Source organism: Lolium perenne, chromosome 4 (genome assembly GCF_019359855.2).
Source record: "Lolium perenne isolate Kyuss_39 chromosome 4, Kyuss_2.0, whole genome shotgun sequence".
Classification (NCBI taxonomy): Eukaryota; Viridiplantae; Streptophyta; class Magnoliopsida; order Poales; family Poaceae; genus Lolium; species Lolium perenne.
This window is the reverse complement of record NC_067247.2, coordinates 29,146,457-29,290,635: the sequence shown is the minus strand read 5'-3', so window position 1 is coordinate 29,290,635 and position 144,179 is coordinate 29,146,457. Positions and strand designations below refer to the sequence as shown.

At 44.8% G+C, this 144,179-nt stretch overlaps 4 protein-coding genes across 4 annotated transcripts in view; 3 read left to right on the top strand and 1 right to left on the bottom strand.

The window, feature by feature from the left end:
* The window catches only part of LOC127292036 (zinc finger CCCH domain-containing protein 25), a 3,763-nt gene extending 1,986 nt beyond the window's left edge, over positions 1-1,777 (top strand). The window contains exons 5-6 of the mRNA XM_051321385.2: positions 140-388; positions 1,031-1,777. Of these exons, the coding sequence (XP_051177345.1) occupies positions 140-388; positions 1,031-1,420 (639 nt within the window). The 3' untranslated portion in view covers positions 1,421-1,777. The remainder of the gene's footprint in view (positions 1-139; positions 389-1,030) is intronic.
* Positions 1,778-2,533: 756 nt separating this feature from the next.
* LOC127292035 (anthranilate synthase alpha subunit 1, chloroplastic) lies at positions 2,534-7,280 on the bottom strand. Its single transcript, XM_051321384.2, has 11 exons — positions 6,965-7,280; positions 6,686-6,879; positions 6,405-6,594; positions 5,758-5,909; positions 5,065-5,180; positions 4,731-4,977; positions 4,576-4,632; positions 4,053-4,205; positions 3,665-3,745; positions 3,405-3,491; positions 2,534-3,011 (listed from the first exon to the last, which is right to left on the bottom strand). Exons 1-11 carry the CDS (start codon positions 7,146-7,148, stop codon positions 2,676-2,678), a joined length of 1,797 nt encoding a protein of 598 aa, XP_051177344.1. The 5' UTR covers positions 7,149-7,280; the 3' UTR covers positions 2,534-2,675.
* Positions 7,281-38,087: 30,807 nt separating this feature from the next.
* On the top strand, positions 38,088-105,416 carry LOC139838883 (uncharacterized). Its single transcript, XM_071828899.1, has 5 exons — positions 38,088-38,144; positions 39,975-40,239; positions 40,649-41,160; positions 104,476-104,619; positions 105,402-105,416. Exons 1-5 carry the CDS (start codon positions 38,088-38,090, stop codon positions 105,414-105,416), a joined length of 993 nt encoding a protein of 330 aa, XP_071685000.1.
* A 33,410-nt stretch (positions 105,417-138,826) lies between these two features.
* LOC127292034 (non-specific phospholipase C1) lies at positions 138,827-141,921 on the top strand. The gene is made up of 3 exons (XM_051321382.2): positions 138,827-140,058; positions 140,637-140,813; positions 141,272-141,921. The coding sequence occupies exons 1-3, from the start codon at positions 138,912-138,914 to the stop codon at positions 141,586-141,588; spliced, it is 1,641 nt and encodes a 546-aa protein (XP_051177342.1). The 5' UTR covers positions 138,827-138,911; the 3' UTR covers positions 141,589-141,921.
* The last annotated feature ends 2,258 nt before the right edge of the window (positions 141,922-144,179 follow it).

Below are 144,179 nucleotides of genomic sequence, written 5' to 3'. Positions count from 1 at the left end.
TTGCATACTGGATCATAATTGTGCTGGAAACATTTGCCCTTATATTAGGCCTTATAGTTTATCAGTGCCCTGCTTTAGTACATCCAGTGAACATTCATGATTGGCGACTAATTCTCATGCTCATGAATTATATTCTCAGAGAAATGCGAACACTGGTTGGGGTTCTAAGGAGGATATCGAGCCAAAATGGGAGCATGACAAACACCGTGGTCCGTCAAATAAGGGTGGTGTCTGCTATGCTTTCCAGAAAGGCGAGTGCAGTCGGGGAGATTCCTGCAGATTTTCGCATGATGAGCAGGTAGCTGTCCAGAACCGTGGCGTCTGCTATGCTTTCCAGAAAGGCGAGTGCAGTCGTGGAGCTTCCTGCAGATTTTCACATGATGAGCAGGTATCTGTCCTGCTTTTGCAATTACAAAGTAGTTATATGATCATTCACTAGGAAACACAAGCAAGTTTTGTTTTTCCATGAACAAATTATATTGCCAGATCAGTTATTAACTAGAAAATGGGTTGCTTATCACTTTATCACAATGTTCCTATAGAGTATTTATACTTATATATTTCTCAAGGTCATATGCTGGAAACTCATGCCTATACAGTACGGCCTTGTGCATTGCTGTGGTCACGACTATACATGTGCATCACTTAAATGAGCTAGTTACCTGTAAAACGTTTTCCACGAACACCATAGCAGAGATGCCATTCAGAGTAACATTGCCACAGTTTATAACATTTGTTGTTTGAACACAAGAATAATTTCTTCTATTAGTGCACTGCAGAAATGGCTGCATGCTAGAGATTATTGGTTTGGGCAAGAATTATGTCATGCTTGCAGCTTGATAAATGCTTTTCTGAATGTAATAATCAATCAATAATTTAGGGTTACAAGTGTGATTTTTTCCATTGTTATCTGGTGGAAATGTTTGCCCTTTATGCTTGGTCGTATTGTTCATCCGTAACTTAGTTCAGTCATTCCAGTAAAGAGCCACGCTTGGTGATTAATTCTCATGCTCATGGATTATATTTTCAGAGAAATGCAAACACTGGTCGAGGTTCTAGGGATGACAGCAATGGAAGACGGCAGCATGACCATGATCCTCCAAAGAGCCACAAAAATTTCCCTGACAGGACTAAAGAAGAGACGAGATCAGGGAATAGAGAAGGTCAATCCTCAAGATCAGACGTGTACAGGGACCGAGATTCTAGGACGAGACATGGCGATAGAGACACAGAAGATAGGGACAGGAATAGGCACGAGAGATCCCCTGAGAGATCAAGAGGTGAGAGGCAGAGAGACGACGACAGATATAGAGAAGAAAGATCAGAGAGCAAGCGGTCTCGGCATGACAGAGATTCTGGTGGCCGTCATGAAAGGAGGGGTGATGAAGAGGCAGAACGGCATGGGAAATCGCGGAGATAGAACTCGGTTTTGTCAGGGAAAGCGCTGATGTTGCTGTTCTAATCTTGTTGATGTTTGTAATTGTACTAGACGCACAATTTTGTTCGTTCCTTAGATCTTTGGTGCTATCCAGGTTGCATCTACTTTCTTTTTCCTTCACAAGGTTTTTGAACATATGAGCCGATGGATGGTTTTGCAGGGTATTAATTCATTCCATTGGATACAGTGGTGATTCTTGTTATGACACTGATGAATTTTGTACCACTTCGGATAATTTCACCAGCTGTAGCATTCCTAGCATTTCCATCCTGAAGTTTCAACAGAAATGTAACTGAATTCTCTTTCTATGATTGTCACTGAATTCTCTTTCTATCTTAATGAATGAAGACACGATGCTTGCACGTGTTCTTGAAAAAAAAATCAACAGAAAAGTGACACTATTAGGAGTGAGCATTTGGTGCACATGAGCACCAGTGCTCTCGGTTTTCTAAATATTTTAAAAAATTATGTATCTGTGTTTCAAAAAATTATCACATTTATTTCATGAATACATATATATGTTCCGAATACTCGTGAGAAGTTTCGGTAAAAGTTGTATTGTATTTTGAGCTACAGGAAAAAAACAAATTTATGGCTACGTATAGGGACATATATTTGCCAGAAATTTTTCTTTTTTGTATAGCTCAAAATATAACATATTTTTCTCCAAAATTTCTACCGTATCTTCGGAATGTTTATATGTATGTAGGTATTTAATTTCAATTTTTTTGAAATTGAAATAACACTGGTGCTCATGTGCTAAAGACACTTTTCGCACTATTAGATCAAAGAATCATTACTGAACATTTCAGTATAAACAAAATATCACGAAATAATAATTATAAAATGCCTGAAAAGAGAAGGTGCTGTACTAGGTGATTAGCTGGACGTGATACAAACAGAACTTTCTAGACTACAACACACGTTGGGAACACAAATACTCGACCAGCAGAATACGCTGATTTCATAAAAAAAAAAAAAAACTGTTTTGTTTTCGTTCATTCAGCATAACACAGCCAATTCTACCGTACTTCAACGCATCATTCTCAGTGTAAACAAGCTACACAAGTTATGGCCGTAATCTCATACAATTGATTGAATTCCAATCTGCTGCATATTTTATTGATTGAAAACTTATTACACTAGCTACAATTGTTTATTTGGTGCAGCACCGACAGCGGACAGACTTGGATGTTTTCTGCCAGACTTCAAATTAGGAAGAGCGAGAGCTAATCTGTTACACATCCGAGAAGTCAAGGAAAGTAGACTCCGCGAGATCGATGGCACGAGCGAGGCCGGCAGCCTTGTTCTGGCACTCCTGGTGCTCGTCATCTGGCTTGCTGTCGGCGACGATCCCGGCTCCGGCTTGGAGGTGCGCTACCCACTCCTGGCGCGCGCTGTTGTCGCTATCATACGAGTACATGGTGTCGAACCGGGAAGCCGTCGGGAAGACGATGGTACGCAGGGCAAGGGCGATATCCATGTCGCCGCGGTAGGAGATGTTGCCAAAGCCGCCACCGTATGGACCACGCATCTTCCCTTCCAACTCGTCGATCAACTCCATCGCTCTCACCTGGTGAGTTTCAGGGCAAGCATATGGGAGAGTGATGAGCGTTCACTATTCATGGAAGCCCATAGATGCATAGAAGACAGAGCATGTAACAAAACAAGAGATTCTCCCTACTGCTGTATGGTTGGTATTTGGATCGGAACTTGAGAAATTAAAATGGATCTGTCACCTATTTAGACTCAGTTTGGCATCATGGTTGCTTTTGAAAAACAGTTTCTCTCGATGGAGATAACAGTTAGTTGAAAACAATCCTTTAGGTGTAACATCAAATTCTCAATACAAGCAGCAATAAGTTTGCTTACTATGCACTTAGGTTATGGCATGATACTGTCATGTTTGCCTCTTTCTTAGATGCAAAGAGCAAGGACCAACACGATAGCAGCAAGTATGATATACCTTAGGAGCACCACTAACTGTTCCGACAGGCAATGCAGCTCGCAGTGCATCCCAACATGTAAGATCATCAAGCAGCTCCCCTGTAACCTACAGAAGTACAGAAATAGACCCCTACATTGTGAGAAATCGATAACACAATTCAGCAAACAATGAGACTACATCTGGCCATTTCTTATATGATTGCAGACACCGCTGATTGCTTATATGATTATAAGAAATGAATATTTGAAGTCGTCTGGCAGAAGGAAAGACTGACTTACTGTCGAGCTAATGTGCATGACATGTGAATATCGCTCCACGTTCATCAGTTTCTCAACCTTTACTGTACCTGGTTTGGACACCTGCAAACATAGCAAAGTTGAACACAAGTCAGACTAGATGAGGTCAAAAGTGCAGCAGCTCAGCTAACTTGTTTAAATGAAACAAGACTTTGATATACAGACAAAAGTTCTCTGCATCTAACAATGTCAGAACTTAATTATCACTAATGAAACAGAAATGGATGCCAAAATTGGGCCAGCCTTAGTAAAAGGCTGCTAGTTGGAATATTAACAGCACACCTGCCAGCTATCTTTATTTGGCAAATCATGAAATGCACATGAAATTGAATTGGATGGAAAACAGAAAATGGAAGGGTGAAAGAAAAACCTTTCCAACATCATTGCGCCCCAGATCTACTAACATAATATGCTCTGCACATTGCTTTTCGTCACTCAACAAGAGTTGTTCTAGAACCTTGTCTTCAGCTTTTGTCTTTCCTCTTCTAATTGTTCCAGCAAGTGGCCGATTGACAATTGTCCTCTGGCAAATGGAAAAGTAATCGGTCATGTTGTTCATTTGGCACTAACAAATTTTCTACTCCGTACAAGAAAGTGGATAAGCAAATATCAAAGAATTTCCATAATATATTCCCAGATGAAAAAACATGTAGATACAAAATGATAATTGTAAAGTTGCCTCCATTTTGTAAACCAAACAGATAACACAGACGATGCAAAAAAGTTAACTTCCAACATATATTGCTGTTACAAATGAGCCCCAACAGCCAAACCAACCAGGCACGCGGGGCTAATTTGAACTAAACCCCCGACACTTATTATGGATCGAAGGGGGTAAGAGTTTAAAGCAAGCCATAACTAAAGATGCAAAAGAAAACCCCTTACTGACATACCTTTTCCACTCGAGTAAGAATCTCAGGACTTGATGCTACAAGAATACACCCCCGTGCCTGCGACAATGTTACATAAATAGACGTTACTAATTAGTATGTGCCACATAAGTGAACATGAACTATTTCACTTATAATACTGCAAATATTCAATTCACCTGCAGATAGGCCATGTAAGGGCTAGGATTGACAATGCGCAATGCGCGATACACCTCAAAAGGGTCCGCAAATGTCCGCCTCTCAAAACGTTGGCTTAGAACCACTTGAAAAATGTCACCAGCTAGAATGTGCTCTTTCGCTTGCACAACTGACTTCTTATAGTTCTCAGCAGATATTGATGATTTTTGTAGTGTTGAGCCGAAGTCCTCAACATTAAGTTTAATAGAACCAGCAGAAAGAGTTGGTCTACATGAATAGTTGAGTTAGATCAGTGTGAATCAGAAAATTAGAATAAAACATCACATAAGGAGTTGGGCAAACTTTAGAACTCACACATTAAGGCTGTGCAATCTTGATAACAAAGTTTCCAGCCGATTCTTTCCATCTTCATACGCTTCATCAATTGAGTGATAACAGTCCACCCTCACCCAATGAATGACATGTGTTTTCTGCACGAAACAAATACAACATATAACTGGATAAATAGCTCACTTGAGGGAAAGCTTCAGAGAAAACTCCAAAAGCAATTATTTTACTGAATTATGTTCATTCTTTAATGGGCCTTTTAAATGGTGATGTTGAGAACAATATATGAGGCAACTACGAAAATAAAGGAGAGAACAAACGACGGCATCACAATTAATCATACCAAAAATGCCATTCAAAATTATACTCTTTATGCAAACACAAACGATTGACCTATTGTGATCGATTACAATTGGAAGTTGAGCATATTGGAGGATGCATAAATGGTGTGTTCTTATTACCAAGTACTCCCTCCGTTCCAAAATAAGTGTCGCAACTTTCTCTAGATATGGATGTATCTAAAGTTTAGAATGCGTCTAGATACGTCCACATTTAGAGAAGGTTCCGACAGTTATATTTGAACAGCGGTGGTATGTCTCAACCTAAGAAATACTTCAAGAAAACATAAAACAGGATAGAAAGCATATTTTACAAAAATCACAGCAATATAACTGTCTAGGTTAGACAAAATGCATAACAAGATTACATGATTATCCATACCTTTTCAACATGATCAAACACAACTATGTCATTGTAGAGGCCTAAATGGATGTCAGGGAGGTTCCTATCATCCTCTGGCGCCTTAGAAAATGGAAGCTTCTTTGTCTCAACATAACGCACCGTATCATATGAGAAATTTCCGACCCATCCTCCTACAGATTTTTTAGATGAAATTAATTTATCAGAAAACATAACCAATGGCCAACAAAAGATAGTTACAACCTTCTTTTATATGAAAAAGGCATCCACAGTGGACATAGCCTGCACACAATCAAAGGACAACACTAGGGCATGCCACACTATATATATTATCAAAGAACATCACCAGTGTGCACCATTCGTTCCCTAGGCTAATAGCAAGACCCCCACCTCTTCTTTTCTGTGTTTCTCTTCGCCCCCTCTCGTCCCGCTTCACTACTGATTATAAACCCCCCCCCCCCCCCCCCCCCCCCCCCCCTCCCTCATTCGCATACCGCCTCCCAGATGGACGTATGGTAAACGCTGTTCCTCAGAATTCTTGATTACAGTCAGCTACTACCAGGAGAATGGCAAATACTATATTCTAACCTCAAAAAGAATGTCATAAATACATTGACTGATGCCGGCATTGCCCATCCATGCTTCAGAGAGGGGTACAGAAACCTTACCACAAAATGCATCAGGGAGGTCGTCAGTAATCTGCGGACTCCACTGCTCCATAACTTCCCTGGCGATCGTCATCGGATCGGACACATCATGCTCCTTCTTGGACTTCTTCTCGTGGTCCATCACCGTGACTTGGTTGGCCTTGGCCACGATCTCCATGGCCGGCTGTGCTCCGACCACGCTGTACCTCCCCTGCGAACCAACCGACCGATTCTGAATTTGTGTGGGGGAGGGGAAGAGGAATAGAGGAGTGGGTAATGGGGATACGGCCGTGGGAACTCACCACATTGGTGCCCTGGGAGCCCTGCTCGACGGACTCGAATAGGAAGCTGGGGGCCTCGCGGTCGTCCTCCCTGACGAGGCAGCGGTAGGCGAGCACGGGGGTGAGGTGGTCGGAGAAGATGCAGCGCCGGAGGGGCAGCAGGTTGTGCCCCGCCGCCGTCGCCTCCCTGAAGGTGGCCTCCTCCTCCCGCACCGCTGCACCGCAAGAACGCACATTTCAGTCAACCGGCGGCCGTTCCGGCGCAGAGCAGCAGGCGCGCAGGTGGAATGGGGGACTCACCGACGGCGTCGAGCTTCTGGAAGGCGGTGGCGGCGCGACACGCGAGGCGGCCGCGGACGGCGAGGCGCCCGTGCGGCAGCGGAGACGGCGACGGCGCGAGGCACCTCCTCGTCGGGCCGCGCGTGGACGGCGGCGGCGAAGGCGACGGCGCGGGGCACAGGGAGAGCGCGATCCCGGCGGCCATCGGTCGGGGAAGGGAAATGGAGGCTAGTAGGGTGGATTGAGAGTGAGAGTGGAGTCGGGAGAGACTGGGAGGATCCGGCGCGGATTTAAACCGGCGGATCGGGGGTGGCGGCGCGACGGGAGAGAGATGGGCTCGCGGGCAGAGCGAGTTTACTGTAGAGACTCTCGTCACGCGAACCACGTGGATGGCACGTGCGCATTATCCAGCTTTCATTTCTTGCCAATTTTGGCCCCCGCGCTCGTCATCCTATTATCTGCCGTAATAATCATGTCATAAAGTTTGGAATCCGGATTCAAAAGTTAACAAATGCAAAGGAAAAAAAATACAGTAGGAGCTACCAGGTTACCTAGATTAAGGTAGTGCTTGATCGACATCGGCAGTTGTTCTCCCCAATAGTTTTCTTCCACTCCTCCGGCAAGCCCCCGCAACCACCGCCAGCCTACTGCCTGCGACCCACCGCCACTCTACCATCCATGTAAGATTCACCACCATCTCTTTCATCTCGGGCGCCGACAACCCGCACCCCACCCTAAGTTCCTTCCTCGACGTATGTTATCACCAGATTTTAACCAAATCAGAAGTGGGCCGTGATTGAGATGGGCTTAGTAAATATACGTAGAAATTATTCATGACTCGGCCTTGTATAAAGAGTTTGGGCTGAATTGCCCGTGTATATGTAAATATAGTAGGATACGTGTCGGTTAGGATTAAAAGCAGAGTTTAGCTCGTACACGGTTGGGATTATTCCCACGTTAGAAAGTCTGCGGACTATAAATATGTATCTAGGGTTATTGAGAAAGAAGACGAACACATCCACAACAAAACCAATCTAGGCGCATCGCCACCCCTTGTTTCGAGGGTTTCTTCCGGGTAAGCGCTATGCTGCCTAGATCGCGTCTTGCGATCTAGGCAGAATCTTGTTTATCTGTCGTTCATGTGTTGCTCGTACTGAAGCTTTTTTGATGGCGAGCAACACCATTATCATGGATATGTTAGGGTTAGCATCGGTACTTTCTCGATGTATTTGATTAGTCATGCTATTTCTGGATATCTAGCCACCCTTGTACCAACCTTAGGTGTAAGGGTGGCACCCTGCTTAGTCATTGTTTGGTAGATCCGATCCGTTACGATCGCTCCTTGTTCTTCAAGGATTAGTTTAATATCTACATAGTTAGGCCTTATAAACGGGTTGAAGGATCCAGTAGCACGTAGGGTATAGTTTGCTAGTCCTAAATAAGATGTTCCGGGAAACAACTCCACGTTGGTTTTTAGGCCTTGTCTAGGGCTGGTTTATTATCACCCTTCGTGTCTGCCAGGCTCAATCACGTGTAGGACGTTCCGGTTATGTGGTGAAAACCCTAGATCGTCGTAGATCGTTTTAACTTAATATTGATCAAGCAGGACCACCATGTTATCGTAGATCTCATACGAATCATGGGTGGATCGGCTCCTTGAGCCGATTCACGGGACAACCTGAGAGCCAATCGAGGCTCGTATTTAATGTTTACGTGTATGCCATGCAGGAAACTAGTCGAAGCAATCCATCACCTTCCTGACCAGGTATAGGTCAGGTGGCACGCCCTTGCACCAGCATCAGACGTGCGTGCTGGATCTTTGCGGGCCGTCGATCTCGAGGGACCAGGGCCCTCCAGCAGCCCTGGGAGCCTCCCGGCTCTTCGTGTTGCCCGTCGCTACTCGTCGGTGGGTTTTGGTGGTCAACACATTCTGGCACGCCCGGTGGGACCTTCTTCTACAACAACTGCATCAACATCTGCATCAGAGATGGCGGAAGATCCAGTCACGTACGAGGAGCTGTCTGAGGAGTACAAGAAGAAGTACGACGAGATCAAAGCTCTCTTCGAAACCGATCTCATCGGCTCTTTCCAGAGGACCCGCTCACACGGCATTAGGTGGAAATGGTTCTTAGCTGAAGGCGCTCTCGATGGAGTGGATCTGTCTACTCCTTCAGAAGAACGCACCAGGTCTCTACGTCAGGAGGTTAATCACATGGTAGCACACTCGCTACACCGCCATTCCGAGAGCCTGGTGAACGCTTTAGAGCGTGTTGCGCTGCGCGTGGTCCAGGAAATCATGAAGCATCAGTACTCTCCGTCGGGACCTGCCCTAGGGACTCACCAAGGAGAGAAACAATTCCAGACCCGACCACCGCTGCCGTTCGCGCTAGCAGCACCAGAAGTGCCGAGTTCACCGGCATACGTCGTCTACAAGATCGGTGGCGATCCTAGTGATTACCAGTTCTTGTATGAACCGCCTAAGGAGATCCCGCACGGATACATGTGCACATATGTGCCAGATTGCAGTAACTGGGCGCGCACGAACCAGGTTCCAACAGTAGGGATTTCTGGAACAGCAGGAGGGGTTTCTGGATCGGATCCCGAGAAGCAGGCGTGGCTAGCTAAGTATGTCACTCCAACGAATCATCAAAGCTCAACTCCTGCAGCTAGCACCGTGGATTAGATCAGTGCAATCTTGAGGGACCAATTCGGCATGGTGCCGAAGAGGAGGGCGATCAGCTACTCCAAGCCATACCCCAACGAGTACGATTTAATCCCACTACCACCCAAATATCGGCTCCCTGAATTCTCCAAGTTTAGTGGATTGGAAGGCTCTAGTTCAGTTGAGCATGTGAGCCGATATTTGGCGCAGTTGGGCATGATCTCAGCATCTGACGCATTACGTGTGAGGTTTTTCGCACAATCTCTCACAGGATCGGCTTTCGGGTGGTACACCTCGCTGCCACCAGATTCAATCCAGACTTGGAAGCAGATAGAAGAACAGTTCCACATGCAATACCACTCAGAAGCTTCCGAGGCTGGCATTGCCGATCTAGCACAAGTACGACAGAAGCGCGGAGAAACGGTATCGGAATACATTCAACGCTTCAGGGCCGTCGGGAACAGATGCTATTCAGCTCGTATGAATGAAAAAGAAGCAGTCGATCTGGCAGTGGTGGGTCTTGCATCGCCGATCAAGGATATGGCTTCCCAAGCAGAGTACACTTCGCTGGCGCATATGGTTCAGAAACTGTCATTATATGAACAGCGTCACCCAGAGTTGTACCAGGACAAGTTCAAGCGCGCGGTAGTCCTGGTTGAGACACAGGAAGATGAAGACTCTGCGGGAGAGCAGGAGTTAGCCGTGGCTGAATGGACTCGGGGGGCAAACCCCGTGTCCTGCAAATGGGTTAAACCACAAGGTCCTGCAAAAGGGTTTGACTTCGACATAAGCAAAGCTGAGCAGATTTTCGACCTCTTACTCAAGGAGAAGCAGCTGAAGTTACCCGAAGGCCATAAAATCCCTACGGCGCAAGAGATGAACGGAAGGCCATACTGCAAGTGGCATAACACGTTCACCCATACCACCAGCGACTGCAGGGTGTGGCGTCAGCAGATCCAAATGGCGATAGAACAAGGCCGTCTAATTTTCAGCCAGTACGCCATGAAAGTTGACATGCACCCCTTCCCTGCCATTAACATGGTAGAGTGCACTTACCCTGGGAGGTGCCAGCCAGGTTTCTCGTTCGATATCAACATGGTAGGACCTGTGTACCACCCTGGTAAGGACAAAGGCGAGAGCAGCCGCTCTCGTGGCAAAGAAAAAGAAGAGGCCGTTCCACGCGACCGGCCCCAACGTAATGACAAGCGCTACATCACAGAGGAGTGATACGTCTCCGACGTATCGATAATTTCTTATGTTCCATGCCACATTATTGATGTTATCTACATGTTTTATGCACACTTTATGTCATATTCGTGCATTTTCTGGAACTAACCTATTAACAAGATGCCGAAGTGCCGATTCTTTGTCAAGTCTTGTTTTTGGTTTCAGAAATCCTAGTAAGGAAATATTCTCGGAATTGGACGAAATCAAAGCCCAGGGGCCTATTTTTCCACGAAGCTTCCAGAAGTCCGAAGACGAGACGAAGAGGGGCCACGGGGTGGCCAAACCCTAGGGCGGCGCGGCCCCACCCCTGGCCGCGCCGGCCTATGGTGTGGGCCCCCCGTGCCGCCTCTTGACTTGCCCTTCCGCCTACTTAAAGCCTCCGTGACGAAACCCCCGCACCGAGAGCCACGATACGGAAAACCTTCCCGGAGACGCCGCCAACGCCGATCCCATCTCGGGGGATCCAGAGATCGCCTCCGGCACCCCCGCCGGAGAGGGGAATCATCTCCCGGAGGACTCTACGCCGCCATGGTCGCCTCCGGTGTGATGTGTGAGTAGTCTACCCCTGGACTATGGGTCCATAGCAGTAGCTAGATGGTTGTCTTCTCCCCATTGTGCTATCATTGTCGGATCTTGTGAGCTGCCTAACATGATCAAGATCATCTATCTGTAATTCTATATGTTGCATTTGTTGGGATCCGATGAATAGAGAATACTTGTTATGTTGATTATCAAAGTTATATCTACGTGTTGTTTATGATCTTGCATGCTTTCCGTTACTAGTAGATGCTCTGGCCAAGTAGATGCTTGTAACTCCAAGAGGGAGTACTTATGCTCGATAGTGGGTTCATGCCTCGCATTGACACCGGGACGTGTGAGAAAGTTCTAAGGTTGTGTTGTGCTGTTGCCACTAGGGATAAAACATTGATGCTATGTCTAAGGATGTAGTTGTTGATTACATTACGCACCATACTTAATGCAATTGTCTGTTGCTTTGCAACTTAATACTGGAGGGGGTTCGGATGATAACCTGAAGGTGGACTTTTTAGGCATAGATGCAGTTGGATGGCGGTCTATGTACTTTGTCGTAATGCCCAATTAAATCTCACTATACTCATCATGATATGTATGTGCATTGTCATGCTCTCTTTATTTGTCAATTGCCCAACTGTAATTTGTTCACCCAACATGCTGTTTGTCTTATGGGAGAGACACCTCTAGTGAACTGTGGACCCCGGTCCAATTCTCTTTACTGAAATACAATCTACTGCAATACTTGTTCTACTGTTTTCTGCAAACAATCATCTTCCACACAATACGGTTAATCCTTTGTTACAGCAAGCCAGTGAGATTGATAACCTCACTGTTTCGTTGGGGCAAAGTACTTTGGTTGTGTTGTGCAGGTTCCACGTTGGCGCCGGAATCCCTGGTTTTGCGCCGCACTACATCCCGCCACCATCAACCTTCAACGTGCTTCTTGACACCTACTGGTTCGATAAACCTTGGTTTCTTACTGAGGGAAACTTGCTGCTGTACGCATCACACCTTCCACTTGGGGTTCCCAACGAGCGTGTGCTTTACGCGTCATCAAGCTAAATTTCTGGCGCCGTTGCCGGGGAGATGAAGACACGCTGCAAGGGGAGTCTCCACTTCTCAATCTCTTTACTTTGTTTTTGTCTTGCTTAGTTTTATTTACTACTTTGTTTGCTGCACTAAATCAAAATACAAAAAAATTAGTTGCTAGTTTTACTTTATTTGCTATCTTGTTTGCTATATCAAAAACACACAAAAAATTAGTTTACTTGCATTTACTTTATCTAGTTTGTTTTATTTACTGTTGCTAAAATGGCCAACGCTGAAAATACTAAGTTGTGTGACTTCACAACCACAAATAATAATGATTTCTTATGCACACCTATTGCTCCACCTACTACTACAGCAGAATTATTTGAAATTAAACCTGCTTTACTGAATCTTGTTATGCGAGAGCAATTTTCTGGTGTTAGTTCTGATGATGCTGCTGCCCATCTTAATAATTTTGTTGAACTATGTGAAATGCAAAAATATAAAGATGTAGATGGTGATATTATTAAACTAAAATTGTTCCCTTTCTCATTAAGAGGAAGAGCTAAAGATTGGTTGCTATCTCTGCCTAAGAATAGTATTGATTCATGGACTAAATGCAAGGATGCTTTTATTGGTAGATATTATCCCCCTGCTAAAATTATATCTTTGAGGAGTAGCATAATGAATTTTAAACAATTAGATACTGAACATGTTGCTCAAGCTTGGGAAAGAATGAAATCTCTGGTTAAAAATTGCCCAACCCATGGACTGACTACTTGGATGATCATCCAAACCTTCTATGCAGGACTAAATTTTTCTTCACGGAATTTATTGGATTCAGCTGCTGGAGGTACCTTTATGTCCATCACTCTTGGTGAAGCAACAAAGCTTCTTGATAATATGATGATCAACTACTCTGAATGGCACACGGAAAGAGCTCCACAAGGTAAGAAGGTAAATTCTGTCGAAGAAACCTCTTCCTTGAGTGATAAGATTGATGCTATTATGTCTATGCTTGTGAATGATAGGACTAATATTGATCCTAATAATGTTCCATTAGCTTCATTGGTTGCACAAGAAGAACATGTTGATGTAAACTTCATTAAAAATAATAATTTCAACAACAATGCTTACCGGAACAATTCTAGTAACAACTATAGGCCATATCCTTATAATAATGGCAACGGCTATGGTAATTCTTATGGGAATTCTTACAACAATAATAGGAGTTCACCCCCTGGACTTGAAGCTATGCTTAAAGAATTTATTAGTACACAAACTGCTTTTAACAAATCTGTTGAAGAAAAGCTTGGGAAAATTGATATACTTGCTTCTAAAGTCGATAGTCTTGCTGCTGATGTTGATCTTTTGAAATCAAAAGTTTTGCCTAATGAGAATCATCATAATAAAATTGTTACTACAGCAAATGCCATTCAAGTTAGAATTAATGAGAATATAAGATTAATGGCTGAACTGCGTGCTAGGTGGGATAGAGAAGAAAATGAAAAACTAGCTAAAGAGAAGAATGTAGCTAAAGTTTGGACTATTACCACCACTAGTAATGCTAATGCTACACATGTTGCTGCACCTCCTACTAATACTAATAAAAGAATTGGTGTTAGCAATGTTTCCACTTCTAATGCAAAGCGAGAAGCGCTCAAACAGCTAAAACTGCTGAAACTGCCTGTGATAAAGCTGCTGAAATTTGTTCCAACATTGGGGATGATGATCCCATTGCTTTAGATTATAATGGTTTGAATTTTGATGATTGCCACATCTCTGAAGTTATAAAGTTCTTGCAAAAACTTGCTAAAAGTCCTAATGCTAGTGCTATAAATTTGGCTTTCACGCATCATATTACAAATGCTCTCATAAAAGCTAGAGAAGAGAAATTAGAGCGTGAAGCCTCTATTCCTAAAAAGCTAGAGGATGGTTGGGAGCCCATCATTAAGATGAAGGTTAAAGATTTTGATTGTAATGCTTTATGTGATCTTGGTGCAAGTATTTCTGTTATGCCTAAGAAGATTTATAATATGCTTGACTTGCCACCGCTGCAAAATTGTTATTTGGATGTTAATCTTGCTGATCATTCTACAAAGAAACCTTTGGGTAAAGTTGATAATGTTCGCATTACCGTTAACAATAACCTTGTCCCCGTTGATTTTGTTGTCTTGGATATTGAATGCAATGCATCTTGTCCCATTATATTGGGAAGACCTTTTCTTCGAACTGTGGGTGCTATCATTGATATGAAGGAAGGTAATATAAAATATCAATTTCCTCTCAAGAAAGGTATGGAACACTTCCCTAGAAAGAGAATGAAGTTACCTTTTGATTCTATCATGAGAACAAATTATGATGTTGACACTTCGTCTCTTGATAATACTTGATACACACTTTCTGCGCCTAGCTGAAAGGCGTTAAAGAAAAGCGCTTATGGGAGATAACCCATGTTTTTACCTACAGTACTTTGTTTTTATTTTGTGTCTTGGAAGTTGTTTACTACTGTAGCAACCTCTCCTTATCTTAGTTTTGTGTTTTGTTGTGCCAAGTTAAGCCGTTGATAGAAAAGTAAGTACTAGATTTGGATTACTGCACAGTTCCAGATTTCTTTGCTGTCACGAATCTGGGTCCACCTCCCTGTAGGTAGCTCAGAAAATTAAGCCAATTTACGTGCATGATCCTCAGGTATGTATGCAACTTTCATTAAATTTGAGCATTTTCATTTGAGCAAGTCTGTTGCCATTTTAAAATTCGTCAATACGAACTGTTCTGTTTTGACAGATTCTGCCTTTTATTTCGCATTGCCTCTTTTGCTATGTTGGATGAATTTCTTTGATCCACTAATGTCCAGTAGCATTATGCAATGTCCAGAAGTGTTAAGAATGATTGTGTCACCTCTGAATATGTCAATTTATATTGTGCACTAACCCTCTAATGAGTTGTTTCGAGTTTGGTGTGGAGGAAGTTTTCAAGGATCAAGAGAGGAGTATGATGCAACATGATCAAGGAGAGTGAAAGCTCTAAGCTTGGGGATGCCCCGGTGGTTCACCCCTGCATATATTAAGAAGACTCAAGCGTCTAAGCTTGGGGATGCCCAAGGCATCCCCTTCTTCATCGACAACATTATCAGGTTCCTCCCCTGAAACTATATTTTTATTCCATCACATCTTATGTGCTTTTTCTTGGAGCGTCGGTTTGTTTTTGTTTTTTGTTTTGTTTGAATAAAATGGATCCTAGCATTCACTTTATGGGAGAGAGACACGCTCCGCTGTAGCATATGGACAAGTATGTCCTTGGTTTCTACTCATAGTATTCATGGCGAAGTTTCTCCTTCGTTAAATTGTTATATGGTTGGAATTGGAAAATGATACATGTAGTAATTGCTATAAATGTTTTGGGTAATGTGATACTTGGCAATTGTTGTGCTCATGATTAAGCTCTTGCATCATATGCTTTGCACCCATTAATGAAGAAATACATAGAGCATGCTAAAATTTGGTTTGCATATTTGGTTTCTCTAAGGTCTAGATAATTTCTAGTATTGAGTTTGAACAACAAGGAAGATGGTGTAGAGTCTTATAATGTTTTCAATATGTCTTTTATGTGAGTTTTGCTGCACCGATTCATCCTTGTGTTTGTTTCAAATAAGCCTTGCTAGCCTAAACCTTGTATCGAGAGGGAATACTTCTCATGCATCCAAAATACTTGAGCCAACCACTATGCCATTTGTGTCCACCATACCTACCTACTACATGGTATTTTCCGCCATTCCAAAGTAAATTGCTTGAGTGCTACCTTTAAAATTCCATCATTCACCTTTGCAATATATAGCTCATGGGACAAATAGCTTAAAAACTATTGTGGTATTGAATATGTAATTATGCACTTTATCTCTTATTAAGTTGCTTGTTGTGCGATAACCATGTTTACTGGGGACGCCATCAACTTTTCATTGTTGAATTTCATGTGAGTTGCTATGCATGTTCGTCTTGTCTGAAGTAAGGGCGATCTACACTGAGTTGAATGGTTTGAGCATGCATATTGTTAGAGAAGAACATTGGGCCGCTAACTAAAGCCATGATCCATGGTGGAAGTTCCAGTTTTGGACAAACATCCTCAAATCTCTAATGAGAAAAGAATTAATTGTTGTTGAATGCTTAAAGCATTAAAAGAGGAGTCCATTATCTGTTGTCTATGTTGTCCCGGTATGGATGTCTAAGTTGAGAATAATCAAAAGCGAGAAATCCAAATGCGAGCTTTCTCCTTAGACCTTTGTACAAAGCGGCATAGAGGTACCCCTTTGTGAAACTTGGTTAAAGCATATGTATTGCGGTGATAATCCAGGTAGTCCAAGCTAATTAGGACAAGGTGCGGGCACTATTGGTACACTATGCATGAGGCTTGCAACTTATAAGATATAATTTACATGATGCATATGCTTTATTACTACCGTTGACAAAATTGTTTCATGTTTTCAAAATCAAAGCTCTAGCACAAATATAGCAATCGATGCTTTTCCTCTATGGAGGACCATTCTTTTACTTTGAATGTTGAGTCAGTTCACCTATTTCTCTCCACCTCAAGAAGCAAACACTTGTGTGAACTGTGCATTGATTCCTACATACTTGCTTATTGCACTTATTATATTACTCTATGTTGACAATATCCATGAGATATACATGTTACAAGTTGAAAGCAACCGCTGAAACTTAATCTTCTTTTGTGTTGCTTCAATGCTTTTACTATGAATTATTGCTTTATGAGTTAACTCTTATGCAAGACTTATTGATGCTTGTCTTGAAGTGCTATTCATGAAAAGTCTTTGCTTTATGATTCACTTGTTTACTCATGTCATATACATTGTTTTGATCGCTGCATTCACTACATATGCTTTACAAATAGTATGATCAAGGTTATGATGGCATGTCACTCCAGAAATTATCTTTGTTATCGTTTTACCTGCTCGGGACGAGCAGAACTAAGCTTGGGGATGCTGATACGTCTCCGACGTATCGATAATTTCTTATGTTCCATGCCACATTATTGATGTTATCTACATGTTTTATGCACACTTTATGTCATATTCGTGCATTTTCTGGAACTAACCTATTAACAAGATGCCGAAGTGCCGATTCTTTGTTTTCTGCTGTTTTTGGTTTCAGAAATCCTAGTAAGGAAATATTCTCGGAATTGGACGAAATCAAAGCCCAGGGGCCTATTTTTCCACGAAGCTTCCAGAAGTCCGAAGACGAGACGAAGAGGGGCCACGGGGTGGCCAAACCCTAGGGCGGCGCGGCCCCACCCCTGGCCGCGCCGGCCTATGGTGTGGGCCGCCTCTTGACTTGCCCTTCCGCCTACTTAAAGCCTCCGTGACGAAACCCCCAGTACCGAGAGCCACGATACAGAAAACCTTCCAGAGACGCCGCCAACGCCGATCCCATCTCGGGGGATCCAGGAGATCGCCTCCGGCACCCTGCCGGAGAGGGGAATCATCTCCCGGAGGACTCTACGCCGCCATGGTCGCCTCCGGTGTGATGTGTGAGTAGTCTACCCCTGGACTATGGGTCCATAGCAGTAGCTAGATGGTTGTCTTCTCCCCATTGTGCTATCATTGTCGGATCTTGTGAGCTGCCTAACATGATCAAGATCATCTATCTGTAATTCTATATGTTGCGTTTGTTGGGATCCGATGAATAGAGAATACTTGTTATGTTGATTATCAAAGTTATATCTACGTGTTGTTTATGATCTTGCATGCTTTCCGTTACTAGTAGATGCTCTGGCCAAGTAGATGCTTGTAACTCCAAGAGGGAGTACTTATGCTCGATAGTGGGTTCATGCCTGCATTGACACCTGGGACAGTGACAGAAAGTTCTAAGGTTGTGTTGTGCTGTTGCCACTAGGGATAAAACATTGATGCTATGTCTAAGGATGTAGTTGTTGATTACATTACGCACCATACTTAATGCAATTGTCTGCTGCTTTGCAACTTAATACTGGAGGGGGTTCGGATGATAACCTGAAGGTGGACTTTTTAGGCATAGATGCAGTTGGATGGCGGTCTATGTACTTTGTCGTAATGCCCAATTAAATCTCACTATACTCATCATGATATGTATGTGCATTGTCATGCTCTCTTTATTTGTCAATTGCCCAACTGTAATTTGTTCACCCAACATGTTGTTTGTCTTATGGGAGAGACACCTCTAGTGAACTGTGGACCCCGGTCCAATTCTCTTTACTGAAATACAATCTACTGCAATACTTGTTCTACTGTTTTCTGCAAACAATCATCTTCCACACAATACGGTTAATCCTTTGTTACAGCAAGCCAGTGAGATTGATAACCTCACTGTTTCGTTGGGGCAAAGTACTTTGGTTGTGTTGTGCAGGTTCCACATTGGCGCCGGAATCCCTGGTTTTGCGCCGCACTACATCCCGCCGCCATCAACCTTCAACGTGCTTCTTGACTCCTACTGGTTCGATAAACCTTGGTTTCTTACTGAGGGAAACTTGCTGCTGTACGCATCACACCTTCCACTTGGGGTTCCCAACGAGCGTGTGCTTTACGCGTCATCAAGCTAAATTTCTGGCGCCGTTGCCGGGGAGATCAAGACACGCTGCAAGGGGAGTCTCCACTTCTCAATCTCTTTACTTTGTTTTTGTCTTGCTTAGTTTTATTTACTACTTTGTTTGCTGCACTAAATCAAAATACAAAAAAATTAGTTGCTAGTTTTACTTTATTTGCTATCTTGTTTGCTATATCAAAAACACACAAAAAATTAGTTTACTTGCATTTACTTTATCTAGTTTGTTTTATTTACTGTTGCTAAAATGGCCAACGCTGAAAATACTAAGTTGTGTGACTTCACAACCACAAATAATAATGATTTCTTATGCACACCTATTGCTCCACCTGCTACTACAGCAGAATTCTTTGAAATTAAACCTACTTTACTGAATCTTGTTATGCGAGAGCAATTTTCTGGTGTTAGTTCTGATGATGCTGCTGCCCATCTTAATAATTTTGTTGAACTATGTGAAATGCAAAAATATAAAGATGTAGATGGTGATATTATTAAACTAAAATTGTTCCCTTTCTCATTAAGAGGAAGAGCTAAAGATTGGTTGCTATCTCTGCCTAAGAATAGTATTGATTCATGGACTAAATGCAAGGATGCTTTTATTGGTAGATATTATCCCCCTGCTAAAATTATATCTTTGAGGAGTAGCATAATGAATTTTAAACAATTATATACTGAACATGTTGCTCAAGCTTGGGAAAGAATGAAATCTCTGGTTAAAAATTGCCCAACCCATGGACTGACTACTTGGATGATCATCCAAACCTTCTATGCAGGACTAAATTTTTCTTCACGGAATTTATTGGATTTAGCTGCTGGAGGTACCTTTATGTCCATCACTCTTGGTGAAGCAACAAAGCTTCTTGATAATATGATGATCAACTACTCTGAATGGCACACGGAAAGAGCTCCACAAGGTAAGAAGGTAAATTCTGTCGAAGAAACCTCTTCCTTGAGTGATAATATTGATGCTATTATGTCTATGCTTGTGAATGATAGGACTAATATTGATCCTAATAATGTTCCATTAGCTTCATTGGTTGCACAAGAAGAACATGTTGATGTAAACTTCATTAAAAATAATAATTTCAACAACAATGCTTACCGGAACAATTCTAGTAACAACTATAGGCCATATCCTTATAATAATGGCAACGGCTATGGTAATTCTTATGGGAATTCTTACAACAATAATAGGAGTTCACCCCCTGGACTTGAAGCTATGCTTAAAGAATTTATTAGTACACAAACTGCTTTTAACAAATCTGTTGAAGAAAAGCTTGGGAAAATTGATATACTTGCTTCTAAAGTCGATAGTCTTGCTGCTGATGTTGATCTTTTGAAATCAAAAGTTTTGCCTAATGAGAATCATCATAATAAAATTGTTACTACAGCAAATGCCATTCAAGTTAGAATTAATGAGAATATAAGATTAATGGCTGAACTGCGTGCTAGGTGGGATAGAGAAGAAAATAAAACACTAGCTAAAGAGAAGAATGTAGCTAAAGTTTGGACTATTACCACCACTAGTAATGCTAATGCTACACATGTTGCTGCACCTCCTACTAATACTAATAAAAGAATTGGTGTTAGCAATGTTTCCACTTCTAATGCAAAGCGCGAGAAACTGCCTGAAACCGCTAAAACTGCTGAAACTGCCTGTGATAAAGCTGCTGAAATTTTTTCCAACATTGGGGATGATGATCCCATTGCTTTAGATTATAATGGTTTGAATTTTGATGATTGCCACATCTCTGAAGTTATAAAGTTCTTGCAAAAACTTGCTAAAAGTCCTAATGCTAGTGCTATAAATTTGGCTTTCACGCATCATATTACAAATGCTCTCATAAAAGCTAGAGAAGAGAAATTAGAGCGTGAAGCCTCTATTCCTAAAAAGCTAGAGGATGGTTGGGAGCCCATCATTAAGATGAAGGTTAAAGATTTTGATTGTAATGCTTTATGTGATCTTGGTGCAAGTATTTCTGTTATGCCTAAGAAGATTTATAATATGCTTGACTTGCCACCGCTGCAAAATTGTTATTTGGATGTTAATCTTGCTGATCATTCTACAAAGAAACCTTTGGGTAAAGTTGATAATGTTCGCATTACCGTTAACAATAACCTTGTCCCAGTTGATTTTGTTGTCTTGGATATTGAATGCAATGCATCTTGTCCCATTATATTGGGAAGACCTTTTCTTCGAACTGTGGGTGCTATCATTGATATGAAGGAAGGTAATATAAAATATCAATTTCCTCTCAAGAAAGGTATGGAACACTTCCCTAGAAAGAGAATGAAGTTACCTTTTGATTCTATTATGAGAACAAATTATGATGTTGACACTTCGTCTCTTGATAATACTTGATACACACTTTCTGCGCCTAGCTGAAAGGCGTTAAAGAAAAGCGCTTATGGGAGATAACCCATGTTTTTACCTACAGTACTTTGTTTTTATTTTGTGTCTTGGAAGTTGTTTACTACTGTAGCAACCTCTCCTTATCTTAGTTTTGTGTTTTGTTGTGCCAAGTTAAGCCGTTGATAGAAAAGTAAGTACTAGATTTGGATTACTGCACAGTTCCAGATTTCTTTGCTGTCACGAATCTGGGTCCACCTCCCTGTAGGTAGCTCAGAAAATTAAGCCAATTTACGTGCATGATCCTCAGGTATGTACGCAACTTTCATTAAATTTGAGCATTTTCATTTGAGCAAGTCTGTTGCCATTTTAAAATTCGTCAATACGAACTGTTCTGTTTTGACAGATTCTGCCTTTTATTTCGCATTGCCTCTTTTGCTATGTTGGATGAATTTCTTTGATCCACTAATGTCCAGTAGCATTATGCAATGTCCAGAAGTGTTAAGAATGATTGTGTCACCTCTGAATATGTCAATTTATATTGTGCACTAACCCTCTAATGAGTTGTTTCGAGTTTGGTGTGGAGGAAGTTTTCAAGGATCAAGAGAGGAGTATGATGCAACATGATCAAGGAGAGTGAAAGCTCTAAGCTTGGGGATGCCCCGGTGGTTCACCCCTGCATATATTAAGAAGACTCAAGCGTCTAAGCTTGGGGATGCCCAAGGCATCCCCTTCTTCATCGACAACATTATCAGGTTCCTCCCCTGAAACTATATTTTTATTCCATCACATCTTATGTGCTTTTTCTTGGAGCGTCGGTTTGTTTTTGTTTTTTGTTTTGTTTGAATAAAATGGATCCTAGCATTCACTTTATGGGAGAGAGACACGCTCCACTGTAGCATATGGACAAGTATGTCCTTGGTTTCTACTCATAGTATTCATGGCGAAGTTTCTCCTTCGTTAAATTGTTATATGGTTGGAATTGGAAAATGATACATGTAGTAATTGCTATAAATGTTTTGGGTAATGTGATACTTGGCAATTGTTGTGCTCATGATTAAGCTCTTGCATCATATGCTTTGCACCCATTAATGAAGAAATACATAGAGCATGCTAAAATTTGGTTTGCATATTTGGTTTCTGATACGTCCAAAACGTATCTACTTTCCCGAACACTTTTGCTATTGTTTTGCCTCTAATTTGTGTATTTTGGATACAACTAACACGGACTAACGCTGTTTTCAGCAGAACTGCTCTGGTGTCTCGTTTTTGTGCAGAAATCCAACTTTCGGGAAAAACCTCGGAATTTATGCAGAAGACCCTATTTTCCCAGGAAACTAACGGAGCCAGAAGGGCAATTGAAGTGGAGGCCCGAGGGCCCCACACCATAGGGCGGCGCGGCCCAGGGGGGGCCCGCGCGGCCCTGTGGTGTGGCCCCCTCGGCCGGCCTCCGACGCCCTCCTTCGGACTATTTATCGGCCTCGACCTAAAAACACCAGGAGAGAAGTCGAAGTCGCCAGAAACCCTCCAGAACGCCGCCACATCGCGAAACTCCGTCGCGGGAGCCAGAAGTCTCCGTTCTGGCACTCCGCCGGGACGGGGAATTGGAGGAGATCATCGCCATCATCACCGCCAACGCCTCTACATCAACCAGCCATGTTTCCCCCATCCATGTGTGAGTAATTCCCCCGCTGTAGGCCGAAGGGGATGGTAGGGATTGGATGAGATTGGTCATGTAATAGCATAAGATTGTTAGGGCATAGTGCCTAGTGTCCGTTATTGGTACTTTGATGATATTGTTGCAACTTGTTATGCTTAATGCTTGTCACTAGGGCCCGAGTGCCATGATCTCAGATCTGAACATGTTATTGTTTCATGAAGATAATCATTGTTTATGGTCTTACCTATAAGTTGTATACACATGTCGCTGTCCGGAACCAATGGCCCCGAAGTGACAAGAATTGGGACAATCGGAGGGGATGGTAGCGATGTGAGGATCACATGTGTTCACGGAGTGTTAATGCTTTGCTCCGGTACTTTATTAAAAGGAGTACCTTAATATCCAGTAGTTTCCCTTGAGGCCCGGCTGCCACCGGCTGGTAGGACAAAAGATGTTGTGCAAGTTTCTCATTGCGAGCACGCACGACTATATATGGAACACATGCCTATTGATTGCTTTGTACTTGGACACCGTTTTATTATTATCTGCAAATGCCCTGCTATGATTGTTACATGAGTTTCTCTCATCCATGCAACACCCGTCATCCGTCCCCGTGCCTACAGTATTTTAATCTTGCTGTTTACTATAATCACTACTGCTGTCTCTGTTACTCTGCTGTTATTTCACTATCGCTATCGCTATAAACCTGTTACTACTGATAAACTCTTGCGAGCAAGTCTGTTTCCAGGTGCAACTGAATTGACAACTCCGTTGTTAAGGCTTCCAAGTGTTCTTTGTCTCCCCTTGTGTCGAATCAATAAATTGGGTTTTACTTCCCTCGAAGACTGTTGCGATCCCCTATACTTGTGGGTAATCAAGACTATTTTCTGGCGCCGTTGCCGGGGAGCATAGCTTTATTTGGAAGCTCACTTGGATTAATATTGTTCGCTGCAAATTCTCCATCATGGGTAAACCTCGCGATACTAAGATCGCCATATTACCATCCACTACAAGAAAAGGTACAATTCTGAATACCTCCGCTGCACTTGATTCACCATCTGTGATAGATAAACTTGTTTCACCGCCACATGCTTCGCATGCGGGTACTTCTGCTGAATCTGAACACTCTCATAATATTGATAATGTTTCTGCTGTGCTTGATGATAGTGGTTCATTGGGATCCTTTCTAGATGCTACAATTGCTAGGTCTAGACAAATTGAAAATACTGAAACTCCTAATGCTGCTACACCTGTTAGTTCACCTGAACTTGGTTATTTTAGTGATGATCCTGAGGAAGATTATGTGGAGCTTAATGATGATTTTATTGAAAAATGCAATGCTACTACTGATGCAAGAAAAATTAAAAAGTTGCTTGCGTAACATGCCGTTAGATATAAACCGTCTCCTGATCCTAAGTTTGCCACATCTCCTATAAACATTAGGGATAAAGATTATGATTTTTCTCTTGATCTATCTCATATAGCTATTGTTGAGAAAACACCCTTTTGTGGTACTGAAAAAGAAAGTGCTGTTGAACACATGACTGAGTTATCTACTCTTAGTAGCTTGTTTTCTGATGATGTTAAGATGCGTACTTACTTTGTTGCTAAAATATTTCCATTCTCATTAAAGGATGACGCTAAAACTTGGTATAATAATTTGCCACCAAATTCTATTAAAAGTCCGAAAGAATTGCTTGATGTTTTCTTCCGCAAATACTTTCCTGCTAGTGCTCAACATATTGCTTTGCAGAATTTATAATTTTAATCAGAAGATGAAGAGAAATTGCCTGAGGCTTGGTCGAGATTCTGCTCTCTTATTAGAGCTCGGCCTGAGCATGATCTGGAAAAGCATGATTTACTTGATATATTTTATAGTGGACTAACCATTGAGTCTAGGGCATACCTGGATAGTTGTGCTGGTTGTGTTTTCAGGAAAAGAACTCCGGATGACGCTGAAGAATTATTGGCTAAAATAAGCCGGAATCATGATGAATGGACTACGCCTGAACCAACTCCAACTCCAATATTGAAGAAGAGGGGTTTAATTGAATTGAATGATGAAGATATGAGGGAAGCCAAGAAGTCTCTCAAGGAGAAAGGTATTAAATCTGAAGATGTGAAGAATCTACCTCCTATTGAAGATATATGTGAGATAATTCCCCCGCATCCATGATTGAGGTAAATTCCCTTCAACGCTTTACTAGGGAGGATATTCCGTATTCAAAGCCTCCTGCACAATGCTTAGATGAGTTTGATAATTATATTGTTAAGCAAGAAAATTTTAATATGAGAGTAGAGAATCATTTAATGGAAAATTCTCAAGCTATTAGTGAATTGCATGATATTGTGGGGAGAACCTCCAATGATGTTAAGATGCTTGTTAAACATTTTCAAATGATTCAAACTCAAATTGATCAACTCACTAAAGTGCAAAATGACTTGTTAGGGAATAATTCTAAAGAGAAACATGCTTATGAAGTAACAACTAGAGGCGGTGTCTCTACCCAGGATCCTCTATATCCTGAAGGGCATCCCAAAAGAATTGAACAAGATTCTCAACGCATTGAACCTAGTGCTCATTCTAGGAAGAAAAAGAAGAAGAAACATAAAAATGTTGTAGAATCCTCTCGAACTCGTTAATGATCCTAATAGTATTTCTATTTCGATGCTGAAACTGAAAGTGGTAATGAACATGATAATGATAATGATAATGATAAGAATGATACTCCCGATAAAGAAGAGGTTGAAGAAGAACCTGAAAAGCATGCTAAAAATAAAAAGTACACTAAAGAAGACTTTATTGCTGAGAAACATGGTAATGAAAGAGAACCTTGGGTGCAAAAGCAAATGCCTTTTCCCGCTAAGAAACTAAAATCAAAGGAAGAAGAACACTATAATAAATTTTGCGATTGGATGAAACCTTTATTCTTGCAAATCCCTTTGATCGATGCGATTAAATTGCCTCCTTATTCAAAGTATATGAAAGATATTGTTACTAACAAAAGGAAAATCCCCAATGAGGAAATTTCCACTATGCTTGCTAATTACTCTTTCAATGGCAAAATGCCAAAGAAGTTGGGCGACCCAGGTATACCTACTATTCCTTGTTCTATCAAGAATAATTATGTTAAAACTGCTCTATGTGACTTGGGAGCCGGTGTTAGTGTTATGCCTTTTTCTCTTTATAAGAGACTTTACTTAGATAAGTTGATACCTACTGATATATCTTTGCAAATGGCTGATAAATCTACTGCTATTCCTGTTGGTATATGTGAGAATGTTCCTGTTCAAGTTACTACTAACTCGCTTGATATTAACCGATTTTGTTGTGTTGGAAATGCCTGAAGATGATAATATGTCTATTATTCTTGGGAGACCTTTTCTTAACACCGCAGGGGCTGTTATTGATTGCAATAAAGGAAAGGTTACTTTCAATGTTGATGATAGGGAGCATACCGTTTATTTCCCCAAGAGGATTGAGAAAGCGTGTGGAGTTAATACTATTTCTAATGTGAGAACTATCAAAGTGGGAACTATTGATTGTCCTATATATGAGCCTAAGGAAGAATATCAAACTCTCGTGATTGGATCCATATCAATACAATTCAAGGTAACATGATTGATTTGAGGTTTATTTCTTCTTATGCTATGTAAAATTTATTTGGTGACAAGACTTGATCAACCTTGTTAACGAATACCTTTTATATGCATAGAGGAGGTAAACAACATATCTTTCTTCCTCCACTTGCCCTAGTTGCTGTAGCACTTTTAATTTGCAAAGTTCTTGAGTTATTCGAAGATTTCAAAAAATTTTCCTGGCCAGTAATAATAAACTAAATACCCAGAAATGTGCGTTTTTCAAAGTTTTCAAAAATTCACAAAAATTATACCGTTGGTCCTATTTTTCCACGAGGCACCTGGGAGCACCAGAGGATGACTGTGGGGCACCGTAGGGCGCGGACCACAGGCCGGCGCGGCCAAGGAGGTGGCCGCGCCACCATGTGGTGTGGGTCCCCCTCTGCCCCACTTTGCCATCTCTTCCTCCCAGACTCTTCTCTCTCCCGAAAAAATCGACACCAAGTTCCTCTCACTCGCGTTTTTGCTCCAGAGCTCCAGATTTTTCGATCTCTTTGCTCAGCCCAGATTTCTGTCTGAAATTTGGCACATTTGCTCTTCGGTATGTGACTCCTCCACCCATCCAAGTAGAATTTCGTTTGGTTGAGTATATCTTGAATATTTTGCTGCTGTAGGTAACATGTTTAGTGAGCTTGCATGCTTGTTCTAAGTGGTAGAAACTAGTTTTGATGCATGATTAGTACTCTAGCAAGTTCCTATGGTAGTTTCCCTCAATTATATGTCACCAAACCAAATTTTTATGTCATTTGTTGAAAATTTCAGAGAAGCTATGAAGAAGTTTAGCTTTGGGGAGTTGTTCAAGAAGGGGACAACCAGCACCGGGAGGCCTTCTAGGGCCGCCACCGGATTAGGCAATCATACAATGAAGACATCCTCGCGCCTAGTTTCGCGCCTGAAGAGGACAACGGTCCCCCTAATGCTTCTACTTTTCCATGTTATGATTTTCTAAGGAATGCAGGGATACTGGAGGATTTCTTAACCCTTGTCAACAGGGCAGGGTTAACCACTTATATGGGCGATGAAAGGGAGCAATACTACTTGCTCACCAAAATCTTCGTCGAGAGTTTCCAGTTCAACAACAAACACTATGAGCCAACAGTTGCGTTCAGGATTTATGGTAATACTGTGACTATGCCATTGAAGGATTTTTGTTGTGCCCTGGATATTGCCCCTGTAGGTACAGCAAGTAGGATTGATGACAACCCCCGGGACTTGCTGGAGCTCTACCGTGGAATCACCGATGATGATTGTCGCACCATTCAGCGGGGCAAGATAAGAAACATTCAACTCCCCGCCATTAAATATTTTGCATACTACATTGCTACTAGCATTCTTGGTAGGGAGAACACTAGTAATATCTCTAGCTACCATCTTGCTTTCCTGAATATTGCACTTACTGGTCATACATCTTATCACCTTGGTGCTCTTATTGCTCGCCGCCTGACTACCAGGGGGCCTATTTTTGGAGGAACTATTGCGCTGCGTGTTTTAACTTTTCTTAATCTTCCTATTGATCCTAATGATGTGCCATTGGCCCCTAGGAGACTCGATATTACTGCTATGAAGAGTCATCATTTTGTTACTACTGACTCTACTTTAGATAGTATGGTGTATAGAATGTTGTTTTCTGACGGGGAGGAGAAGGAAATCCCTCTTCCCCAACCTGGTTTGTTGAGTATTGACAGGCAGTCATGGTCGTGCACTAAGGAGGAGGTGGATGAACATTTGAAGATAAAAGACTTCCACCAGCAACATGACTCCGAGGACGTCGGGACCTCCTACGACCACACCGTCACATATCCGGGTGCTTCTTCTAGCACATACCCGGAATACGACCCATCTTCATATTACGGAGACACTACCTCATGGGATCGATGGGATTAAACTCCACTTAGGCCAAAAGCCTAAGCTTGGGGGGAGGTATACCGGCATCACTAATTCTTTGCATATTATGGTTGCTGGATACTTGTACATACTTGTTTTGTTCGTTTGAGTGGTTTTCTAATGAGAGGAGGATGATATTTGGGGAAATGCTGCCTGAAAACAGATTCTGGAACGTTACTGTAAAAATCGTCAAAAATAGTCAGAGCGTCATTTTAAGCTGCAAATTTTTGTGCAGGTTCCCCAGGTTGTTATCTAACTTTCATTAGTTGAACACTTTTCGATCTGAGCAACGTAAGATTTTTGTTAAAATCGATTTCTGTACTGCTGTCAGGTTTTGGCAGATTTCTGCCATCTCGCTTTTCTGTGTTTCTTTTAGTTTGCTATTTCTTGTTTTGCTTTGTTTTCCTTCCCAAAACACAAAAAGACCAAAAATATTTCTGTTGTTTCTCTTCACCATTTGTTTGCTTTGGTTTCTTGCATTTGTTTCACTTTATTTGCTATTGCTAGTTTGCTATAAGAAAACCCAAAAAGATTTTGCTTTGTTTGTTTGTTTCCTTTTGTTCTTGTTTCTAAATTCGAAAACGCCAAAAATATTTGCTGTTCTTCTCTGTTTTGTAAAGTTCTTTATGAGTTCAATGGTTTTCGGTGGCTGGAGCGTGGTTTTCATTTCATATTATCCAAGCTGCACAAGTGAAAAGGCAATAATGACGATCTACGACAACCTGATTGTGGTGAGAGGCTGGTATGAACTCTATTTGTTTTCATTTTTGTACATATACTCATCCATGTGAGCATGCTTAGTTGGTTCATGTGAGGTATATGTTATTTGAGAAAGTCTAGTAGTTCATGATCTCTCATGTTTAGCTCTAATTTATTAATATGAGTAGCATGTCATGTATGTTTGTTTGCATTGTTTTATTCATAAGTAAGTATGGCATTGTGGTATCCTCCTCTGAATAATTCATTTATATCGACTTGGCACATGCTCACGCATGCATATGACTGAATAAAAAGTCAATTAAGCCTCGATGATTTATATTGCTTCAGAGTTCTTGTATCACTTTTATGCCTCCGTTAATTTATTTTGCCGCAAGCATGATTATGACAGTTACTGCTCTCTTGATTTGTCGCTCCCAAGTCTATTGCTAGCCTTCACTTGTACTGAGCGGGAACGCTGCTCGTGCTTCCAAACACATGAAAACCAAGTTATTCCAGAGTGTCCACCATAAATACCTATGCATGGCATTTCAAACCATTCCAAGTAAATTCTCGTGCGCTACCTTTAAAAACCTTCAAAATGCTTCTCAATTTGTGTTTATGTTTCATAGCTCATGAGGAAGTATGTGGTGTTTAGCTTTCAACCTTGTCATTTACTTTTGACGGACTCTCATATGGACTAGTGGCACATCCGCTTATCCAATAATTTTGCAAAAAGAGCTGGCAATGGGATTCCCAGTCCCAAATTAATTAACTTAAATAGACACTCCTCCATGGTTTGTGATTGTTGGACGGCACCCGAAGGATTCGGTTAGCCATGGCTTGTGTAAGCAAAGGTTGGGGGGAGTGTCATCATCATAATAAAACTAAAATAAAAGGGCACTCCTTCATGGTATGAGATTGTTGGCAGGCACCCGAGGATTCGGTTAGCCATGGTTTGTGCAGGAAAGGTTGGAAGGAGTGCCAAATAAATATGCAATAATTCATGGGAGCCGCTCTTGAAAGTCCGGTTGGCAAGGTAGTTAGTGTACCCATTACCATTCGTTGACAACAACAAACACCTCTCAAAATAATTTTACTCCTGTCTTTATAAAAATGAAAAGCTCTAGCGCATGTTAATCCCTGCTTCCCTCTGCGAAGGGTCAATCTTTTACTTTTATGTTGTGTCTCCATTATTTCTTTGAGCACTATCTTGAGAGCACAACTGTCATTCTTAGTACAATATGCTTGTCTCAAAATATGATTGATTGTGGTATAACTTTGATGCATTTATCTTTTGACAATCACTACTTCTAGTCTTTCTATGAACTCCAGAGGTGCCCGGGCATTTATGTTTTGCCAATCAAATACAGGCAAGCGAGATACCACTTTATCATACTCTCTTATGAACATTGCAATCTTGCTTATATACATGATTCATGATGCTTCTTATTAATTGTTGGTACCTCTCCATGATTGACATAGCTGTTAGATGATCTTATTTGCATGTATCTCATTATGAACTGCTTAAGTATTAGCTATTGCATGAGAATATATACATCATATGAGCAAATGTGTTCGTGAAAGTTCTTTTATCGCTCAGTTGTTAACTGAATTGCTTGAGGACAAACAATAAGCTAAGCTTGGGGGGAGTTGATACGTCCAAAACGTATCTACTTTCCCGAACACTTTTGCTATTGTTTTGCCTCTAATTTGTGTATTTTGGATACAACTAACACGGACTAACGCTGTTTTCAGCAGAACTGCTCTGGTGTCTCGTTTTTGTGCAGAAATCCAACTTTCGGGAAAAACCTCGGAATTTATGCAGAAGGCCCTATTTTCCCAGGAAACTAACGGAGCCAGAAGGGCAATTGAAGTGGAGGCCCGAGGGCCCCACACCATAGGGCGGCGCGGCCCAGGGGGGGCCCGCGCGGCCCTGTGGTGTGGCCCCCTCGGCCGGCCTCCGACGCCCTCCTTCGGACTATTTATCGGCCTCGACCTAAAAACACCAGGAGAGAAGTCGAAGTCGCCAGAAACCCTCCAGAACGCCGCCACATCGCGAAACTCCGTCGCGGGAGCCAGAAGTCTCCGTTCTGGCACTCCGCCGGGACGGGGAATTGGAGGAGATCATCGCCATCATCACCGCCAACGCCTCTACATCAACCAGCCATGTTTCCCCCATCCATGTGTGAGTAATTCCCCCGCTGTAGGCCGAAGGGGATGGTAGGGATTGGATGAGATTGGTCATGTAATAGCATAAGATTGTTAGGGCATAGTGCCTAGTGTCCGTTATTGGTACTTTGATGATATTGTTGCAACTTGTTATGCTTAATGCTTGTCACTAGGGCCCGAGTGCCATGATCTCAGATCTGAACATGTTATTGTTTCATGAAGATAATCATTGTTTATGGTCTTACCTATAAGTTGTATACACATGTCGCTGTCCGGAACCAATGGCCCCGAAGTGACAAGAATTGGGACAACCGGAGGGGATGGTAGCGATGTGAGGATCACATGTGTTCACGGAGTGTTAATGCTTTGCTCCGATACTTTATTAAAAGGAGTACCTTAATATCCAGTAGTTTCCCTTGAGGCCCGGCTGCCACCGGCTGGTAGGACAAAAGATGTTGTGCAAGTTTCTCATTGCGAGCACGCACGACTATATATGGAACACATGCCTATTGATTGCTTTGTACTTGGACACCGTTTTATTATTATCTGCAAATGCCCTGCTATGATTGTTACATGAGTTTCTCTCATCCATGCAACGCCCGTCATCCATCCCCGTGCCTACAGTATTTTAATCTTGCTGTTTACTATAATCACTACTGCTGTCTCTGTTACTCTGCTGCTGTTATTTCACTACTGCTACTGCTATAAACCTGTTACTACTGATAAACTCTTGCGAGCAAGTCTGTTTCCAGGTGCAACTGAATTGACAACTCCGTTGTTAAGGCTTCCAAGTGTTCTTTGTCTCCCCTTGTGTCGAATCAATAAATTGGGTTTTACTTCCCTCGAAGACTGTTGCGATCCCCTATACTTGTGGGTAATCAGTTTCTCTAAGGTCTAGATAATTTCTAGTATTGAGTTTGAACAACAAGGAAGACGGTGTAGAGTCTTATAATGTTTTCAATATGTCTTTTATGTGAGTTTTGCTGCACCGGTTCATCCTTGTGTTTGTTTCAAATAAGCCTTGCTAGCCTAAACCTTGTATCGAGAGGGAATACTTCTCATGCATCCAAAATACTTGAGCCAACCACTATGCCATTTGTGTCCACCATACCTACCTACTACATGGTATTTTCCGCCATTCCAAAGTAAATTGCTTGAGTGCTACCTTTAAAATTCCATCATTCACCTTTGCAATATATAGCTCATGGGACAAATAGCTTAAAAACTATTGTGGTATTGAATATGTAATTATGCACTTTATCTCTTATTAAGTTGCTTGTTGTGCGATAACCATGTTTACTGGGGACGCCATCAACTTTTCATTGTTGAATTTCATGTGAGTTGCTATGCATGTTCGTCTTGTCTGAAGTAAGGGCGATCTACACTGAGTTGAATGGTTTGAGCATGCATATTGTTAGAGAAGAACATTGGGCCGCTAACTAAAGCCATGATCCATGGTGGAAGTTTCAGTTTTGGACAAACATCCTCAAATCTCTAATGAGAAAAGAATTAATTGTTGTTGAATGCTTAAAGCATTAAAAGAGGAGTCCATTATCTGTTGTCTATGTTGTCCCGGTATGGATGTCTAAGTTGAGAATAATCAAAAGCGAGAAATCCAAATGCGAGCTTTCTCCTTACACCTTTGTACAGGCGGCATAGAGGTACCCCTTTGTGAAACTTGGTTAAAGCATATGTATTGCGGTGATAATCCAGGTAGTCCAAGCTAATTAGGACAAGGTGCGGGCACTATTGGTACACTATGCATGAGGCTTGCAACTTATAAGATATAATTTACATGATGCATATGCTTTATTACTACCGTTGACAAAATTGTTTCATGTTTTCAAAATCAAAGCTCTAGCACAAATATAGCAATCGATGCTTTTCCTCTATGGAGGACCATTCTTTTACTTTCAATGTTGAGTCAGTTCACCTATTTCTCTCCACCTCAAGAAGCAAACACTTGTGTGAACTGTGCATTGATTCCTACATACTTGCTTATTGCACTTATTATATTACTCTATGTTGACAATATCCATGAGATATACATGTTACAAGTTGAAAGCAACCGCTGAAACTTAATCTTCTTTTGTGTTGCTTCAATGCTTTTACTATGAATTATTGCTTTATGAGTTAACTCTTATGCAAGACTTATTGATGCTTGTCTTGAAGTGCTATTCATGAAAAGTCTTTGCTTTATGATTCACTTGTTTACTCATGTCATATACATTGTTTTGATCGCTGCATTCACTACATATGCTTTACAAATAGTATGATCAAGGTTATGATGGCATGTCACTCCAGAAATTATACGTGTTATCGTTTTACCGCTCGGGACGAGCGTAACTAAGCTTGGGGATGCTGATACGTCTCCGACGTATCGATAATTTCTTATGTTCCATGCCACATTATTGATGTTATCTACATGTTTTATGCACACTTTATGTCATATTCGTGCATTTTCTGGAACTAACCTATTAACAAGATGCCGAAGTGCCGCTTCTTTGTTCTGCTGTAGTTGGGTTCAGAAATCCGAGTATGGACATATTGTCGGAATTGGAGGAATTCAAAGCCCGTGGGCGTCTTTTTCCACGAAGCTTCCGGAAGTCCGAAGACGAGACGAAGAGGGGCCACGGGGTGGCCAAACCCTAGGGCGGCGCGGCCCCACCCCCGGCCGCGCCGGCCTATGGTGTGGGCCCCCGTGCCGCCTCTTGACTTGCCCTTCCGCCTACTTAAAGCCTCCGTGACGAAACCCCCAGCATCGAGAGCCACGATACGGAAAACCTTCCGAGAGACGCCGCCAACGCCGATCCCATCTCGGGGATCCAGAGATCGCCTCCGGCACCTGCCGGAGAGTGGAATCATCTCCCGGAGGACTCTACGCCGCCATGGTCGCCTCCGGTGTTATGTGTGAGTAGTCTACCCCTGGACTATGGGTCCATAGCAGTAGATAGATGGTTGTCTTCTCCCCATTGTGCTATCATTGTCGGATCTTGTGAGCTGCCTAACATGATCAAGATCATCTATCCGTAATTCTATATGTTGCGTTTGTTGGGATCCGATGAATAGAGAATACTTGTTATGTTGATTATCAAAGTTATATCTACGTGTTGTTTATGATCTTGCATGCTTTCCGTTACTAGTAGATGCTGCGGCCAAGTAGATGCTTGTAACTCCAAGAGGGAGTACTTATGCTCGATAGTGGGTTCATGCCTGCATTGACACCGGGACAAAGGATGAAAAGTTCTAAGGTTGTGTTGTGCTGTTGCCACTAGGGATAAAACATTGATGCTATGTCTAAGGATGTAGTTGTTGATTACATTACGCACCATACTTAATGCAATTGTCTGTTGCTTTGCAACTTAATACTGGAGGGGGTTCGGATGATAACCTGAAGGTGGACTTTTTAGGCATAGATGCAGTTGGATGGCGGTCTATGTACTTTGTCGTAATGCCCAATTAAATCTCACTATACTCATCATGATATGTATGTGCATTGTCATGCTCTCTTTATTTGTCAATTGCCCAACTGTAATTTGTTCACCCAACATGCTGTTTGTCTTATGGGAGAGACACCTCTAGTGAACTGTGGACCCCGGTCCAATTCTCTTTACTGAAATACAATCATCGCAATACTTGTTCTACTGTTTTCTGCAAACAATCATCTTCCACACAATACGGTTAATTCTTTGTTACAGCAAGCCGGTGAGATTGACAACCTCACTGTTTCGTTGGGGCAAAGTACTTTGGTTGTGTTGTGCAGGTTCCACGTTGGCGCCGGAATCCCTGGTGTTGCGCCGCACTACATCCCACCGCCATCAACCTTCAACGTGCTTCTTGACTCCTACTAGTTTGATAAACCTTGGTTTCTTACTGAGGGAAACTTGCTGCTGTACGCATCACACCTTCCACTTGGGGTTCCCAACGAGCGTGTGCTTTACGCGTCATCAAGGAGCAAGTGAGGAACGTGCGATACCAGCGACCTCTCTCCGAGCACCTCCTCAACAAATATGAGCGTCAGTACGACCAGCGCCGGCGATACGACAGCGACGACGAAAACGATCATCGGTCTAGCTTATGGATTACAGGAAATATCGTCGGTACGATCGAGACGACGAAAGGTATGAACGCCGTGCCAAGGAAAAGTCAAGAGAGCAGGACGACGTGGACAGACACTGGGATTGTCCTTTCTTCAAGCATTGCTGGGATTCAGGGATGAGCCGATTGCCTACAATCGGCAACTGCCCAGTGTGTAGATAGAAAAAGAGTGTCGTGGTATCGTCACGGCATATGCCATAGGGTGGCTAATCGAAGTGGTTCCTGAGGGATCTCACGGCGGTATCCGGATGCGGGTATGGGCACGAGCGACACGGCGACGTACCCAGGTTCGAGGCCCTCCGATGGAGGTAAAACCTCTACTCCTGCTATGAGTGTATATGATGATCACACAGTACAGTGGTGCTCCTAGAGCTGTGTCCGGCTGCTCCTGAGAGGCTAAGGAAGACTATGGTCTCTCTCACAGGGCAGCTCTGTAGGTGGGTGAAAGCGATAAATGATCGATCCCCTGCACGAGAGGGGGTAGTGTGGCTTATATAGGCACCGGCACTTTACATATAAGACCCTATAGTTTGCTGGCCGGCTCGGCCGGCTTCGGCTTCCGCTCCTTCCCGAGGCGGTGACGTCAGGAGTGGTTGAGGCATCGTGGCCTGTCCCATCCGGCTGCCACAGTCAGCGGTATGGAGGAGGTGTCCCTGTCTCCGTCAGCCCACCGTAGCGCACGGATCGTCGTAAGCCCTGACGGCCTGTCCGGCGCGTGGCACTATTGCTCCACAGTGCCCCGCGCTTTACGGAAGATGGAGTCAGCGTGGACTTTGGGAACCCGGATCACCTACCCGGTTCCTTCCAGTGCAAGACTCGCCAGCCTCGAGTCGGTCTGAGGTACAAACCCCAGTCGGATATGGCTTGTAGAAGCCGGCCCAACTACAGCATTGGTGGCCGTAGCCAGGCCGACTAGGACCTAGAGCCAGCCGGCTTCCGGACCAGCCGGCCACGGCGCAAGCCGGCTGCTCCTCAGCCGGCCTTTGCCGCGAGCCGGCCAGTGGCCAGCCGGCTGCTCCGCGTCCATTGCCCTACCCGGGGTCTTCCCCCCGACATTAGCCCCCGAAGCTGGCAAGGTCCTGCGTTTAGAAGGACCTAGGCAGGTTTTCCTGGCTTCTCGAATATATTAGACGGCACTTGGAGGGGCCGACTGAGAATTTCCATTCAGCCGGCTGCGCCCTCATCCGGCTCGTTCCTGCCGGCTGCTTCTAGCCGGCCGCTTTTTATACTTGTACAGTTTTTGCTTTCTCGCAAGATCTGATGGCGCCTCCGCCTTGCTGATGAATTTTGGCTCGAGTGGAACTTCTTGTCCGGCTCCGGCTCGCTGCGCGCCGGAGTCTCCGCCGCCTCGGGTCCTGCGCCCGACTTGACCGGCTCGACGCTGTGGCTCTGCCGCCGGTTCGTCTGGTCACATCAATGTCCCTCCGGATCCGGTGCGGTAGTGGGCGACGTGGTGTGGCCGTTTCTGGTAACGGTAGCGGTCGTGGGAGGAGTTACGGCGCAGTAAATCCGGAGACGTGGCCCACGTCGGCCACTTGGAGGCCAACCGCCCGCCGCGGTCGGCTATAAATGCCGCGGGGGCGGTATCGAGGCGGCACTTGCCCCTTTCTTCCTCCTCGCGCTCCTGCCTCGCTCCTTCTCTTCACTCGAGCTCTTCGCTGCTCCGACGCCATTCCTCTTCCGCTCTTCTGGCGAACCTCAGCGAGCGGTCGCCCCGACGATCCTCCGCCGAGCTACCGCCGCAAACCCGCCAATCCGGCGCCACGGGGCCACGCGCAACGACGGCGCGCACTTCTCCACCGCGATCTCCTCCGGCGAGGAGCGGCTCTTCTTCGCCCTTCCGCCTCTCTTGGACCTCCTCTTCTTCTTCGTCCTCGATGGCTCAGCCGAGCGGCTCCTGGAAGGGTTCCTATATGCAGGACGACGACATTGCCCGGCTCGTGCGCCTCCGCCGCATCCCGGCGGGGGTGATTACCAGGGCGCCGGGCGCGGAGGAGGAGCCTCGGCCGGAGCCCGGCGAACGCGTGGTCTTCGGCGCGCATCTCGACCGCGGATTGGGTCTGCCGGCTTCCAACTTCTTCCGCCGGTTCCTCGATCACTTCGGCCTGCAGCCGCACCACCTGCCGGCCAACGCCATGATCCTCCTCAGCTGCTACGTGGCCTTCATGGAAGGCTACGCCGGCTTGTGGCCGGACGTGGAGTTTTGGAGCCGGCTCTTCTACATCAAGGCGCAGATGACCGAAGGCCGCCTGAGGACCTGCGGCGCCGCCTCCATCTATCCCCGTACGGGTACGTCCTTCCCGCGGATTCCGACTGTCGATTCTGTAAAGAATTGGCAGATGTCTTTCTTTTATGTGCGGAACGAGAGCCCGGCCTTCGACCGGCTCAACCTGCCGGAATACAACCCGGCTCCGCCGCCAGTGGCCGGACCAATCGGGGCTACAACCCCAAGTCCTCGGACCGGACGCGGAGGTGAACCTCTGTGGGACTTCCTGGGCGAGTGCGTCACGGGGGGCCGGCTGAGTGCCGAGGACCTCCTCTGCACCTACATCTCGCGCCGGGTCATACCGCTCCAGTGGCGCGTCCACAAGATCGGCCACATGTCCGGCCGGCTCGACCCGACATGGACGTCGAAGCTGGAGCTCTCCAAGCCCCAGGTGGCTCACCGGGTGAACAACATCACCAAGGCCAACATGCCGGACAACTGGGACTGGGGGCTGCCGCCTTACGATCGGGAGCAGCCGCCTGAACTGGTAAGTTTGCTGTTTTTCCGTCTTCCGACTTGCGGCAGCATGGCCGACTCGATATTTATCTTGTCTTGTTTTCAGCTTTTCACCCGCCAAGGCATCGAGGATGGCGACTTGGCGACGAAGGTCTGGACGCCGGATCTCGTTGACCCGGCTGACTTAGCCGGCGACCAAGCTGGCGACGACGATCTGCCGGTGGCGCAGGATCGTGGCGGCCGGGGGAGCATAACCCGCCGCCTTCGCCTGAGCATGGGCAGGAGCAGGAGCAAGAGCAGCCGCAGGCGGAGCCGGCCCAATCCGGCACGGGGCCCATCCCGGCGGTGCCTCTGCGCGCGGCGCCGCCTACGAGCACGGCGACTTCTGCGCCGAAGGGGAGGAAGCGGGCCGGCGTCGGGTCCACGGCCGCTTCGGAGGCAAGGGCCAAGAAACAGCGCCGGCTGGCGCCCAAGAAGGTCCCGGAGAAAGCCGGGTGAGTTCTTTTTCCTCTGTTGTTTGATTCCTTTTCTTTCCTTCCTCTGTACTTATCTTTTCTTGCTTGTTCGACTAGGGCCGCGATTAAGTTTACCCAGGGAGGCGGCTCTCGGCAGGCTCCTCCCGTCACGTCGCCGCTTCAGCGGCAAAGGAGGGAGCCAACCCCGCAACCTTCAGCACGCGCGCGCACGCCGCCGGCTGCTAACGTGCCGCCTGCGGCCACGCCACCTTCTCGCGGGCGTCTTCTTCTGCCGCGCTTTCTGCGGCGCCTGGCGGCGGAGACCAGGGTCAGTCGGCGCGCCGGCCGACCCTAGACGACATGTTTCCGCGCCGCGCCCCGTTTGTGGAGCGGGCAGCCGGAGCTGGCAGGGGCATGCCATCTGCGGCTGGAGCTAGAGCTGGTGGGGCTGCGCCGCCTTCGACCGGAGTCGGCGGGCCCGCGCCCAACGTCGTGGTGCTGGAGAGTTCTCCGAAAGGAGCGCCTCAAGCGCCGGATGCGACGGCTCCCACCGGGCCGACTGCTTCGACCGCGCCGCCTCCAGCTTCGGAGCCGACGAGGAGGGAGCCGACCGGGAAGGAGCCGGCAAGGGAGGAGCCAGCGCGCTCAAAGGACGCCGACTCCCGGGCTCTGGTGAGGACAGAGGGCCCAGCGGGCCCGTCTGAGGGCCTTCATGTGGCCAAGGGTGCCCGGTTGGTGGCTGTGCCGTCCGCCTCCGACTCCAGCTTCGGCTCGGCAGGAACTATGGAGAAGGCATGGCACAAGGCGAACTCCTGCGAGGTACTCAGCCGGGAGGGGCAGCCTGGCACGGCGCCCATGAAGATGCTTTTCTCCGGCTATCGCGCCAGCCTCAAGACCAAAGCCGCCGAGACCCTTGCCCAGCTGGCGACGCTGGAGGATGCCGAGAAGGTGTGTTTTCTTTTCTTTTGCGATTTTCTTGTCCTGGTAGCCCTCCGAGACGTGGGCCGGCTGCCTGAAGCCAGTCCAGGTTTCGTCTAAGCAACTGATTCTTTCAGACGGTTGAGGAGCGGCGCACCTTCTTGTACAACCAGGTGGTGACCAGCTACCACCGGGCCAAGATCGAGCGGGCCGCCTTGGCTCGTGAGCTGGAGGTCGTCAAGGGTGAGGCTTTCTCTTCTTTGCCTTTACTCTTTTACGCTTCTGTTTTACTGACGGCTTGTTTCTGCCGGCTTGCAGCTGAGGCCGCCCGGGTCCCGCAGCTTGAGTCGGACCTCCGAGTTGCCCGCGCTCAATGCGCCACGAGTGAGGAGGCGAACCGGGCTGCTACCGCCAAGCTGAAGGTGGCTGACGGGGAGCTGAAACGGCTGCGCCTTCTTGAGGCTAACCATCTCAAGGAACTTGCCGCCCTCAAGAAGGAACAGGAGGAAAAGCTGGAGGGTCTGAGCAAGCGGTTGGAGGAGGTGGAACGGCAACGGCTTTCGCTCCAGCAAGAGGTGACCACCAAGTCCAACGAGCTGTCGGCCACCGCCAAGCGGTGGTTGGGGGAACTTAGCGCGCTCGACCGCGGCTTGGCGGGTGAGTCTTTGTCTTATGCCTTCCCCTTTGCCGGCTTTCGGCCGTCGGCTGCCGGCTTAGGTTGGCAACCGGCGGCAGAAACTTGATTTTTTCGATATCTCCATCTTCGGGCTGGGGGCAGTCGGATCTTGCCGGCTGCCGCCAGGCTTACTTTAGGACTGGAATCTCCATCTTCAGGCTGGGGGCAGTCGGATCTTGCCGGCTGCCGCCAGGCTTACTTTAGAGCTTTGGAATCTCCATCTTCAGGCTGGGGGCAGTCGGATCTTGCCGGCTGCCGCCAGGCTTACTTTAGAGCCTTGGAATCTCCATCTTCAGGCTGGGGGCAGTCGGATCTTTAGGACTTCGAAAATTTGCATTTTTCAGCTTATTTCGGCTTTGATGGCTTCTGACATGCTTTTCTTCTTTGCAGCGGCCTTCCCTGAGGCGCAGGAGGAGGCGTTAGCGGCTGTTGGCAGGGCGCGGGAGGATCGCCGGCAGGCCACTGGGGAGCAGAGCTCCGACTGCTTCACCATGGACGACTATCTGGCGTCCATCGCCGCCCGCGTGGAGCCGGTCACCAAGCTTGGCTGGGAGCTGCGGAAGGCGGCGGAGGAGCTGATCCGACTGCTGTGGCCGACGGAGACGCTGCCAGAAGATCTCTCCAAGCTCATCGCTTGGCTGGACAGGGCTCCCGACCGCTTCTTGGACTGGAAGGAGTCGGCCACGCGCGCCGGAGCCGATATGGCGCTATCTTTTGTGCTCTCCTGGTATAACGAGGTTAGCCTCGACCAGTTGGAGTTCCGGCGCGCCGGCGTGGAGGACAAGCTCCCGGCGGAGAACAAGACTGCTCGGCTTGCCCGCGCCTGCGCCATTGCCGACTTCGTCGACAAGTCCATCTTCATCGCGGACCCGAATCCGCCGTCTGACGACGAGGAGGAGGAGGCTGAGGACGAGGAGGCGGACGATGTGCCCGAGGATGACCCGGCGGCCGGCTCTGCTGATGCTCCCCCGGCTGGTTCTGATCCAGCCGGCGCTTAGCTTTTACCTGTTTCCTTATGCTTTTGCCAAGACAATTCGTTAAATCCCCGGGATGCCGGGTGCATATGTAAGACAATGTTATTATCCTTTTATTAAGGCACGCTTTAATGTGTTTGTTAATCATCTGTGTGCCGAGTTGCTTTCTTTCGACTCGTTCGCTTTTTCCCATCCGCCCCACTCTTTGGCTGTGCCCTTGCCGGTCGTACGTCCGACTTGCGATCCGTCGCCGGATCAAGAGCGGGCCGCTGGGTGAGGCCGACAGTATTTCAGTCGAACGAGCTGAATTCGGCAATCCGGCACTTTTATGAAAAGTTGCAAGTCAACTCGCTTTTACTCTTTCCCTTAGTCGTTTTTCGCGTGCCGGCTCCCTAGGCCTTACTCCCGCCAGCCGGACAGCCGGGCTGCGGTCTGTAGCTAGATCGGAAGCCGGCTGTCGGAAACCGGATCACGTTACTGAGCCGACCACGTGAGAGGGTTCAAGCCAATTGGCGAAACAAGGTAAAGTACGCGAAAAACTTGTCGGAAACAGCGCTCTTGGCGCAAGCTTTTTCATAACTCACAAAAGGGATACAAGGGATACATACATTCCTGCTCTCATGTGTAAAATGGGCGGAGTAACCTGACATTCCAGGGACGTTTAGTCTCCTCGTCAGCCTTGTCCGGCTTGTTTTTCTTAGCCTCTTGGGCATCTATGAGATAGTAGGAATCATTGCCTACTGCCTTGCTCACGATGAAGGGACCCTCCCATGGGGATGATAGTTTATGCTGTCCGGCTGTCCTCTGGATCAGCCGGAGCACTAGGTCTCCCTCTCGGAATGCTAAGGGCTGGACCTTCCGGCTGTGATAGCGTCGGAGGCTTTGCTGGTAGATAGTAGATCTAGACTCAGCCAGCAGCCGGGCCTCTTCGACCAGGTCAACTCCATCTTCGCGAGCTTCTTTGGCTTCGGCTTCTGTGTAGAGCTTGATCCTTGGCGCGTCGTGCTCGATATCAGTCGGTAAGACGGCTTCGGCCCCGTATACGAGGAAAAATGGTGTGAAGCCGACTGAGCGGTTTGTCGTTGTGCGCAGGCTCCACAAAGACATTGGGCAGTTCTTCAATCCAGCAGCCGGCTGCTCGCTCGAGCGGCTCCACCAGCCGGGGCCGGATGCCGGCTAGGACTAAGCCGTTAGCCTTTTCCACTTGTCCATTGGACTCTGGGTGTGCCACAGAAGATAGGGCCATCCGGATCCCCATTTCCCCGCAATAGCGAGAGAAGATGCCTTGGGAGAAGTTGGTGCCGTTGTCGGTGATGATGGTGTGGGGGTAGCCGAATCTCACAATGATTTCCTTGAGGAATGTGACGGCTGTGGACCCGTCCAGTTTCTTGATTGGCTTGGCTTCGATCCACTTGGTGAATTTGTCAATCATCACCAAGAGGTGTGTCATGCCGCCTCGCGCTGTTCTGAATGGGCCTACCATATCCAAGCCCCATACGGCAAACGGCCATGTGATGGGGATGGTTTTCAAGGCGGAAGCCGGCTGGTGTCTTTGCTTTGCGAAGCGCTGACAGCCGTTGCACTTCTTCACCAAATCTTCTGCGTCTCTGAGCGCAGTCGGCCAGTAAAAACCGTGCCGGAAGGCTTTGGCCACTATGGCTCTGGATGAGGCGTGATGTCCGCACTCTCCTTGATGGATTTCCCGTAGGAGTTCAATCCCTTCAGCCGGCTCGACGCACCGCTGGAACACCCCACTTACGCTGCGTTTGTACAGCTGGTGGTTGATGATGGTGTAGGCCTTGGCCCTTCTCTCAATCTGCCTGGCCTGGACTCTATCATCAGGCAGCACACCGTCGGTGAGGTAGGAGAGGAATTCTTGTGCCCATGAAGGTACGCATCTTATCTCGAATACGCTGACCAACAGGGCCTCCAGCGTGGGAGCTTCCGGATTCGACTGCATGGTCGCCGGGTTCGGCTTGCTAGCCGGCGGGTTCGGCTTGCTAGCCCCCGAGTTTGGCGATGAAGCCCCCGGGTTCGGCATGCTAGCCGGCGGGTTTGGCTTGTTAGCCCCCGACTTGGGCGATGAAGCCCCCGGGTTCGGCTGAGCAGCCCCCGGGTCAGCCGGCACGAATATTGAATCCGAGTCCGGTGACGGTATGATGGACGGCTTCTTGAGAACCGCCAAGGCGACACCCGGCGGAATGGCTTGCCGGGTTGAGCCAATCTTGGACAAGGCGTCAGCCGCTTCGTTGTTCGCTCGTGGCACATGGTGGAATTCGCAGCCGTCGAAGAAGCCGGATAACTGCTGGACATGGAAGCGGTATGAGGCCATGTTGGCGTCCTTCGTGTCCCAGTCGCCCAATGCTTGCTGTATAACCAAGTCGGAGTCGCCGAAGCAGAGTATGCGATGCACGCCAATCTCCTTGGCCAGCTTCAGCCCATGAATGAGCGCTTCATATTCCGCCACATTGTTGGATGCGGTGAAGTGGATCTCCAGGACGTAGTCCAGCCGGTCTCCCTTGGGAGAGGTGATGACGATGCCGGCTCCCAAGCCGTTGCGCATCTTTGAGCCGTCGAAGTGCATCTTCCAATGCGTGGAATCCGGCACAGGCGGCAAGTACTGCATCTCAGCCCAGTCGACGAAGAAGTCCGCGAGGATCTGCGACTTGATGGCTGTGCGTGGCTCGTAGAGGATGGTGTGGGCGGCCAGCTCCAGGGCCCACTTGGCAACCCGGCCGTTGGCATCCTTGCTGCCGATGATTTCCGCCAAGGGTGCTGTGGCAACCACCCTGATGGGGTGCTCTTGGAAGTAGTGCTTGAGCTTCTTGGCCGCCATGTAGACGCCGTAGGTGACCTTCTGGTAGTGGGGGTAATTTTGCTTCGACTGGGAGAGCACTTCGCTAAGGTAATAGACTGGGCGCTGGACCAGCTGCTCCCTGTTGCTGGCTTCTTTGCGCTCCACCACCAGGACAACGCTAACCACTCGGTTGGTGGCTGCGATGTACAACAGCATCGGCTCCATTGAACCCGGCGTTGCAAGGATTGGCGCGGTTGAAAGCACGCGCTTCAAGTCACGGAAAGCCTCATCCGCCTGCGGTGACCAGACGAACTTGTCCGCCTTCCTCATTAGTTGATACAGGGGCAGTGCCTTCTCCCCCAGCCGGCTGACGAAGCGGCTCAAGGAAGCCAGGCAGCCAGCGAACTTCTGGACGTCCTTGAGGCACTGCGGCAGTTCCATCTTCTCTAGGGCACTGATCTTGTCCGGGTTGGCTTCGATCCCTCGCTGAGAGACGAGGTAGCCAAGGAGCTGGCCAGACGGCACGCCGAATGTGCACTTGGCCGGGTTGAGCTTCATCCGGAATCTTCTCAAATTGGTGAAGGTTTCTCTCAGGTCATCAAGGAGGGTAGTCGTCTCCTTGGTCTTTACAACGACATCATCCACATATGCGTGAACGTTTCTGCCGATTTGATCCTGCAAGCATTTTTGCATGCACCTTTGGTAGGTGGCGCCTGCATTTTTCAAGCCGAACGGCATAGTCGTGTAGCAATAAGCCCCGTACGGGGTAATGAACGAAGTCTTTATTTGATCAGCCGGATTCAAAGGAATCTGGTGGTAGCCTGAATAGGCATCTAAGAAAGACAACAGTTCACAGCCGGCAGTCGAGTCTATGACTTGATCTATGCGCGGCAGGGGGAAGGGATCCTTTGGGCACGCCTTGTTCAGGCTGGTGTAGTCGATACACATGCGCCAGGAGCCGTTCTTCTTCAAAATCAGGACCGGGTTCGCCAACCAGTCCGGGTGCAGCACTTCCATGATGAAGCCGGCAGCTAGGAGCCGGGCGATTTCTTCACCGATGGCCTTCCTTCGTTCTTCGGCGAAGCGCCTGAGAGGCTGCTTCACCGGCTTGGCTTCAGGCCGGACGTGGAGGTGGTGCTCAGCCAACTCCCTCGGCACACCCGGCATGTCTCTTGGAGTCCATGCGAAGATGTCCCGATTCTCACGGAGGAAGCTGGTGAGCTCGCTTTCCTATTTCTTGTTCAAGCCGGCACCGATGGTGACGAACTTGTCCGGCTGCGCCGGGTCCAGCAGGATCTTCTTGGTGTTGTCGGCCGGCTGGAAGTGAGTCGTCCCAGCCGGGTTGCCCGCAGCCGGCATGTCTGTCTGCGCGGCTTTGGCGAGGGCGACGGCGTCGTGGATGAGCTGCTTCTCGGTGGCGATGACCAGCGTCTGGGCCATCTTGGAGCTCTGCGTGGCGCAGTCCATGGAGCGGCGATAATCGCCGGCTACGGTAATGACCCCCTTGGGGCCAGGCAGCTTCATCTTCAGGTACCCATAGTGGGGCACCGCCATGAACTTGGTCAGGGCCGGCCTGCCCAGGAGCGCGTGGTAGGGACTCACGAGGTCCACCACCTCGAACTCGATTCTCTCGGTGCGGAAGTGGTCCGGCTTCCCGAACATCACCTCCAGCGTGATCCGGCCGATCGGCTGGCAGCAATGGCCTGGCACGATGCCATGGAAGACGGTGGGGGTGGGGCGCAACTCGGCCTCCTGGATGCCCAGCTTGCGGGCGGTGTCGCGGTAGAGGATGTTGATGCTGCTGCCGCCGTCGATGAGGACGCGCGAGAAACGCACGCTGCGCCGGGTTGTGCCGATGGTGGGGTCGAGGACCATGGCGTAGCTGCCCGGCTTCGGTAGGACAGCCGGTGTGTCGCGGCGATCAAAAGTGATGGCCTGCTCTGACCAGTTTAGGTACTGGGGGACCGGCGGTATGACCGCGTTGACCTCGAGGGAACGGCGCTCTTGGCTCGTCCTGTCCTCGGGCTCGGAGGTGAAGATGATGTAGGTGGCGTCTTCGGCCAGATACCGGCCGGCATGGTGCACTTGGTTAGCCTCGTGGTGCTCGAGGTTGGCGTTCTCTGCGCCGGCTTGGCCACCCGGCCCGCCGGCTGGTGGAGGCGGGGGTGGAGGCGGTAGAGGTTCACCGCTTGTCAGCCGCTTCATGAAGTGGCAGTCGCGGGTGGTGTGGTTGGAGGGGTTCTTGCCGCTGTGGTACTTGCACGGCGAGTCGAGCATCTGCTCGAAGGTGTACTTCGGCTTCCACTGCCGGTCTTGCTTACGGCGGCGGCTGCCGCCTGCCGCGTTGTTCCGCCACGGCGGCCACGTGGGCGGAGCCGTACCGGCGGTCCGGCTGGTCGCTGTGACGCTTGCCGCGGTAGTTGTCCCGCCGGCTGCCGTGCGAGGCGCCCTCGGCCGGCTTGTTGTTGTCCCGTCTTGCTGGGGCCGGTGAAACATCAGCCGGCGCCTTGCCGGCTTCCTCTGCCAGCGCGTACTTGTCTGCGATGACCATCAAGGCGGCCATCGTCTTGGGCTCGCTGCGGCGTAGCTTGTGCCACAGCATGGTGTTGGGTCGGCAGCCGCCCATGAAGAAGCTGATGGCTTGCATCTCGTGCACGCCCTCGCAAGAGTTGCGCATCTCGCACCAGCGCATCAGGTACGCGCGATCCGTCTCGTCCGGGCCCTGCTTGCACATCTCAAGCTGTTGAGGGCGACCCGGCCGGCGATAAGTGCCGGTGAAGTTGCTGATGAAGGCGGCTTCGAAGTCCAGCCAGCCGTTTATGCTGCCGGCTGGCAGGTTGTTGAGCCACGTGCGGGCGGAGCCGAGTAGCATGAGGGGGGAGTAGCGCACAGCCCAGCGCTTGTTGCCCTTGGCGATGCCGACTGCCGTGGAGTAGTCCAGCAGCCAGTCTTCCGGCTTGGCGGTGCCGTCGTACTTGGGCGTGTCGCGCGGGAGCTGGAAGCCATCGACCATGGGCTCGTTGAGGATCCGCGGCCCGAAGCACTTTGGGCCGGCTGGCCCCTCTTCTTCCGCGATGCGGGATTGAACCAGCCGGTCGAGGCGGTCTCGGGCGTCAGCGGGCTCAATGCGCGGGCCCAGCCGGGAGTGTGCCGGCTGGCGTGCGCCGCTTGCTTCTGGAGCCGGCCGGTGATGACGGCGGGGCCCGGAGTCTTGCTCCTGGTTTCGGCTTGGAGGGGGCCGGCTGCGGCTGCTGCCGCTCGGCTGGTGGCTTGGCCGGCCCGAGCTGTGCGTGGCCCGGGAATCATGGCGCCGGCTTGGTGCTGGGGAGGAGGACTCGGCCGTGTCCCTGGCGCCTTCCCTGTCGTTGCCTGCAGCTCCACGAGCGTGAGAAGCTCTGGGGGCATTGACATACCTGGGGTCGGCGATCTGCCTGTTGGCTGCGTTGAGCAGCTCGGTCACCCGCCGTGTCCGGCGGCGTAACTCTTCGCCTTCGAGGCGGTTCAGCTCTTCTGCGGCGGCTTCTGCCGCGCGCACGTTCTTGTCGGGGGTGTTGTAGACGGGGAGCTCCGCGGACGGAGCCGGCGAAGGAGCGCCGTCGCGGGCGATCTCAGCGCCAAGGTCGCGGCCCCTGCGGCGGATGTGGCCAGCTCGGCTTGGCTCGTCGCCGCCTGGAGTGAGGCCGTGGGCGCGGTTGTACTCGCGCTGGGTGATCTCCATCTGGCGCTTAGCAGCAGCCAGTTCTTCGGTTTGCTTGAGGAGGAGCTGGCGGTGCGCCTCCAAGTCCGCCTCGATGGCGGTGGGGTCTCCGCCAGGCGTGAGCGGGGTGCTCAGCTTTGCCCGGACTGCATCCAGCCGGGACGGCGGTGGTGCCGCTTTCGGGCCCGAGCCGGAGGCGTTGGGGTCGATGTTGCGCTCCAGGTTGGGGCCGCGCATGCGCGGGTTCTTGGTGGGGAGCTCGTCGCCAGCCATCATGACTTGCACGACGGCGGGGCTGGCGGGAGCGCTGCTGCCGGCTCGCGGAGGAGGGCTAGCGCAGCGCAGCACCTGCCGCGGGTAGCGCGGCGGTGCGACGGTGGCGACGTAGACGTCGAAGCCGCCGAAGGAGATGACGCTGCCGCCGGCTGGGAAGGGCCGGTCAGCGAAGCAGCCAGCGTTGTCGCTGACGCAGTCGAGGGAGCCGAATCTCCAGATCAAGCCTGAAGCGACTCGCTCGCCGGTGGTGGTGGTGAGGCCCGTCCGGATGACGACACCGGCCGAGGATGCTGAAGGCCCCACGGTGGGCGCCAAATGTCGTGGTATCGTCACGGCATATGCCATAGGGTGGCTAATCGAAGTGGTTCCTGAGGGATCTCACGGCGGTATCCGGATGCGGGTATGGGCACGAGCGACACGGCGACGTACCCAGGTTCGAGGCCCTCCGATGGAGGTAAAACCTCTACTCCTGCTATGAGTGTATATGATGATCACACGATGCTGGTGGTGCTCCTAGAGCTGTGTCCGGCTGCTCCTGAGAGGCTAAGGAAGACTATGGTCTCTCTCACAGGGCAGCTCTGTAGGTGGGTGAAAGCGATAAATGATCGATCCCCTGCACGAGAGGGGGTAGTGCGGCTTATATAGGCACCGGCACTTTACATATAAGACCCTATAGTTTGCTGGCCGGCTCGGCCGGCTTCGGCTTCCGCTCCTTCCCGAGGCGGTGACGTCAGGAGTGGTTGAGGCATCGTGGCCTGTCCCATCCGGCTGCCACGGTCAGCGGTATGGAGGAGGTGTCCCTGTCTCCGTCAGCCACTGTAGCCAGTACGGATCGTCGTAAGCCCTGACGGCCTGTCCGGCGCGTGGCACTATTGCTCCACAGTGCCCCGCGCTTTACGGAAGATGGAGTCAGCGTGGACTTTGGGAACCCGGATCACCTACCCGGTTCCTTCCAGTGCAAGACTCGCCAGCCTCGAGTCGGTCTGAGGTACAAACCCCAGTCGGATATGGCTTGTAGAAGCCGGCCCAACTACAGCATTGGTGGCCGTAGCCAGGCCGACTAGGACCTAGAGCCAGCCGGCTTCCGGACCAGCCGGCCACGGCGCAAGCCGGCTGCTCCTCAGCCGGCCTTTGCCGCGAGCCGGCCAGTGGCCAGCCGGCTGCTCCGCGTCCATTGCCCTACCCGGGGTCTTCCCCCCGACAAAGAGGGACGCAGGAGACGTGTCAGTGTTCAAGCGTCTAGGGCCTCTCCCATCTCGGAACAAGCAAGCTGAGTCCTCTCGGGTGGAAGATCTCGAGGAGTTAGAAGATGACGATAAAGAAGAAGATAGATACCACCGACCAAGGTGGTGCCCTGATGGACTCAGCCATTCTCAAAAGCGTAGGGTTCAGCGACTACGTAGCGTAGAGGAAGCCGAGAGACGATACCTACACGCGTTAAGGAAAGCGCGGCCTGATTTGGCCGCGATAATTCAGCAAACTCTGGATGAGGAGGGTCGTCCACAGAAGAAAGAGTGGCGCCCCAAACAAAAGAAAGCCGATGATACGACATCGGCTGGCACGAACATGGTGTTCATTCTTCCATCGGAGTTTTGTGCTCCAGGAGTAGAAGAGGCACCTATAGCTCAGCTCGACTGCGGCCCACGACCAGTTGTCTTTGAGAAGCCACGAGAAAGGAGCTACAGGCATCTGAAGGCCCTGTACTTGGGAGGTTATATCAACGGGCAGCCTGTCAACAAGATGCTGGTCGACACGGGAGCAGCAGTCAATATAATGCCATACTCCATGCTACGTCGTTTGGGACGGTCTAGTGCAGACCTGATCAAGACCAACGTCACATTGAATGACTTCAACAACCAAGCATCAGAAGCACAAGGCGTTCTGTACGTGGATTTAACTGTAGGCCGAAAGACCATCCCTACGTCATTCTTCATCGTCGACAGTAAAAGCACTTACGCTGTCCTGCTAGGGAGAGATTGGATCCACGCTAACTGTTGCATTCCATACACAATGCACCAATGCTTGATACAGTGGGATGGAGATGAAGTGGAGATCGTCCATGCAGATGATTCAGCCGAAATATCAACGGCTGGCATGAACATTTGGGAAACGGGAGGCCAAGAGCCACTCTCCGGAATCAGTTTGGACGGCTGCGAGTTCATCGACGTGACAAAAAACGGGGTGAGGCTGGTCTTATCCACCGGCCTGACAGTATAGCAAGAGTAAAGGCAACGGACATACGTGGCAAGGCCGATCCCTGCGATCGGCCCCAAAAAATAAAAAGTGGTGATCTCATCTCAAGCATGTCACGTAGTCACAGTAAAGCACGAACAAGATGTAAACCTTCATTGAGCAATGCAATAAAAATGGGGGCCGATTCCAGCAATCGGCCCATACTATCCTCGCCATATGTTTTACCTGTGTTTAACATCGATCTAGCAGGCGACGGAAAGCTAGGGTATGGGTTTACATCGGCTGATGAGCTAGAAGAGGTTGACATTGGTCCTGGGGATAAGCCACGACCAACTTTTATCAGCAAAAAGCTAGATCCACATCTCAGGAGCCAAATGATAGCTCTGTTAAAAGAATACCCAGATTGCTTTGCATGGGATTACACAGAGATGCCTGGGTTAGACAAGAGCATCATTGAGCATCGGCTCCCTCTCAAGAAAGGATTTCGGCCGTTCCAGGAACGTGCACGTCAGATGAAGGCCGATATCCTAGAAGAAGTCAAGAAGGAGGTCGAGAAAATGTTGATCGCCGGGTTCATCAGGCCGTGCAGGTACGCTGAAAGGATTACCAATGTGGTGCCTGTACAGAAAAAGGATGGCCGATGGCGCGTTGCCATAGATTTTCGAGATCTCAATAGAGCCACTCCAAAGGATGAATATCCCATGCCGGTAGCAGAAACATTGGTCAATGCAGCTACCGGTCATAAGGTCTTAAGTTTCATGGATGGCAACGCCGGCTACAACCAGATCTTCATGGCTCCAGAAGATATACACAAGACTGCATTCAGAGTACCAGGTTCAGTGGGATTGTTTGAATATGTAGTCATGACTTTTGGACTGAAGAATGCCGGTGCAACATACCAAAGAGCCATGAATTACATCTTTCATGATCTAATCGGCAAATTGGTGGAAATCTACATTGATGACGTGGTGGTCAAGTCTGTCTCCGTAGAAGGGCACTTGGAGGATTTGCGACGCATCCTGGACCGGACCAGAAAATTCGAGCTAAGAATGATTCCAAAGAAGTGTGCCTTTGGGGTGACGGCCGGTCAGTTCTTGGGTTTCTTGGTTCATGAACGTGGAATCGAGATTGGCTTGAAAAGCCAGGAGGCAGTACGCACCATGCAACCACCTACCACGAAGAAGGAACTCCAATGCCTCATCGGCAAAATCAACTTCGTCCGAAGATTCATCTCCAATCTGTCGGGACGAATTGAGCCATTTATGGGATTGGTGAAAATTAAGTCTGATGACGAGTTTCACTGGGGGGCAGAGCAGCAACAAGCGTTCGACGAGATTAAGGAGTATCTATCGACTCCGCCTGTGCTGGTTCCGCCTCAGCAAGATAGACCGTTCTATATTTACTTATCGGTAGCTGACACTTCCATCGCGTCAGTGGTGGTGCAACTGTATGAGGGTCTGGAAAAGGTGGGTTTCTACATCAGCAGGAGGATGTTGGATGCAGAGATGAGGTATCCTGAGATCGAGAAGTTATGCCTCTGCTTGTTTTTCACCTGCACCAAGCTTCGTCACATCTTTCTGACAGCAGAAATCATCATCATATGCAAATCAGACGTCATCAAACATATGTTGTCGGCCCCTGTTTTAAAAGACCAACTTGGTAAATGGATGTTTGCATTATCGGAGTTTGATCTCCGGTATCAGCCTGCGAAAGCAGTCAAGGGACAAGCGTTGGCCGATCTCATCGCTGAACGAATCAATATTGATATAGCAGCACTATATGTACGTGCATGGGCTATGTTCTTCGATGGATCGGCTTGTGACGATGGTTGTGGCATCGGTATTCTGCTCGTGTCGCCTCGGGGGGCAACATATTCCTTCTCCATCAGGTTATCTACCCCTTGCACCAACAATGTCGCTGAGTACGAAGCAATACGCAAGGGAATGGAGTTGCTTCTGGAAGCCAGGGCAGAAGCGGTGGAACTTTTTGGAGACTCCAAGTTGGTGATTTCCCAGCTCACGGACGAATACAAGTGCGAGAGTGAGTAACTCTTCCTATTATGGATGGAATGCCGCGAACTGATGGCACAGTTTCGGTACATCAACTTCAATTGGGTCCCAAGATCTCAAAATACCGAGACCAACGATCTCGCACAGATGGCGTCAGGCTATAAGGACATACCAGATGGGTCAGAAGTTCAGGTGCAATTCCTGGAACAGGATGACTGGAGAGCCGATATCTTCAATTACTTGAAGGATCCAGCTCGGGGGCACCTAAACGGATAAGGTATAAGGCCATGAAATATGTCCTTATAGGAGATGATATGTTCTACAGGACGTTAGAAGGGTTACTGCTCAAATGCCTGGGACCAACCGAATCTAATCGGCTCTTGCACGAGGTGCATGAAGGCGCCTGTGGAACTCACCAATCGGCTCATAAGATGAAGTGGCTAATTAGGCGATCAGGGTTTTACTGGCCTACCATGCTTGAGGACTGCTTTAGGTACTATAAAGGGTGTCAAGCGTGTCAGATGTTTGGGAAAATTCAGATGGTGCCCGCATCAGCAATGAACCCCATCATCAAACCTTGGCCGTTTCGAGGTTGGGGCATGGACATGATCGGTAAAATCCATCCTGCATCGAGCAAAGGCCACGGGTGGATTTTGGCCATTACAGATTACTTCACTAAATGGGTGGAGGCCGTTCCTATGAAGAAGGTAAAATCGGAAGATGTTATCCATTTTGTGAAAGAACATGTCATTCATAGATTCGGGATTCCCCAGACTATCACGACCGATGGAGGATCGGTCTTTGTTTCTAAGGAATTCAGGAAGTTCTGTGATGACATGGGAATTAAATTGATCCGATCGTCTCCATACTATGCTCAAGCCAACGGGCAAGCTGAAGCGTCCAACCAGAGCCTTATCAAGCTGATTAAGAGGAAAGTTGACGAGAACCCTAGGCGTTGGCATGAGGTATTGTCAGAAGCTTTGTGGGCCTACCGCATGTCATGCCATGGAGCTATAAAAACTTCGCCATACCAGCTGGTCTATGGGCAGGAAGCCGTATTGCCTTGGGAAATTACGGCTGGATCGAGACGTGTTACGTTTCAGAATGATCTAACAGCTGAAGAATATGCAGCCCTGATGAGTGATACTATTGAGGATTCAACAGAACTTAGACTTTGGTCGTTGGAGAAGATTAAGGAAAACAAAGCCAAGGTAGCCCGTGCATACAATAAGAAGGTGAGACCAAAGGAGTTTCAGGTTGGTGATCTAGTATGGGAAGCTGTGTTGCCATTAGGGACTAAGGATAAAGAATATGGTAAATGGTCTCCTAATTGGCACGGTCCATACAAGGTCGACCAAGTTTTGAAGGGTAATGCATACATGCTCGAGCAGCTGGACGGTGTTAAATTCCCAGTAGCCGTCAATGGTCAACACCTCAAGAAATATTTCCCAAGCATGTGGGATGACGGACAGTGAAACATGGGGGCCGATGCATAAAATCGGCCAGTAAAAAAAAATTATATACAAATCACAGCCGATGCACATACATCGACTTTAGAAATATAGACACCAGTACAGCCGATGCACGGACATCGACTTCAGGATATAAAAATCCGATGCATAATCATCGACTCTAGAGGAACAAGCTCAATTGAGCAGATAACAGATTATTTTCAGGCCAAAGACCGTGGCATTGGGATGATTCTCCCATTGGATTCGCTGAGGAGTTGAATCTGTGCGTTTGAAATCTAAGGTTGGCATGGACAAGGATTAAACCTGTTTGGACGGCAATTTGGGGAATCTGAGTTTATTTTCTCAGACGAAGGTTGCAAGTTACTGTGCAGACAGGCAATTGATCTGGCCTTAGTCGCGATTTATGGAAAAGGCCGATGCGCTGCCATCGGCTCTTTGCGCGTTGACTTACTTTGGCAATCGGCAAATTTGATGAGAAAACAAAATCGATAGAGGAATATTTTCTTCATTAATAGAGGGGATTTCTTACAAAGAAAGAGCCGATTGCTCAAGGGAGGAAGAACAAAAGAAAGGTCTATTGACCAATCTGCTACTACTACTAGACCTATACTAATAGGTGCTGCTCTACGGGCCGTTGCTTCCCTCGTCGTCGTCGGAGCTGCCGTCGGCGCTGCTGCCGGCGGGCTCCTCGTCGCTGCTCCCGTAGCCCTCATGGGGAGTCTCCTCCTCATCATCGTCGTCGTCGTCATCTGAGCCGGCGCGGAAGCGCTTCGCCGGCGGATAATCTTCGAGGGAGTCGTCGTCCTCCTCTTCTTCCTCCTCCTCGAAGGAAGTGTAGTCGTCCCAGGAGAACGAGTCATCCTCGCTCTTCGCCTCCAGTTCCCCATCGGCAAGGAACTGGAGGTCATCGTCCCCGCTGGTCAAGGACTTGTCGTCCTCAGACCAGACGGAGGTGTCGTGGTCCTCCTGGTCCCATTCCTCCGGGGCGCGCTCATTGTGCGCCGCCATCAGATCCCACTCCGGTGTGGGTTCGCGGGAGGAGGAAGAGGAGGAGGATTGGGAAGAAAGACCCGACGAGGCGGAGGAGGAGGAAGAGGAAGACATGGCTACAGGAGATGGGGGTTTCTTGGTGCCGATGGCTAGAACAGAGCAAGGGGATGAAGAGGCGAACTGTTCGGCGCGGTTAAATAAAAGGGGATATAGTGGAGATTCAATGCCACAGCAGTTTCCGAGGAAGTGGTGCCAAAAGAAAAAAAAACTGTCAGATCACGCGGAGAAGTTGAGAAGGCAAGGCATCATGATGAAGGATACTGCGACGGTTCTGCTCTGCCACGACATGACCCGACGAAGAAAAAACAGAGTGGTTTTGGAATTATCATTACCAAAACCAGGGGGCATGTGTTATCACCAGATTTTAACCAAATCAGAAGTGGGCCGTGATTGAGATGGGCTTAGTAAATATACGTAGAAATTATTCATGAATTGGCCTTGTATAAAGAGTTTGGGCTGAATTGCCCGTGTATCTGTAAATATAGTAGGATACGTGTCGGTTAGGATTAAAAGCAGAGTTTAGCTCGTACACGGTTGGGATTATTCCCACGTTAGAAAGTCTGCGGACTATAAATATGTATCTAGGGTTATTGAGAAAGAAGACGAACACATCCACAACAAAACCAATCTAGGCGCATCGACACCCCTTGTTTCGAGGGTTTCTTCCGGGTAAGCGCTATGCTGCCTAGATCGCGTCTTGCGATAGACGCGATCTAGGCAGAATCTTGTTTATCTGTCGTTCATGTGTTGCTCGTACTGAAGCCTTTTTGATGGCGAGCAACACCATTATCATGGATATGTTAGGGTTAGCATCGGTACTTTCTCGATGTATTTGATTAGTCATGCTACTCCTGGATATCTAGCCACCCTTGTACCAACCTTAGGTGCATGGGTGGCACCCTGCTTAGTCATTGTTTGGTAGATCCGATCCGTTACGATCGCTCCTTGTTCTTCAAGGATTAGTTTAATATCTACATAGTTAGGCCTTATAAACGGGTTGAAGGATCCAGTAGCACGTATGGTATAGTTTGCTAGTCCTAAATAAGATGTTCCGGGAATCAACTCCACGTTGGTTTTTAGGCCTTGTCTAGGGCTGATTTATTATCATCCTTCGTGTCTGCCAGGCTCAATCACGTGTAGGACGTTCCGGTTATGTGGTGAAAACCCTAGATCGTCGTAGATCGTTTTAACTTAATATTGATCAAGCAGGACCACCATGTTATTGTAGATCTCATACGAATCATGGGTGGATCGGCTCCTTGAGCCGATTCACGGGACAACCTGAGAGCCGATCGAGGCTCGTATTTAATGTTTACGTGTATGCCATGCAGGAAACTAGTCGAAGCAATCCATCACCTTCCTGACCAGGTATAGGTCAGGTGGCACGCCCTTGCACCAGCATCGGACGTGCGTGCCGGATCTTTGCGGGCCGTCGATCTCGAGGGACCAGGGCCCTCCAGCAGTCCTGGGAGCCTCCCGGCTCTTCGTGTTGCCCGTCGCTACTCGTCGGTGGGTTTTGGTGGTCAACAACGTCCCAGTTTCCATCGCGGCCATCCGCAACGTCATCGGCTCCGACTCGATGGTCTCTCCTCCTCCTCTCTTGATAAGGATGGACCACGTACCTAGATCAAGTCAATCATTTCCATCTAAGTTGTCCTGCAAAAACAAAAGAAAACAACAAGTTCTCTGTTTCCAGTTCCCAAAGGGTGTTAGGGGGATGGGGAAGAGATATACAAGGTAGGTTGTGGATAAGATGGCCATGAAGCACGAATCCCAGCGCTCTGGTCCAAAGGGTGGAGCAATCGATTGAGCTCCAAGCAAGTTCTCGGCCAGCCGAGATCTAGCAAAAGGGGAAAATGTAAGTGGTGAATAGTCCTCAATTTAACCTTTTTGGACTTTGAATTTGGTCCATTATCCTTGTTAATATTGGATTTGTCTTTTTTTATTTCTCGGAGTAATGACTATTCACAATTGGAAGGTGGAAACAGTTTTGTATCAAATTATTTCGTAATTCGATGATTTGGTGAAACAAAAATGTACCTAGATTTAGAATTATCATAAAAATATTAAAGACCTTATATTTCAAAATTTTCTTCAGATTCTAAAATCTTCCAGATTTTTTAAAAGTTTGGATTTATAAATAATCAATTTAAAATTTGTTTAAATATGAAAATTGTTCGATTTTTAAATTTGAACATTTATCAAAATTGAAGAAATTTCAAATTTGTACGATTTAAAAATGTTCGAAATTTACATAACGCTGATAATATGAAATGTTCAGATTAAAAAATAAGGAATAACAGGAAAAAAGCTGGAAAAACCAGGGAAACCCGACCGAAAACAGACGCATGCGAAGTTGTTGGTCTTGGACGCACACCCCTACCTGCCTGGCTGAGTCCGTATCGTGCACGCGTACCGCCGTGCCGTCCGCATGAGCGCGGTGCAGCGCACGCATCGCCGTTTGCGCCGCCACCGCGCGTGTCACGGAAACATCTGCACCCAAGGAAGGACGAGCCACGCATGGGCAGCACCTATCCAATCCAATCCAATCATCAAAAGTGGGGAGCGTGTCGTACCGGCCGGCCACACATGAAAACGGAAGGAGAGCACGGCTAGCTCTAGCGGCTCGACGCGACAGCGACGCCACGCCATGGCGACGTACTAGGCATATCCATCGATGGAATGGGCATCCATCTAAAAGGAACCGGTATTAAAGGCGGCATTAATACCGGTTCCATGCGTGAAACATCAATATCGGTTCGTTAAGATCCTTTTATACCGGTTCGTGTTACGAACCGGTATGAAAGGGTTTGAGCCCATTTTCCAGGCGGAGGTGGGGCCAGGGCTGCACCTTTAGTACCGGTTCATATAAGGAACCGGTACTAAAGGGTTTGTGCTATATCAGCGCGCGCCGCCCCGCCCGAGCTCCCTGCATCTCATTTCCTTCTCATCCTCTCCCACATTTTCAAATATTTTGCACCTCTCACACTCCAATAATCTTCATTTTTCTCCACCATTTTAATAAGATTAACGGCATACATCTATCCAAGGGTTAGCAATATCATCCTTCCTTCCGGCGTTCTTAATTTAGCTCATTTCTTTGGTAGTTTTAAGTCGTACTATTTTTCTAGTGCTAGCAAGGTGTTCGATGAAATGCCTAAGTTAGGGATTTTATTTCTATTATATGCAATTTGAGCTGAAATTATGGTATGTTTTGTACGTTTTAATTAGTATCATCCACGTCCTCACCGCCGTCGATCGCCAGCGTCGTCCCCTAGCCGGCACGGTACCACCTCGGTGAGCCCCTCTTCTTTTTTATAAAAACAATTAGTTTTATGTGATGAACTTGAATATTAATTAAGTTGGTCACTCATATATCCACAATGTTGTGTACTTAATGATTTTTGATATACATATAAAATGCAGATGAGTCGACAATGGATGTACGGTGACCGGTGCCATTCCGAGTTCATTAATGGCATGCATTATTTTCTCAACAAGGCTGAGGCAAACAGGCGGTCGAATGGTTTCATGTATTGTCCATGTAGTTCCTGTAAGAATATGAAGGATTACTCTACCTCAAAGACCCTTCACGTCCACCTGCTGGAGAACGGTTTCATGCCCAGCTATAATTGTTGGACCAAGCACGGAGAAAGAGTGGTTATATTGGAAGACAACGAAGAAGAAGAGGATAGTGACAACTATCCCATATTCACTAAAGACGGTGATAGTAGAATGGGGAAAGACGAAGCTGAAGAAGAGCCCATTTTCGATGAGCCGATTTTTGATGACCCGGATGACGATTTGGGTCGGGCCATTCTTGATGCGAAGATGAACTGCGGAAATGAAAATGAGAGGTTGAAGTTGGAGAAAATGTTAGAGGATCACAACAAACTGTTGTACCCAAATTACGAAAATGGTCAGAAAAAGTTGTGTACCACGCTGGAATTGCTGCAGTGGAAGGCAGATAATGGTACTTCTGACAAGGGATTTGAAAAGTTGCTGAAAATAATAAAGAAGATGCTTCCAGGGGAGAACGTATTGCCCTCTAGCACGTACGAAGCAAAGAAGGTTGTCTGCCCTCTAGGATTAGAGGTGCAGAAGATACATGCATGCATCAATGAGTGCATCCTCTACCGCGGGGAGTACGAGAATTTGAATGCATGCCCGGTATGTAGTGCATTGAGGTATAAGATCAGGCGAGATGACCCTGGCGATGTTGAGGGCGGGTCCACCCCCAGGAAGAGGGTTCCTGCGAAGGTGATGTGGTATGCTCCTATAATACCACGGTTGAAACGTTTGTTCCAGAACAAAGAGCATGCCAAGTTGTTGCAACGGCACAAAGAGGACCGTAAGAAAGATGTGATGCTGAGACACCCCGCTGACGGGTCGCAGTGGAGAAAAATCGACAGAGAGTTCAAGTCATTTTCAGATGACGCAAGGAACTTAAGATTTGGTCTAAGTACAGATGGCTTTAATCCTTTTGGGGAGCAGAGCTCCAGTCATAGCACCTGGCCAGTGACTCTATGTATCTATAACCTTCCTCCTTGGTTGTGCATGAAGCGGAAGTTCATTATGATGCCAGTGCTCATCCAGGGCCCGAAGCAACCCGGCAACGACATTGATGTGTACCTGAGGCCATTGGTTGAAGAACTTTTAGAGTTGTGGCGTGACGAAGGTGTACCTGTGTGGGATGAGCACGAACAAAAGGAATTTAACCTACGAGCGTTGTTATTTGTAACCATCAATGATTGGCCTGCTCTTGGTAACATTTCAGGGCAGTCAAACAAGGGATACAATGCATGCACACACTGTTTAGGTGAGACTGACAGTAATTATTTGGGAAACAAGAATGTGTACAGGGCATCGTCGATTTCTTCCAAAACAACATCACGTAAGAAAGAGAGGAAAGCATTTCGGAGGTGAGGCAGATAACCGAACGAAGCCTACCCGCCCTACTGGGGAAGTTATATATGATATGGTCAAGGATTTAAAAGTGATCTTCGGAAAGGGTCCCGGCGGACAATCTGTTCCGCATGATGTTGACGGACACGTACCCATGTGGAAGAAGAAGTCGATATTTTGGGAGCTACCCTACTGGAAATTCTTAGAGGTTCACTCTGCAATCGACGTGATGCACGTGACGAAAAATCTTTGCGTGAACCTGCTAAACTTCTTGGGCGTGTATGGGAAGACAAAAGATACACCGGATGCACGGCAGGACCAGCAAAGTATCCACGAAGGAAACAACCTGAATCCAGAGAAGTATCAAGGTCCTACCAGCTACGCTCTTACCAAAGAGGAGAAGGAGATCTTTTTTGAAGTCCTGAGTAGCATCAAGGTCCCGTCTGGCTTCTCGTCGAATATAAAGGGAATAATAAACATGTCAGAGAAAAAGTTTCAAAACCTAAAGTCTCATGACTGCCACGTGATTATGACACAATTACTTCCGGTTGCATTGAGGGGGCTTCTGCCGGAAAATGTTCGAGTACCCATTGTGAAGCTATGTGCGTTCCTCAATGCAATTTCTCAGAAGGTGATCAATCCACTTACTCTACAAAATTTACAGAAGGATGTGGTCCAATGTCTAGTCAGCTTCGAGTTGGTGTTCCCACCATCCTTCTTCAATATTATGCATCTCGTAGTTCACCTGGTCGAAGAGATTGGCGTTCTCGGTCCTGTATTTCTACACAACATGTTCCCCTTTGAGAGATTCATGGGAGTCTTAAAGAAGTACGTTCATAACCATGCTAGGCCAGAAGGAAGCATCTCCAAGGGCTATGGAACAGAGGAGGTCATTGAGTTTTGTGTTGACTTTATTCCTGACCTTAAGCCGATCAGTGTTCCTGAATCGCGCTATGAGGGGAGACTGCGTGGAAAAGGCACGCTAGGAAAGAAATCAGCAACGTGTATGGACGGACACTCTTTCACTCAAGCACACTACACAGTTCTACATAATTCCATCTTGGTGGCTCCGTACAAAGAGGAACACAAGGATATCTTACGCTCTAAATACCCGGAGCAACGTGAAGATTGGATTGATGGAGAACACATGAAGACTTTCGGCAGTTGGTTGCAAACACGTCTCATGAATGTCACCGATGATGAGCAGCTGTACTTGTTGGCCAAGCAACCATCTTCTACTATATCGACTTTTCAAGGGTACGAGATTAATGGGAACATATTTTACACTTTCGCATAAGGCAAAAAGAGCACCAACCAAAACAGTGGTGTCCGCTTTGATGCAGAAGATGGCAATGGGAACAAGGTCACATATTATGGGTACATAGAGGAGATATGGGAACTTGACTATGGACCTAATTTCAAGGTCCCTTTGTTCCGGTGCAAATGGTTCAACCTGAAAGACGGGGTACAGGTAGACCCGCAGTACGGAATGACTACATTGGATTTCAAGAATCTAGGGTACAACACCGAACCATTCGTCCTAGCCAGTGAAGTGGCTCAGGTTTTTTATGTGAAGGATATGTCTAGCAAACCGAAAAAAAAGAAAAGAAAGGCAAGAGGACACATCATACGATGAGCCAAAGCGGCACATAGTTCTTTCAGGAAAAAGAAACATCGTGGGAGTAGAGGACAAGACAGACATGTCAGAAGATTATAATAAGTTATACGATATTCCACCCTTCAAGGTAAAAATTGACCCAAGCATCATCTTAAACAATGAAGATTGTCCATGGTTGCGTCGCAGTAAGAAGAAAGGGAAACAGACGAAGAAAACTCAGAAGACTAGCTAGCTACATATAGGGATCATAACTTGTGTATCTCAATATGGAAATCACTTTTGTGTAATGATGTTACTGTATGTAAGATATTAACAATGGAGATGGTTGGCTTGTTTTACTAGTTAAGTAGCTTTCACGGGCTTCCAGGGAAATTTTTCCGAGGCGGAACTTCCGAATATGCCATATATAGGGCATGTGCACCAAGGGTATATTCGACAAGTTCCGCTACGGGAGATTTCCCAACCCTTTCCCCAACATTGTTAGAGGAGATGGAGTCTTTCACGGGCTTGCAGGGAAATTTTTCCGAGGCGGAACTTCCGAAGATGCCATAGGGTGTGTGCACCAAGGGCATCTTCGACAAGTTCCGCCACGGGATATTTCCCAACCCTTTCCCCAACATTGTTAGAGGAGATGGAGTCTTTCACGGGCTTGCAGGGAAATTTTTCCGAGGCGGAACTTCCGAAGATTCCATAGGGCATGTGCACCAAGGGCATCTTCGACAAGTTCCGCCACGGGAGATTTCCCAACCCTTTCCTCCATCCATGGTGATGAAACTCTCCATCCATGGTGATGAAACTCTCCATCCATGTTGGCTTGTTGAGCTGCTTCCCATGGCGTATCGATGCTCCTTTTATAGGCACGGCGCCGCTTCTACTTTGTCTTCTTCTTCCTCCGATAGGGCGTCGTGCGCTACATAATTTATCTCATCGAGCAGGGCGTCCTTATCCTGCCGACAGCTTTAGTACCGGTTGCACCCACCAACCGGTACTAAAGGTTACCCACGCGTCCTTATCCCACCGACAGGGCGTCGTGCGCTACATACTTTATCTCATCGAGCAGGGCGTCCTTATCATGCCGACAGCTTTAGTACCGGTTGCACCCACCAACCGGTACTAAAGGTTACCCACGCGTCCTTATCCCACCGGCAGTTTTGTTACATGACAGAAAAACACCTTTAGTACCGGTTGCACCCACCAACCGGTACTGAAGGTTTGCCTCTGTCTTCCCGCCTATTTTCTTCCCGCGCTTTCCATCGGTTCCCGCCTCTGTCTTCCCGCCATTTTTTCACTATATATATGTAGGATTGGCCTCCATTTACATATCACATCTAGACTCATATCTGCAAACCTCATCATTCTCTCCCATGGCTTCCATCGTATCTCTAACCCCCCGGGAGGCGGAGGCGCTTTGCGCCTCGAACTACCCCTGCCCGCCGGGCTACCGCGTCCCGACCGGCTGGTTGCTAAGCGTCGGAGGTGTACCGGTCCCTCCAGTGCCTCTAGGTGTGGCGCGCGAGATGGCCATCACGAACCACTACTACTTCGAGCTCACGCCAGAGCAGCGGAGGAATCCCCAGTGGCATCCCGACTACAACCGACTTGGGAAAGCTTCTTCATCAATCGGCGTGAGAGGGCGCTTGCCAGGAAGGAGGAGGGCGGCCCGCCTCCTTCGAACTTCAACGAGGCCGGCCGGCGGCTGTGGTGGCATGGCCGGACTCTCCAGGGTGTCATGACCTACCGTGGCCCCCGCCTGCGCTACCCTCAATCCCAGCCCACGCGTGCTCTCCCGCCGAGGTTCGACTACCGCGACCCCGATGCCAGCGACGATGATGACGGCGACTACGACGACTACAGTTGCGACTACTATAGGGCTAGGCACAAGTATGACTGAATGAATCCAACAGTCAAATCTGGCACTGTATCTTAATTTTCAGTTTAGCTATGTACTTTTATTTCGAGTTCAATCGTAATAAAATTTTATTCCCGCCCTTTCTTTCCCGCATTTTTTCTCCCGTGCGGCGTCGTGGCGGGAAAGTTTCCCGCGCGACGTCGTACGTGGCGGGAAAGTTTCCCGCGCAGACAGCGTCGTGGCGGGAGTAAAGAATAGAAATAGAAAATATATAGAAAAGAATTAGAAAATATATAGAAAATAAATAGAAAAGAAATATAAAAAGGATATAGAAAAGAAATAGAAAAGAAAACAAACGGAAATAGAAAAAGAAATAGAAAACAAATAGAATAGAAAATAGTAGAAAATAAAAAGAAAAGAAAAGAAACACAAAAGAAAAGAAAAAGAAACAGAAAAGAAAGAAGAAACAGAAAAGAAAAAAATAAATAGAAAAGAAATAGAAAAGAAATATAAAAAAGGATATAGAAAAGAAATAGAAAAGAACACAAACGGAAATAGAAAAAGAAATAGAAAACAAATAGAAAAGAAAAGAAATAGAAAATAAAAAGAAAAGAAAAGAAACACAAAAGAAAAGAAAAAGAAACAGAAAAGAAAGAAGAAACAGAAAAGAAAAAAGAAATAGAAAAGAAACAGCAAAAGAAAAGAAAACAGTAAAAGAAAAAAGAAAACAAAAAAAACCCTTTGGTACCGGTTGGTACCACCAACCGGTACGAAAGGTCTTTCGTACGGTTGGTGGTACCAACCGGTACCAAAGGGGTTCCCCTCTGTTTCACTTAGCCGCGGGGGCAAAATTTCCCCCAAATCCTCCATTCTCACACACGCAGACGCGCAGAGACCGCCCGCGCCCACGCCGTCGCCCACGCCGTCGCTCACGCCCACGCCGTCGCCATCTTCGCCGCAGAGCCGACACGCCGTCGCCGTCGCCCGCGTCGTCGCCTTCGCCGTCGCCCACCGCTCTCCTCCTCCGCGCGCGGCAACCCGGCCAAGGTGAGCGCGCCCGCCCCTCTACCCCTCCTCCTCCGGCGTTGTCACGTGGCCTAGCAACTAGCTGCGCCGCCGCCGCGCTCCACGCCGCGCACGCCGCTGCGAGACCAGGCTGGCAAGGAGGGCTCTGCAGCGCCACAGACGGAGACGCCTATGCCGGCGCCAAGGCCAGCGCCGCCGCTTCGTCGCCACCGCACGCGTAGAGTGTTCGACAAAATGTCTAAACCACCGCGCGCCTGCCTTTCTGCTACTGCGTCGCGTCTTTATTGCTGTTGTGCCGTGTCGTGTTGCTGCTGCCATGCCGCGGTGGGCGGCAGGGCTCGGGTGCGCGTGGTGCCCCTATAGGTGGTGACGATTGTGGCGGGGTTGGGCAGGCCGGCTGGTCGAGCACCTGGTGCAGTCGAGGTGGGCGACGATGGCATGGAGAGGGTGGTGGTGCCGCCGAGTAAGTGGCCATGCCGGTGAGTGCGTAGCGGTGCCGCCGAGTCCGTGGCGGTGGCGGAGGAGGAGGGGGAACGCCGAGTGTGTGGCGGTGCCGCCAAGTCTGTGGCGGTGGCAGCGGAGGAGGGGGAACGCCGAGTGTGTGGCGGATCCAAAAGCCGAGTGTGTGGCGGATCCAAAGGCCGAGTGTGTGGCGGTGGCGGAGGAGGAGGGGGAACGCCGAGTCCGTGGCCGTGGTGGTGCCGCCGCGAAATATAGTTAGTGTTAGGGTTAGGGTTTTTTGCTTTCTTCAATTGTTATCCATGATGAATGAAATATAATTGCTTTCTTAATTTTGTAGTGACATTGAGGTATGGAGGACGGCACCTTCGTCCGAGATGAGGAGGGGGAAGAAGCGGTGCAGAAATTGATCTATGATAGTGCCCGTGGTCCGGAACCCGATGGAGATGACAACGAGTTCCAAGACTTTCTGAATGATTTCGGCGAGGGACTTGAGTCTGAACAAATTAGAAGAGTGTGGCGACCCGGCATACCACTGCATGGTGTAGTATGCAAGTCTGATATAACACCAATGAAACACCGTTCCACTAGTATTATATCGCTCAGAGTGGTACAACAAAAACATATGCGGGTCCAAGGTATGTCTATAGAATTACAACATCGACTCTGTTACATAAGATCATCACAGCCTCCTACTTTACAATGAGGTAAAACTGTAAATAAACTCCAGAAGAACGACTCGTAGTCTAGTCTTATCACGAACTCTATTTGTAGAGTATTTCACTAACTACAGAGGCTAAGGATAGACTCTAGCTAAATAGGAGCTAGGTTTAGGAAGCTAGTTCCCTTCTATGGCTAAACTAGGTTTTCTCCTTGTTGGATGTGGTATCTGACTCCTCTGACAGGGTCCCGTCTCGTGAAGTAGTTGTTGACTCCTCGGTCTTCGAGTTGCACTGTAGATCCTCCTTCGATGCCTCCATATCTAAGCAGGGGATTTAAGAGTGGGATGAGTACGAGCGTACTCAACAAGTTCATTATAGGAAAGAGGTGTTTAGTGCACTAGCTACAGCATTAGACCAGAAAGTCTAATACCAATGCAAGTTTTCGTAACCATTTCTTCAAAAGATTGCTTTTATTCAGAAGAACTATGTCCGTCAGCCTTCACCGGTTTACTAGAACTTCATGGAGCTCCTTTCCGGCAGCGTTCAGCGATTCCAAATCCCGAACAGGAGTGACAGTCACGGTTCTTTACACTCTGCAGAGGTGTGTTGCTTTACCCATAAGAGATCTTATCCTTGTTGCCAACCGAGTTGCAGGCTCGTCCACACTTCCTTTGGTGTGAGGTCAGGAGTAAGGTCATAGCCAATCATATTCCTCCGCTACCTCGCACACCCACCCTTTGTTGCATGCCCCGACCCTGGGTCCACGCCGGTCCCATTATTCCCGTAGATTTCAGGGTGGACCCCGACCACGACGACAGTGCTGGGCTCTACCATACACTCCTACGCCGGTAGCTGCAACCCATCATAGACCGCATTACCGTGGGGAATTAGAGTGGGATCCCCACCCTCCGGTTGTTCCGCAAGACACAACTACTACGGCAAGCAATGCTTTACCGTGGGGAATTAGAGTGGGATCCCCACCCTCCGGTTGTTCCGCCAGATACAACTGCTACGGTAAGCGCATCCGTTGATGTACAAGAGGTGGAAATACGATTGACTAGTCCGTCCCATTCCAGATCTTATGGTTAACACGGGTATTACGGCACAAGAATCACTGGCGACATTTGTTGTTTAATCCTAGATGGATATAAACCCTTGCAATGGAACCTCCACCATATCAACACAATCCATGGTTCCATTGCCCACCACATAGTCATATTCATAGTTATGAAAGTAGTGGTTTTGGTTTTTATGCAATAGTGATAACCATAGTACTTTGCAAGTAATTTCATAGAAATACTCAAATGCCATGAGCAAGTGATGAACTTGCCTTTCTTGACTGCAAGATTATGCAGGCAAGGTCTTCGATACGCAATAACTCCAAATTCTGAAATAGCATCATCGTCCGGTAAGGACGATGTTTAAAAGATTGGCAAGGATGCAAGAATGCATAAGTATTAGATGCAATCGCTCTAAGCGTGACCTAACCCCGATGATTTAGGATTAGTGAGTTGTGATGATTAATTCAGGGTGTGTTGCACTTTTAGAGTGATTCACAAACAAGGTTCTTATTAAGGTTGGATTACTTGGTATCATGTACAAGTTATATGATAAAGCATAATAATCAATTGAGCACACAAAGAATGATAATTGACATAATGTTAACAAGTAAAGAACAGTGGTCAATTTTAGTATAATATGACATGGTTAATGATTAATTATCATATACTTTAAAAGAATAACTTTTGAAGAACCTGTCCTTTGATAAAGAACAAGTATGATAATTAGGTTGAGGGGTTCTATGGTTGTTTATGGTTCCATTTAGTTTCTGGAGTAGGTATTAGATGGATCACAACATAGTTGGATTCATCAATACCTAGGGCTGGTAGGGTTGAGTTAAGCCTAGGCATCCGAAGCAATTATCCATACAAGGTTGCTATCAAGGTTAATTTATCTGGCTGGTGATTGCTAGCTAGGGTTTATAGGTTCTTATAAGCAGGGTTGATGATGAGTCTTTATTTACTTCAAAAGAATAACTTTTGAAGAACATACTTCTTAAGTAATAAGAAGTATTATAATTAAGGTTGAGGTTGTCTAGGGTTTGCTATTGGATTCACTAAGTAAAGAATGGTTGGCTCTTAGATGGGATGGTTCCTAAGTACCTCACACTTGTAGGGTTTAGTGGAGTGTAGTATGTAATGCTAAACATTAGATATGATTGCTATAAGAATTCATCACGATGGTGTGATGCTAAGTAGGAATGATTAAGGTTGGTGTTTTAGTAATAGGATCTAGGGTTTACACTTGGCTCACCCTACTTGATTAACTAGGTAGGAGAGGTATGTATACATGGAATACTGAATTATGGATAATAGGGCTCCTACATTTTATGTGAACATGGTAAGTATTTATTTGCTAATTATGGTTCTATGGATCAAAAGGAAAATATCATGATCACTTATCCTAACCTAGGGTTTAGGTTAGGAACAAATTAGGGTTCATATGAATAAATGGAGCTAGGTTGCCTAATGGTATTAGGGTTTTAGGGTCCCACATGAAATTATGGGTTCCGGGTTCTATTACTTATGAAATTAGGGTTTTCTAAATACCCTAAAGTTCTTGAATTAATAACTTCACTTTAAGATTGAAGTTATTAATAACTTTGGAATAAAATTAATATTGGATTTGGCATTTTATTATTTTTAAATAATTAATAATTAACTAGGGTTTAAATTCTTCTGATAATAATTTAATAAGTTAATAGTAAAGGAAAATTAATTTTAATGTTTTCCTTATTTACTTTCTGGTTTTTATTTATTTTATACCTTTTTCCTAATTTTTGAATTTTAACTGAATTTAGAATTAAAATTAAAGGCTTTAAATAACAAGTATTAAACAATTAAATCTTTATTAAAAATAAAAATTTCATATTATATTTTTATTAAATATAATTTACTTTTATAAGAATTTTGATGTCTTATTTTTATTTTTCTGAGTTAATATGATTTTTCTATAATTATTTGAAGTTGCAGTATTTTCTGGAATTTAAATTTGAAATGAAATGGCTAATTACACCCGCCATGGTTACACCCACAGTCAATGAATGGTGGGGTCCTAGCAACGGCATCCGCCACGTGGGCGTCGAGGTGGCAGAGGAAAAGCTGGCCGACGGCCGATCGACGGTCGCCGGCTATTTGGCTGCTCCTGCGGGGTCATGCGCGGGCTCGTTAGAATCAGGGCGACGAGACGAACATGATGGTGGCGGCGCCGCTCCCTAATGGTCGCCGGAGCGGCGGCGGCGTCTATGTCCGACGGCGGTGCACGGTGGCCGACGGTGAGAGCGAGCTACGACGCATGCTAGGGCTCGATAGGATGCTCAAATGACGCGCAAAATCACCTGGAAACTACCTGTAGGGTCGTCGGCGTTGATTGGAGACGGAGACGTCGCGGCGGTCTCCATTTCTCTCGCAGCACCGTGATACGTCTCCAACGTATCTATAATTTCCGATGTTCCATGCTTGTTTTATGACAATACCAACATGTTTTGTTCACACTTTATATCATTTTCATGCATTTTCCGGAACTAACCTATTAACAAGATGCCACAGTGCCAGTTCCTGTTTTCTGCTATTTTTGGTTCCAGAAAGGCTGTTCTGGCAATATTCTCGGAATTGGACGAAATCAACGCCAAACCTCCTATTTTTCCCGGAAGCGTCCAGAACACCGAAGAAGAGTCGGAGAGGGGCCAGGGGGCCACCACACCACATGGCGGCGCGGGCCAGGCCTAGGCCGCGCCGGCCTAGGGTGTGGCGCCCAGTGCCCCCGCGCCGCCTCTTCGCCTATAAAAGCCCTTTCGACCTAAAAACGCAGTACCAATTGACGAAACTCCAGAAAGACTCCAGGGGCGCCGCCGCCATCGCGAAACTCCAATTCGGGGGACAGAACTCTCTGTTCCGGCACCCTGCCGGACGGGGAATTGCCCCCGGAGCCATCTCCACCGCCGTCTTCACCGCCATCTTCAGCGCCATCGCTGCCCCCATGATGAGGAGGGAGTAATTCACCCCTGAGGCTGAGGGCTTCGCTGTAGCTATGTGGTTCATCTCTCTCCCATGTACCTCAATACAATAATCTCATGAGCTGCTTTACATGATTGAGATTCATATGAGTTTTGTATCACTACTATCTATGTGCTACTCTAGCAATGTTATTAAAGTAGTTCTATTCCTCCTGCGAAGTTAACTATTGCTATGATAATATTGATGTGATCTATTCCTCCTACATATGCATGAAGGTGACAGTGTGCATGCTATGCTAGTACTTGGTTTAGTCCTTTGATCTATCTTACACTATAAGGTTACTTAAACATGAGCATTATTGTGGAGCTTGTTAACTCCGGCATTGAGGGTTCGTGTAATCCTACGCAATGTGTTCATCATCCAACAAAAGTGTAGAGTATGCATTTATCTATTCTGTTATGTGATCAATGTTGAGAGTGTCCACTAGTGAAAGTGTAATCCCTAGGCCTTGTTCCTAAATACTGCTGCGTTACTACTGCTTGTTTACTGTTTTACTGTGTTACTACTGCTGCAATACTACCACCATCAACTACACGCCAGCAAGCTATTTTCTGGCACCGTTGCTACTGCTCATATATATTCACACCACCTGTATTTCACTATCTCTTCGCCGAACTAGTGCACCTATTTGGTGTGTTGGGGACACAAGAGACTTCTTGCTTTGTGGTTGCAGGGTTGCATGAGAGGGATATCTTTGACCTCTTCCTCCCTGAGTTCGATAAACCTTGGGTATCCACTTAAGGGAAAACTTGCTGCTGTTCTACAAACCTCTGCTCTTGGAGGCCCAACACTGTCTACAGGAAAGGAGGGGGAACGTAGACATCAAGCACTTTTCTGGCGCCGTTGCCGGGGAGGAAAGGTAAAAGGCACTCATACTCCGGTTCCAGGTAAAGTACTTTTTGGCACCATTGTGTTTGTGCTCGAAGCTATTTCCTTTAGATCCTGCAATTGCAACTTTTTGTTTCTTGTTTACACTAGTAAGGCATAATGGAAAACATCTGTGAGCTCTTTGTTCTATTTCCTGAGTCAAGACATGAATGGTTTAATGCGAAAATTAAAAAACCCATGGAACATGTTAGTATGAACACTTTGAATACCATTGTTGCTAATGATATGGAAAATTCTAAGCTTGGGGAAGCTGGTTTTGATGAGCATGATCTTTTTAGTCCCCCGGGCATGGAGGAGAAAATTTACTTTGATGATACTTTGCCTCCTATTTATGATGATTATAATGATATTGGTCTTTTAGTGCCGCCTACTATGGAGAGTAATTTTTATGATGATAATACTATGCCTCCTACACTTGATGAGAATAATAATAATGATAGCTACTTTGTTGAATTTGCTCCCACTACAACTAATAAAATTGATTATGCCTATGTGGAGAGTAATAATTTTATGCATGAGACTCATGATAAGAATGCTTTATGTGATAGTTATATTGTTGAGTTTGCTAATGTTGCTACTGAAAGTTATTATGAGAGAGGAAAATATGGTTGTAGAAATTTTCATGTTACTAAAACACCTCTCTATGTGCTGAAATTTTTGAAGCTATACTTGTTTTATCTTCCTATGCTTGTTACTTTGCTCTTCATGAACTTGTTTACTTACAAGATTCCTATGCATAGGAAGCATGTTAGACTTAAATGTGTTTTGAATTTGCCTCTGGATGCTCTCTTTCGCTTCAATTATTATTTCTTGTGAGTGCATCATTAAAACTGCTGAGCCCATCTTAATGGCTATAAAGAAAAGAACTTCTTGGGAGATAACCCATGTGTTATTTTGCTACAGTACTTTGTTTTTATTTTGTGTCTTGGAAGTTGTTTACTACTGTAGCAACCTCTCCTTATCTTAGTTTTGTGTTTTGTTGTGCCAAGTTAAGCCGTTGATAGAAAAGTAAGTACTAGATTTGGATTACTGCACAGTTCCAGATTTCTTTGCTGTCACGAATCTGGGTCCACCTCCCTGTAGGTAGCTCAGAAAATTAAGCCAATTTACGTGCATGATCCTCAGATATGTACGCAACTTTCATTCAATTTGAGCATTTTCATTTGAGCAAGTCTGGTGCCATTTTAAAATTCGTCAATACGAACTGTTCTGTTTTGACAGATTCTGCCTTTTATTTCGCATTGCCTCTTTTGCTATGTTGGATGAATTTCTTTGATCCACTAATGTCCAGTAGCATTATGCAATGTCCAGAAGTGTTAAGAATGATTGTGTCACCTCTGAATATGTGAATTTTTATTGTGCACTAACCCTCTAATGAGTTGTTTCGAGTTTGGTGTGGAGGAAGTTTTCAAGGGTCAAGAGAGGAGGATGATATACTATGATCAAGAAGAGTGAAAGCTCTAAGCTTGGGGATGCCCCGGTGGTTCATCCCTGCATATTTCAAGAAGACTCAAGCATCTAAGCTTGGGGATGCCCAAGGCATCCCCTTCTTCATCGACAAATTATCAGGTTCCTCCCCTGAAACTATATTTTTATTCCATCACATCTTATGTGCTTTTTCTTGGAGCGTCGGTTTGTTTTTGTTTTTGTTTTGTTTGAATAAAATGGATCCTAGCATTCACTTTATGGGAGAGAGACACGCTCCGCTGTAGCATATGGACAAGTATGTCCTTGGTTTCTACTCATAGTATTCATGGCGAAGTTTCTTCTTCGTTAAATTGTTATATGGTTGGAATTGGAAAGTGATACATGTAGTAATTGCTATAAATGTCTTGGGTAATGTGATACTTGGCAATTGTTGTGCTCATGTTTAAGCTCTTGCATCATATGCTTTGCACCCATTAATGAAGAAATACATAGAGCATGCTAAAATTTGGTTTGCATATTTGGTCTCTCTAAGGTCTAGATAATTTCTAGTAAGGTGTTTGAACAACAAGGAAGACGATGTATAGTTTTATAATGCTTGTAATATGTCTTTTATGTGAGTTTTGCTGTACTAGTTCGTGCTTGTGTTTGCTTCAAACAACCTTGCTAGCCTAAACCTTGTATCGAGAGGGAATACTTCTCATGCATCCAAATCCTTGAGCCAAACAACACTATGCCATTTGTGTCCACCATACCTACCTACTACATGGTATTTTCCGCCATTCCAAAGTAAATTGCTTGAGTGCTACCTTTAAAATTCCATCATTCACCTTTGCAATATATAGCTCATGGGACAAATAGCTTAAAAACTATTGTGGTATTGAATATGTAATTATGCACTTTATCTCTTATTAAGTTGCTTGTTGTGCGATAACCATGTTCACTGGGGACGCCATCAACTATTCATTGTTGAATTTCATGTGAGTTGCTATGCATGTCCGTCTTGTCTGAAGTAAGAGAGATCTACCACCCTATGGTTAAGCATGCATATTGTTAGAGAAGAACATTGGGCCGCTAACTAAAGCCATGATCCATGGTGGAAGTTTCAGTTTTGGACATATATCCTCAATCTCATATGAGAAAATTATTAATTGTTGTTACATGCTTATGCATAAAAGAGGAGTCCATTATCTGTTGTCTATGTTGTCCCGGTATGGATGTCTAAGTTGAGAATAATCAATAGCGAGAAATCCAATGCGAGCTTTCTCCTTAGACCTTTGTACAAAGTGCATAGAGGTACCCCTTTGTGACACTTGGTTAAAACATGTGCATTGTGATGATCCGGTAGTCCAAGCTAATTAGGACAAGGTGCGGGCACTATTAGTATACTATGCATGAGGCTTGCAACTTGTAAGATATAATTTACATGATACATATGCTTTATTACTACCGTTGACAAAATTGTTTCATGTTTTCAAAATAAAAGCTCTAGCACAAATATAGCAATCGATGCTTTCCTCTTTGAAGGACCATTCTTTTACTTTTATTGTTGAGTCAGTTCACCTATCTTTCTCCACCTCAAGAAGCAAACATTTGTGTGAACTGTGCATTGATTCTTATATACTTGCTTATTGCATTTGTTATATTGCTTTGCATTGACAACTATCCATGAGATATACATGTTACAAGTTGAAAGCAACCGCTGAAACTTAATCTTCCATTGTGTTGCTTCAATGTCTCTACTATGAATTTATTGCTTTATGAGTAACTCTTATGCAAGACTTATTGATGCTTGTCTCGAAAGTACTATTCATGAAAAGTCTTTGCTATATGATTCACTTGTTTACTCATTGCATTTACATTGTTTCGAATCGCTGCATTCATCTCATATGCTTTACAATGGTATGATTAAGATTATGTTGGTAGCATGTCACCTCAGAAATTATCTTTTATCGTTTACCTACTCGAGGACGAGTAGGAACTAAGCTTGGGGATGCTGATACGTCTCCAACGTATCTATAATTTCCGATGTTCCATGCTTGTTTTATGACAATACCAACATGTTTTGTTCACACTTTATATCATTTTCATGCATTTTCCGGAACTAACCTATTAACAAGATGCCACAAGTGCAGCCTCGTTTTCTGCTATTTTTGGTTCCGAAAGGCTGTTCCTGGCAATATTCTCGAATTGGACGAAATCAACGCCAAACCTCCTATTTTTCCCGGAAGCGTCCGTAACACCGAAGAAGAGTCGGAGAGGGGCCAGGGGGCCACCACACCACATGGCGGCGCGGGCCAGGCCTAGGCCGCGCTGGCCTAGGGTGTGGTGCCCCAGTGCCCCTGCGCCGCCTCTTCGCCTATAAAAGCCCTTTTCGACCTAAAAACACGGTACCAATTGACGAAACTCCAGAAAGACTCAGGGCGCCGCCGCCATCGCGAAACTCCAATTCGGGGGGACAGAACTCTCTGTTCCGCACTCGCCGGACGGGGAATTGCCCGGAGCCATCTCCACCGCAGTCTTCACCGCCATCTTCACCGCCATCGCTGCCCCCATGATGAGGAGGGAGTAATTCACCCCCGAGGCCGAGGGCTTCGCTGTAGCTATGTGGTTCATCTCTCTCCCATGTACCTCAATACAATAATCTCATGAGCTGCTTTACATGATTGAGATTCATATGAGTTTTGTATCACTACTATCTATGTGCTACTCTAGCAATGTTATTAAAGTAGTTCTATTCCTCCTGCACGTGTGTAAAGGTGACAGTGTGTGCACCGTGTTAGTACTTGGTTTATGCTATGATCATGATCTCTTGTAGATTGCGAAGTTAACTATTGCTATGATAATATTGATGTGATCTATTCCTCCTACATATGCATGAAGGTGACAGTGTGCATGCTATGCTAGTACTTGGTTTAGTCCTTTGATCTATCTTACACTATAAGGTTACTTAAACATGAGCATTATTGTGGAGCTTGTTAACTCCGGCATTGAGGGTTCGTGTAATCCTACGCAATGTGTTCATCATCCAACAAAAGTGTAGAGTATGCATTTATCTATTCTGTTATGTGATCAATGTTGAGAGTGTCCACTAGTGAAAGTGTAATCCCTAGGCCTTGTTCCTAAATACCGCTGCGTTACTCTTTGCTTGTTTCTTGTTTCTCGTGTTACTATCGTCGCAATACTACCACCATCAACTACACGCCAAAGAAGCTATTTTCTCGGCACCGTTGCTACTTGCTCATATATATTCACACCACCCGTATTTCACTATCTCTTCGCCGAACTAGTGCACCTATTTGGTGTGTTGGGGACACAAGAGACTTCTTGCTTTGTGGTTGCGGGGTTGCATGAGAGGGATATCTTTGACCTCTTCCTCCCCGAGTTCGATAAACCTTGGGTATCCACTTAAGGGAAAACTTGCTTGTTCTACAAACCTCTCGCTCTTGGAGGCCCAACACCATCTCTACAGAAAGGAGGGGGAACGTAGACATCACACCGCGAAAGGGAACGGTCGATTTCTCCCTCCCAGAGCTCCCTCGGACGCGGTACTCAACCAGGATGATGAGGGCGACAAGGCGCACCTCCCGGACCTAGCGGTTGGCCCCGGGATGGCCGGAATTGGTGGGACGGAAGGAATACCGGCGAGCTAGGGTTTCGGTTTCGGCGCAAACGAGACGAAGAGAGGAGAAATTGAGGGCGTCCACGCCATTTATAGGGTTCCGGTGTGTCTGGCGGTCAGCAGCGTCGGCGGCGACCGCGGGACGTGGCGTCGGCGTCGCGGTGGCGAGCTCCCGCGTGTCCAGGATGAAGACGAAGACGGCGACGTCTCCTTCGTCTTTATCCACGCGAAGGGGTACTCGGGCCGTGATGGGCTGTGTTGGGCCAATGTTGATGGGCTGCTTGGTGGGTTGCCACGGCCAGGTAAGGGTCCGGTGGTTTTCCTCCTCTTTTTCTTTTATCTGTTTTCTTTTTCTATTTTATAATTCTGTTTTGAATTCTGATTTGAATTCCTTTCTATTTTGCAGATCTTGCTTATTTGATTCATACAAATATTAGTACAAGGCACTGCAGATACTTTAAAGATTATTGTGGTGTATTATAAAATTCAATAGGAATACTAGAGCATTGGTTTATTAATTACTATTGGGATTTGAATTAAATAACCATATATGCATTAGTTTGAATATTGCCCTTGGAAATATCCAAATTACTTTCCCAATGATTGTTGATCTTACTTACTGATATATAGAGTTTTATTTGGTTTTATCTTGCAAGAAACAATTCCAAAGTAATGTTTATTTATGAATTTCTCATAAGAGAGTGATTTGGATGGCATAACTTCATGTGCTAAAATGTCACTAGGGACTTGATCTCTCATTTGAGATTGTTGGTCACTTACACATGAATTTATGTGAGCACTTGCTTGTTAAGGTCTTATGAGGTTTATCTTAATTTCTATTTCAAGTTTAATACTTGTACTATTATTTTAATAACACCTTGAAATACTTAGAGTAGGTATTACTCTCATCAGGTTTGGTCTTGGTCAAAATGATAAGTGGTTGATCACCACTTATGGGTTTTAATTAGGATAGTTGAAGTTAACCTAATTTTCTTCGGAAGTACGAACTTAACTTCCATTTTGTTGAGGACTACCTCACATGGTATCTCTAAGTTCTATCATGTCTACTCTAAACACCTATTTATTAGGATAAAGCTCCTATACTTCCAAGTGTTTATACTATCATAAAACTATGGTTATGATGTGCTTGGCACATTTTCTTATTGTTTTGGAACACAATTCTTGTACTATTTGTTTAGCACTTGACTTCTTATTGTTCTCCTCCTAAATGTTTATGATGTTCTATTCCATCACATAATGAATCTCAAGTGAATCATATGTGATTACTATTTCTACCATGTAAGTAGACATATATTATTCCTATCACTCTTCCTTATTTCCCATGATTGACTTATCATGGTCTATATTACTTCATATAACTCATATTTATCACTTACTATCAGTTGTTTTACAAGTTTGAATAATTTTACTTATTCATTATTTATCTGGGTCTACATCTTCTATTAGGACATCTTAATTATCTTTATCACTTGATATCATTCCTATTACAGATCTGGATAACTCTTATTTAATTATAACATGTGTTGGTATACATCTTCCAATAGGATATCTTCCTTATGGTTGTATCCTCTCTTTGGATTACCATGTATTGTATACCAACTGTGATCTACTCATCTATTGTTTTAAGGACTTAATGATGTGCTACATGTTTGGGATTATCTGACTAACTTTACTTTATCTTGGTAAGTTAGGTAAGAAATGTTGACTCAAGTGTGTCAGGATTATTCCCAAGTGAATATCCATCTCAAGTCATAAGAAATATTTGGTTTACCTAGGACAACTTCCTATAGACACTACCAATCCTATAGGTCTCCTTTAAAGGGTTTTAATCCTAGGGTCAAAGCATTTGCTCTGATACCAAGCTTGTGGCGACCCGGCATACCACTACATGGTGTAGTATGCAAGTCTGATATAACACCAATGAAACACCGTTCCACTAGTATTATATCGCTCAGAGTGGTACAACAAAAACATATGCGGGTCCAAGGTATGTCTATAGAATTACAACATCGACTCTGTTACATAAGATCATCACAGCCTCCTACTTTACAATGAGGTAAAACTGTAAATAAACTCCAGAAGAACGACTCGTAGTCTAGTCTTATCACGAACTCTATTTGTAGAGTATTTCACTAACTACAGAGGCTAAGAATAGACTCTAGCTAAATAGGAGCTAGGTTTAGGAAGCTAGTTCCCTTCTATGGCTAAACTAGGTTTTCTCCTTGTTGGATGTGGTATCTGACTCCTCTGACAGGGTCCCGTCTCGTGAAGTAGTTGTTGACTCCTCGGTCTTCGAGTTGCACTGTAGATCCTCCTTCGATGCCTCCATATCTAAGCAGGGGATTTAAGAGTGGGATGAGTACGAGCGTACTCAACAAGTTCATTATAGGAAAGAGGTGTTTAGTGCACTAGCTACAGCATTAGACCAGAAAGTCTAATACCAATGCAAGTTTTCGTAACCATTTCTTCAAAAGATTGCTTTTATTCAGAAGAACTATGTCCGTCAGCCTTCACCGATTTACTAGAACTTCATGGAGCTCCTTTCCGGCAGCGTTCGCAGTTCCAAATCCCGGAACAGGGAGTGACAGGTCACGGTTCTTTACACTCTGCAGAGGTGTGTTGCTTTACCCATAAGAGATCTTATCCTTGTTGCCAACCGAGTTGCAGGCTCGTCCACACTTCCTTTGGTGTGAGGTCAGGAGTAAGGTCATAGCCAATCATATTCCTCCGCTACCTCGCACACCCACCCTTTGTTGCATGCCCCGACCCTGGGTCCATGCCGGTCCCATTATTCCCGTAGATTTCAGGGTGGACCCCGACCACGGCAGCAGTCTTTGGGCTCTACCATACACTCCTACGCCGGTAGCTGCAACCCATCATAGACCGCATTACCGTGGGGAATTAGAGAGGGATCCCCACCCTCCGGTTGTTCCGCAAGACACAACTACTACGGCAAGCAATGCTTTACCGTGGGGAATTAGAGTGGGATCCCCACCCTCCGGTTGTTCACTGTATACAAGCTGCTACGGTAAGCGCATCCGTTGATGTACAAGAGGTGGAAATACGATTGACTAGTCCGTCCCATTCCAGATCTTATGGTTAACACGGGTATTACGGCACAAGAATCACTGGCGACATTTGTTGTTTAATCCTAGATGGATATAAACCCTTGCAATGGAACCTCCACCATATCAACACAATCCATGGTTCCATTGCCCACCACATAGTCATATTCATAGTTATGGAAGTAGTGGTTTTGGTTTTTATGCAATAGTGATAACCATAGTACTTTGCAAGTAATTTCATAGAAATACTCAAATGCCATGAGCAAGTGATGAACTTGCCTTTCTTGACTGCAAGATTATGCAGGCAAGGTCTTTGATACGCAATAACTCCAAATTCTGAAATAGCATCATCGTCCGGTAAGGACGATGTTTAAAAGATTGGCAAGGATGCAAGAATGCATAAGTATGAGATGCAATCGCTCTAAGCGTGACCTAACCCCGATGATTTAGGATTAGTGAGTTGTGATGATTAATTCAGGGTGTGTTGCACTTTTAGAGTGATTCACAAACAAGGTTCTTATTAAGGTTGGATTACTTGGTATCATGTACAAGTTATATGATAAAGCATAATAATCAATTGAGCACACAAAGAATGATAATTGACATAATGTTAACAAGTAAAGAACAGTGGTCAATTTTAGTATAATATGACATGGTTAATGATTAATTATCATATACTTTAAAAGAATAACTTTTGAAGAACCTGTCCTTTGATAAAGAACAAGTATGATAATTAGGTTGAGGGGTTCTATGGTTGTTTATGGTTCCATTTAGTTTCTGGAGTAGGTATTAGATGGATCACAACATAGTTGGATTCATCAATACCTAGGGCTGGTAGGGTTGAGTTAAGCCTAGGCATCCGAAGCAATTATCCATACAAGGTTGCTATCAAGGTTAATTTATCTGGCTGGTGATTGCTAGCTAGGGTTTATAGGTTCTTATAAGCAGGGTTGATGATGAGTCTTTATTTACTTCAAAAGAATAACTTTTGAAGAACATACTTCTTAAGTAATAAGAAGTATTATAATTAAGGTTGAGGTTGTCTAGGGTTTGCTATTGGATTCACTAAGTAAAGAATGGTTGGCTCTTAGATGGGATGGTTCCTAAGTACCTCACACTTGTAGGGTTTAGTGGAGTGTAGTATGTAATGCTAAACATTAGATATGATTGCTATAAGAATTCATCACGATGGTGTGATGCTAAGTAGGAATGATTAAGGTTGGTGTTTTAGTAATAGGATCTAGGGTTTACACTTGGCTCACCCTACTTGATTAACTAGGTAGGAGAGGTATGTATACATGGAATACTGAATTATGGATAATAGGGCTCCTACATTTTATGTGAACATGGTAAGTATTTATTTGCTAATTATGGTTCTATGGATCAAAAGGAAAATATCATGATCACTTATCCTAACCTAGGGTTTAGGTTAGGAACAAATTAGGGTTCATATGAATAAATGGAGCTAGGTTGCCTAATGGTATTAGGGTTTTAGGGTCCCACATGAAATTATGGGTTCTGGGTTCTATTACTTATGAAATTAGGGTTTTCTAAATACCCTAAAGTTCTTGAATTAATAACTTCACTTTAAGATTGAAGTTATTAATAACTTTGGAATAAAATTAATATTGGATTTGGCATTTTATTATTTTTAAATAATTAATAATTAACTAGGGTTTAAATTCTTCTGATAATAATTTAATAAGTTAATAGTAAAGGAAAATTAATTTTAATGTTTTCCTTATTTACTTTCTGGTTTTTATTTATTTTATACCTTTTTCCTAATTTTTGAATTTTAACTGAATTTAGAATTAAAATTAAAGGCTTTAAATAACAAGTATTAAACAATTAAATCTTTATTAAAAATAAAAATTTCATATTATATTTTTATTAAATATAATTTACTTTTATAAGAATTTTGATGTCTTATTTTTATTTTTCTGAGTTAATATGATTTTTCTATAATTATTTGAAGTTGCAGTATTTTCTGGAATTTAAATTTGAAATGAAATGGCTAATTACACCCGGCCAGGGTACACCCACAGTCAATGACTGGTGGGGTCCTAGCCACGTCATCCGCCACGGTGGCGTCGAGGTGGCAGGGAAAAGCTGGCCGACGGCCGATTCAACCGATCGCCGGCTACCGGGCTGCTCCTGCGGGGTCATGCGCGGGCTCGTTAGAATCAGGGCGACGAGACGAACATGATGGTGGCGGCGCCGCTCCCTAATGGTCGCCGGAGCGGCGGCGGCGTCTATGTCCGACGGCGGTGCACGGTGGCCGACGGTGAGAGCGAGCTACGACGCATGCTAGGGCTCGATAGGATGCTCAAATGACGCGCAAAATCACCTGGAAACTACCTGTAGGGTCGTCGGCGTTGATTGGAGACGGAGACGTCGCGGCGGTCTCCATTTCTCTCGCAGCACCGTGATACGTCTCCAACGTATCTATAATTTCCGATGTTCCATGCTTGTTTTATGACAATACCAACATGTTTTGTTCACACTTTATATCATTTTCATGCATTTTCCGGAACTAACCTATTAACAAGATGCCACAGTGCCAGTTCTGTTTTACGCTATTTTTGGTTCCGAGAAAGGCTGTTACGGCAATATTCTCGGAATTGGACGAAATCAACGCCAAACCTCCTATTTTTCCCGGAAGCGTCCGAACACCGAAGAAGAGTCGGAGAGGGGCCAGGGGCCACCACACCACATGGCGGCGCGGGCCAGGCCTAGGCGCGCCGGCCTAGGGTGTGGCGCCCCCGGTGCCCCTGCGCCGCCTCTTCGACTATAAAAGCCCTTTCGACCTAAAAACGCAGTAACAATTGACGAAACTCCAGAAAGACTCCAGGGTCGCCGCCGCCATCGCGAAACTCCAATTCGGGGGACAGAACTCTATGTTCCGGCACCCTGCCGGACGGGGAATTGCCCGGAGCCATCTCCACCGCCGTCTTCACCGCCATCTTCAGGCGCCATCGCTGCCCCCATGATGAGGAGGGAGTAATTCACCCCTGAGGCTGAGGGCTTCGCTGTAGCTATGTGGTTCATCTCTCTCCCATGTACCTCAATACAATAATCTCATGAGCTGCTTTACATGATTGAGATTCATATGAGTTTTGTATCACTACTATCTATGTGCTACTCTAGCAATGTTATTAAAGTAGTTCTATTCCTCCTGCGAAGTTAACTATTGCTATGATAATATTGATGTGATCTATTCCTCCTACATATGCATGAAGGTGACAGTGTGCATGCTATGCTAGTACTTGGTTTAGTCCTTTGATCTATCTTACACTATAAGGTTACTTAAACATGAGCATTATTGTGGAGCTTGTTAACTCCGGCATTGAGGGTTCGTGTAATCCTACGCAATGTGTTCATCATCCAACAAAAGTGTAGAGTATGCATTTATCTATTCTGTTATGTGATCAATGTTGAGAGTGTCCACTAGTGAAAGTGTAATCCCTAGGCCTTGTTCCTAAATACTGCTGCGTTACTACTGCTTGTTTCTTTGTTTCTTGTGTTACTCTTTGCTGCAATACTACCACCATCAACTACACGCCAGCAAGCTATTTTCTGGCACCGTTGCTACTGCTCATATATATTCACACCACCTGTATTTCACTATCTCTTCGCCGAACTAGTGCACCTATTTGGTGTGTTGGGGACACAAGAGACTTCTTGCTTTGTGGTTGCAGGGTTGCATGAGAGGGATATCTTTGACCTCTTCCTCCCTGAGTTCGATAAACCTTGGGTATCCACTTAAGGGAAAACTTGCTGCTGTTCTACAAACCTCTGCTCTTGGAGGCCCAACACTGTCTACAGGAAAGGAGGGGGAACGTAGACATCAAGCACTTTTCTGGCGCCGTTGCCGGGGAGGAAAGGTAAAAGGCACTCATACTCCGGTTCCAGGTAAAGTACTTTTTGGCACCATTGTGTTTGTGCTCGAAGCTATTTCCTTTAGATCCTGCAATTGCAACTTTTTGTTTCTTGTTTACACTAGTAAGGCATAATGGAAAACATCTGTGAGCTCTTTGTTCTATTTCCTGAGTCAAGACATGAATGGTTTAATGCGAAAATTAAAAAACCCATGGAACATGTTAGTATGAACACTTTGAATACCATTGTTGCTAATGATATGGAAAATTCTAAGCTTGGGGAAGCTGGTTTTGATGAGCATGATCTTTTTAGTCCCCCGGGCATGGAGGAGAAAATTTACTTTGATGATACTTTGCCTCCTATTTATGATGATTATAATGATATTGGTCTTTTAGTGCCGCCTACTATGGAGAGTAATTTTTATGATGATAATACTATGCCTCCTACACTTGATGAGAATAATAATAATGATAGCTACTTTGTTGAATTTGCTCCCACTACAACTAATAAAATTGATTATGCCTATGTGGAGAGTAATAATTTTATGCATGAGACTCATGATAAGAATGCTTTATGTGATAGTTATATTGTTGAGTTTGCTAATGTTGCTACTGAAAGTTATTATGAGAGAGGAAAATATGGTTGTAGAAATTTTCATGTTACTAAAACACCTCTCTATGTGCTGAAATTTTTGAAGCTATACTTGTTTTATCTTCCTATGCTTGTTACTTTGCTCTTCATGAACTTGTTTACTTACAAGATTCCTATGCATAGGAAGCATGTTAGACTTAAATGTGTTTTGAATTTGCCTCTGGATGCTCTCTTTCGCTTCAATTATTATTTCTTGTGAGTGCATCATTAAAACTGCTGAGCCCATCTTAATGGCTATAAAGAAAAGAACTTCTTGGGAGATAACCCATGTGTTATTTTGCTACAGTACTTTGTTTTTATTTTGTGTCTTGGAAGTTGTTTACTACTGTAGCAACCTCTCCTTATCTTAGTTTTGTGTTTTGTTGTGCCAAGTTAAGCCGTTGATAGAAAAGTAAGTACTAGATTTGGATTACTGCACAGTTCCAGATTTCTTTGCTGTCACGAATCTGGGTCCACCTCCCTGTAGGTAGCTCAGAAAATTAAGCCAATTTACGTGCATGATCCTCAGATATGTACGCAACTTTCATTCAATTTGAGCATTTTCATTTGAGCAAGTCTGGTGCCATTTTAAAATTCGTCAATACGAACTGTTCTGTTTTGACAGATTCTGCCTTTTATTTCGCATTGCCTCTTTTGCTATGTTGGATGAATTTCTTTGATCCACTAATGTCCAGTAGCATTATGCAATGTCCAGAAGTGTTAAGAATGATTGTGTCACCTCTGAATATGTGAATTTTTATTGTGCACTAACCCTCTAATGAGTTGTTTCGAGTTTGGTGTGGAGGAAGTTTTCAAGGGTCAAGAGAGGAGGATGATATACTATGATCAAGAAGAGTGAAAGCTCTAAGCTTGGGGATGCCCGGTGGTTCATCCCTGCATATTTCAAGAAGACTCAAGCATCTAAGCTTGGGGATGCCCAAGGCATCCCCTTCTTCATCGACAAATTATCAGGTTCCTCCCCTGAAACTATATTTTTATTCCATCACATCTTATGTGCTTTTTCTTGGAGCGTCGGTTTGTTTTTGTTTTTGTTTTGTTTGAATAAAATGGATCCTAGCATTCACTTTATGGGAGAGAGACACGCTCCGCTGTAGCATATGGACAAGTATGTCCTTGGTTTCTACTCATAGTATTCATGGCGAAGTTTCTTCTTCGTTAAATTGTTATATGGTTGGAATTGGAAAGTGATACATGTAGTAATTGCTATAAATGTCTTGGGTAATGTGATACTTGGCAATTGTTGTGCTCATGTTTAAGCTCTTGCATCATATGCTTTGCACCCATTAATGAAGAAATACATAGAGCATGCTAAAATTTGGTTTGCATATTTGGTCTCTCTAAGGTCTAGATAATTTCTAGTAAGGTGTTTGAACAACAAGGAAGACGATGTATAGTTTTATAATGCTTGTAATATGTCTTTTATGTGAGTTTTGCTGTACTAGTTCGTGCTTGTGTTTGCTTCAAACAACCTTGCTAGCCTAAACCTTGTATCGAGAGGGAATACTTCTCATGCATCCAAATCCTTGAGCCAAACAACACTATGCCATTTGTGTCCACCATACCTACCTACTACATGGTATTTTCCGCCATTCCAAAGTAAATTGCTTGAGTGCTACCTTTAAAATTCCATCATTCACCTTTGCAATATATAGCTCATGGGACAAATAGCTTAAAAACTATTGTGGTATTGAATATGTAATTATGCACTTTATCTCTTATTAAGTTGCTTGTTGTGCGATAACCATGTTCACTGGGGACGCCATCAACTATTCATTGTTGAATTTCATGTGAGTTGCTATGCATGTCCGTCTTGTCTGAAGTAAGAGAGATCTACCACCCTATGGTTAAGCATGCATATTGTTAGAGAAGAACATTGGGCCGCTAACTAAAGCCATGATCCATGGTGGAAGTTTCAGTTTTGGACATATATCCTCAATCTCATATGAGAAAATTATTAATTGTTGTTACATGCTTATGCATAAAAGAGGAGTCCATTATCTGTTGTCTATGTTGTCCCGGTATGGATGTCTAAGTTGAGAATAATCAATAGCGAGAAATCCAATGCGAGCTTTCTCCTTAGACCTTTGTACAGGCGGCATAGAGGTACCCCTTTGTGACACTTGGTTAAAACATGTGCATTGTGATGATCCGGTAGTCCAAGCTAATTAGGACAAGGTGCGGGCACTATTAGTATACTATGCATGAGGCTTGCAACTTGTAAGATATAATTTACATGATACATATGCTTTATTACTACCGTTGACAAAATTGTTTCATGTTTTCAAAATAAAAGCTCTAGCACAAATATAGCAATCGATGCTTTCCTCTTTGAAGGACCATTCTTTTACTTTTATTGTTGAGTCAGTTCACCTATCTTTCTCCACCTCAAGAAGCAAACATTTGTGTGAACTGTGCATTGATTCTTATATACTTGCTTATTGCATTTGTTATATTGCTTTGCATTGACAACTATCCATGAGATATACATGTTACAAGTTGAAAGCAACCGCTGAAACTTAATCTTCCATTGTGTTGCTTCAATGTCTCTACTATGAATTTATTGCTTTATGAGTAACTCTTATGCAAGACTTATTGATGCTTGTCTCGAAAGTACTATTCATGAAAAGTCTTTGCTATATGATTCACTTGTTTACTCATTGCATTTACATTGTTTCGAATCGCTGCATTCATCTCATATGCTTTACAATGGTATGATTAAGATTATGTTGGTAGCATGTCACCTCAGAAATTATCTTTTATCGTTTACCTACTCGAGGACGAGTAGGAACTAAGCTTGGGGATGCTGATACGTCTCCAACGTATCTATAATTTCCGATGTTCCATGCTTGTTTTATGACAATACCAACATGTTTTGTTCACACTTTATATCATTTTCATGCATTTTCCGGAACTAACCTATTAACAAGATGCCACAGTGCCGTTCTGTTTCTGCTATTTTTGGTTCCAGAAAGGCTGTTCTGGCAATATTCTCGGAATTGGACGAAATCAACGCCAAACCTCCTATTTTTCCCGGAAGCGTCCAGAACACCGAAGAAGAGTCGGAGAGGGGCCAGGGGGCCACCACACCACATGGCGGCGCGGGCCAGGCCTAGGCCGCGCTGGCCTAGGGTGTGGTGCCCCCAGGTGCCCCCCTGCGCCGCCTCTTCGCCTATAAAAGCCCTTTCGACCTAAAAACACAGTACCAATTGACGAAACTCCAGAAAGACTCCAGGGGCGCCGCCGCCATCGCGAAACTCCAATTCGGGGGGACAGAACTCTCTGTTCCGGCACCCTGCCGGACGGGGAATTGCCCCCGGAGCCATCTCCACCGCAGTCTTCACCGCCATCTTCACCGCCATCGCTGCCCCCATGATGAGGAGGGAGTAATTCACCCCTGAGGCTGAGGGCTTCGCTGTAGCTATGTGGTTCATCTCTCTCCCATGTACCTCAATACAATAATCTCATGAGCTGCTTTACATGATTGAGATTCATATGAGTTTTGTATCACTACTATCTATGTGCTACTCTAGCAATGTTATTAAAGTAGTTCTATTCCTCCTGCACGTGTGTAAAGGTGACAGTGTGTGCACCGTGTTAGTACTTGGTTTATGCTATGATCATGATCTCTTGTAGATTGCGAAGTTAACTATTGCTATGATAATATTGATGTGATCTATTCCTCCTACATATGCATGAAGGTGACAGTGTGCATGCTATGCTAGTACTTGGTTTAGTCCTTTGATCTATCTTACACTATAAGGTTACTTAAACATGAGCATTATTGTGGAGCTTGTTAACTCCGGCATTGAGGGTTCGTGTAATCCTACGCAATGTGTTCATCATCCAACAAAAGTGTAGAGTATGCATTTATCTATTCTGTTATGTGATCAATGTTGAGAGTGTCCACTAGTGAAAGTGTAATCCCTAGGCCTTGTTCCTAAATACTGCTGCGTTACTCTTTGCTTGTTTCTTTGTTTTACTGTGTTACTACTGCTGCAATACTACCACCATCAACTACACGCCAGCAAGCTATTTTCTGGCACCGTTGCTACTGCTCATATATATTCACACCACCTGTATTTCACTATCTCTTCGCCGAACTAGTGCACCTATTTGGTGTGTTGGGGACACAAGAGACTTCTTGCTTTGTGGTTGCAGGGTTGCATGAGAGGGATATCTTTGACCTCTTCCTCCCTGAGTTCGATAAACCTTGGGTATCCACTTAAGGGAAAACTTGCTGCTGTTCTACAAACCTCTGCTCTTGGAGGCCCAACACTGTCTACAGGAAAGGAGGGGGAACGTAGACATCACACCGCGAAAGGGAACGGTCGATTTCTCCCTCCCCAGAGCTCCCCTGGACGCGGTACTCAACCAGGATGATGAGGGCGACAAGGCGCACCTCCTGGACCTAGCGGTTGGCCCTGGGATGGCCGGAATTGGTGGGACGGAAGGAATACCGGCGAGCTAGGGTTTCGGTTTCTGGCGCAAACGAGACGAAGAGAGGAGAAATTGAGGGCGTCCACGCCATTTATAGGGTTCCAGGTGTGTGCTGGCGGTCAGCAGCGTCGGCGGCGACCGCGGGACGTGGCGTCGGCGTCGCGGTGGCGAGCTCCCGCGTGTCCAGGATGAAGACGAAGACGGCGACGTCTCCTTCGTCTTTATCCACGCGAAGGGGTACTCGGGCCGTGATGGGCTGTGTTGGGCCAATGTTGATGGGCTGCTTGGTGGGTTGCCACGGCCAGGTAAGGGTCCAGGTGGTTTTCCTCCTCTTTTTCTTTTATCTGTTTTCTTTTTCTATTTTATAATTCTGTTTTGAATTCTGATTTGAATTCCTTTCTATTTTGCAGATCTTGCTTATTTGATTCATACAAATATTAGTACAAGGCACTGCAGATACTTTAAAGATTATTGTGGTGTATTATAAAATTCAATAGGAATACTAGAGCATTGGTTTATTAATTACTATTGGGATTTGAATTAAATAACCATATATGCATTAGTTTGAATATTGCCCTTGGAAATATCCAAATTACTTTCCCAATGATTGTTGATCTTACTTACTGATATATAGAGTTTTATTTGGTTTTATCTTGCAAGAAACAATTCCAAAGTAATGTTTATTTATGAATTTCTCATAAGAGAGTGATTTGGATGGCATAACTTCATGTGCTAAAATGTCACTAGGGACTTGATCTCTCATTTGAGATTGTTGGTCACTTACACATGAATTTATGTGAGCACTTGCTTGTTAAGGTCTTATGAGGTTTATCTTAATTTCTATTTCAAGTTTAATACTTGTACTATTATTTTAATAACACCTTGAAATACTTAGAGTAGGTATTACTCTCATCAGGGTTTGGTCTTGGTCAAAATGATAAGTGGTTGATCACCACTTATGGGTTTTAATTAGGATAGTTGAAGTTAACCTAATTTTCTTCGGAAGTACGAACTTAACTTCCATTTTGTTGAGGACTACCTCACATGGTATCTCTAAGTTCTATCATGTCTACTCTAAACACCTATTTATTAGGATAAAGCTCCTATACTTCCAAGTGTTTATACTATCATAAAACTATGGTTATGATGTGCTTGGCACATTTTCTTATTGTTTTGGAACACAATTCTTGTACTATTTGTTTAGCACTTGACTTCTTATTGTTCTCCTCCTAAATGTTTATGATGTTCTATTCCATCACATAATGAATCTCAAGTGAATCATATGTGATTACTATTTCTACCATGTAAGTAGACATATATTATTCCTATCACTCTTCCTTATTTCCCATGATTGACTTATCATGGTCTATATTACTTCATATAACTCATATTTATCACTTACTATCAGTTGTTTTACAAGTTTGAATAATTTTACTTATTCATTATTTATCTGGGTCTACATCTTCTATTAGGACATCTTAATTATCTTTATCACTTGATATCATTCCTATTACAGATCTGGATAACTCTTATTTAATTATAACATGTGTTGGTATACATCTTCCAATAGGATATCTTCCTTATGGTTGTATCCTCTCTTTGGATTACCATGTATTGTATACCAACTGTGATCTACTCATCTATTGTTTTAAGGACTTAATGATGTGCTACATGTTTGGGATTATCTGACTAACTTTACTTTATCTTGGTAAGTTAGGTAAGAAATGTTGACTCAAGTGTGTCAGGATTATTCCCAAGTGAATATCCATCTCAAGTCATAAGAAATATTTGGTTTACCTAGGACAACTTCCTATAGACACTACCAATCCTATAGGTCTCCTTTAAAGGGTTTTAATCCTAGGGTCAAAGCATTTGCTCTGATACCAACTGTGGCGACCCGGCATACCACTACATGGTGTAGTATGCAAGTCTGATATAACACCAATGAAACACCGTTCCACTAGTATTATATCGCTCAGAGTGGTACAACAAAAACATATGCGGGTCCAAGGTATGTCTATAGAATTACAACATCGACTCTGTTACATAAGATCATCACAGCCTCCTACTTTACAATGAGGTAAAACTGTAAATAAACTCCAGAAGAACGACTCGTAGTCTAGTCTTATCACGAACTCTATTTGTAGAGTATTTCACTAACTACAGAGGCTAAGAATAGACTCTAGCTAAATAGGAGCTAGGTTTAGGAAGCTAGTTCCCTTCTATGGCTAAACTAGGTTTTCTCCTTGTTGGATGTGGTATCTGACTCCTCTGACAGGGTCCCGTCTCGTGAAGTAGTTGTTGACTCCTCGGTCTTCGAGTTGCACTGTAGATCCTCCTTCGATGCCTCCATATCTAAGCAGGGGATTTAAGAGTGGGATGAGTACGAGCGTACTCAACAAGTTCATTATAGGAAAGAGGTGTTTAGTGCACTAGCTACAGCATTAGACCAGAAAGTCTAATACCAATGCAAGTTTTCGTAACCATTTCTTCAAAAGATTGCTTTTATTCAGAAGAACTATGTCCGTCAGCCTTCACCGATTTACTAGAACTTCATGGAGCTCCTTTCCGGCAGCGTTCAGCGATTCCAAATCCCGGAACGAGGAGTGACAGGTCACGGTTCTTTACACTCTGCGAGAGGTGTGTTGCTTTACCCATAAGAGATCTTATCCTTGTTGCCAACCGAGTTGCAGGCTCGTCCACACTTCCTTTGGTGTGAGGTCAGGAGTAAGGTCATAGCCAATCATATTCCTCCGCTACCTCGCACACCCACCCTTTGTTGCATGCCCGACCACGGGTCCACGCCGGTCCCATTATTCCCGTAGATTTCGGGGTGGACCCCGACCACGACAGCGATCTTTGGGCTCTACCATACACTCCTACGCCGGTAGCTGCAACCCATCATAGACCGCATTACCGTGGGGAATTAGAGAGGGATCCCCACCCTCCGGTTGTTCCGCAAGACACAACTACTACGGCAAGCAATGCTTTACCGTGGGGAATTAGAGTGGGATCCCCACCCTCAGGATTGTTCCGGAGATACAAGCGCTACGGTAAGCGCATCCGTTGATGTACAAGAGGTGGAAATACGATTGACTAGTCCGTCCCATTCAGGATCTTATGGTTAACACGGGTATTACGGCACAAGAATCACTGGCGACATTTGTTGTTTAATCCTAGATGGATATAAACCCTTGCAATGGAACCTCCACCATATCAACACAATCCATGGTTCCATTGCCCACCACATAGTCATATTCATAGTTATGGAAGTAGTGGTTTTGGTTTTTATGCAATAGTGATAACCATAGTACTTTGCAAGTAATTTCATAGAAATACTCAAATGCCATGAGCAAGTGATGAACTTGCCTTTCTTGACTGCAAGATTATGCGGGCAAGGTCTTTGATACGCAATAACTCCAAATTCTGAAATAGCATCATCGTCTAAGTAAGGACGATGTTTAAAAGATTGGCAAGGATGCAAGAATGCATAAGTATGAGATGCAATCGCTCTAAGCGTGACCTAACCCCGATGATTTAGGATTAGTGAGTTGTGATGATTAATTCAGGGTGTGTTGCACTTTTAGAGTGATTCACAAACAAGGTTCTTATTAAGGTTGGATTACTTGGTATCATGTACAAGTTATATGATAAAGCATAATAATCAATTGAGCACACAAAGAATGATAATTGACATAATGTTAACAAGTAAAGAACAGTGGTCAATTTTAGTATAATATGACATGGTTAATGATTAATTATCATATACTTTAAAAGAATAACTTTTGAAGAACTGTCCTTTGATAAAGAACAAGTATGATAATTAGGTTGAGGGGTTCTATGGTTGTTTATGGTTCCATTTAGTTTAAGGAGTAGGTATTAGATGGATCACAACATAGTTGGATTCATCAATACCTAGGGCTGGTAGGGTTGAGTTAAGCCTAGGCATCCGAAGCAATTATCCATACAAGGTTGCTATCAAGGTTAATTTATCTGGCTGGTGATTGCTAGCTAGGGTTTATAGGTTCTTATAAGCAGGGGTTGATGATGAGTCTTTATTTACTTCAAAAGAATAACTTTTGAAGAACATACTTCTTAAGTAATAAGAAGTATTATAATTAAGGTTGAGGTTGTCTAGGGTTTGCTATTGGATTCACTAAGTAAAGAATGGTTGGCTCTTAGATGGGATGGTTCCTAAGTACCTCACACTTGTAGGGTTTAGTGGAGTGTAGTATGTAATGCTAAACATTAGATATGATTGCTATAAGAATTCATCACGATGGTGTGATGCTAAGTAGGAATGATTAAGGTTGGTGTTTTAGTAATAGGATCTAGGGTTTACACTTGGCTCACCCTACTTGATTAACTAGGTAGGAGAGTTATGTATACATGGAATGCTTGAATGCTGGATAATAGGGCTCCTACAATTTATGTCAACATGGTAAGTATTTATTTGCTAATTATGGTTCTATGGATCAAAAGGAAAATATCATGATCACTTATCCTAACCTAGGGTTTAGGTTAGGAACAAATTAGGGTTCATATGAATAAATGGAGCTAGGTTGCCTAATGGTATTAGGGTTTTAGGGTCCCACATGAAATTATGGGTTCTGGGTTCTATTACTTATGAAATTAGGGTTTTCTAAATACCCTAAAGTTCTTGAATTAATAACTTCACTTTAAGATTGAAGTTATTAATAACTTTGGAATAAAATTAATATTGGATTTGGCATTTTATTATTTTTAAATAATTAATAATTAACTAGGGTTTAAATTCTTCTGATAATAATTTAATAAGTTAATAGTAAAGGAAAATTAATTTTAATGTTTTCCTTATTTACTTTCTGGTTTTTATTTATTTTATACCTTTTTCCTAATTTTTGAATTTTAACTGAATTTAGAATTAAAATTAAAGGCTTTAAATAACAAGTATTAAACAATTAAATCTTTATTAAAAATAAAAATTTCATATTATATTTTTATTAAATATAATTTACTTTTATAAGAATTTTGATGTCTTATTTTTATTTTTACGAGTTAATATGATTTTTCTATAATTATTTGAAGTTGCGGTATTTTAAGGAATTTAAATTTGAAATGAAATGGCTAATTACACCGGCCGGGGGGTACACCCACCGATCAATGACCCGGTGGGGTCCTAGCCACGTCATCCGCCACGGTGGCGTCGAGGTGGCAGGGAAAAGCTGGCCGACGGCCAGTTACCGACGGTCGCCGGCGCTGGGCTGCTCCTGCGGGGTCATGCGCGGGCTCGTTAGAATCAGGGCGACGAGACGAACATGATGGTGGCGGCGCCGCTCCCTAATGGTCGCCGGAGCGGCGGCGGCGTCTATGTCCGACGGCGGTGCACGGTGGCCGACGGTGAGAGCGAGCTACGACGCATGCTAGGGCTCGATAGGATGCTCAAATGACGCGCAAAATCACCTGGAAACTACCTGTAGGGTCGTCGGCGTTGATTGGAGACGGAGACGTCGCGGCGGTCTCCATTTCTCTCGCAGCACCGTGATACGTCTCCAACGTATCTATAATTTCCGATGTTCCATGCTTGTTTTATGACAATACCAACATGTTTTGTTCACACTTTATATCATTTTCATGCATTTTCCGGAACTAACCTATTAACAAGATGCCACAGTGCCAGTTCCTGTTTTCTGCTATTTTTGGTTCCAGAAAGGCTGTTCTGGCAATATTCTCGGAATTGGACGAAATCAACGCCAAACCTCCTATTTTTCCCGGAAGCGTCCAGAACACCGAAGAAGAGTCGGAGAGGGGCCAGGGGGCCACCACACCACATGGCGGCGCGGGCCAGGCCTAGGCCGCGCCGGCCTAGGGTGTGGCGCCCAGTGCCCCCTGCGCCGCCTCTTCGCCTATAAAAGCCCTTTCGACCTAAAAACGCAGTACCAATTGACGAAACTCGAGAAAGACTCCAGGGCGCCGCCGCCATATCGCGAAACTCAATTCGGGGACAGAACTCTCTGTTCGGCACCTGCGGACGGGGAATTGCCAGGAGCCATCTCCACCGCCGTCTTCACCGCCATCTTCGGCGCCATCGCTGCCCCCATGATGAGGAGGGAGTAATTCACCCCTGAGGCTGAGGGCTTCGCTGTAGCTATGTGGTTCATCTCTCTCCCATGTACCTCAATACAATAATCTCATGAGCTGCTTTACATGATTGAGATTCATATGAGTTTTGTATCACTACTATCTATGTGCTACTCTAGCAATGTTATTAAAGTAGTTCTATTCCTCCTGCGAAGTTAACTATTGCTATGATAATATTGATGTGATCTATTCCTCCTACATATGCATGAAGGTGACAGTGTGCATGCTATGCTAGTACTTGGTTTAGTCCTTTGATCTATCTTACACTATAAGGTTACTTAAACATGAGCATTATTGTGGAGCTTGTTAACTCCGGCATTGAGGGTTCGTGTAATCCTACGCAATGTGTTCATCATCCAACAAAAGTGTAGAGTATGCATTTATCTATTCTGTTATGTGATCAATGTTGAGAGTGTCCACTAGTGAAAGTGTAATCCCTAGGCCTTGTTCCTAAATACTGCGTTGCTAATTACTGCTTGTTTACTGTTTCTTTGTGTTACTACTCTTGCTGCAATACTACCACCATCAACTACACGCCCGACAAGCTATTTTACGCACCGTTGCTCTTTGCTCATATATATTCACACCACCTGTATTTCACTATCTCTTCGCCGAACTAGTGCACCTATTTGGTGTGTTGGGGACACAAGAGACTTCTTGCTTTGTGGTTGCAGGGTTGCATGAGAGGGATATCTTTGACCTCTTCCTCCCTGAGTTCGATAAACCTTGGGTATCCACTTAAGGGAAAACTTCTTCTTTGTTCTACAAACCTCTGCTCTTGGAGGCCCAACACTGTCTCTGAGAAAGGAGGGGGAACGTAGACATCAAGCACTTTTAAAGCGCCGTTGCGGGGAGGAAAGGTAAAGGCACTCATACTCCGGTTCCAGGTAAAGTACTTTTTGGCACCATTGTGTTTGTGCTCGAAGCTATTTCCTTTAGATCCTGCAATTGCAACTTTTTGTTTCTTGTTTACACTAGTAAGGCATAATGGAAAACATCTGTGAGCTCTTTGTTCTATTTACTGAGTCAAGACATGAATGGTTTAATGCGAAAATTAAAAAACCCATGGAACATGTTAGTATGAACACTTTGAATACCATTGTTGCTAATGATATGGAAAATTCTAAGCTTGGGGAAGCTGGTTTTGATGAGCATGATCTTTTTAGTCCCCCGGGCATGGAGGAGAAAATTTACTTTGATGATACTTTGCCTCCTATTTATGATGATTATAATGATATTGGTCTTTTAGTGCCGCCTACTATGGAGAGTAATTTTTATGATGATAATACTATGCCTCCTACACTTGATGAGAATAATAATAATGATAGCTACTTTGTTGAATTTGCTCCCACTACAACTAATAAAATTGATTATGCCTATGTGGAGAGTAATAATTTTATGCATGAGACTCATGATAAGAATGCTTTATGTGATAGTTATATTGTTGAGTTTGCTAATGTTGCTACTGAAAGTTATTATGAGAGAGGAAAATATGGTTGTAGAAATTTTCATGTTACTAAAACACCTCTCTATGTGCTGAAATTTTTGAAGCTATACTTGTTTTATCTTCCTATGCTTGTTACTTTGCTCTTCATGAACTTGTTTACTTACAAGATTCCTATGCATAGGAAGCATGTTAGACTTAAATGTGTTTTGAATTTGCCTCTGGATGCTCTCTTTCGCTTCAATTATTATTTCTTGTGAGTGCATCATTAAAACTGCTGAGCCCATCTTAATGGCTATAAAGAAAAGAACTTCTTGGGAGATAACCCATGTGTTATTTTGCTACAGTACTTTGTTTTTATTTTGTGTCTTGGAAGTTGTTTACTACTGTAGCAACCTCTCCTTATCTTAGTTTTGTGTTTTGTTGTGCCAAGTTAAGCCGTTGATAGAAAAGTAAGTACTAGATTTGGATTACTGCACAGTTCCAGATTTCTTTGCTGTCACGAATCTGGGTCCACCTCCCTGTAGGTAGCTCAGAAAATTAAGCCAATTTACGTGCATGATCCTCAGATATGTACGCAACTTTCATTCAATTTGAGCATTTTCATTTGAGCAAGTCTGGTGCCATTTTAAAATTCGTCAATACGAACTGTTCTGTTTTGACAGATTCTGCCTTTTATTTCGCATTGCCTCTTTTGCTATGTTGGATGAATTTCTTTGATCCACTAATGTCCAGTAGCATTATGCAATGTCCAGAAGTGTTAAGAATGATTGTGTCACCTCTGAATATGTGAATTTTTATTGTGCACTAACCCTCTAATGAGTTGTTTCGAGTTTGGTGTGGAGGAAGTTTTCAAGGGTCAAGAGAGGAGGATGATATACTATGATCAAGAAGAGTGAAAGCTCTAAGCTTGGGGATGCCCGGTGGTTCATCCCTGCATATTTCAAGAAGACTCAAGCATCTAAGCTTGGGGATGCCCAAGGCATCCCCTTCTTCATCGACAAATTATCAGGTTCCTCCCCTGAAACTATATTTTTATTCCATCACATCTTATGTGCTTTTTCTTGGGCGTCGGTTTGTTTTTGTTTTTGTTTTGTTTGAATAAAATGGATCCTAGCATTCACTTTATGGGAGAGAGACACGCTCCGCTGTAGCATATGGACAAGTATGTCCTTGGTTTCTACTCATAGTATTCATGGCGAAGTTTCTTCTTCGTTAAATTGTTATATGGTTGGAATTGGAAAGTGATACATGTAGTAATTGCTATAAATGTCTTGGGTAATGTGATACTTGGCAATTGTTGTGCTCATGTTTAAGCTCTTGCATCATATGCTTTGCACCCATTAATGAAGAAATACATAGAGCATGCTAAAATTTGGTTTGCATATTTGGTCTCTCTAAGGTCTAGATAATTTCTAGTAAGGTGTTTGAACAACAAGGAAGACGATGTATAGTTTTATAATGCTTGTAATATGTCTTTTATGTGAGTTTTGCTGTACTAGTTCGTGCTTGTGTTTGCTTCAAACAACCTTGCTAGCCTAAACCTTGTATCGAGAGGGAATACTTCTCATGCATCCAAATCCTTGAGCCAAACAACACTATGCCATTTGTGTCCACCATACCTACCTACTACATGGTATTTTCCGCCATTCCAAAGTAAATTGCTTGAGTGCTACCTTTAAAATTCCATCATTCACCTTTGCAATATATAGCTCATGGGACAAATAGCTTAAAAACTATTGTGGTATTGAATATGTAATTATGCACTTTATCTCTTATTAAGTTGCTTGTTGTGCGATAACCATGTTCACTCGGGACGCCATCAACTATTCATTGTTGAATTTCATGTGAGTTGCTATGCATGTCCGTCTTGTCTGAAGTAAGAGAGATCTACCACCCTATGGTTAAGCATGCATATTGTTAGAGAAGAACATTGGGCCGCTAACTAAAGCCATGATCCATGGTGGAAGTTTCAGTTTTGGACATATATCCTCAATCTCATATGAGAAAATTATTAATTGTTGTTACATGCTTATGCATAAAAGAGGAGTCCATTATCTGTTGTCTATGTTGTCCCGGTATGGATGTCTAAGTTGAGAATAATCAATAGCGAGAAATCCAATGCGAGCTTTCTCCTTAGACCTTTGTACATTCGACATAGAGGTACCCCTTTGTGACACTTGGTTAAAACATGTGCATTGTGATGATCCGGTAGTCCAAGCTAATTAGGACAAGGTGCGGGCACTATTAGTATACTATGCATGAGGCTTGCAACTTGTAAGATATAATTTACATGATACATATGCTTTATTACTACCGTTGACAAAATTGTTTCATGTTTTCAAAATAAAAGCTCTAGCACAAATATAGCAATCGATGCTTTCCTCTTTGAAGGACCATTCTTTTACTTTTATTGTTGAGTCAGTTCACCTATCTTTCTCCACCTCAAGAAGCAAACATTTGTGTGAACTGTGCATTGATTCTTATATACTTGCTTATTGCATTTGTTATATTGCTTTGCATTGACAACTATCCATGAGATATACATGTTACAAGTTGAAAGCAACCGCTGAAACTTAATCTTCCATTGTGTTGCTTCAATGTCTCTACTATGAATTTATTGCTTTATGAGTAACTCTTATGCAAGACTTATTGATGCTTGTCTCGAAAGTACTATTCATGAAAAGTCTTTGCTATATGATTCACTTGTTTACTCATTGCATTTACATTGTTTCGAATCGCTGCATTCATCTCATATGCTTTACAATGGTATGATTAAGATTATGTTGGTAGCATGTCACCTCAGAAATTATCTTTTATCGTTTACCTACTCGAGGACGAGTAGGAACTAAGCTTGGGGATGCTGATACGTCTCCAACGTATCTATAATTTCCGATGTTCCATGCTTGTTTTATGACAATACCAACATGTTTTGTTCACACTTTATATCATTTTCATGCATTTTCCGGAACTAACCTATTAACAAGATGCCACAGTGCAGTTCTGTTTTCTGCTATTTTTGGTTCCGTAAAGGCTGTTACGGCAATATTCTCGGAATTGGACGAAATCAACGCCAAACCTCCTATTTTTCCCGGAAGCGTCGTAACACCGAAGAAGAGTCGGAGAGGGGCCAGGGGCCACCACACCACATGGCGGCGGGCCAGGCCTAGGCCGCTGGCCTAGGGTGTGGTGCCCCCAGTGCCCCCTGCGCCGCCTCTTCGCCTATAAAAGCCCTTTCGACCTAAAAACACGGTACCAATTGACGAAACTCCGTAAAGACTCCGGGCGCCGCCGCCATCGCGAAACTCCAATTCGGGGGACAACTCTCTGTTCCGCACTGCCGGACGGGGAATTGCCCCCGGAGCCATCTCCACCGCAGTCTTCACCGCCATCTTCACCGCCATCGCTGCCCCCATGATGAGGAGGTGTAATTCACCCCTGAGGCTGAGGGCTTCGCTGTAGCTATGTGGTTCATCTCTCTCCCATGTACCTCAATACAATAATCTCATGAGCTGCTTTACATGATTGAGATTCATATGAGTTTTGTATCACTACTATCTATGTGCTACTCTAGCAATGTTATTAAAGTAGTTCTATTCCTCCTGCACGTGTGTAAAGGTGACAGTGTGTGCACCGTGTTAGTACTTGGTTTATGCTATGATCATGATCTCTTGTAGATTGCGAAGTTAACTATTGCTATGATAATATTGATGTGATCTATTCCTCCTACATATGCATGAAGGTGACAGTGTGCATGCTATGCTAGTACTTGGTTTAGTCCTTTGATCTATCTTACACTATAAGGTTACTTAAACATGAGCATTATTGTGGAGCTTGTTAACTCCGGCATTGAGGGTTCGTGTAATCCTACGCAATGTGTTCATCATCCAACAAAAGTGTAGAGTATGCATTTATCTATTCTGTTATGTGATCAATGTTGAGAGTGTCCACTAGTGAAAGTGTAATCCCTAGGCCTTGTTCCTAAATACTGCTGCGTTACTACTGCTTGTTTACTGTTTTACTGTGTTACTACTGCTGCAATACTACCACCATCAACTACACGCCAGCAAGCTATTTTCTGGCACCGTTGCTACTGCTCATATATATTCACACCACCTGTATTTCACTATCTCTTCGCCGAACTAGTGCACCTATTTGGTGTGTTGGGGACACAAGAGACTTCTTGCTTTGTGGTTGCAGGGTTGCATGAGAGGGATATCTTTGACCTCTTCCTCCCTGAGTTCGATAAACCTTGGGTATCCACTTAAGGGAAAACTTGCTTTCTTTGTTCTACAAACCTACGCTCTTGGAGGCCCAACACCATCTCTGAGGAAAGGAGGGGGAACGTAGACATCACACCGCGAAAGGGAACGGTCGATTTCTCCCTCCCCAGAGCTCCCCTGGACGCGGTACTCAACCAGGATGATGAGGGCGACAAGGCGCACCTCCTGGACCTAGCGGTTGGCCCTGGGATGGCCGGAATTGGTGGGACGGAAGGAATACCGGCGAGCTAGGGTTTCGGTTTCTGGCGCAAACGAGACGAAGAGAGGAGAAATTGAGGGCGTCCACGCCATTTATAGGGTTCCAGGTGTGTGCTGGCGGTCAGCAGCGTCGGCGGCGACCGCGGGACGTGGCGTCGGCGTCGCGGTGGCGAGCTCCCGCGTGTCCAGGATGAAGACGAAGACGGCGACGTCTCCTTCGTCTTTATCCACGCGAAGGGGTACTCGGGCCGTGATGGGCTGTGTTGGGCCAATGTTGATGGGCTGCTTGGTGGGTTGCCACGGCCAGGTAAGGGTCCAGGTGGTTTTCCTCCTCTTTTTCTTTTATCTGTTTTCTTTTTCTATTTTATAATTCTGTTTTGAATTCTGATTTGAATTCCTTTCTATTTTGCAGATCTTGCTTATTTGATTCATACAAATATTAGTACAAGGCACTGCAGATACTTTAAAGATTATTGTGGTGTATTATAAAATTCAATAGGAATACTAGAGCATTGGTTTATTAATTACTATTGGGATTTGAATTAAATAACCATATATGCATTAGTTTGAATATTGCCCTTGGAAATATCCAAATTACTTTCCCAATGATTGTTGATCTTACTTACTGATATATAGAGTTTTATTTGGTTTTATCTTGCAAGAAACAATTCCAAAGTAATGTTTATTTATGAATTTCTCATAAGAGAGTGATTTGGATGGCATAACTTCATGTGCTAAAATGTCACTAGGGACTTGATCTCTCATTTGAGATTGTTGGTCACTTACACATGAATTTATGTGAGCACTTGCTTGTTAAGGTCTTATGAGGTTTATCTTAATTTCTATTTCAAGTTTAATACTTGTACTATTATTTTAATAACACCTTGAAATACTTAGAGTAGGTATTACTCTCATCAGGGTTTGGTCTTGGTCAAAATGATAAGTGGTTGATCACCACTTATGGGTTTTAATTAGGATAGTTGAAGTTAACCTAATTTTCTTCGGAAGTACGAACTTAACTTCCATTTTGTTGAGGACTACCTCACATGGTATCTCTAAGTTCTATCATGTCTACTCTAAACACCTATTTATTAGGATAAAGCTCCTATACTTCCAAGTGTTTATACTATCATAAAACTATGGTTATGATGTGCTTGGCACATTTTCTTATTGTTTTGGAACACAATTCTTGTACTATTTGTTTAGCACTTGACTTCTTATTGTTCTCCTCCTAAATGTTTATGATGTTCTATTCCATCACATAATGAATCTCAAGTGAATCATATGTGATTACTATTTCTACCATGTAAGTAGACATATATTATTCCTATCACTCTTCCTTATTTCCCATGATTGACTTATCATGGTCTATATTACTTCATATAACTCATATTTATCACTTACTATCAGTTGTTTTACAAGTTTGAATAATTTTACTTATTCATTATTTATCTGGGTCTACATCTTCTATTAGGACATCTTAATTATCTTTATCACTTGATATCATTCCTATTACAGATCTGGATAACTCTTATTTAATTATAACATGTGTTGGTATACATCTTCCAATAGGATATCTTCCTTATGGTTGTATCCTCTCTTTGGATTACCATGTATTGTATACCAACTGTGATCTACTCATCTATTGTTTTAAGGACTTAATGATGTGCTACATGTTTGGGATTATCTGACTAACTTTACTTTATCTTGGTAAGTTAGGTAAGAAATGTTGACTCAAGTGTGTCAGGATTATTCCCAAGTGAATATCCATCTCAAGTCATAAGAAATATTTGGTTTACCTAGGACAACTTCCTATAGACACTACCAATCCTATAGGTCTCCTTTAAAGGGTTTTAATCCTAGGGTCAAAGCATTTGCTCTGATACCAACTGTGGCGACCCGGCATACCACTACATGGTGTAGTATGCAAGTCTGATATAACACCAATGAAACACCGTTCCACTAGTATTATATCGCTCAGAGTGGTACAACAAAAACATATGCGGGTCCAAGGTATGTCTATAGAATTACAACATCGACTCATTACATAAGATCATCACAGCCTCCTACTTTACAATGAGGTAAAACTGTAAATAAACTCCAGAAGAACGACTCGTAGTCTAGTCTTATCACGAACTCTATTTGTAGAGTATTTCACTAACTACAGAGGCTAAGAATAGACTCTAGCTAAATAGGAGCTAGGTTTAGGAAGCTAGTTCCCTTCTATGGCTAAACTAGGTTTTCTCCTTGTTGGATGTGGTATCTGACTCCTCTGACAGGGTCCCGTCTCGTGAAGTAGTTGTTGACTCCTCGGTCTTCGAGTTGCACTGTAGATCCTCCTTCGATGCCTCCATATCTAAGCAGGGGATTTAAGAGTGGGATGAGTACGAGCGTACTCAACAAGTTCATTATAGGAAAGAGGTGTTTAGTGCACTAGCTACAGCATTAGACCAGAAAGTCTAATACCAATGCAAGTTTTCGTAACCATTTCTTCAAAAGATTGCTTTTATTCAGAAGAACTATGTCCGTCAGCCTTCACCGATTTACTAGAACTTCATGGAGCTCCTTTCCGGCAGCGTTCGCAGTTCCAAATCCCGGAACAGGGAGTGACAGGTCACGGTTCTTTACACTCTGCAGAGGTGTGTTGCTTTACCCATAAGAGATCTTATCCTTGTTGCCAACCGAGTTGCAGGCTCGTCCACACTTCCTTTGGTGTGAGGTCAGGAGTAAGGTCATAGCCAATCATATTCCTCCGCTACCTCGCACACCCACCCTTTGTTGCATGCCCCGACCCTGGGTCCACGCCGGTCCCATTATTCCCGTAGATTTCAGGGTGGACCCCGACCACGGCAGCGATCTGGGCTCTACCATACACTCCTACGCCGGTAGCTGCAACCCATCATAGACCGCATTACCGTGGGGAATTAGAGAGGGATCCCCACCCTCCGGTTGTTCCGCAAGACACAACTACTACGGCAAGCAATGCTTTACCGTGGGGAATTAGAGTGGGATCCCCACCCTCCGGTTGTTCCGCCAGATACAACTGCTACGGTAAGCGCATCCGTTGATGTACAAGAGGTGGAAATACGATTGACTAGTCCGTCCCATTCCAGATCTTATGGTTAACACGGGTATTACGGCACAAGAATCACTGGCGACATTTGTTGTTTAATCCTAGATGGATATAAACCCTTGCAATGGAACCTCCACCATATCAACACAATCCATGGTTCCATTGCCCACCACATAGTCATATTCATAGTTATGGAAGTAGTGGTTTTGGTTTTTATGCAATAGTGATAACCATAGTACTTTGCAAGTAATTTCATAGAAATACTCAAATGCCATGAGCAAGTGATGAACTTGCCTTTCTTGACTGCAAGATTATGCAGGCAAGGTCTTTGATACGCAATAACTCCAAATTCTGAAATAGCATCATCGTCCGGTAAGGACGATGTTTAAAAGATTGGCAAGGATGCAAGAATGCATAAGTATGAGATGCAATCGCTCTAAGCGTGACCTAACCCCGATGATTTAGGATTAGTGAGTTGTGATGATTAATTCAGGGTGTGTTGCACTTTTAGAGTGATTCACAAACAAGGTTCTTATTAAGGTTGGATTACTTGGTATCATGTACAAGTTATATGATAAAGCATAATAATCAATTGAGCACACAAAGAATGATAATTGACATAATGTTAACAAGTAAAGAACAGTGGTCAATTTTAGTATAATATGACATGGTTAATGATTAATTATCATATACTTTAAAAGAATAACTTTTGAAGAACCTGTCCTTTGATAAAGAACAAGTATGATAATTAGGTTGAGGGGTTCTATGGTTGTTTATGGTTCCATTTAGTTTCTGGAGTAGGTATTAGATGGATCACAACATAGTTGGATTCATCAATACCTAGGGCTGGTAGGGTTGAGTTAAGCCTAGGCATCCGAAGCAATTATCCATACAAGGTTGCTATCAAGGTTAATTTATCGGTTTGGTGATTGCTAGCTAGGGTTTATAGGTTCTTATAAGCGAGGGTTGATGATGAGTCTTTATTTACTTCAAAAGAATAACTTTTGAAGAACATACTTCTTAAGTAATAAGAAGTATTATAATTAAGGTTGAGGTTGTCTAGGGTTTGCTATTGGATTCACTAAGTAAAGAATGGTTGGCTCTTAGATGGGATGGTTCCTAAGTACCTCACACTTGTAGGGTTTAGTGGAGTGTAGTATGTAATGCTAAACATTAGATATGATTGCTATAAGAATTCATCACGATGGTGTGATGCTAAGTAGGAATGATTAAGGTTGGTGTTTTAGTAATAGGATCTAGGGTTTACACTTGGCTCACCCTACTTGATTAACTAGGTAGGAGAGGTATGTATACATGGAATACTGAATTATGGATAATAGGGCTCCTACATTTTATGTGAACATGGTAAGTATTTATTTGCTAATTATGGTTCTATGGATCAAAAGGAAAATATCATGATCACTTATCCTAACCTAGGGTTTAGGTTAGGAACAAATTAGGGTTCATATGAATAAATGGAGCTAGGTTGCCTAATGGTATTAGGGTTTTAGGGTCCCACATGAAATTATGGGTTCTGGGTTCTATTACTTATGAAATTAGGGTTTTCTAAATACCCTAAAGTTCTTGAATTAATAACTTCACTTTAAGATTGAAGTTATTAATAACTTTGGAATAAAATTAATATTGGATTTGGCATTTTATTATTTTTAAATAATTAATAATTAACTAGGGTTTAAATTCTTCTGATAATAATTTAATAAGTTAATAGTAAAGGAAAATTAATTTTAATGTTTTCCTTATTTACTTTCTGGTTTTTATTTATTTTATACCTTTTTCCTAATTTTTGAATTTTAACTGAATTTAGAATTAAAATTAAAGGCTTTAAATAACAAGTATTAAACAATTAAATCTTTATTAAAAATAAAAATTTCATATTATATTTTTATTAAATATAATTTACTTTTATAAGAATTTTGATGTCTTATTTTTATTTTTCTGAGTTAATATGATTTTTCTATAATTATTTGAAGTTGCAGTATTTTCTGGAATTTAAATTTGAAATGAAATGGCTAATTACACCCGGCCAGGGTACACCCACAGTCAATGACTGGTGGGGTCCTAGCCACGTCATCCGCCACGGTGGCGTCGAGGTGGCAGGGAAAAGCTGGCCGACGGCCAGTTACCGACGGTCGCCGGCGCTGGGCTGCTCCTGCGGGGTCATGCGCGGGCTCGTTAGAATCAGGGCGACGAGACGGACATGATGGTGGCGGCGCCGCTCCCTAATGGTCGCCGGAGCGGCGGCGGCGTCTATGTCCGATGGCGGCGCACGGTGGCCGACGGTGAGAGCGAGCTACGACGCATGCTAGGGCTCGATAGGATGCTCAAATGACGCGCAAAATCACCTGGAAACTACCTGTAGGGCCGTCGGCGTTGATTGGAGACGGAGACGTCGCGGCGGTCGCCATTTCTCTCGCAGCACCGCGAAAGGGAACGGTCGATTTCTCCCTCCCCAGAGCTCCCCTGGACGCGGTACTCCACCAGGATGATGAGGGCGACAAGGCGCACCTCCTGGACCTAGCGGTTGGCCCTGGGATGGCCGGAATTGGTGGGACGGAAGGAATACCGGCGAGCTAGGGTTTCGGTTTCTGGCGCAAACGAGACGAAGAGAGGAGAAATTGAGGGCGTCCACGCCATTTATAGGGTTCCAGGTGTGTGCTGGCGGTCAGCAGCGTCGGCGGCGACCGCGGGACGTGGCGTCGGCGTCGCGGTGGCGAGCTCCCGCGCGTCCAGGACGAAGACGAAGACGATGACGTCTCCTTCGTCTTTATCCACGTGAAGGGGTACTCGGGCCGTGATGGGCTGTGTTGGGCCAATGTTGATGGGCTGCTTGGTGGGTTGCCACGGCCAGGTAAGGGTCCAGGTGGTTTTCCTCCTCTTTTTCTTTTATCTATTTTCTTTTTCTATTTTATAATTCTGTTTTGAATTCTGATTTGAATTCCTTTCTATTTTGCAGGTCTTGCTTATTTGATTCATACAAATATTAGTACAAGGCACTGCAGATACTTTAAAGATTATTGTGGTGTATTATAAAATTCAATAGGAATACTAGAGCATTGGTTTATTAATTACTATTGGGATTTGAATTAAATAACCATATATGCATTAGTTTGAATATTGCCCTTGGAAATATCCAAATTACTTTCCCAATGATTGTTGATCTTACTTACTGATATATAGAGTTTTATTTGGTTTTATCTTGCAAGAAACAATTCCAAAGTAATGTTTATTTATGAATTTCTCATAAGAGAGTGATTTGGATGGCATAACTTCATGTGCTAAAATGTCACTAGGGACTTGATCTCTCATTTGAGATTGTTGGTCACTTACACATGAATTTATGTGAGCACTTGCTTGTTAAGGTCTTATGAGGTTTATCTTAATTTTTATTTCAAGGTTAATACTTGTACTATTATTTTAATAACACCTTGAAATACTTAGAGTAGGTATTACTCTCATCAGGGTTTGGTCTTGGTCAAAATGATAAGTGGTTGATCACCACTTATGGGTTTTAATTATAAAATATAGCACAGGGTTTCTTATGTTCATGAATTCAAGCATAAGATATTATTGAGGTTGCAATTCTGGTTTTAGAGATGAGATGACACCATATTGCATGCTAGGGTTTAATCTCCCCTAACCATGATAAGGTGGTTATTTACTTAACATTTTATGTTCTCCTCTAGTTAGGATGATATTGAGAATTAGTTTTATCTTCTACCAATTATCTCCTATTATTATCCCCAACTTATCATTAAAGTAACTACATTAATTATAGTTCTTTTTATAGTTAACTTTGGTCATATGGATGTATGGTTTCTCACCATATAAAGTATAGTGTTTAACTCTAAGGTTTTCTTAGGTTTATTGATTTATGAAATATGGATATGGTAGGATTCTATTTGTGATCACCAAGTGGTTCACAATTAAAGGTTGGGATATAAGTCTAGGATTGCTTACTAGTGATCTCCCCATGATTTCATGTGATGAATAATATCTACTGTTCATATAAGTGTTAGCATTTGGATTATACTCCTATTTCTCCAAAGCATGGTCATGGATTAGGGATGATCCACTTGTTCTAAATATCCTTACCTCAAGTTCTTAGGGTTTATGATCATTACCCAATTTTGTAATGATCAAAGGTTTGGTTTCCTAAGGTATCTTTCATGATCTAAGTTTCTCACTTCTAAGATCAAGTATTGTCTTGATCACCTAGGGTATAATATCTCTCTTATAGTATCTTGGTTGGACATGGTTATGGTGGTCTCAACAGATTATATCCTAGGAGAATGCCTGAGATATCAACTTAGGGTTCTCTCAAGAAATGATAGTTTAACCTTTTGAATATTTGAATAGATCTCTCCCTTAGAACCAAGTGTTTCCTTAACTAACTTGAGTGTAACACCAGATCTTGAGTTCTCTCATACAGGAATAATTATTCTAGGGTTTATGGTATACTCCTAATATTTATTTAGGTAGCTGAGCTAAAGATTCAATTGTCTAACTTAGTTGGAGTAATCTCTTCCTTACTTTATCAATTCATGGATATGGTATTATTTCATGTGGTATTAGGTTATCTCACCACTCCAAGGGAAATGGTTTACAACCTAATACTTTAGTTCAATGGTTGTCCTTTATTCTTAAATAGGTAAAGCTATGTTTTGTATGATTGGTCTCTCTCATTTTGGAAAGGACTTTAATGCTAACTTAAGGTTAGGCTCCATAGGGATTGATGTGATCATCAATATCTATGTTTAACATAAATGGTTTCTCTCTCTAGGAATGTCTTGAATAATATCCTAGGGTTCCTCTTAAAGATGATGATTTGAATACTTGGATGTATATCCAAGGTTTAGCTCAAGGTTTGTTATTGCTTCTCTAATAATTATAATAGAACTCTCACCTCTCTAGGTTTGATACTTAATTATTTGGAATAGAGAAGAATATATATTTCTAGAGTTGATCTCCTTGTCATGTTTCCAAGAATGAAGTACAACAAATACCATGAGGTTCATGGTAGGATCATGGATTTGTTTAAGACATGGAAAAGATAAGTGAAGAATAGTTTCTCCAATTATTGTTACTTGATTTCCAATTAAATGGATGTTCATATGTTATGGCAAGGAATATCATGTTATGATCTTTAATAAGATCAAGTAGTTGATCCTTGATTAATAAGTTCTTGTGTTGATTTTAATTCCATTTGATATAACCCCTTAGATCAAATCATCTCTACCCAAAACAGGTTTTAACAAAGGTTACACTGAGGTTTATAGCACTTGACTTGATGAGCTACTTCAATTTCACCAAGGTCAAGTGAAACTTCAGTTACTGTAACAGTTTTACTTTAAAGCGCGAAAATTCCCCAGATTTTCTATGCATGAATGCAATGCACACATGTGTTTCCTCTATTTTTGTAACCCCATTACCTGGGATATTACAAAGAGACAATGAAGTGTCCATCACAAACTCCGGGGAGGTGTATATCTATGTATCAATTAGTCTATGTTCATCCCTAGATGCATTCATTTATTTGTATTGCACTTATTAACGAATATTTTTTTCTTTTAGCCTTCTGGATCATCGAGCAAGTCTGTTAGAACAAAACGAGGCCCGACGCGGGTGCTAAAGGGCGAGGGCAGGTTAGCCCTCACGGCATTCAAGGCTAATGGTGAACCAGAGCATCCCAAAGAGTTTGCCGCAAATTTACAAGTCAAGCTAGAGTTGTTGTTAGGGACCATGTACCGATCAACATTCAAGAGTGGCATAAGCCGAAGAACACGGAGAGTGGTGCTAGTTATGTCAACGACACGATGCAAATTTTTCTTTGGGACACGCTACTGACAAAGTTCAGCCTACCGGAAGACATGACGGAAGGCCAGAAGAATAAAGTCAAGGAATGGACATGGAAGAAGATGGCCATACAATTCCAGACCTGGAAGAAAAATTTATGGGACAAATATAAGAATGAAGATCCAGTATTCGATGATAATCTAGTGAAGATAAAAGATCACTGGCCCGCATTTAAGAGGTATAAGTGTTATCACCAGATTTTAACCAAGTCAGGAGGTGGGCCGTGATTGAGATGGGCTTGGAGAATATACACGGAAAATATTCATGAATCGGCCGTGTACAAGAGTTTGGGCTAGATTGCCCGTGTATCTGTAAATTATAGTAGGTTACGTGTCGGTTAGAATTAAGAGATAGAGTTTAGCTCGTACATGGTTGGGTTTATTCCCAAGTTAGAAAGTCTACGGACTATAAATATGTATCTAGGGTTATTGAGAAAGGAGGACGATCACGTTCACAACAAACCAATCTAGGCGCATCGCCACCCCTTGTTTCGAGGGTTTCTTCCGGGTAAGCGCTATGCTGCCTAGATCGCATCTTGCGATCTAGGCAGTATCTTGTTTATTCGTCATTTATGTGTCGCTCGTACTGAAGCCTTTTTGATGGCGAGCAACACCGTTATCATAGATATGTTAGGGTTAGCATTGGTACTTTCTTGATGTATTTGCTTAGCCATGCTACCCCTGGATATCTAGCTGCCCTTGCACCCATCTTAGGTGTAAGGGCAGCACCTTGCTTAGTCTTTATTTAGTAGATTCGATCTGTTACGATTGTTCCTTGTTCTTCAAGGATTAGTTTGATATCCATATGGTTAGGCCCTGCAAACGGGTTGAATGATCCAGTAGTGCGTAAGGTATAGTTTGCTGAGCCTAGAGGGGATGTTCCGGGAATCAACTCTACGTTGGTTTTTAGGCCTTGTCTAGGGTTGGTTTTCTATGATCTTTCGTGTCTGCCAGGCTCAACTACGTGTAGGACGTTCCGGTTGTGTGGTGAAAACCCTAAATCGTCGTAGATTGTTTTAACTTAATGTTGATCAAGCAGGACCACCATGTTATCGTAGATCCAATGCGAATCATGGGTGGATCGGCTCCTTGAGCCGATTCACAGGATAACCTGAGAGCCGATCGAGGCTCATATTTAATGTTTACGTGTATGCCATGCAGGAAACTAGTCGGAGCAATCCATCACCTTCCTGACCAGGTATAGGTCAGGTGGCACGCCCTTGCACCAGCTTGGACATGTGACGGAGCATTGCGGGCCGTCGCCCGAGGGACCAGGACCCACCAGCAGTCCTGGGAGCCTCCCGGCTCTCCGTGTTGCCCGTCGCTGCTCGCCGGTGGGTTTTGGCAGGCAACACATTCTGGCACGCCCGGTGGGACATTCTACAGCAACTATGTCAACATCTGCCACTGAGATGGCGGACGCACCGGTTACGTACGAAGATCTGACAGAGGAGCACAAGAAGAAATACGATGATCTTAAAGCTCTCTTCGAAGCCGACCTCATCGGCTCTTTCGAGAGAACCCGTACACGTGGCATTAGGTGGAAAGGGTTCTCAGCTGAAGGCGCTCTCGATGGGGTGGATCTGTCTACCGCTTCAGAAGAACGCACCAGAGCTCTACGCCAGGAAGTTAACTACATGGTAGCTCATTCGCTACACCGTCATTCTGAGAGCCTGGTAAACACTTTCGAGCGCGTTGCGGTACGCGTGGTTCAGGAAATCATGAAGCATCAGTACTCCCCGTCAGGACCTACCCTAGGGACTCACCAGGGAGAAATACCGTTCCAGACCAGACCACAGCTGCCTTTCTCGCTAGCAGCTCCAGAGACGCCGGGTTCACCGGCGTACGTCGTCTACAAGATTGGAGGCGATCCTGCTGATTACCAGTTCCTGCTGGAACCGCCTAAAGAAATCCCGCATGGATACATGTGCACGTACGTGCCGGATTGCAATAACCTGGCGCGTACGAACCAGATTACGACGGGGAGGAATTTACGGAGCGGTAGGAGGAATTTCTGGAGCGGCAGGAGGGATTACTGGAGTGGAGGCCGATAAACAGGCGTGGCTAGCTAAATATGCCACTGCAACGAGTCATCAAAGCTCGGCCCCTGCAGCTCCTACAGTGGATCAAATCAGTGCAATCTTGAGAGATCAGTTCGGCATGGTGCCAAAAAGGAGGGCAATCGGCTATTCCAAGCCGTACCCCAACGAATATGATTTGATACCACCGCCGCCCAAGTATCGGCTCCCTGAGTTCTCAAAGTTCAGTGGGTCGGACGGCTCTAGTTCAATTGAGGATGTGAGCCGATATTTGGCACAGTTGGGCATGATCTCTGCATCAGACCAGTTGCGTGTGAGGTTTTTCTCACAATCCCTCACAGGACCAGCTTTTGGGTGGTACACCTCATTGCCACCAGATTCAATCCGGACGTGGAAGCAGCTGGAAGAGCAGTTTCACATGCAATATCACTCAGAAGCTACCGAGGCTGGCATTGCCGATCTGGCGCAAGTGCGACAAAAGCGTGGAGAAACGGTGTTTGAATACATTCAGCGTTTCAGGACTGTAAGGAACCGATGTTATTCGGCTCGTTTGAATGAGAAAGAAGCAGTCGATCTGGCAGTGTTGGGCCTCGCAGCGCCGATCAAGGATCTGACTTGCCAAGCGGAATACACTTCACTGGCGCATATGGTTCAGAAATTGTCATTATATGAACAGCGCCACCCAGAATTGTATCAAGACAAGTTCAAACGCCCTATAAGCCTGGTTGAGACAAGAGAAACTGAAGACTCTGCTGAAGACCAGGAAGTAGCTATGGCTGAATGGGCTCGGGGGGCAAACCCCGTGTCTTGCAAATGGGTGAAGCCACAAGGGCCTCCAAAATGGTTTGACTTCGACGTAAGCAAGGTTGAGCAGATATTTGATTTACTGCTTAAGGAGAAACAGCTGAAGTTACCCGAAGGCCATAAGATCCCTACGGTGCAAGAGCTGAACGGAAGACCGTACTGCAAGTGGCATAACTCGTTCACCCATACCACCAGTGACTGCAAAGTGTTGCGTCAGCAAATCCAAATGGTGATAGAACAAGGCCGTCTGATCTTTGGTCAGTATGCCATGAAAGTGGACACGCACCCGTTTCCTGCCGTCAACATGGTGGAGTGCAGTCACTCCGTGAGGCGCCAGCCAAATTTCTCGTCCAGTATTAACATGGCAGGGCTTGTATACCACCATGGTAGGGACAAAGAAGAGAGCAGTTGTTCTCGTGGCAAGGACAAGGAGGAGGCCGGCCCACGTGACCAGCCCCGATATGATGACAAACGGTACGTCACCGAGGAACAAGTGAGAAGTGTGCGGTATCAACGACCACTCTCCGAGCACCTTCTTAACAAATATGAGCGTCAGTATGACCGACGCCGGCGGTATGACACAGCCGACGAAAGAGATCGTCGGTCTAGTATAAGCGACAGAAAGTATCGTCGGCATGATAGAGACGACGAAGGATACGAACGCCGCGCTAAGGGAAGGTCAAGGGAGCAAGAAGACATGGACAGGCACTGGGATTGTCCTTTCTTTAAGCATTGCTGGGATTCAGGAATGAGCCGATTGCCTACAATCGACAACTGCCCGGTGTGTAGACAGAAGAAGAAAGATGTAGGCGACGTGTCAGTATTCCAACATCTAGGGCCTCTCCCGTCTCGGCACAAACAAGCTGAGCCATCTCGGGTGGAAGATCTAGAGGAGCTAGAAGATGAAGATGAATCAGAAGAAGAAGATAGATACCACCGGCCAAGGTGGTGCCCTGATGGACTTAGTCACTCCCAAAAGCGTAGGGTGCAGCGTCTACGTAGCTTGGAGGAAGCCGAGAGGCAATACCTGCACACGTTGAGAAAAGCGCGGCCCGATCTGGCCGTGAAAATCCAGCAAACTTTGGACGCAGAGGGTCGTACACAGAAGAAAGAGTGGCGCCCCAAGCAAATGAAAGCCGATGAAAAGACATCGGCTGGCACAAATATGGTGTTCATCCTTCCGGCAGAATTTTGCGCTCCAAGAACAGAAGAAGCGTCGGTAGCTCAGTTCGATTGTGGTCCACGGCCGATTATCTTTGAAAAGCGACAAGAGAAGGGCTACAAACATCTGAAGGCCTTATACCTAAAAGGTTACATCAATAGGCAGCCTATCGGCAAGATGTTGGTTGACACCGGAGCGGCAGTCAATATAATGCCGTACTCCATGCTACGACGTTTGGGATGCTCTACAGAGGATCTGATCAAAACCAACATCATACTAAGCGACTTCAACGGCCAAGCATCAGAAGCACAAGGCGTTCTGAACATGGATCTAACCGTAGGCCGAAAAACCATCCCTACATCATTCTTCATCGTTGACAGCAAAAGCACCTACGCTGTCCTGCTAGGGAGGGATTGGATTCACGCCAACTGCTGCATTCCAACCACAATGCACCAATGCTTGATACAGTGGGATGGAGCTGAAGTAGAGGTCGTCCATGCAGATAACTCCGTCGAGATCTCAACAGCCGGCATGAACATTTGGGAAGCAGAAGACCAAGAGCCACTCTCTGGAGTCAGTTTGGACGGCTGTGAGCGTATCGAAGTTACAAAAAACGGGGTGAGGCTGGTCTTATCCACCGGCCTGATGGAGTAACAAGACCAAAGTCTATGGACGTACGTGGCAAGGCCGATTGATGCGCATGGTTGACGTATTGTCTTTCCGTTCTACACGCGTCCGTTGGGAACCCCAAGAGGAAGGTGTGATGCGCACAGCGGTAAGTTTCCCTCAGTAAGAAACCAAGGTTTATCGAACCAGTAGGAGTCAAGAAGCACGTGAAGGTTGATGACGGCGAGATGTAGTGCGGCGCAACACCAGGGATTCCGGCGCCAACGTGGAACCTGCACAACACAAACCAAGTACTTTGCCCCAACGAAACAGCGAGGTTGTCAATCTCACCGGCTTGCTGTAACAAAGGATTAGATGTATAGTGTGGATGATGATTGTTTGCAGAAAACAGTAGAACAGTATTGCAGTAGATTGTATTTCAGTATAGAGAATTGGACCGGGGTCCACAGTTCACTAGAGGTGTCTCTCCCATAAGATAAACAGCATGTTGGGTGAACAAATTACAGTTGGGCAATTGACAAATAGAGAGGGCATGACCATGCACATACATATTATGATGAGTATAGTGAGATTTAATTGGGCATTACGACAAAGTACATAGACCGCTATCCAGCATGCATCTATGCCTAAAAAGTCCACCTTCAGGTTATCATCCGAACCCCTTCCAGTATTAAGTTGCTAACAACAGACAATTGCATTAAGTATTGCGCGTAATGTAATCAATAACTACATCCTCGGACATAGCATCAATGTTTTATCCCTAGTGGCAACAGCACATCCATAACCTTAGAGGTTTCTCTCACTCCCCCAGATTCACGGAGACATGAACCCACTATCGAGCATAAATACTCCCTCTTGGAGTTACAAGCATCAACTTGGCCAGAGCATCTACTAGTAACGGAGAGCATGCAAGATCATAAACAACACATAGATATAAATTGATAATCAACATAACATGGTATTCTCTATTCATCGGATCCCAACAAACACAACATATAGAATTACAGATAGATGATCTTGATCATGTTCGGCAGCTCACAAGACCCGACAATTAAGCACAATGAGGAGAAGACAACCATCTAGCTACTGCTATGGACCCATAGTCCAGGGGTAGACTACTCACACATCACTCCGGAGGCGACCATGGCGGCGTAGAGTCCTCCGGGAGATGAATCCCCTCTTCGGCAGGGTGCCGGAGGCGATCTCCTGAATCCCCCGAGATGGGATTAGCGGCGGCGGCGTCTCTGGAAGGTTTTCCGTATTGTGGCTCTCGGTACTGGGGGTTTCGCGACGAAGGCTATTTGTAGGCGGAAGGGTAGGTCAGGGGGCGTCACGAGGGGCCCAGGAGACAGGTCGGCGCGGCCAAGGGTGGGGCCACGCCGCCCTACCTCCTGGCCACCTCGTGGCCCCACTTCGTTGACTCTCCGGTCTTCTGGAAGCTTCGTGGCAAAATAGGCCCCTGGGCGTTGATTTCGTCCAATTCCGAGAATATTTTCTTACTAGGATTTCTGAAACCAAAAATAGTAGAAAACAGCAACTGGCTCTTCGGCATCTTGTTAATAGGTTAGTTCCAGAAAATGCATAAATATGACATAAAGTATGCATAAAACATGTAGATATCATCAATAATGTGGCATGGAACATAAGAAATTATCGATACGTCGGAGACGTATCAGCATCCCCAAGATTAGTTTCTGCTTGTCCCGAGCAGGTAAACGATAAACAAAGATAATTTCTGGAGTGACATGCCATCATAATCTTGATCATACTATTGTAAGCATATGTAATGAATGCAGCGATCAAAACAATGTATATGACATGAGTAAACAAATGAATCATAAAGCAAAGACTTTTCATGAATAGTACTTTCAAGACAAGCATCAATAAGTCTTGCATAAGAGTTAACTCATAAAGCAATAATTCAAAGTAAAGGCATTGAAGCAACACAAAGGAAGATGAAGTTTCAGCGGTTTCTTTCAACTTATAACATGTATATCTCATGGATATTGTCAACGTAAAGTAGCATAACAAGTGCAATATGCAAATATGTAGGAATCAATGCAAAGTTCACACAAGTGTTTGCTTCTTGAGGTGGAGAGAGATAGGTGAACTGACTCAACAATAAAAGTAAAAGAATGGTCCTTCAAAGAGGAAAGCATCGATTGCTATATTTGTGCTAGAGCTTTGGTTTTGAAAACAAGAAACAATTTTGTCAACGGTAGTAATAAAGCATATGTGTTATGTAAATTATATCTTACAAGTTGAAAGCCTCATGCATAGTATACTAATAGTGCCCGCACCTTGTCCTAATTAGCTTGGATTACCGGGATTATCGCAATGCACATGTTTTAACCAAGTGTCACAAAGGGGTATCTCTATGCCGCCTGTACAAAGGTCTAAGGAGAAAGCTCGCATTGGATTTCTCGCTATTGATTATTCTCAACTTAGACATCCATACCGGGACAACATAGACAACAGATAATGGACTCCTCTTTTATGCATAAGCATGTAGCAATAATTAATTTTCTCATATGAGATTGAGGATATATGTCCAAAACTGAAACTTCCACCATGGATCATGGCTTTAGTTAGCGGCCCAATGTTCTTCTCTAACAACATGCATGCTCTAACCATTAGGTGGTAAATCGCCCTTACTTCAGACAAGACGAACATGCATAGCTGATGTCTACTTCCCCCTCCTTTTCCTGTAGACAGTGTTGGGCCTCCAAGAGCAGAGGTTTGTAGAACAGCAGCAAGTTTTCCCTTAAGTGGATCACCCAAGGTTTATCGAACTCAGGGAGGAAGAGGTCAAAGATATCCCTCTTATGCAACCCTGCAACCACAAAACAAGAAGTCTCTTGTGTCCCCAACACACCTAATAGGTGCACTAGTTCGGCGAAGAGATAGTGAAATACAGGTGGTATGAATAAGTAGCAACGGTGCCAGAAAATAGCTTGCTGGCGTGTAGTTGATGGTGGTAGTATTGCAGCAGTAGTAACGCAGTAAAACAGTAAACAAGCAGTAGTAACTCAGCAGTATTTAGGAACAAGGCCTAGGGATTATACTTTCACTAGTGGACACTCTCAACATTGATCACATAACAGAATAGATAAATGCATACTCTACACTCTTGTTGGATGATGAACGCATTGCGTAGGATTACACGAACCCTCAATGCCGGAGTTAACAAGCTCCACAATTTGTTCATATTTAAGTAACCTTATAGTGTAAGATAGATCAACATAACCAGATAGATCACATCAATACCATCATAATGATAATTAACTCCACAATCTACAAGAGATCATGATCATAGCCTACGACAAGAACCACACGGTGCACACACTAGTCACCTTTACACACGTGCAGGAGGAATAGAACTACTTTAATAACATCACTAGAGTAGCACATAGATGAATTGTGATACAAAACTCATATGAATCTCAATCATGTAAAGCAGCTCATGAGATCATTGTATTGAAGTACATGGAGAGAGATTAACCACATAGCTACCGGTACAGCCCCGAGCCTCGATGGAGAACTACTCCCTCCTCATGGGAGTAGCAGCGGTGATGAAGATGGCGGTGGAGATGGCAGCGGTGTCGATGGAGAAGCCTTCCGGGGGCACTTCCCCGTTCCGGCGGCGTGCCGAACAGAGACTCTGTCCCCGAGATCTTGGCCTCGCGATGGCGGCGGCTCTGGAAGGTTTACGTGGTTTCGTCGAACGCATCAGGGTTTTCGCGACGGAGGCTTTATATAGGCGAAGAGGCGGCGCAGGAGGGCTTCTGGGGGGCCCACACCATAGGGCGGCGCGGCCCCCCCTCTGGCCGCGCCAGGGTGTGGTGTGGGGCCCCCAGGGCTCCCCTCTGGCGGCTCTCGGGTGTTCTGGATGGTTCCGGGTATTCTAAGATCTTTGGCGTTGATTTCGTCCGATTCCGAGAATATTTCGTTACTAGGATTTCTGAAACCAAAAACAGCAGAAAACAGGGACTGGCACTTCGGCATCTTGTTAATAGGTTAGTTCCAGAAAATGCACGAATATGACATAAAGTGTGCATAAAACATGTAGATAACATCAATAATGTGGCATGGAACACAAGAAATTATCGATACGTCGGAGACGTATCAGCATCCCCAAGCTTAGTTCTGCTCGTCCCGAGCAGGTAAAACGATAACAAAGATAATTTCTGGAGTGACATGCCATCATAATCTTGATCATACTATTTGTAAAGCATATGTAGTGAATGCAGCAATCCAAGACAATGGTAATGACATGAGTAAACAAATGAATCATAAAGCAAAGACTTTTCATGAATAGCACTTCAAGACAAGCATCAATAAGTCTTGCATAAAAGTTAACTCATAAAGCAATAAATTCATAGTAGAGACATTGAAGCAACACAATGGAAGATTAAGTTTCAGCGGTTGCTTTCAACTTGTAACATGTATATCTCATGGATAGTTGTCAATGCAAAGCAATATAACAAATGCAATAAGCAAGTATATAAGAATCAATGCACAGTTCACACAAATGTTTGCTTCTTGAGGTGGAGAGAAATAGGTGAACTGACTCAACAATAAAAGTAAAAGAATGGTCCTCCATAGAGGAAAAGCATCGATTGCTATATTTGTGCTAGAGCTTTGATTTTGAAAACATGAAACAATTTTGTCAACGGTAGTAATAAAGCATATGTATCATGTAAATTATATCTTACAAGTTGCAAGCCTCATGCATAGTATACTAATAGTGCCCGCACCTTGTCCTAATTAGCTTGGACTACCAGATCATCACAATGCACATGTTTTAACCAAGTGTCACAAAGGGGTACCTCTATGCCGCCTGTACAAAGGTCTAAGGAGAAAGCTCGCATTGGATTTCTCGCTATTGATTATTCTCAACTTAGACATCCATACCGGGACAACATAGACAACAGATAATGGACTCCTCTTTTATGCATAAGCATGTAACAACAATTAATAAATTTCTCATTTGAGATTGAGGATATATGTCCAAAACTGAAACTTCCACCATGGATCATGGCTTTAGTTAGCGGCCCAATGTTCTTCTCTAACAATATGCATGCTTAACCATAAGGTGGTAGATCGCTCTTACTTCAGACAAGACGAACATGCATAGCAACTCACATGAAATTCAACAAGGAGTAGTTGATGGCGTCCCCAGTGAACATGGTTATCGCACAACAAGCAACTTAATAAGAGATAAAGTGCATAATTACATATTCAATACCACAATAGTTTTTTAAGCTATTTGTCCCATGAGCTATATATTGCAAAGGTAAATGATGGAATTTTAAAGGTAGCACTCAAGCAATTTACTTTGGAATGGCGGAAAATACCATGTAGTAGGTAGGTATGGTGGACACAAATGGCATAGTGTTGTTTGGCTCAAAGATTTGGATGCATGAGAAGTATTCCCTCTCGATACAAGGTTTAGGCTAGCAAGGTTGTTTGAAGCAAACACAAGCACGAACTAGTACAGCAAAACTCACATAAAACACATATTACAAGCATTATAAAACTATACATCGTCTTCCTTGTTGTTCAAACATCTTACTAGAAAATATCTAGACTCTAGAGAAACCACTCATGCAAACCAAATTTTAGCATGCTCTATGTATTTCTTCATTAATGGGTGCAAAGCATATGATGCAAGAGCTTAATCATGAGCACAACAATTGCCAAGTATCACATTACCCAAAACATTTATAGCAATTACTACATGTATCATTTTCCAATTCCAACCATATAACAATTTAACGAAGGAGAAACTTCGCCATGAATACTATGAGTAGAAACCAAGGACATACTTGTCCATATGCTACAGCGGAGCGTGTCTCTCTCCCACACAAGCATGATGTAATCCAATTTATTCAAACACAAACAAAAACAAAAAACAAACAGACGCTCCAAGTAAAGTACATAAGATGTGATGGAATAAAAATATAGTTTCAGGGGAGGAACCTGATAATGTTGTCGATAAAGAAGGGGATGCCTTGGGCATCCCCAAGCTTAGACGCTTGAGTCTTCTTGATATATGCAGGGGTGAACCACCGGGGCATCCCCAAGCTTAGAGCTTTCACTCTCCTTGATCATGTTGCATCATACTCCTCTCTTGATCCTTGAAAACTTCCTCCACACCAAACTCGAAACAACTCATTAGAGGGTTAGTGCACAATAAAAATTAACATATTCAGAGGTGACACAATCATTCTTAACACTTCTGGACATTGCATAATGCTACTGGATATTAATGGATCAAAGAAATTCATCCAACATAGCAAAAGAGGCAATGCGAAATAAAAGGCAGAATCTGTCAAAACAGAACAGTTCGTATTGACGAATTTTAAAATGGCACCAGACTTGCTCAAATGAAAATGCTCAAATTGAATGAAAGTTGCGTACATATCTGAGGATCATGCACGTAAATTGGCTTAATTTTCTGAGCTACCTACAGGGAGGTGGACCCAGATTCGTGACAGCAAAGAAATCTGGAACTGTGCAGTAATCCAAATCTAGTACTTACTTTTCTATCAACGGCTTAACTTGGCACAACAAAACACAAAACTAAGATAAGGAGAGGTTGCTACAGTAGTAAACAACTTCCAAGACACAAAATAAAAACAAAGTACTGTAGCAAAATAACACATGGGTTATCTCCCAAGAAGTTCTTTTCTTTATAGCCATTAAGATGGGCTCAGCAATTTTAATGATGCACTCGCAAGAAATAGTATTTGAAGCAAAAGAGAACATCAAGAGGCAAATTCAAAACACATTTAAGTCTAACATGCTTCCTATGCATAGGAATCTTGTAAATAAACAAGTTCATGAAGAGCAAAGTAACAAGCATAGGAAGATAAAACAAGTATAGCTTCAAAAATTTCAGCACATAGAGAGGTGTTTTAGTAACATGAAAATTTCTACAACCATATTTTCCTCTCTCATAATAACTTTCAGTAGCAACATTAGCAAACTCAACAATATAACTATCACATAAAGCATTTTTATCATGAGTCTCATGCATAAAATTATTACTCTCCACATAGGCATAATCAATTTTATTAGTTGTAGTGGGAGCAAATTCAACAAAGTAGCTATCATTATTATTCTCATCAAGTGTAGGAGGCATAGTATAATCACAACAAAATTTACTCTCCATAGTAGGTGGCACCAAAAGACCACTATCATTATAATCATCATAAATAGGAGGCAAAGTATCATCAAAGAAAATTTTCTCCTCAATGCTTGGGGGACTAAAAATATCATGCTCATCAAAGCCAGCTTCCCCAAGCTTAGAATTTTCCATATCATTAGCAACAATGGTGTTCAAAGTATTCATGCTAACATGTTCCATGGGTTTTTTAATTTTTGCATTAAACCATTCATGTCTTGACTCAGGAAATAGAATAAAAAGCTCACAGATGTTTTCCATTATGCCTTACTAGTGTAAACAAGAAACAAAAAGATGCAATTGCAGGATCTAAAGGAAATAGCTTCGAGCACAAACACAATGGCGCCAGAAAAGTACTTTACCTGGAACCGGAGTATGAGTGCCTTTTACCTTTCCTCCCCGGCAACGGCGCCAGAAAAGTGCTTGATGTCTACTTCCCCCTCCTTTTCCTGTAGACAGTGTTGGGCCTCCAAGAGCAGAGGTTTGTAGAACAGCAGCAAGTTTTCCCTTAAGTGGATCACCCAAGGTTTATCGAACTCAGGGAGGAAGAGGTCAAAGATATCCCTCTTATGCAACCCTGCAACCACAAAACAAGAAGTCTCTTGTGTCCCCAACACACCTAATAGGTGCACTAGTTCGGCGAAGAGATAGTGAAATACAGGTGGTATGAATAAGTAGCAACGGTGCCAGAAAATAGCTTGCTGGCGTGTAGTTGATGGTGGTAGTATTGCAGCAGTAGTAACGCAGTAAAACAGTAAACAAGCAGTAGTAACTCAGCAGTATTTAGGAACAAGGCCTAGGGATTATACTTTCACTAGTGGACACTCTCAACATTGATCACATAACAGAATAGATAAATGCATACTCTACACTCTTGTTGGATGATGAACGCATTGCGTAGGATTACACGAACCCTCAATGCCGGAGTTAACAAGCTCCACAATTTGTTCATATTTAAGTAACCTTATAGTGTAAGATAGATCAACATAACCAGATAGATCACATCAATACCATCATAATGATAATTAACTCCACAATCTACAAGAGATCATGATCATAGCCTACGACAAGAACCACACGGTGCACACACTAGTCACCTTTACACACGTGCAGGAGGAATAGAACTACTTTAATAACATCACTAGAGTAGCACATAGATGAATTGTGATACAAAACTCATATGAATCTCAATCATGTAAAGCAGCTCATGAGATCATTGTATTGAAGTACATGGAGAGAGATTAACCACATAGCTACCGGTACAGCCCCGAGCCTCGATGGAGAACTACTCCCTCCTCATGGGAGTAGCAGCGGTGATGAAGATGGCGGTGGAGATGGCAGCGGTGTCGATGGAGAAGCCTTCCGGGGGCACTTCCCCGTTCCGGCGGCGTGCCGGAACAGAGACTCCTGTCCCCCAGATCTTGGCCTCGCGATGGCGGTGGCTCTGGAAGGTTTCTGTGGTTTTCGTCGAACGCATCAGGGTTTTCGCGACGGAGGCTTTATATAGGCGAAGAGGCGGCGCAGGAGGGCTTCTGGGGGGCCCACACCATAGGGCGGCGCGGCCCCCCCTCTGGCCGCGCCAGGGTGTGGTGTGGGGCCCCCAGGGCTCCCCTCTGGCGGCTCTCGGGTGTTCTGGATGGTTCCGGGTATTCTAAGATCTTTGGCGTTGATTTCGTCCGATTCCGAGAATATTTCGTTACTAGGATTTCTGAAACCAAAAACAGCAGAAAACAGGGACTGGCACTTCGGCATCTTGTTAATAGGTTAGTTCCAGAAAATGCACGAATATGACATAAAGTGTGCATAAAACATGTAGATAACATCAATAATGTGGCATGGAACACAAGAAATTATCGATACGTCGGAGACGTATCAATAGCAACTCACATGATATTCAACAAGGAGTAGTTGATGGCGTCCCCAGGAACATGGTTATCGCACAACAAGCAACTTAATAAGAGATAAAGTGCATAAGTACATATTCAATACCACAATAGTTTTTAAGCTATTTGTCCCATGAGCTATATATTGTAAAGGTAGAGGATAGAAATTTAAAGGTAGCACTCAAGCAATTTACTTTGGAATGGCGGAGAAATACCATGTAATAGGTAGGTATGGTGGACACAAATGGCATAGTGGTTGGCTCAAGTATTTTGGATGCATGAGAAGTATTCCCTCTCGATACAAGGTTTAGGCTAGCAAGGCTATTTGAAACAAACACAAGGATGAAGCGGTGCAGCAAAACTCACATAAAAGACATATTGTAAACATTATAAGACTCTACACAGTCTTCCTTGTTGTTCAAACTCAATACTAGAAATCATCTAGACCTTAGAGAGACCAATTATGCAAACCAAATTTTAGCATGCTCTATGTATTTCTTCATTAATAGGTGCAAAGCATATGATGCAAGAGCTTAAACATGAGCACAACAATTGCCAAGTATCACATTACCCAAGACATTTTAGCAAATTACTACATGTATCATTTTCCAATTCCAACCATATAACATTTTAACGAAGAAGAAACTTTCGCCATGAATATTATGAGTAAAGCCTAAGGACATATTTGTCCATATGCAACAGCGGAGCGTGTCTCTCTCCCACACAAAGAATGCTAGGATCCATTTTATTCAAACAAAATAAAAACAAAAACAAAAACAAACCGACGCTCCAAGCAAAGCACATAAGATGTGATGGAATAAAAATATAGTTTCAGGGGAGGAACCTGATAATGTTATCGATGAAGAAGGGGATGCCTTGGGCATCCCCAAGCTTAGACGCTTGAGTCTTCTGTATATATGCAGGGGTGAACCACCGGGGCATCCCCAAGCTTAGAGCTTTCACTCTCCTTGATCATGTTGTATCATCTCCCTCTCTTGATCCTTGAAAACTTCCTCCACACCAAACTCAAAACAACTCATTAGAGAGTTAGTGCACAATCAAAATATACATGTTCAGAGGTGACATAATCATTCTTAACACTTCTGAACATTGCACAAAGCTACTGAAAGTCAATGGAATCGAAAAATCCATCGAGCATATCAAAACAGGCAATGCGAAATAAAAGGCAGAATCTGTCAAAATAGAACAGTTCGTAATGACGAATTTTATTGAGGCAACAGACTTGCTCAAATGAAAATGCTCAAATTGAATGAAAGTTGCGTACATATCTGAGGATCACTCACGTAAATTGGCATAATTTTCTGAGTTACCTACAGAGAATTTTGCCCAGATTCGTGACAGCAAAGAAATCTGTTTCTGCGCAGTAATCCAAATCTAGTATGAACCTTACTATCAACAACTTTACTTGGCACAACAAAACACTAAACTAAGATAAGGAGAGGTTGCTACAGTAGTAAACAACTTCCAAGACTCAAAATAAAAACAAAGTACTGTAGTAAAAATATGGGTTGTCTCCCATAAGCGCTTTTCTTTAACGCCTTTCAGCTAGGCGCAGAAAGTGTGTATCAAGTATTATCAAGAGATGGAGCATCGTTATCATAAGCTCCCCCATCTGTAGTGGTACTAAGGGCTTTGTCAATTTTAGGCCTATAATAATATTTTTTTGGTTTAGGCACTTTAGAGACATACATAAACTTTTGCTCCTTACCCACATAAGCTTTCTCCTTATATTTAAGAGAAGAAAAGGTTGATCCCAAGGTTCCCATAGCTTTTTCAAGTTCGCCAATCCTATCGGTTTGATTATCATGGACAACACAAGTTCCTAGGACACTAATTCTTTCATCAATTCCTCCTAAGGATTTATCAAGTTCATCAGTTTTATCAAGTAACATTTCCAATTTAGTTTCAACACTTGGAAAATTTTTCTCTATGGTTTCCAATTTTTTCATAACATCTTCAAGAGAGATTTCAATTTTAACTTCATCAACAGGGGTATTCCAAATAGACTCTCAATAATGCAGCTAGCTTCTAATGCAGGAGTACTTAGGAAGTTACCTTTCGCGAGACAATCAAGAACATACCTATTCCAGCTAGAGACACCAACATAAAAATTCCTAAGTAGGATAGTGGTGGAGTGTTTCTTAGTGCACCTATTATGGGCATCACTAATTTTATACCAAGCATCTCTTAAACATTCTCCCCCTCGTTGCTTAAACGTACAAACTTCAACTCCAGGATTACTCATTTTAACAGTAGTAAATAAAGCAAATTAGATAAAGTAAACGCAAGTAACTAATTTTTTTGTGTTTTTGAAATAGCAAACAAGATAGCAAATAAAGTAAAACTATCAACTAAATTTTTTGTATTTTGATTTAGTGCAGCAAACAAAGTAGTAAATAAAACTAAGCAAGAAAAAAACAAAGTAAAGAGATTGCGATGTGGAGACTACCCTTGCAGCGTGTCTTGATCTCCCCTGCAACGGCGCCAGAAATTTTGCTTGATGCGCGTGGTTGACGTATTGTCTTTCCGTTCTACACGCGTCCGTTGGGAACCCCAAGAGGAAGGTGTGATGCGCACAACGGCAAGTTTCCCTCAGTAAGAAACCAAGGTTTATCGAACCAGTAGGAGTCAAGAAGCACGTGAAGGTTGATGGAGGCGAGATGTAGTGCGGCGCAACACCAGGGATTCCGGCGCCAACGTGGAACCTGCACAACACAAACCAAGTACTTTGCCCCAACGAAACAGCGAGGTTGTCAATCTCACCGGCTTGCTGTAATAAAGGATTAGATGTATAGTGTGGATGATGATTGTTTGCAGAAAACAGTAGAACAGTATTGCAGTAGATTGTATTTCAGTATAGAGAATTGGACTGGGGTCCACAGTTCACTAGAGGTGTCTCTCCCATAAGATAAACAGCATGTTGGGTGAACAAATTACAGTTGGGCAATTGAAAAATAGAGAGGGCATGACCATGCACATACATATTATGATGAGTATAGTGAGATTTAATTGGGCATTACGACAAAGTACATAGACCGCTATCCAGCATGCATCTATGCCTAAAAAGTCCACCTTCAGGTTATCATCCAAACCCCTTCCAGTATTAAGTTGCTAACAACAGACAATTGCATTAAGTATTGCGCGTAATGTAATCAATAACTACATCCTCGGACATAGCATCAATGTTTTATCCCTAGTGGCAACAGCACATCCATAACCTTAGAGGTTTCTCTCACTCCCCCATATTCACGGAGACATGAACCCACTATCGAGCATAAATACTCCCTCTTGGAGTTACAAGCATCAACTTGGCCAGAGCATCTACTAGTAACGGAGAGCATCCAAGATCATAAACAACACATAGATATAAATTGATAATCAACATAACATGGTATTCTCTATTCATCGGATCCCAACAAACACAACATATAGAATTACAGATAGATGATCTTGATCATGTTCGGCAGCTAACAAGACCCGACAATTAAGCACAATGAGGAGAAGACAACCATCTAGCTACTGCTATGGACCCATAGTCCAGGGGTAGACTACTCACACATCACTCCGGAGGCGACCATGGCGGCGTAGAGTCCTCCGGGAGATGAATCCCCTCTCCGGCAGGGTGCCGGAGGCGATCTCCTGAATCCCCCGAGATGGGATTAGCGGCGGCGGCGTCTCTGGAAGGTTTTCCGTATCGTGTCTCTCGGTACTGGGGGTTTCGGGAAGAAGGCTATTTGTAGGCGGAAGGGTGGGGCCGCGCCGCCCTACCTCCTGGCCACCTCGTGGCCCCACTTCGTTGACTCTCCGGTCTTCTGGAAGCTTCGTGGCAAAATAGGCCCCTGGGCGTTGATTTCGTCCAATTCCGAGAATATTTCCTTACTAGGATTTCTGAAACCAAAAACAGCAGAAAACAACAACTAGCTCTTCGGCATCTTGTTAATAGGTTAGTTCCAGAAAATGCATAAATATGACATAAAGTATGCATAAAACATGTAGATATCATCAATAATGTGGCATGGAACATAAGAAATTATCGATACGTCGGAGACGTATCACCGATCTCTGCGATCGGCCCCAAAAAATAAAAACTAATGATCTCAACTCAAGCGTGTCACATAGTCTTAGTGACGGGACTTCTTGCCGTAGTAGAGCACGAACAAGTTGTAAACCTTCATTGAGCAGTGCAATCAAAATGGGGGCCGATTCCAGCAATCGGCCCATGTTATCCTCGCCATACGTTTTGCATGTGTTCAACATTGATCTAGCAGGCGACGGAAAGCTAGGGTATGGGTTTACATCGGCTGATGAGCTAGAAGAGGTTGACATTGGTCCTGGGGATAAGCCACGACCAACTTTTATCAGCAAAAAGTTATATCCACATTTGAGGAGCCTGATGATAGCTCTGTGAAAGAATACCCAGATTGCTTTGCATGGGATTACACAGAGATGCCTGGGTTAGAAGGAGCTGATTTTCAGGTACAGTTCCTGGAACCAGATGACTGGAGAGCTGATATCTTCAATTACTTGAAAGATCCGGCTCGGGGGGCACCTAAACGGATAAGATACAAGGCCAGTATCTGTCAAATCCCCAGTATCTGTCAATGGTCAACATCTCAAGAAATACTTTCCAAGCATGTGGGATGATGGACAGTGAAATGTGGGGGCCGATGCATGAAATCGGCCAGTAAAAAAATTTAAGCAACGAGACACAAGTACAGCCGATGCACAGACATCGACTTCAGACTAAGAAGCCGATGCATAGACATCGACTCTAGAGGTACAAGCTCATATGAGCAGTTATCAGGTTACATAGAGGGGTTCTACTGAAGGAATGCCTCGAGGGCATGGAGCGCGTCAGCACGAACACGATCCACCTCGGCGATCTCGGCCTCATCGTCTTCGTCCTTGCCTGTCACCAGCTGTCTGTTCAGGGCACGTATTTCGGCCAGATCAGTCTTCAGTTCAGCTCTGAGGCCTTCTGCTTCCTCTTGGGAGCGTGCAATGTGGGCTTCCTTATCATGGATGAGCTGTTTGGTTGCCCGGACCCTCTCTTCAAGGTCCTCCAACTCCTTTCGCAAGGCCTCAAGTTCAGCAATGCTGACAGAGGTGTCAGTTTTGGCGTCCAAGGCTGACCTTTTTCTCATTAAGCCGCTAACATTTGTTTGCAATATCGGCTTTCAACGGAAGCTGGGCGTGGCGTAGGTCGATTCTCTGACGAGCAAACTTCACCCTTGACCTGAAGACAGACAGAGTCACCACTGGCCAGAGCTTCACCTGCAACGGCACCGGGAGATGGGGCTGGACGTCTTCAAGAATGCTCTTCACTTCCTCGGGGTTTTCAACCAATGTCTCAATTGAGGAGGAGAGCAGGGCTTTGAGGCGCTGGAGTTGACCATGGGTAGCGCTGGGTTTTGGTTCTTCACTTTCCCTAGAAGTAGCTGGTTCGATGGATTCAGGGTCGAACGCTAGCAAGCTTGAGAGGTCGTAACCCTGACAAACAACGAGAACAGCGTCAGTATGCAGTAAAAGAGAAGGGTAGGGCCAAGGGAAATAGGAGTGTACCTCTCCTAAGACCAGAGGGACAGCCGATGATGAGATGATCGGCTCTTGTGTTTCTGCTATGGGCTTCGCCAAGTCGGCAACCTTGTCAGCTACACTCTTAGAGGTGGTTAGGTCCAAGGTGGCGGATGGCATCAGTACCTCTTCAACTTCCCCACTAGAGGTGTCATCAGTCTGCAAAGGAAATGGTTAGCCAACACGAGCAGTGATGGGTCAGCATGGAATATGAGCCGAGGGGAGTATGGAGAGTAATTACATTTGAAGTTTCTTGATTTGATACAGGGGCTTGCGGTTCCTTTCGAGCTCTTTTGATGCATCGGCTCTTTGTACGTACTTTGGTTGGAGCCTGGGGGGCAACAAGTTCAGTAACTGACCTTTTCTTCGAAGCCGATGGTGGCAAATCTGGCTGGCTCTGCGTGGTGGCTTTCCCGGAGTTCCCCGAACTCGAAACCCTTCGATTGGATTGTGTCTCCTCGCTGGAGTTGTCTTCAGTGGAGGCCTGTAAAAGAAGAGTTAGTAAGCACAAGCATATCCATAAGGGTAGATGAAATCGGTCAAAGCATGGATCAGCTTACGTGCAAGCTTTCTTGAGCCGGAGTAGGGGTTTGGCGCTTCAAGGTCTTCCTGATAGCTACTTTCCTTACTGCTGTTCTCGCCTGGGTTGAGGCTCGGGGGGCAGCTGGCCCGGAAGACACTTTGCTCTTGGGAGCCGATTTTGGTGAAATCGGCTGGCTCTGCATCACGACCTTCTTCAGAGGAGGAGAGCTTTTGCAGAAAAGGACCACCGGAGTTGGTGGGAGGAACTTGAAGGGGGAGCCGTCATCATGTGCAGGTTCTGGACCATCTTGTTGCTGCAAAGAGACAGAGCAAGGTTACAAAAGATCATTGTGAGCCACTGCAAGAAAATTTGTGAGTGGTGGTACCTGTTCTGCAGGGATATCATATTCAGTATCAAGTTGCTTCAGCAACGGTCCCAGAGCTCTTATGAAGGCATGAGTCTTCCACATAGACCACCAGGCCTCAAAACCGTCAGTTGATGAGGTGAAAGAGAGGTTGTGAGGGATTGGGATGGCCAGAGCATCAAAGAAAGAGTAACACCTCTGGCCAGTAAGGACATCATGCAACTCAGCTCTGCTCTCTGTCAGGTGGTGGAGGAAGAAGTGTGGAGACACCTGCCCAAGACCAAACTGCCGGGCTACTACGACCGACTGATAAGACTCATAACCAGGCTTGATGATCCTGTTGGAGGTGCTCATGCCAACCGGAAGGAAGCAAGGACGGATCATAATCGAATACAAGTGCCGAGTGCTGGGGTCATCGGCAAAGCTGTCTAGCCTGAAGGAGACTGGATTTTCAAAATATTCAGATTCAGTGTAAGGGAAGAACAGAGGATTATCCAGGCCTTGGAAGAAAATCCTGAACCACTCTGATGCTTCCTTGGGGGTCAGTTTGCTGCCTGGAAGGCTATAGAGAGCTTGGCCGTAGCTAGTGCATCGGATTTGTTTCCCATTAGCATCTGGGAAGGTGCAAGTGGTCAAAGGTGGAGAATTTGGGATCTGGTTCTGGAAATACAGCTGAGCCCATAACTGAATAAACCACCAGGGGCCTCCTGTTTTGACTGTCTTTTGGGAAAACAGGTTGACAGACATCAGTTGGAGATATCGATAGACTTCTCCAAGGAACAGTTTACCGATGACAAGTTGGGTGCCTTTGGCAAGTTCATAGGCCAAAGAAAGATAGTTCTTGGTTGGGGCAAGTGAAGGGCCACATAAGATGAAATGTTCCAACCAGAAATTCAGGAAGGCCGTGTGTTCCTTATCTGTTACAGGGCCTTTGTTTTTCATGTGGCGTCTAAGATATGCACCCCAGTTTGTGCACTCTGTTTTGGAGGAGAGTGTAAAAGGGACCTTTTGCAGCATGAAAGCAGAAGGACTTGGGGATGCAATGTCTAAACCAGTTATCATGGCCACATCTAGCAGAGTTGGTGTCATGGGGCCATGACCAAACATGAAGCAGTTCAGGGCATTAGACCAAAAGTAGCCGATGGTTTTCAGAAGGTTTTCATGTTTCTCAAGGGAAGACAGTGATAAGGATAAAGCATCGGCTATTCCTGTGGTTTCCCATGTGGCTTGGTGAGTTTTAGATACTCTACTGTACCATGACACCCAATCTTCAGGAGGATTAGGCTAGGCTCGTAAGCAGTCGGCCCAGGAAGTTAGATCTAAGTTCTGGTTGACAAAGGGGATCCTGTTGGCCTCGCAAGAAATCAAATGGGCAGGACTCTTGGTAGAACGAGGGTCAAGACAGAGAGAATTTGGAAGAGACGGATGCGGCAGCAAAATGTCTGATACCTAAAATTAATGATGAGATGAAACATTAATTCAGGTGTTTGCTGTTAATTCTAACACTATGTTCGGATGGCGAGGAGCGGTTGAGGATTACCTTCAGGCCAGAGACCGTAGCGTTGGTGTTGGATGATTCCGCCATTGGATTCGCTGCGGGGTTGAATTGGTGCGGTTGAGATCTGAGATTCGCGTGGCGGTGAATTGGATCTGTTCGAGCGGCGGTTTGGGGATCTGAGTTTACTCCTTCAGACAGAGGTCGCAGGTTACCGTTTGAACAGGCAACTAAGTTTGGCCTTATTCGCGTTTTATGGTAAAGGCCGATGCGCTGCCATCGGCTCTTTTGAGTGTTGACTTACTTTGACTATCGGCAAAATCGAATGAAAACATTTTCTTCATTGATAAAGGGGATTTTTTACACTGAAGAGCTGATTGCTCGAGAAAGGAAGAACAAAAGAGAGGTCTATTGACCAATCTACTACTACTACTAGTCCTATACTAGTAGATGCTACTCTATGGGCCGTCGCTGCCCTCGTCGTCGCCGTCGTAGCTGCCGTCGGCGCTGCTGCAGGCAACGTCCTCGTCACTGCTGCCGTAGCCCTCGGCAGGGGCTTCTTCCTCCTCATCATCATCGTCGTCGTCGTCCTCCGACCCGGCGCGGAAGCGTTTCTCCGGCGGCTCGTTGGAGGAGGCGTCATCCTCCTCTTCCTCCTCCTCGTCGTAGGAGGTGAAGCTGGCCCAGGAGAAGAGGTCGTCCTCGCTCTCCGCCTCCAATTCCCCGTCGACGAGGAACCGGAGGTCCGCCTCCCCGTCGGTCAGGGAGGGGTCATCGTCTGACCCGACGGCGGTCAGGGGTAGGTCGTCGCTCACCCTGACGGTGAAGTCCCACTCCCTTTCGTCCCAATGCTCGGGGGCCTCCTTCCCGTACTGTGCCATTTGGTCGTACTCTGGTATCGGCTCGCTGGAGGAGGAGGGACTGGAAGGAGAGACCCGATGAGGCAGAGGAGGAGGAGGAAGACATGGCTGCAGAGGAGGGGTTTTTTTACCGATGGCTAGTACGGAGCAAGAGGATGAAGAGGCGAACTGCTCGGCGCGGTTAAATAAAGGGGATATAGCGGAGATTTAATGCTACAGCGGTTTCCGAGGAAGTAGTGCCAAAAACTGTCAAATCGTGCAGAGAAGTTGAGAAGGCAAGGCATCATGATGAAAGGATACTGCGACGGTTCTGCTCTGCCACGACATGACCCTACGAAGAAAAAAAAAACAGAGTGGTTTTGGAATTATCATTGCCAAAACCAGGGGGGCATGTGTTATCACCAGATTTTAACCAAGTCAGGAGGTGGGCCGTGATTGAGATGGGCTTGGAGAATATACACGGAAAATATTCATGAATCGGCCTTGTACAAGAGTTTGGGCTAGATTGCCCGTGTATCTGTAAATTATAGTAGGTTACGTGTCGGTTAGAATTAAGAGATAGAGTTTAGCTCGTACATGGTTGGGTTTATTCCCAAGTTAGAAAGTCTACGGACTATAAATATGTATCTAGGGTTATTGAGAAAGGAGGACGATCACGTTCACAACAAACCAATCTAGGCGCATCGCCACCCCTTGTTTCGAGGGTTTCTTCCGGGTAAGCGCTATGCTGCCTAGATCGCATCTTGTGATCTAGGCAGTATCTTGTTTATTCGTCGTTTATGTGTCGCTCGTACTGAAGCCTTTTTGATGGCGAGCAACACCGTTATCATAGATATGTTAGGGTTAGCATTGGTACTTTCTTGATGTATTTGCTTAGTCATGCTACCCCTGGATATCTAGCTGCCCTTGCACCCATCTTAGGTGTAAGGGCAGCACCTTGCTTAGCCTTTATTTAGTAGATTCGATCTGTTACGGTTGTTCCTTGTTCTTCAAGGATTAGTTTGATATCCATATGGTTAGGCCTTGCAAACGGGTTGAATGAACCAGTAGTGCGTAAGGTATAGTTTGCTGAGCCTAAAGGGGATGTTCCGGGAATCAACTCTACGTTGGTTTTTAGGCCTTGTCTAGGGTTGGTTTTCTATGATCTTTCGTGTCTGCCAGGCTCAACTACGTGTAGGACGTTCCGGTTGTGTGGTGAAAACCCTAAATCGTCGTAGATTGTTTTAACTTAATGTTGATCAAGCAGGACCACCATGTTATCGTAGATCCAATGCGAATCATGGGTGGATCGGCTCCTTGAGCCGATTCACAGGATAACCTGAGAGCCGATCGAGGCTCGTATTTAATGTTTACGTGTATGCCATGCAGGAAACTAGTCGGAGCAATCCATCACCTTCCTGACCAGGTATAGGTCAGGTGGCACGCCCTTGCACCAGCTTGGACGTGTGCCGGAGCATTGCGGGCCGTCGCCCGAGGGACCAGGACCCACCAGCAGTCCTGGGAGCCTCCCGGCTCTCCGTGTTGCCCGTCGCTGCTCGCCGGTGGGTTTTGGCAGACAACAATAAGCAATCGTCTACTTTTGTGTCCCGATTGAAGAAAAATACCGAAAATGCTTCAAAGAAGAAACTTCCGCATCATTTGGGGTCAGGTGGCTACAAGAGTGCCATTCCGAAGTGGACAGCGTTTGAAAATAAACTGATGAATGCAGGAATCACTCCACAGACATGGGACTGGCCCGAACGGTCCAAGTTCTGGTTGTTCGCTCATGGGGCAGGGTTGGACCCAAAGACATGGCTGATCGTTGCGAAGGGAAAATGGAAGGAAAAAATTGAGGCAATTGTACCGAAGCTTGTAGATGCAATTGAAAAGGTCAGAAAGGGAGAGTACATTCCCGATCGAGAGAATGATGAGCTGACACTCGCTCTGGGGAACCCTGAACACGTTGGATGGGTACGAGCTCGCCCAGGTCTCACCATGAAGGAAGCGTAGCCAGACAGCGCTGACACTTATAGAAGCCGTTCGCGAAAGAAGAAGAAGGACGCCGACACATTAACGGAATTGTTAAATAGGGTGGAGGCTCTTGAGAAAAAACAGAGGGCACCTGATCAGCCGCTGTTTCTACAGGATCCACAAGCCGATGCTGCCCCATCTCAGCGAAGAAGCAGTGTCGGTTCCTCGCATCTTGACGGATGTGGAGGAAGCTACCCCGTTTATGTCACAGAGAAGACAGATTGCGCGCTACATATGTTATTCAGGACCGTGTCCGTTAAGGCGGCGGTCGGCTATGTGTACCCAAGTGAAGATGGAGCAATGCACCATCATATGCCCATTCCACCTGGTTGTGTTCGTGTCGGGGTGGATGAAGTTGTTCCGGGTTTTGAAACAGTGGAGCTTGATATTCCTAGAGGTGAAGATGAGAGGACACTGGCCGATGTCAAGCACGGTTTCGCCCTATGGCCGAAGAAGTACGTCGTCCTTTTGCAAAGGCCACCGACTCCTACACATGAGCAGCAAATGCCATCGACTCCTCCTGGTGGCAGTCCTCGTGAGCAGCTAAGTCCACACCTACCTGAGAGGGACCCCAGCGTGAGTCCACCATCTCGAGATCCTCCGCGTAAGACAACGTCCGTTAAGCGGAAGGTACGCCGCCCAGGAAGAGATCTAGAAAGGAGAAACCACAGCCGCCCATTGAGAAGTTACCTTGGGAAAAAAGTGTCGAGGAAAACAGGGAAGCCGTTGAGGCCGAGGTGAAATTTTTTTTGCACCGAAAGTGCCAGAGATACCTATATGACCCTGTACCATCGCCGCCATCTGACTATGCGCGTTCTATTGAAAGGTCGTATGACAAGATGATCGAGGCGACAAAACCCGTTCAATCGGGTATCAGGGAGATAAAAGGGATACACCAAGTCTACCAGCTCGGACAACAACCCGTTCAATCGGTCGCCCCTCTCAAGGTGTTTGACGGGAAGCCCGTTCAAAGTTCTCGACAAGACACAACTGATTACGCCTTCGCTGAACGAGCATATCAATTTGTTCAAGGGAAAGATTTGGTCGAGAATCTCAGGAAGGTACCAACATGTATGCGTAACTTGCATTCGTGGTACCTTAATGCCTCAAAGGAAGGGATCGAGACTATCATGGTGCGAGTTAGGGAAGAGCACTACTTCCAGGAATACTGTGTGAACGTTGACTTCGGCGAACTCTTTCAGTTATACAATCTCCGGGCCCTCGACAAATCAATCATCAGTTGCTATTGTCTGTAAGTGATTTATTTATTTAATTTGAGAAGTCTTTAGCTCAGCTCGTTCATTGTCTTCAGATTATAATCTTTTGTGCGCTATATTATGCAGATCGAAGATGCTCGAATGCAAAAGGGACGAAATCACGGACATTGGGTTCATTGACCCGCACACAATGCATGTTAAAACCATAGAAGACCCCCTCTATAACAAGGATACACCGGAGACTTTGCTAAGGTTTTTGAAGCGACAACGTGACAAAAAGCTAATAATTTGGCCTTACAACTTCGAGTGAGTCTTACTGTCTTATAACACATTATATTTTGCTCACCGTATGTCAAAATTTTAACTAATGACTTATATATATGACACTACATATTTAAACGTGCGTAGGTTTCACTTTATTCTTCTCGTCATCAATATGCACATTGGAGAAGTTGAAGTCTTTGACTCACTAAGCAAAAAATCGGAACTATACTTGTCTTGTTATTTAATGCTCAAAAGGTAATTTTAATTCTTATCGGTTTGTTTCGTTAATTTCCTGCTATGAACTAATTGATGACTCTTTTATGCATTTTCTTTCGTCGGGCAGCGTATGGGAAACTTTCATCAAGGAAGATAAGTCCCATGAATGGACACCGAAGCTGCGATGGCGTGCGAAAGTAAGTAGTACTACCTAGGTCCACACACCTTTAATTATCATACTTGACTATTGTTTGATTGAATTATATTCTTGTAAAGAAATGCCCGCAACAACTAGAAGAGAATGATCTCTGTGGATTCTTCGTTTGCGAGTACATCCGCAGAATTGTCAGCGAGAGAATGAATAATGAAAGAAATAAAGAGGTGCGAAAACAATATTCACAAATTTGTTTTCTTATCATAAGTTGTGCTGAGTTTCAGTAATAGTTGTTTCATTGTGGTTTGAATATATATATTTACAAACACACAAAGCTCATGTATTCATTTGTATCTTATTCTTTTATAGTTGGCAAGAAAGCGGAACAAGCTCTCAATCGATGACCGCTTCATAGCAATAGGCGAGGAATTAGCGGGATTTTTCCTTCGAGACGTCATACCACCATTCGCAGAGTTCCACTATGAATGAAGATGTACATGTTACATATATAGTTGACTCGAAGAGTACCACTATGCTACATGTAATAGACATATATAGAGTACGCCTCGGAGAGTACCACTATGCATGAAGATCGATCTTCATGCATAGTGCTATTTAATTTGCGATCTTATGCAATTACATGTGTGTTATATTATATGCACCAACTTGCTATGCATCATCTTGATCTTCATGTACTACCTAAACCCAAACGCGTTTCTGGTGCATCGACGCGATATGAAACAAACCGATATCCCTAAACCCCTCCAAAAACCCTAAAACTTCAATTCTCTGCCGCGACAGAGATTCGGGCAAATTCCCTGCCGCGGGTAGGAACCTTTGGTACCGATTCGTATTACCAACCGGTACCAAAGCTCCCTGGCCCTGAGCTCTCCTGGTGGCCCACATGGAGGCCCTTTTTATACCGGTTCGTAAGCAACCGGTACGAAAGGGGGCCTTTAGTGCCGGATAATTTATACCGGTTGCTCAACCGGTACGAATGCCCCTCTGAAACCGATATTGATGAGAGGTTTTCTACTAGTGCGATGGGCGATCGCCGGAGTGGAGTAGTACGTGGTAATGAAGGCGTTTAGTCGTTAAAGATCGATCGCCTGTTAGTAGTAGATTGGACTGAACAGGCATGTGATGTTGATTATTTGTACGTAACAAGTGATTGTGGCCACGGCGGTGGCCTTTTTTACCGGCCATTTTCGATCCGTGCGTGCGACTGTCCAATCAATCTTTGAACTACGTGCCGTGTCGAGTTAGAACTGTTGGTGACCGCTTTGGTGCCGTGTCGAGTGAAAACTGTTTTTTTTTGGAAATGGGATTTGGATCCGACTCCTGCATCACGGCCTTTTATTAAAAAGTTACGAGTACATAGTTCAAAACATCTCACTCATCACCTAGAATTGATACAAGAATCAACCAACGAAAAATAGAAAACAAAGTATGACTACACATCAACGTAGTCGTCTATTGTGTCACCAGCCAGCCAGGCACAAGATATCCTGAGCGACCATGTGCATCAAGAAGCCATAGCACCCCGCTGCTGCTCCGGTGACAGTAGAGCCCACAGCTGAACCCAATGTGACACCATATGGATAACCTGCAAAAAGTGAAAAGATTATTTTTTGTTAAAAATAATATCATTCCTCACCTTCCATATAGGCCAACATAAGGCATAGACCCCAATACGGATAAAAGCCTTAGATTGTCTATCAACTCTATTTAACCAATTACCAAACATATTCGTATTGGGGTGACCAAACAATCTTACTTATAGAGACCTCGGCGGCGAAGCTCTTCCCGCCTCCAGAGCCAAAGCTAACCTACTTCTACCATGTATAGGAAAGGTCAGGGCCCCTTTTTGTAGCCCACTCCGGCAGGCAACGCCATCAGGAGCAGCATTGGATCTTGGCCTAGCCTGACCGACTCTAGAACTCAATGATGAGGAGGGAGCGGAACTTTTATGGTCGAAGGGCGGCCCCTCCAAGCTGTTGTGGTGGCATCGTGCTGGCTCCATCCCACTTTCTTCCTCCCGGCTGACGAGCTAGGGGGGGGGGGGGGGGATCTTATGGAGCTCTGTCGTGGCAATCAAGCCATTTACAAGTGGTGACGGCACGGGTAGCCATGGCGTCGAGCTCAGCGTTATCTCCGGTGGAGATGGACCTCATTGCATTTTACAAATTCTTTTATGGGTCTTTTTTTTTGTAGAAGCTGAGGACTACACCATATTTTTCTTTTTTTGTTTTTGTTTAGTCCTCTTTGTAATTAACTTGTCAGCTCGCCAATCCTTATTATGCGTTAAAAAATGTACTAAAACAAAATGAAAAGAAAATTACAAGTTGCGTGATTGTAGTTTAGGAACTTAGTACATTTTTTTGTACTTAGTACAGTTGGTCACTCACCAGTGACGTAAATAATAAAGCCTCAAAGAAGACATCCAAGCGTGTGGTCCTAGTGCAGTCCACATAAAAGCAAAGCGATATAGTATCTGCTGAGTCTTGTAGCATATCCTTTTAGATAAAAAAAAACAGCAGGGAAATTGCCAGGTGACCTCAGGCCAGTTCTGGTACCTGATTGAAGCGTGCAGACTTTTTTCTTTTCAAGCAGCTACAATTTCAATACGCAGCTAGAAGACACTTCCTTAACCTCCGTTGTCGTGTCTGCTGAAACCATCGAACTGATTTGTCTGATTATTATAATTTGATTAGAAACCGTTGAGAAGCTTTGCCCGATAGTGAAACATAAGAAGCGAAAGCTTAAAAAAGAACGCAAACACGAGTACTAGCATGCATCAGCGAGGTATGATTGCCATCGCATGGAATGTGGATGATTGATTGGACCGCAAGCATACATATACAAAGGTGCCATTTTATTTTATTATTTTATTTTTCACAAATAATTGAATAGCATAGGATGGGCATGATTTGTGTTAAAACGAGTTCGGAAATCTAGCTCTCGCCTAACCCAAATTCTACCTTCCTTTTGACATCAATTTTCTTTCTCGCATACTATGATTGGTGACCAGTGATCCACACATGCTATTAGGGTTCTATGAGTGTTTTCCTACCCTGGCTGGCCCCGCTGTGGATTTGCCTCGCCTCTTGTAGCCTACGTGTGGGGGATCCCGTTCCTCGTCGGTAGGAGGGCTCCTTCTTTTGTAGTTTTTGTTTAGAGTTTGTGTCATATTTAGGAAGACGTTGCGATGGCAACTCTTTGAAGATGGAATAAAGTCCTTTCCGTCTATCCTCAGGTCTGGTGATGCATCTAGCGTCGGCGAAGGGCGCCTAGAGGTTTGTGTCTCTAGTGAATCTCGCTGAATTTGGTCCACGTTCTTTCTAATCTACGTTTTTTTTTCATCGGCGATTTTGCTGCTACTCTCGTGCATTGATTCTTTAGGGCCCCTAGCACGATAACTTGCAGTCCATCGACTACAACAAGCTTTACTACGATAGTGTTTATTCGACTCCAATGAGGGACATGTGAGGACGCCAGCGTGCCATCGGCTTGTTCGAGTGTTTATAGTCGTCGCTAGGTGGTCTATTTTTTGTATTTTTTTTTTGGTTTTGCTTGTACTGTTGTTGAAGATTATGAACAGATCGGTGGACTTAAAAAAACGGGAACAAGATATTTGTGAGGTATATTAATGGTAAGATTTTGACATGTTACATGACGGCTGTGTAATTCTGATTTAAGAGAAATGAACTGATAAGAGTTGAACAGTGATGGAGTAATAAAATTCTATCAAAACTCATCCAAGTGTGTGGCTGTAGCACAGTCCACATAAAAGCATGGGAAAAATCTTGAGATTCTGGTAGCATATCCATTCACATTATGTAAGCCACGCCAAGAACAAATCAAACAACCTACTCTGACCCTGCCCTCCCGGACCCACCAACCCATGTCCCTACCAGTCAGCCCGACCTAACCGAGCACCTGTGGGCCTGCGCTCTGGCCGCACCCACCCAACAATAGTCCAGCACTGACACAATGACAGCGGGCCCCCACTTTAGCACCAAACTGGGACCCACATGTCAGCCTTTCCGCCCAACAGCTTAACTACCCACTGTGGTACAAGAGGAAGTATTCGGCACGCGAAACCAAAGGCCAAGTCCACTTGAATTAAACTGGGATTAACTAAACCACTCGCCCCAACACCAACCCTCACCGCCGCCGTCGCCGTCGACCCTGTCCGGCTCCGGCGCCATGCTCGCCGGAGCGCGCCGCGCGGGGCGGCGCCACCTCCTCGCGGGGGCGCTCCTCCTGGCCCTGGTCGCGTCGGCGCACTGCCTGGACGCCGCGCACCACGGCAGCCGCAACCAGAAGCGGCGCCTCCGGAAGAAGCACGAGATCCACTCCCCCGTCAAGACGGTGGTGGTGGTGGTCATGGAGAACCGCAGCTTCGACCACGTCCTCGGCTGGCTGCGCTCTGGCCGCCCCGACATCGACGGCCTCACGGGCGCCGAGTCCAACCGCCTCAACCTCTCCGACCCGGCCTCCCCCGAGATCTTCGTCACGGACCGCGCCGGCTACGTCGACTCCGACCCCGGCCACGGCTTCGAGGACATCCGCGAGCAGATCTTCGGCTCCGCCGACACCTCCGCGTCGCCCGCCCCCATGTCCGGCTTCGCGCAGAACGCGCGCGCCATGGGCCTCGGCATGCCGCAGAACGTCATGAGCGGCTTCGCGCCCGACTCCGTCCCCGTCTACGCCGCGCTCGCCGACGAGTTCGCCGTGTTCGACCGATGGTTCGCGTCCGTGCCCACCTCCACGCAGCCCAACCGCCTCTTCGTCCACTCGGCGACCTCCCACGGCCTCACCTTCAACGCCCGCAAGGACCTCATCAACGGATTCCCGCAGAAGACCATCTTCGACAGCCTCGACGAGAACGGCCTCTCCTTCGGCATCTACTACCAGAACATCCCCGCCACGCTATTCTACCAGAGCCTGCGCCGACTCAAGCACCTCGTCAAGTTCCACCAGTACAGCCTCAAGTTCAAGCACGACGCAGCCAAGGGCAACCTGCCCAATTACGTTGTGATTGAGCAGAGGTACTTCGATTGCAAGGAGTTCCCCGCCAACGACGACCACCCGTCGCATGATGTCGCCAGGGGGCAGAGGTTTGTCAAGGAGGTCTACGAGACGCTGCGAGCCAGCCCGCAGTGGAACGAGACGGCCCTCATCATCACCTACGATGAGCATGGAGGGTTCTATGACCATGTCCCCACACCGGTGGAGGGAGTGCCGCAGCCAGATGGGATTGTTGGCCCCGACCCTTACTACTTCAAGTTTGAGCGACTTGGGGTGCGCGTGCCAAGCTTCCTCATCTCGCCGTGGGTTGAAAAGGGCACTGGTGAGTACTTGCCATGTTTGATTCATCACCTTCTAATTTTCCTTTGAATTTCCATGTCTGTTAACACTAGCAACTGGAATGAACTAACGTCAGAAGATTGAGTTTGTTGTTCATCTAGCATAGAAGCATTCAGTTGTTTTTACTCTGTTTGTTTGGCAAGTACTAGAAATGTTGCATCTCAATGGTTCAGGATTTGTAGTACTTATCTTACTGATGATGTGTGCTGCAATTACCGTCTTGCATGCCTGCCAAGTGGCAATCCATGCCGACATGTAGTTGAACAAGTAGCCATTCTTACAGGCTTTGTCATCAGGAGGTGGGCTTGCTTGCTTGCTGTTTCATTCTAATGCCATCTAGCCTCCTGTTTGCCCCTTTCTTTTAACTAGGCAAAACTTGGAACTTGAACCAATACCTTAACCCTCTCCATCTGGTAACTATGTGGCTATATGCTCTAGGGGAATTAGTTTGTAACCCTCTAGGGGAATTAGTTTGTAACCACATAAATGTTTCCTTTTCGTGTTTTTCTCTATATATCATTACCTTAGTAGTATTAACTATGTTGCTTTAAATTTGTGCAGTGATCCATGAACCAAATGGCCCGCAAGCGAACTCGCAGTATGAGCATTCATCCATTCCTGCAACAGTGAAGAAGCTATTTAATTTACATTCTAACTTTCTGACAAAGAGGGATGCATGGGCTGGGACCTTTGAGAATTACCTCAAAATTCGAAAAACGCCAAGAACTGATTGTCCAGGTAAATACTACCTCCGTTTCTAGGAATAAGGCGCCCTCGTTTTATGTGTTTTTTGTTTGACCAAGAATTACTTTAAATAGAAAAATATTGTTTGTATGAAATTAGTATCATTAAAAAGTGCTTTTCAATACGAATCCAACGATACTAATTACATATAATATATAATCAGGATTTTGTTACTCAAATTTTATGGTCAAAGTTCGTCTTGGAATTTGCGTGCTCCTTATTCCTTGAAATGGAGGTTATAGTTCAATTTGTTACTCCACATGCTTGAGTTACCATTTTATTGGCATATGCCATCTCTGGTTAGTGAATTTTCACAATAGAAAATTGGTGTTACTATCTTTTAACATGTTCAGTTGTTGGAGTTTACAATGCTTACAGTTGCTATGTTGATTTCTGGATATACTAATTCTATTGGCATCCTAAATCACATATACTACTTTTTACCCAAACAGAGAAACTACCAGAGGTCACAAAGTCTCTTCGACCGTTCGGTGCTAATGAAGACAAAGCTCTCTCGGAGTTTCAAGTGGAGTTGATTCAACTTGCCTCTCAGATTAACGGTGACCATGTGCTCAACACCTATCCAGATATTGGCAAGACAATGACTGTAGTGGAAGCAAATCGCTATGCAGAGGATGCTGTCGCTAGATTCCTTGAAGCTGGCAGGATAGCGCTTAGAGCTGGTGCGAATGAATCTGCTCTGGTGACGATGAGGCCTGCACTCACCAGCAGAGCCGCAATGTCCTCCGGTTTAACATCTGAACTCTGATGGATTGTTCATGATTGGCACTACATCAGCTGCAACATATGGTTGCAGTCCGTAATGAATAGAGATCTTAAACATGGCTTTTTGTACATAGACACCATATGATACTTCGCATCTGAAGCTTACTTCAGCGGATCCTCGTGGTCACGCTGTGATAGCAGCTCAGGAGTATCGCCCGACACACCAAATGCATGCTAAAATCCCCTTTTGGATAAGCTGTAGCTGGTATTTGTTATCCGTTGTTGGGAAATTGTACCTATTCAGCTCTCTACTGTGAACTGCACATGGTATTGTACGAACTATATAATGTATGAATTATTGGCGTGTTACCTAGAACTTGATATGTTCTCTCTGTACTGCTTTTAAAGGATTTGACCTGTACTTAACTAGTCTATCGGTCTTGCATTGTTTTTACCTACAACTTTTTTTAATTCCACCGATTTCAGTTGCCTCCAAATACATGAATATTGAATCACTGCCAACATGGCACATGTCACCCATATGTGCATGACCCAAGTTCAATTCAGGATCATGCAAAAGGCTGGCTATATTGAGGAACAAGTTACATATATTTTGAAATGGAGAAAACCTGAGTACATTAGCTACATAATACTCATCACAAAAACATTGGCTGGCTTGGCTATGTGCATCAAAAAATAACATGTCACCGATGTTTGTTGCTCATCAGCAAGAAAGAGACAGCAGACATCTGTAGCTCCAAGTACGTCATCGATGAAACCATCAAACCAACGATTAGGTCCAATGTTTGCTCTAGTTTCCTAGTGTTCGTCGAAAATCCAGCATTTCCGTGTTGCCATTCAGGCAACCAAATGATATTTGCCATATCCTTCTGTTCTTGTTAATGAGATACACAAGATGACCCAAATACTGCATTTCCACCCCCCCTGTTCACATCATTTGAATAAGAGTGGTGTATACATATCGACTTGTCGACTAAGAAACACAGGATATTTGACAGCAATTGTGCTCCTGCCCATGGAAACATTTGAAGATCCTGTATAAGATGCAAAATCAAATGTTTCAAAAGTATCTGATCTGCTCGTAGTATTCTTTGAGAAGAATGAAGAGTGTATGTACCAAATGCAGCTCTCCGACTTGTTTGTTGGTGTTCTTTCAGTAGAACAGAGAGTGTACCTATCAGGCGTAGATACTATTCATAATCTAAAGGCAACAAGGTATCTCATGTTAGGATACCTGTCGACTTGTAGTAAGATGTTAAGAATTTTCATTCAGATTTCAGAGATGGAAATAGACCTCCCCATGTGCGTTAGAAAAAAATATTACTAAACTACTTTGTTCTATTCTAAATTAAATTCATGCTGTGTGTTCATCATGTCAGATATGGAAAATGAGGGGCAGATCATAGCTTCATTTGACTGCCTTAAAAAGAACACATGAAGAAATTTCAGGGTTCTGAGACAAGATGTCCTAACAATCTATTCCAAATATTATTTTCCAATTACTACACAGCCTTCTCATTAATGAACCTGTCAACACAATTCTTACACAACTCATTAACAAAAAAGAGTCTGCTATGTAAATGTTCTTTTCAAAATAAGAAAACTTGCAAGAATACATTACAGCAGAAATCACAGAGCGTCTCCAACAAACCGACACCTCAATGTTTCCATGGGCAAGAACATATTCTACCTCGAAACATTCAGGTTGGAACCCAAGAACACAAGAGTTGAGAATGACAAACGAAAATTCAGTCTATGAGATGCAAAATAAAATGTTCAAAAAGTAGCTGAACTAGAATTGATGTTCCATTGATTCATAACAATATTTCACACAAATACAAGTGTAGCTTTACATGAATTTGATCTGGCCTACTCGGTAATCTGGGGCAGCTTACAACAAATTAACATTACACGCCTCCAAAATCTGACAAGCACAAGATCAGTCTAGCTAAACCATCGATCTCTCCCTCCTGTTACCCGTATCAATTACCGAACTCAAGCATCAGGGCTTCAATCTCCTCGTCTGACAGCTGGTGATCTGTAGTATCTGTTGGCGGTTTCAGCAGGTCGTTGAGTTCACTGTCGCCCCACTGCTGCATCTCCGCCGCCGTCCAGTAGAACTCCGAGGATGGGAAGAAACTTTCTTGCGCGCACGGCATGTGCTGCGTCGTCTCGCCTCCCGGCATGTGCTGCGTCGCTGTCCCGTAGAAGTTCGCCGCCGCGCCGTAGTGCTCGGATTCGCCGGACCCTTGCATGAAATTGAAAGAGTGCCCGACGTTCTCCGTGAAGTTGTCGTAGTTTCCCTGCCCCTGTGTGTTGGTTGTGCCGTAGAAATCTGACGACGGGAAGAAGTTCTTTGGCGTCAACTCCATGGACGGCAGGACCTCCAGATCGCCTCCCTGCGTTTCCGTTGTGCCATAGAAATCTAAGGACGGGAAGAAGCTTTCTTGCGGCAACTCCATCGTCTTGCCTCCCGGCACGTGCGTCGTCGTCTCGTAGTAGTGAGCCGCCGCGCCGTAGTACTGCTCAAATTCGCCGGACCCGTCCATGAACACTTGCCCGACGTTCTCCGCGAAGTTGTCCTCATCGTCCGTTCTCCGCGCGCTTGGTGTC

What these genes read in the sequence shown, in the direction of transcription:
- LOC127292035 (XM_051321384.2), bottom strand. Translation starts at nt 7,148, where the DNA reads ATGGCCGCCGGGATCGCGCTCTCCCTGTGCCCCGCGCCGTCGCCTTCG. An exon ending in CTTACATGGCCTATCTGCAG is followed by an intron (nt 4,633 to 4,730) that starts GTGAATTGAATA and finishes ACATTGTCGCAG; the next exon opens with GCACGGGGGTGTATTCTTGT. An exon ending in TTCTTACTCGAGTGGAAAAG is followed by an intron (nt 4,206 to 4,575) that starts GTATGTCAGTAA and finishes TCCATTTGCCAG; the next exon opens with AGGACAATTGTCAATCGGCC.
- LOC139838883 (XM_071828899.1), top strand. Translation starts at nt 38,088, where the DNA reads ATGTCCGGCCGGCTCGACCCGACATGGACGTCGAAGCTGGAGCTCTCC. An exon ending in TGGAGCTCTCCAAGCCCCAG is followed by an intron (nt 38,145 to 39,974) that starts GTGGCTCACCGG and finishes ACGAGTGAGGAG; the next exon opens with GCGAACCGGGCTGCTACCGC. An exon ending in CTGACGACGAGGAGGAGGAG is followed by an intron (nt 41,161 to 104,475) that starts GCTGAGGACGAG and finishes ACACCCGGCCAG; the next exon opens with GGTACACCCACAGTCAATGA.
- LOC127292034 (XM_051321382.2), top strand. Translation starts at nt 138,912, where the DNA reads ATGCTCGCCGGAGCGCGCCGCGCGGGGCGGCGCCACCTCCTCGCGGGG. An exon ending in GTGGGTTGAAAAGGGCACTG is followed by an intron (nt 140,059 to 140,636) that starts GTGAGTACTTGC and finishes AAATTTGTGCAG; the next exon opens with TGATCCATGAACCAAATGGC. An exon ending in GCCAAGAACTGATTGTCCAG is followed by an intron (nt 140,814 to 141,271) that starts GTAAATACTACC and finishes TTACCCAAACAG; the next exon opens with AGAAACTACCAGAGGTCACA.